General features: G+C 35.8%; 5 protein-coding genes, 2 long non-coding RNA genes and 3 pseudogenes across 14 annotated transcripts; 5 read left to right on the top strand and 5 right to left on the bottom strand.

Moving 5' to 3' along the window:
- The first annotated feature begins 2,507 nt into the window (after positions 1 to 2,507).
- LOC132179309 (uncharacterized) lies at positions 2,508 to 4,088 on the top strand. The gene is made up of 2 exons (XR_009439906.2): positions 2,508 to 2,776; positions 3,781 to 4,088. It is a non-coding gene; the product is annotated as an uncharacterized LOC132179309 (long non-coding RNA).
- Positions 4,089 to 9,260: 5,172 nt separating this feature from the next.
- On the bottom strand, positions 9,261 to 21,016 carry LOC132176966 (protein argonaute 10). Of its 4 annotated transcripts, none has more exons than XM_059589142.2 (22): positions 20,999 to 21,016; positions 18,774 to 19,413; positions 18,265 to 18,473; positions 17,790 to 17,939; positions 17,555 to 17,688; positions 17,347 to 17,456; positions 16,942 to 17,048; positions 16,588 to 16,726; positions 16,381 to 16,497; positions 15,657 to 15,764; positions 15,488 to 15,559; positions 14,975 to 15,097; positions 14,731 to 14,890; positions 14,504 to 14,625; positions 14,009 to 14,146; positions 13,769 to 13,911; positions 13,594 to 13,656; positions 11,931 to 11,994; positions 11,701 to 11,836; positions 11,510 to 11,583; positions 10,410 to 10,536; positions 9,261 to 9,793 (listed from the first exon to the last, which is right to left on the bottom strand). In XM_059589142.2, exons 2-22 carry the CDS (start codon positions 19,266 to 19,268, stop codon positions 9,600 to 9,602), a joined length of 2,985 nt encoding a protein of 994 aa, XP_059445125.2. In that variant the 5' UTR covers positions 19,269 to 19,413; positions 20,999 to 21,016; the 3' UTR covers positions 9,261 to 9,599. The 4 variants fall into 4 exon arrangements, with proteins under 4 accessions (XP_059445125.2, XP_059445122.2, XP_059445123.2 ...); XM_059589139.2 differs by lacking the exon at positions 20,999 to 21,016 and adding an exon at positions 20,452 to 20,812; XM_059589140.2 differs by lacking the exon at positions 20,999 to 21,016 and adding an exon at positions 20,452 to 20,812 and having other exon boundaries at positions 18,774 to 19,416.
- Positions 21,017 to 30,765: 9,749 nt separating this feature from the next.
- LOC132178640 (Pentatricopeptide repeat (PPR) superfamily protein) lies at positions 30,766 to 34,532 on the top strand. Of its 2 annotated transcripts, none has more exons than XM_059591120.2 (2): positions 30,766 to 32,829; positions 34,377 to 34,532. In XM_059591120.2, the coding sequence occupies exon 1, from the start codon at positions 30,836 to 30,838 to the stop codon at positions 32,624 to 32,626; it is 1,791 nt and encodes a 596-aa protein (XP_059447103.2). In that variant the 5' UTR covers positions 30,766 to 30,835; the 3' UTR covers positions 32,627 to 32,829; positions 34,377 to 34,532. The 2 variants fall into 2 exon arrangements, with proteins under 2 accessions (XP_059447103.2, XP_059447101.2); XM_059591118.2 differs by lacking the exon at positions 34,377 to 34,532 and adding an exon at positions 33,246 to 33,593.
- Positions 34,533 to 53,224: 18,692 nt separating this feature from the next.
- Positions 53,225 to 58,414, top strand: APS1 (ATP sulfurylase 1). The gene is made up of 5 exons (XM_059589583.2): positions 53,225 to 53,915; positions 55,631 to 56,036; positions 57,446 to 57,706; positions 57,797 to 57,883; positions 58,027 to 58,414. Exons 1-5 carry the CDS (start codon positions 53,410 to 53,412, stop codon positions 58,162 to 58,164), a joined length of 1,398 nt encoding a protein of 465 aa, XP_059445566.2. The 5' UTR covers positions 53,225 to 53,409; the 3' UTR covers positions 58,165 to 58,414.
- Positions 58,415 to 60,194: 1,780 nt separating this feature from the next.
- LOC132177315 (putative calcium-transporting ATPase 13, plasma membrane-type) lies at positions 60,195 to 63,518 on the bottom strand. Its single transcript, XM_059589582.2, has one exon. The coding sequence runs from the start codon at positions 63,339 to 63,341 to the stop codon at positions 60,306 to 60,308; it is 3,036 nt and encodes a 1,011-aa protein (XP_059445565.2). The 5' UTR covers positions 63,342 to 63,518; the 3' UTR covers positions 60,195 to 60,305.
- A 6,571-nt stretch (positions 63,519 to 70,089) lies between these two features.
- On the top strand, positions 70,090 to 73,237 carry LOC132180076 (putative calcium-transporting ATPase 13, plasma membrane-type pseudogene; annotated as a pseudogene).
- A 1,326-nt stretch (positions 73,238 to 74,563) lies between these two features.
- Positions 74,564 to 76,074, top strand: LOC132179154 (uncharacterized). Its single transcript, XR_015911843.1, has 2 exons — positions 74,564 to 74,948; positions 75,428 to 76,074. It is a non-coding gene; the product is annotated as an uncharacterized LOC132179154 (long non-coding RNA).
- A 2,803-nt stretch (positions 76,075 to 78,877) lies between these two features.
- LOC132180075 (putative calcium-transporting ATPase 13, plasma membrane-type) lies at positions 78,878 to 83,025 on the bottom strand. 4 transcript variants are annotated; one of them, XM_088515172.1, is made up of 2 exons: positions 79,604 to 83,025; positions 78,878 to 78,902 (listed from the first exon to the last, which is right to left on the bottom strand). In XM_088515172.1, the coding sequence occupies exons 1-2, from the start codon at positions 82,882 to 82,884 to the stop codon at positions 78,878 to 78,880; spliced, it is 3,306 nt and encodes a 1,101-aa protein (XP_088371298.1). In that variant the 5' UTR covers positions 82,885 to 83,025. The 4 variants fall into 4 exon arrangements, with proteins under 4 accessions (XP_088371298.1, XP_088371300.1, XP_088371299.1 ...); XM_088515174.1 differs by lacking the exon at positions 78,878 to 78,902 and having other exon boundaries at positions 79,585 to 82,439; positions 82,695 to 83,025; XM_088515173.1 differs by lacking the exon at positions 78,878 to 78,902 and having other exon boundaries at positions 79,585 to 82,402; positions 82,631 to 83,025.
- Positions 83,026 to 111,463: 28,438 nt separating this feature from the next.
- On the bottom strand, positions 111,464 to 115,011 carry LOC132180107 (putative calcium-transporting ATPase 13, plasma membrane-type pseudogene; annotated as a pseudogene).
- Positions 115,012 to 137,370: 22,359 nt separating this feature from the next.
- LOC132177527 (putative calcium-transporting ATPase 13, plasma membrane-type pseudogene) lies at positions 137,371 to 141,045 on the bottom strand (annotated as a pseudogene).
- Positions 141,046 to 144,179: the final 3,134 nt, after the last annotated feature.

Here is a 144,179-nt window from a genome sequence, read left to right on the forward strand (position 1 = left end):
CTCGACAATGCATGTGAGAAAAAACAAGAATCCTTCATGGAGAGGGGAGAACATGACGAAACCCCTGTGACATGTCTTGATCAATATCACATGTTGTGGTCTCTAGACATCGTGAAAAGTAAATAAGTAATATATGTATCTAAAAACAAATTAGAAAATGATGTATGTATATTAAATAAAAATAGAAAACTTTACTAATAATATATAAAGAATTAATTTCTTTTCTACAGGTTTTAATTTTTTAATAAAATTTAATAAGACTAACATGAATTTTTTTTTTTTTTTTTTTTTTTGAGAAATGCATTAGCGTAGGGTCGACACTGATAATCATGTATCAACGTCGACGCTGATGTGTTTAAAAAGAAATTAGGCATGACCCTAAAATCAACGCTAATAATAGGACATCAGTGTCGACTTTAGGATTGACCCTGACTTGTTTTAATTTTTTTTTTCTTAAGAAAGGCATCAGCTTCAACATTTGATGTGTTATTATTAATGTCAACATTTGTCGTTGCCAATGGGATAATGTGGTCACTAATATCTTCTGGCTTCAGCCCGAGCACGAAAAAAGTTCCTGCCAAATTATTAGCGACGACGACGACGACATATCAACATCGAATTTTTTTGTCAACGCTAATAGGCTATTATTAGCATTAATTATCAAAAGTTCCTACTGAAAAATACTTATCAGTGGCGACTTTGGGGTTGCTGCTAATGATATCGTTGTTAATGACCATATTTCTTGTTGTAGTGATAGTTCCCTCAAAATCACTCGGACATTGAAAGCCAAGAAAGATTAATCTATTAATGCTGTGATCGGCTGCAAAAATAATTGTAACGAAAAAACATGATAATGGGTAATTATTGGCACTACAGAAATAAAAGAAGCATATAAATCCGTCATTGGATGCCTTCGTGGTTTTGCGTGGGCAAAAAATGCAATTCATGTGATAAACAATTCATCTTCCATTGTTTTATCATTGTGTGAGTGTTTCCAAGAATATACACAAATTAAAGAATTCGAATTTGCTAACATCCATTACCATGAGAAATGTGGTTTGTGTATATATTAAATAACGATATAAACCACGACAGCAGCTAATTATAAACACAACAAAAAAAAAAAGAAAAAAAAAAAGAAAAAGAAAAAAACAACAGAGCAATTCATGAATTGAGATCAAAATGGATTATTTCATGTTATGCATGATACGTACGTTAATTATATTATGAAACTTCTCTTTCTTAATATGAGTTAATTTCTCAATATAACATTATACTTTTTTCCTTTTTTCTTTTCTTTTTGACATAATAACAATATATTTGGCATGCACATATAGGAAATTAGATAAGTGGAGAATATTAGACACTTACGCTAGACCAAGCTAGAAAGTAAATCGTAGGCCCATATTTATATTATGATATAGGTTAGGCTTTCTGAGTGTCGTATATATATATATCCTTGCTGCCCCCACTGCAGTTCACACACAATGAAGCGTCTTATGATGCTATCAGCATCAACCGCACACAGGAATATATATATATGTTCCAATGGTAAAAAATTTTCAAATAAGAGAGAGAGAGAGAATTATTCCATGTTGCTTTCGAGAATTAGTGAAATCTGAAAAAGGTTAGGCAAATCTGATGAGAGTTTTAGAATACTAAACATGTTAGTTATTAATTTCTACTCCAAAAGCTTGATTCTTGAGAGTGATTTTGCACCATATTTTGGCTCAATCATGGCGTGCATCTACTGTACACGAAACAAAAAGCAAACCTATAGAGATTTCTAAAATACAAGCAACTTTTTTGTAACATACAAGAAGTCACTTTCCTAATATATTGTCGGTATCAAATGTTTCCAATAAAACTAGCTAGCATGTGCAGCTGGCATTAACCAATGCAGGAAGGAGTGCCAACTATTCAAAAAAAAAAGAAAAAAAATTTGCATTGAAATGGCTATATCAATGAACAAGGAAAAGATGCTTATATGGAATATGGATTAAATGCATATCATCACATGATCAATACATAATTTTCTTGTGTGTTGAGGATAATGAGATGCTTTCTCCTTTCTTCTTTATGTGTGAGAGCTAGCCTTAATGCAACACCTATGAATGAAACCATGCAGAATGGTCCCCCCACCCACCCTAGCTATATATACAATACACCCTTTGCTGAGAGGGTTTGATGCCTTCGTTCTCATGAATGGGAAAGAGAGAGAAAAAGAGATGACTGTAACGGGTCCCCCACCGCCTCAAGCCCCAACCCAAAAGCTATTAATGCTGTTGTTACAATATGTATATATATGGAAACACTCACCAAACATGTCTGCAAACTGCATGGTTTTAATCTTTGGCGTGACAATATTCAATTTGCATCACTTGGGGACCACTAATTACATCGTTCATTTTGTTTTTATCTATTAGTTTTTTTCTTTTCTTTTCTTTTCAGTCCCCAAATAAAACCATAATTTCCCTTCATTTCCCCCCCAATCCCCCTCTATTTATACCAACATTTTATCCTCTTTTCTCCATCAAACCCTAGCAGAACCAGAGGCAAGATAAGATGGGTCTCTTATTACGTGCGCCACTATCAGTTGAAGCTGCCAGCATGATCTTAACCTCCCTCTTTTGATGAGGAAAGATCAGATCATGCGGTAGTTTCACCTGTTGTTGGCCGCATGACAAACCCTAATTAATCCCTCACAAACCCTATTTCCCATTTCTTTGTTTAATCACATGCCCATTAGGGTTTCCTTGATCAATCCCTATAAAAGGTATGTAATCCTCTTATCCATGATTTAAACGCATCTGGGTTTCTCCGGTTTTCCCAATTTATGTGTATTTGTACTTGTTCGTGTGTGGATTGCTGTGCTAGCTCCATTTATTTTATTTTGAGAGATTTTCAAAAAAATATATTAAGTGCTTATATATGGTTGTTAGGGTTTTCAGCGACAGAAATCCCTACTTGGGATTGTTAGGGTTTAGGTGACAGAATTGCGCGTCTCCGTGCATCTTAGATGGTTTCTAGATCCCCCACCACCCCTGCTGCTGCTTTGGTGATTGAGCCTTGATGCCGCACTAGCACTTTTGTTAAATAATTGGCTAATTAAGCATCTCTTATTTCGGGTGTATGCTTCACTTATCTCACTATGATCTGTTTCCTTAGGTTTTTTTCATATATATGCTGGACATGTCTCTCATTTCAGGTATATACTGGCATGGCCTGCAATTTTTTATCCCATTATCTGTTTGTTTAGGTTTTCTCCTCTAATGGACATGATGCTGCCTTTTTTTTTTTGCATTAAATTTTGAAACAATGGTATTTGCGCATTTAGGTTTATATATGAACCTCTTCTTTAAACTAGGTATAAGGTCCCTATATATCTTCTTCTCTGATCTTGTTGATTTGGGATCAAATCATAGCTTATTAGTCAAGCTAGGGTTTTTATGAAGTGGGTTTTCTTGTCAGAGAGAGATTTTGAAATTCTGAGATTTTCGGACTTGAACTTTCTTCTCTCAGGTTAATTCGATTAATTAAGGATATGTTACAAAGTGGGTTAAATCCTGTTCACTGAACCATCAATAATCCACGGATCAGAGGGAGAGAGAGAGAGAGAGAGAGAGAATTGGTGGGTATACTTGAATTCTGTGCAAAATAATTGAGATGGCCAGATATCATTAAATCGAGATCGCCCTCAAAATGATATATCTATTTTTTTTCTTTCTTTCTTTCTTTCTTTCTTTTTTTGCTCCTCCAACTTAAGTTATCAAAGCGCAGGTGGAAAAAATATAGCGAGGGAGAGATCGAGGGAGAGACAGCTTGGGATGAAGCGAATATATATATCTGATACAGATGACTTAGCAATGGGATATAGTACATAAATTTGTATAAGCTGAGGTTTATTCTCAGTTCAGAATCTATCTAGTTTATTCCTTATGGATGTTATTCATTTGTTTGGCTTTAGGTAATTTAGATGATGACATAACTGTACTGTGCCTCTTGTATTTCCTTCAAGCCTGATGGAGTAAAAGATTTAAGTATAAGAAGATGATGATAGTGGTTTTAATGAATAAACCTTTCACTCCTTTGAATGCTTAACACTAGTTTAAAATTTTTACTTCTGTTCTTTCTGCCGCTAAAATGATGGTTTTGAGACAAGTTCCTAAATTGAAATTGGAGGCATAAATCAACACCCATTTGAAGTGCTTTGATTTTGAGCCTAGCTAATCAGAAACAAAGTGGATCATTTTGGCTGAAGCACAGCTCTAAGTAGTTTGTTGAAGAGAAAGGTAGGTCTAAGTTAATTTTCTTTATTAAGAAAGCATAATTAATACACAATATGTTGATGAAATTTTCTTACTCTAGCATGTGAAACCTATGGACCCTCTTGCTTGACAGGATTGCATATGGCTGTCATTTTTCCCCTCGTACCAAATGATAAAAACGTCACTATTGACTCACTATTGTGCTTTCATTTGTCATCTATCATTCATTAAGGACATTAGGTAGGGATTAATTAGGGCAGGGCTTGTCACATACCCATTTTAGGAGAGTCCAGGGAAAAGCTTTATTTATGGTCACTGCCATTACGGTTACTTGTTCCTTTCACCGAGAAGGGCTTGGTTCAATCAATGGTTGAAAGAGAGAGATCAGTGAAGAAACAAGTACATATATGCATTTGTGCGTGCTTGTACTGTCTTCAAAGCATAGCCTGATCCCTATAACCTTCTGGCAAAATCTGAGACTATCTTTCTTAATTGCTCTTTTTGTAATTATTTACATGCAAGCTATACAAATCATACAAGAACTTGAAGAGGCTAGGCCAGGAGCCTCTAATATCTTTGGCAACCTTTGAGCATACAATTGCAATGGGGGGAAGGCCAAAAAACAATAGAAATTGTTGTAGGAATATTTGAAAAAATTCATGTACTATTAATAATGCTTCTCCTGTAAGTGGTTCAAAAAAGTCCAAGGGACTCAGAACATGTGTGTGTACATGGGGTCTTTAATTATCTCGAATTGTAATTTTCAAGCATTGGTTACAGTGCTTGAAGGGTTTTTTTTTTTCTGATTTTTTATTTACATTTTCAAATATTATAACCTCTGTATTTCCACCATGCATGATATGATCATCTTCCTGGTGCTCTTGTTTGTTTCTCTACTGATCTCTACACATCTAATTATAAAGAAAGACAATTAACATATATATCATGAACTTATATCAGATAGACAAGTTTATTCCAAAACATGGGAAAAAAAAAAAAAAACTGTCACTATTTTCTTTGTCAGACCAGAAATTTATTAGTGAAGTTGAAATTAAAATATTCTTCAATCATCAAGAAATAGTACTACCTGAGTATCTTTTTGGTCTCATAGATTGTAGATGAGAATTAAAATCATATTGATCAGCAGATGTTTTCATTATGTTTTTTTTTATTTTATTTTATTTTATTTTTTATTTTTATCAAAAATAGAAATATGGATTTACAAAATTACATGTTGAACTCATTCTTAATTTGTAGGTTTATAAGTCTGCTGGAAATCTATTATATGCGAAAACACAATTGGACACCACGTGACAGTCTATGTAACACTCATTTTTTATAAAATGTAGATTCCCATGTGAATTTGTAAGGGAGTTGTGCATAATAAAAGCTCTAGTACCCCAAAAACTTTCCTGCTTTATTTCATGTATAGAATGTGTGACAAATATGCCATCAACACGCAACAAAACAAGCAATATTGTAGGACTCTCGTTGAATTAGATTTTATTTAAATGCTATGACCATTAACCCAGAAAATTCAGTGACCTCCAATGTCTAGACACATATAATTAAGATAGTTCCAAACATGCATCCTCTTAATAAGAGGCAGAACTGGGAAGTGGCTGCCTCGAAAGAAAAGGTGGGATGCATCATTACAAAGATAACTATATATATATATACCCACAGCTCATCGATCTGAAGTACTTTTGCAAAGTTTCAAAAGTTTCTCTAGAATTTTTAAAATTATGAATGAGAGTTTCAAGCAGTTCCCTTTAACCCTTCCAGCCTAATAACCAAATTTCATGCCCACCATCTCACACTTCTCCTTTTCCTTCAAGAGAATTATCAGGTATGTCACCCAGTGGCGAAGCTAGAAAATCATTATTGTGATGGCCAAACTAAAAATATGAAAAACACAATTTAAAACAGAAATAAAGTAATTTATCTGATAATATGTGTATCACAAAAAATATATTTATAAAAGTTCATAAATAAATGCAAAATTGATATATTAGCAACGTAATATGTCGGCTCTAGCTAGCTAATACAAAAAGATAGAAATACAAAAAGTGTCTAAAACTGCAATTTATGTGAGCATCTCGCATTGAAATACAAAAGCAAAAACAAAATGTGTATAGGGACAATTTAACAATCAATTCAAAATGTTTCTTATACATTAAAATTTTTTAAACAATTTGTAGGGGCCGTGGCCTATATAAAGGCCTCCATGCAGCTCCGCCACTGATGTTATCAAAATACTCAATCAATAGTGGTCGAGAGTAAGAGAGAGTGCAATACAAAGAAGATCAGCACCATTTGTTAAACCCCTTCTCCTCTCCTCAACACTATTCACTTTTTCCAAAAAAATCAACATCAAAACATTAATCTCACTTTTTTTCACTTTTTATATCACATCATTTACTTTTTATTACTATTTAAATAAATAAAAAAATCACTATAAAACAAAATTTTTCACTTTTTCATATCTTTTTTCACTTTTTTACACCAAACATTCTTATTCTTTTTCTCATCAATCCACTTTAACTACAATGTCTAAGGAAAAAACGGTTTAAAAAACACACCCTTTAAAGAGAGGAAGATTGGCTTGGGCACAATCTAGTCAGATGGACCACTTTTACCGATTCAAGTGAAAGCATTTTCATTGCGACTCTTTCTTCTTGTGGTGGTTAGAGTGATGTTTTTCCCCTTAATTGTTTGGTTTCTGTTTTCCTTTCCTTTTTTTTTTTTTGGTTGTTGTTTTTGTCCTTTTGTTCTTCTTGTTGATTTGCTCAGGAAAAAGAAAGAGAAAACAACAGCAACTGTAACCATATTGCCTTCTAGATCACTTCATTAGTCCAGCCATACACTCTCTCCCTCGTCTCAAACTCAATCCACACCGTCCATTCTCACCTCCTCGTCCTCTTCACCCCATCACCATAATTCTCTTAACACTTCTCGTGACTACATCCTAGTAATGATGTCACACAATGTATCATATGGGGTCATCTTTAGAAAAGGTTGTTTGATTTTTTTAAAAAAAAAAATTTATTTTTTTTTTTTTTTTTTAAAATGTGACAGTTTCAAATACTTGCAATTAATTTGCATATTTCCACTAGATAATTAACCAATCTTCGTAATAACGAATCATGCATCGAAAAGCCTCACATGTGTAAACAAAACCCTGTGCAGAATGTGTAGGTTTTCCTTTGTGGCAGGGAATAGGTGCTGCATGAGTTAATAATACCCCAAAATCTCATAGCTACCGCATGCAACAGAATATTTGTCGAGGAAATGAGTGTGCAAGTTTAATAGTATACCCTTTGCCCCACCCACGCCTTCACATGCAGCTTCACCCCCATGAGCTACCCTCCAAAATGGGCTCCATTTTCAAAATGTAGGACCGTCCTTTACAGGGTTCACAATCCAAATTCAAACCCCCCACCTGCATGCTTCACAAACCAAACTAAAAGGACAGGATATAGTGTCGGCGTATATATCAACTATACGGTAAAATCTATCAACTTTAACTTGTTAATTCATTTTGGGTTCATGCCAGATTTATGGTTTAGATCGTGTCGAAATATAAGTATAAGACTATATAAGTTAAAACCCAACTTGCTTAATTAAACGGATAAAACTTCTCCATGAGAACAGTTGCTTTCTGGATGGTAGAGATGTTGTAAGAAAATGTAAGAACAACGATGATACTCAAATTTGAGATGAAGATGAAAAAATATATACGATTCCAAACGACACCTAAAAAAATGTTGAATAAGTGTATGCAGATGACTGGACTGTATTTTATCTCAGAAAAACTAAGAGCAAAGTAAAAGGAGAAACGAAGGTAGAGAGGTAGTTGTAATTAGGAGGATGATTAAGGATGTTTCCATAGGTCAAACATGTGAATGATTTTGGAAGAAATTGTGGTACGGTGTGGCTCATTGTTGGGGCATTTGAATACAACATTGGAAAGGGTATGATGAGGGCAACCTCACCTAGTAATTCACGTATTTTAGATCCATCTTTTGCACATACTTCAATATGCATGCCAGATCCATAGGATACGAAACTTGACAACTTTTTTGTGTGTGAAATATTCATCTCAAAATACGCGATGAGGCACAGTGTGCGTGGCCAGAATTCTAACATTTTATATCTCTTCTTTATATTTGATTCAACATTTTAGAGTAAGCTTTTAAAAAGCTCTTTACACTTCTTCATCCCTTTTTGGAAAAGAGAAAATATATATAGGGTTAATTGCATTTTCTTTTCTCATCAAATTACTATTCATGAACTACCATTTGTCACATTCAATCTCTTTGAACTACTATTTTTTTTTTTTTTTTGCAAAAAATCCGCCTTTAGTCAATCTTGTTAAATTAGATAGAATATATGGTTTTTTAAATGTCAAAATAGAAATACCCTCTAATAAAAAATAAAAACAAGATTAAGAATTAAATAAAAATTTAAAATTCTAAGAAAAGAAAAAAAACAGTGGTAATCGTCAAAACATCCCAACACCACAAGTGTTTTGAGGATGATTTAGACACTCTCAAAACATATAAGAGGTGGTTGATCCACCTCAAGCATTGTTTAAGCTACCCCGAATCAAATGGGTCACCCAGAAAGGCATTTTTGATAGCTTGGCCACCCCTAAGCGTGTTTCGAGGGCAGCTGATTCATCTCTCAATGGTGGTTTGATCACCAACCCAGGTGTTGGCAGTGATTCAACTATATATATATATATATATATATATATATATATATATATATATCCTAGATAAATTTTTTAATTTAAGGGAATTTGCATAAATTAAGTTTCTTTAGTTAAGGTATTTTTCTCATTTCACATTTTTAACGATTTTAACTAACAAAATGAGTTTTTAGCTATCATATGGTAGCTAATGCCTATTTAAATTGGGACATAATTACCATTACATCACCATCTTTCCCCACACTCTGGGAGATTCTGTTAACAAAATTTAAGCAATATATGGGAAAATTTTGCTACATGTAGATTAATACATAAATATTTTTTTACATGGCCTAGTTCAACATTCTTCCCATTATGGTGAACAATACAGAATCAAGACCTGTAATCTATGATGGGTGTGCTTCCCATGTTCTTTCCTAGTTTTTCAAGTATGAACCATAAACTAAAGCTCTACTGCTCTAGAACTATAATCACTGATCTGAATTGGGAAGAACTTGCAACTAGGCCCGGATCATGTCACACATGTACAAAGAAGAAATGCCTGAAAACAAATAGCAATTCATGACTGCTGTATCTCCAGGCTATTGCTCCGCCACCAGCAACCCTCTCCATGGTCTCTAACAGTAAAACATTACTCTTTTCACATTCTCTTTTAAAGCTGGCAATGGCCGGACTCCAGACTCTCCAGCTGCTCGTGTTCCCTTAGCACCGTGCCCGGCACCACCAACTGTTGAGCCGTTCTCCTGCAATTCAGGTTCCATGTAGAATCGGGCACGAAAAGCAGCTAAATGTGCATAATATGCTGGAGGAACTGCACAGGAGCAACGAATTCAGCCACTCCAATTACAACTTAGTGTTACAATTGGATGAAACTCCTTTTATGTTGACAATATCAATAAATTGATGGTAATTAAGGCTATAGTTTTCTCCCCTATTCTTTTCCACCTAAATTACATTGAGCTATAATTATAGGTCTAGTACTTGTATGTATGATGGCCTGCACAAGGCACTTCTTTTCTTTTGACGGGATGAATTTGTAAAGGAAGTGCTCTTAAATGCTTTAATGGGAATGATTAAGCTTAAAAGGGCTGACCTAAAACTTTTTTTTGAGGATAATCTCATCGAGGCATTTGCAGTTTTTGTCACTAAGGGTATAATAATGATTCTCAAATCTTCTATATCTTCCATTTCGAGTTCATGACTACAGCCTTTTTGCTTAATTGCCAAGTAAATCTTCAAAATTATTCGTCATCCTTCCACAGACTGAGACCTTTATCTATTTATTGGGGAAAAAAGGAAGGGGAGGCTTTGATAGGAAATCCATTACACCCTTCTATGTTCTCTAGGGGAATGACCAAGTCTTTTTAAGGGGTTGGCCTCATTAGCAAATATATGTCAAAAACAGTGCAAGGAACAACATTGCTTACCGACAGATACGGAGCGTGTACATCTTGCATATGTATAACAGAGATTGTTCGTCAATGACTGGATTCCATCTGCCGTAAAATTGTTCTCATCCCATAGAACATGGTAGTGAGCTGGTCGACTTGTCCCCTATTGCATTACAAAGAAGATAAAAATCGTTGGATTATCGTAAGCGTATATGTGCTGAAGCTACAACTGTATATTAAAACTAGCTTGAGTTGTCAGCTTCTCACTAATAAATAAATAACAAGAATCTTCCATCATACGTGTTGCTTTTGCATCTAAATTTCAATCCCAACACTACTATGGTTTCAGCATGACAGATTTTGTTTACAATAGAGATCATACTACACCAATATAATTTACAACCTTATCCAAGATATGGTCCTCCAAATGGAAAAATAACAACTCAACTCCCAAAACTTCCAAAATCAATTTGACAGCCAAACAAAGAAACAGGATGGTGTCCAATCATGCTATTTTGTTTTTCGCTTTTTTAACACTTTTTTTCTGTTGACATTACAAATGATAGTGTTTCCTCCACCACCCAAAATGGTGTCCAAACATGCAGTCTGGATAAATTTCAATCCCAACACTGCTATGGTTTCAGCATGACAGATTTTGTTTACAATAGAGGTCATACTACACCAATATAATTTACAACCTTATCCAAGATATGGTCCTCCAAATGGAAAAATAACAACTCAACTCCCAAAACTTCCAAAATCAATTTGACAGCCAAACAAAGAAACAGGATGGTGTCCAATCATGCTATTTTGTTTTTCGCTTTTTTAACACTTTTTTTCTGTTGACATTACAAATGATAGTATTTCCTCCACCACCCCAAATGGTGTCCAAACATGCAGTCTGGAGAAGGTAGACTGTTGTTTCTGGGCCAATAACCAAAAGCATTGTTATAAAAAGTAAATATATCAAGTGCCGCGGGACAAATGCATTTTGTGTAAATGAGCAATTGAACAAAAGCGTTTGATAAGATTCCTCTTCAGATGTTTGGACTACATCACTATTCATCAATTTTCAAGTTACATACTAAAAAGTCTTTGGAATATTATATCCTCTGCAACCAAGTATAAAGCTTTACCTGAATACCAGCATGGCTGCATAGATAGAAATCAAATTCTGTCGGATGACAAATTTTAGTATCAACCACAGTGCCTGAGAAAACAGATTAAATGTCATTAGATAAAAATTACCAAACCAATGATGGGTTGCAATTGTGCATACGAATGCAAAGCAAAAAATATGTAATTTTTTAAGAAACTTAAACCTCACCAGGCAAAATGTTGCCACTCCTGTCCGTGCTGCTCCTGTCCCTATGGTTGTTAGCAAACAATCGAGTGTGATGTCGTTTTTGTACCACAATGAAAGTCACAGGTGGTTGATAGTTTGGTTCTAGAGAAGCACAAGCCTGTGTAGTAATTGTGTTTAAGAACCACATAAGCATCTGTATTGGTTCTAAATAATTTATTTTAGTGAAAAAAGAAACGTATATTAATTCTCACCTTTCGGATCGCATCTAACTCATAAAGCAGAACTTGATAAAACTGCCCTTCGCTTACACCATCCCTGTTCAAATTATTTTTTTAATCATGCTAAGAGCTGTAAGTATACAATTAACATTACCATGTTAATTAAATGCAATTTTATGCATGTAAATTTTTATGTACATTGCAATGTAAGCCAATCATGTAAACTTGGCTCAAAGCATGGCAGTCATTGAGAGATGTAATTCCTTAGAGATATATAACTCACCCCTTTGGAAGGTCAATTTTCTATGTTGTCCAAGGGACTTCCTTTCCCTAGCTCCAAAAATTCAATTAAATTTTGCTTCTTTTTTTTTCATATTGGTATCTGATATGACAAAGTGCACACCATACCATATATCTGTAAGAGGATATTTTATTTCTTTCAACAAGAAAACACAGCCTACTTCTCTTGCATAGACATCCAATAGTCTTTCAACCACAAAACTACAACTGGCCTCCTTCTGACATGTGCCACAAGTGTCAAATATCTTTGGATGGTTGAACCTCACCAACAGAACCATAAACAAACTGGACACAAAATTGACGCACATAGTAATCAAGTATAAAACTGAATCAGCATGGTTGGATGCCTTTAGCAAAACAGCACAAATTTCTTCAATCATATTTGTTCCTGAGCTTTCTAATACTATATTGATATACCTTACTGGAACCTTCAAAAGAGAAGCCGTCCAAATTTTGCATTGGACTATTTTACATGCCCCATTTAGAGTCAACACCAAGGTTAACTTTCATGAATCCTTTTAAAGTAGGCCATACAAGCACCAGTTTTAAACTCTGAGGCTGCATTGATAAGTTATGAGCATTCCTTTTTCTCCTTTTAAATTCAGTAGCCAAGAGAGGAAAAGTTTTGAAAAGAAATTCAGGGAAACAAGAAGAGATATATAATTGCTTTGTAAGTTTTCCATAAAGCAGTAATTTAGATCATGTCATGCTCAGTCCTGTTTCTGTCAAGTCTGAGGCAAACTTTCTTTCTTTGAATTCTATAGAAATTGCAACTAAATAAATGGGTTGGAAAGCTTTAGATCTGTGTGGTTGAAAACTTTCATGATTGAGTTATGTCACGAAAGGTGGTAGTTGTGATGGTGATGTGGCTCTCAGTGATTTATACACTCATTGTGATAGTGGTCATGGTTGTGGCACAATCTGCAGTGGACATTGGAGGTTTTGTGATGGCCTGTTGGTAATGACGACAGTAGTATGAAGAAAAAGAAATATTTTTGGCTTCAAAAGTTCTAATTTCTTCAACTAAAGAATATCACTTCTAATCTTTAGCATAAAAGTATTTTCAAATAAGTATGCAAATAATAAAGTGCCTAAGAATTTTATCCTATTAACTGTCTCTGTAAGAAGTCCAGAGCCCAACACACTGACAAATTATGCTCTACCAGCCTCCATAAGGTTTATGAATGATCCATCCATCTAAAGTTACATTTTGATAAGCATCTACCAACCTGAATTTAACACTTAAACAGAGCTAGTTGAAGGTAAAGAGCAAGTGCTCTGTGTCAAATTGTGCCAATGTAATAAACGCTCATCCAACATTACAAAGAGAACATTTTTTTTAAAGAAAAAATATAAATAAAATCTGAAAGCCTGCACGACAGCCAAGAATATTGACCTGTAAAATATAATCCTTAGCGGCTTCTGTCCAGTTGCCTTCCTAAAAGAAACAAGGAGATCCCTGCATGAAAGAGGATAAATACAGACATGAATACACTGACCTAGAAAGGATACTAAAGAAAGTAACCAAGATGAAGAAAGCTCCAGCTTAAGCACATTTAAGAGTCCCATACCGGATCATGCCACCGCTAACCATGCCACGAACAGGATCATGCCATGTTTTGTACAAGTCCTGTATGAGTTCCTGTCTGTGAGCTTGGGCGCAAACTAATCCAGCATATTTTGTCACTTCAGGCCAGTCCTGGGAAGCTACTACCTACAGTTGGACCAAAATCTGTTAGTAACCAAAGTATCAATAATTCTTGCAGTGAAAAGAATTTTGTAGGAAAAATAAATAATTTAGGAAATCATACAGCAGCTATTGAGGGACTGGTGTCTTCTCCATTTTCTGGGTGAGTGACATCAGCTCCAAATATTATGGTTGGTATGTCACTCACTAATGGTATTCTGCAGCTGATAGCATCCAGAAGAACAGTGTTTCTACCACCCATCTGCGCAGCAAGAATAGGGCAAAAATCAAGATTCAGTTATCTGGAGCCCACTATTCAGATAAATACTGTGAGAAGAGTGGTCATTCTGACACCAACCACCACAGTGGTATATACTTCAAGAGTAACCACGGGTAAACAAATAGAGGGCATGCATGATCATTCTCAAACTAGTCACATAACAAGTTGTGTGAGCTAAAGATCAAGATTATCAATCCTTAAAGAATGAGACATATGTAGCCCAATACATCTTCAAATATTCAGATATTTTCAAAAATTTCAATGATGAATGAAACAGGATAGAATGCAAGTAAGAGGAAGTTCATCTGTGTAATTTCATAACACTAGAGTTAAACAAACCTTAACATTGATCTTCAGAGACACATTAGCCAAGTACTGCTTGCTGATCTTGAAAACATGCTTTGTGAGACAACATTGTGATATTATACCAAGATCAGTTTCACATATTCGCTTGAGATCACCTGAAAAAAAGAATCATATAAAACAATCACATCAAATTCAAGCAAATCAAGCTCAGATCCTGGTTACATGGATCAAAACCACCAAAATTTTAGCATACGCCATACCGTACAGAGACCCATTGTTGTCTGGCAAAATAGCTAACAGAAGCTCTAATTCTTTTCCTTTAGTCTTGTTCATGGCTGCATGATAAACATGCTTCAACGCTTTCTCCACTTGTTCAGGCCTGGCATTGTAGATTGGAATGACAGGCTCTGGATTAAATTCCTACAAAACAGGAAAGAATAAAAGCCTGCTTAGAGGAAATTATTTGATCTTAAAACATGCAGAAAGAAACAGAGAGAAAACTACCATGCCAGATACTTGACACATTTGGGCAAGTTCATTACAAAACCCGCGAGCAACACTCTCCTGCACGCTCCGTGAGAAATTTATACATGCCCACCGGCTTACGGTCATCCCATTGATCATTTTCTGAATTGTGTGAGAAGCAGGAAATCAAAATATCAATGGTAGCATCTATGATTGAAATAGAGATAAACTCAATGATAATGATAAAACCCTTGTATTGGAATGGTGAGCTTTTGAAAAAAATAATAATCCTGAAACAGAGAAATCTACATCAAAGAAACTATGAACTTCACAAGATAGCGATGGAGCAAGAATAAGTCTACTTCTTTCACCTTTCCATATAATTTACAGACTTGATCAGAATTTGACAATTAATAATCATCCATTTTGTATACAGAAACTTGATTAATGAATCTTTCTAAATTTTACAATACTTCAACTAGTCTCCTTGTTGCTTCCAACAAAATAATTGAAAATATTGATGAGAAATGAGTACAATGTACAATATGCTACCTTGTTCATCATGTTCCACTGACCAACTTGTGGCAAACAGTCCTTTTCTTTCCCAGCTTCATGATACTTCAGCTGCAGTTGAGAGTGCCATGATAATGATCAGTTAATACAATACCAACTGCCCTTTTTTTTCTGAAACCTAATCATAGTAATAGGAGGAACACATTACCCAAGGGGCAGGAAGAATTCGTGCCTCAACAGAAGCTAGCTTTTCACTGATTTTCATCCCAAACTCCTTTGCATAAGGGTCTTGATCATAGGCATTCTGTTGAACTGTCTGCTCTTGTCCAAGGGTAAAATGTTATTTTTTACGAACTAGTTCAAGACCCAAAAACACCAGACAGGTCATATAAGACCATAGAATTCCTATTCACATGGCTTGCATTGTCCCAATGCTCCCTTGTTAAAATGCCTGCAACAGGCACTTTCATAATTTCCATGCTATCATGTCAATATTCCAATTAATCTAATTACATCAATTCTAGTCTTATATCATATCATATGCGATCAGCCAAAACCTATGTAATTATGGACCTCCATGCAGAACAACATGGCCTTCCAGCAGAAGGTAGAAGTTGATTAACTTGAATCTATCAGAAGATTTAATACCTACTCAAAAGCCCTCATAGGTATGCTAAAATGCAGGATTTTTCATTCCCCCTATTATTTGAAGACAAAGGACATTTTAAAACTTTCAAGTTTTTACAATCAGCGGGGGATGGCATGAAGGGTCTAAAAGTTCAAAGCATCCTTCTTTTCCTGAGTATGATAACCAAGTAATGCGAAAGTGATCCATTTATCATGTCAAGACCACAAAACTTAACTTGTAAAGTTTGTAGAATCACTCTATTGAGTAATTCAAGGAATAGACAATATCAGAATGTCACCAGTACCTGCAAAATGTCATTTTCCCGATCTCTAGGTCTTTGGCAAGTAACTTTTAGCAGAGCAGTAATTTGCCTCTCATTCAGCCTTTTTGTATATCGTTGCCCCTCAACAATTTTGCAGGCCTGCAACATCAAAAGCATGCAGACTACATTCAAGAGTCATGCAAAAGAAAAACTAAAATAAACTCAAGAAGGACTAACACAACTCCCTACCTCCATTGGTAAATAGTTAGCCTTCTTTTGGTTTCCTACTTGAAGACATGGAAGGTGTGTCTGTTGAATGGTGAAGCCATACATCTCTTGAAAGTATTCAACAACTGACTTCATAGTTGAGTTGTCATCAACAGGAAACCTGAACAAATGTACCTTAATTAATCAAACACGTTAACACATTTGTCGAGAATTTAAAGAGGGGATAGAACAAGTTTTGTCTTTGCTCTTATTGGAAATACTACTAAGCTTTAATTATATCTAACCTCTGTGCTTTCATAACACAAGAACTCTCACCAACTTAAAAGTTCATCGACTTCGAACAACAAAGATAAACATGGAATAATTAAAACTTACACTAGTTCTCTCGTAGGTTGAGATGTCAATCCTGAAACACGATACTTTCTTCGCACATTTCCTCTGTGCGTTACTTCAACTTTCACTCCTCTAAGGGCCTTCTTAATCTGGTAAACGTTTCAAAGTGACATTCTAAATTAACTCAAATATATCAACAAAGGAAATGAAATCACATCACCAATATAAAGAAAAGGAAATAGGATCCTCTTCATTTCATTTGCCATTTCATGGTCCAGATTAGATTTATACAGATCCAATAATGTATATGTTGCTACGTCATTTAAAATTTTAACTGATATGATGTACACAATTAGATGCAACAAAACAAAATCTAAGACCATGAAATGGCTCCACTCCATTTCACTTTTAAATGGAGAGGATCCTAATCCAAAACAAAGAAAGTACCTTTACACGGTCAGAATCAGACAATGGCCTTGATAAAACATCTTTGCCCAGAAGCTGGGCAACAAACTCTATTACTGGGAGAGGCTCAATAAATGCAGCTGAAGCCATGTCTGAAAAATGTGATAATTGAGTGAGCAGAGAATGAGAGACTGTTTGAGGAAGACAAGTAATGTCCATTAGAAAATTCACAGAATTGTAGTTCATTTACCAATGTTCAAGGACAGACCCATCTGGGTAGGCCGTATACTCTGGTAAAATCCACACCATGACTCCAAGCCATCACCAAGCCGTTGTGGTGTTCTAATCTCAGGTGAAAAGAAGGATCTCCCTACGGGGCAATACCTTTACAAAATGCAGGCTATGTAAGATAACAAGAACCAATTGTACAAGGGTCACCTGTCATGTATAAAATTAAACTTGATAACAAGCATTGAGAAATATACCTCTTCGTTGAAAGCTCCCTTAATACAATGTCAAGAATTTGAAGAGCTTCCTGTGGAGCATCAGCTCGCTTACCAGCTAGAAACTGGCCCAAATGATGCATGTTTGCCCGTGCAACAAACTTAATCACCACTATATATTCTCTCACCCTTCTGGAAATTACACATAGATCAGTTTAAGTTACTTCCATTGGAATATACACGAACAAAGCCAAAGAAAGTCCATTTATTAGAAATCATAATTCCAATTAAGAAGAGTTTTTTTTTTTCTTTTTTCTTTTTGTTTTTTTTTTTCTTCCTTTTATCTTTTCTTATTTTTCTAGTTTTTTTTTTTTTTTTTTTCCTTTTTCTATTTTTAAATCTATAAATTGTTAGAATGAGAAATTTCAACCGAGCCAAACGAGGAAACCCAGATGACGCAAGGAAAAAAAAAACACACACACACAGTAAAATGGGAACACAGGCAATAAATCCTTACTTGGGACCATTGATTCCATCCTCTTCATCTACAAGCTTAATTTTGAACTCCTTCCAAACAAAGGGAAGCTCCCCAGCTGTGTACAGACTCTTTCTGCCATCATAAGCGGGAAGCCTCGTTCCTAGGTCAGATTCTCTGTACAACCTCACCAGTTCTGCCATTATAGCTCTGTTCACAGTTCTTGATGACACTTCGGGAGTTATGGTCACCTGCAAGAAGCAGGAAAGCAGATCGAAAAAAGGCAAACGAACAATAAGAACAAAATTGATAGCCAAATTTAAAACTCATAAATGGCATTGGAAGAAAAGGACAGTGGGGAAAACAGAAACCTATTCAATTTCATCTGCAATGTAACAGCAAATATATGGAGGAACCACACGATAAACTTATTGATTGTCAGATTAAGGGACCCAATTGCTATGACACAAAGAAAAAACCAATTCAATTTTTTTGCAGCAGTATTTTAATAGATACGTTTAATATTAAACCCATGAAAGAAAAGAGCTTACATCATACTGGTTCAAGTCCTTCTCTGGCAACTCTGCAAAGAAATGGTTGGCCTTTACAATACACTTTGTCCCAACTTGCCCATACCCAGGCCTAGGAGCAAAACTCAAAGACTTGCTTGAAGTAGGAAAACCCATCTCCATTTCACACAAGTTGCCACCATTTTCAACAGAACCATTTGGAGTACTTGCTACAAGAGCTCTGGCCGGGTTTGGCGAGACCGGCTTATGCGCCACGGTGCAGTGCCGGGAACTCGGACGCATACAAACATCAACTTGGTCGAATTTTCGGCCGCCTCTACCCCTTCTTCTTCCTTTGTTTTTTGATGGTGGTGAAGTTTGGTTGTGGGGTTTCGTGTTGTGGGGTTCCTGGAGTGGCGGACCTTTACCATTTTGGGCAGTTTTGGGAGCCTTCTGAACTGGGTTCATGGAGTTCTGCAAGTGGGTTTTGATCACAAGGTGTTGCTCTGAGCCCTCTTTCATCTGCCTTATAGGCATGCTGCTTTTACTGATTTTGCTGACTGAAATTTATACACAAAAGCACAAACACTGGCTCAGAAGGAGAGAACTTCACCAAATGCCGCGCAACACACTACCCTCGCTTCTAGTCTTCACTATTTCTCTCACAGATTTAAGACTATTTCTGCTGGGAAAAAAAAAAGTATTAAACAGAGGGGAAAATGCATGTCAGCGAAATGACTAAAGATTGCAGAAGCGTAAACAAATAGAGATACTGATGAGAAATGAATCATAGTTTTGTACGCAAAGTAAAAAGGTCGGGGTAAAAGTCCAGTCTTTTGTTGAAGATTACAAGCATTACTCTTTCTATGCTAAATTGAAAACCCAATCTATTCACATCTGCTTCAGGCAGCAGATTGACACCTACAAACAAGTAAGAGCCAAAACCCAAAACAAATAGTTACAGTTTCTGTCTGACTAGTAATTGCAAAGCCATTGGGTCAAGAAATGCAAAGATAGCTCAAAAAAATAAAATAAAATAAAATAAAATGTTTTTAAAGATATATTTCTTACTCTCTAAGAATCTCAGAGGCCCACTAATAAGGGAAGAAACATAAAACGCGAAACCCCAAATAAAACTTGGAGCCGAAAAATAAGGGTCTGCGAATAGAAAATCCTAAATGCAAGGACAAAGCCAACCATAAACCAAAACCCAACCTTCTTCAGATGCTTCTATTAGCAACCACCCATTGAACATGAAGCAGGAAGACAAAGAACATAGAGTAAATAAAAGTAAATTGATAAAACTTGCAAACAAAAAAAGTATTTTGATAAAGAAATAGAAAACCAAGAAACGGAAATACCCAGGAGACAACCATTTCCTGCCACTTAAAAAAAAAAACCACTCCCTGCCTGTTCCCCACCCAAAACTCACACAGAAGATGAATAAACCCAAGCAGATAAAAACATAACAAAAGTATAAAGAAAAAAACATATATGTATATTTTAGACAGATTTCGAAACCGTATGACTGCTATAGGAAGAGAATAAAAACACCCAGAAGAAAACAAAAATTAAGAACATATCCAAAGGGAAGGAATAAACATTGAAAAGGGTAGTCTAATCGCTATCTGCAGGACACCCAAAATTAATGCTGAAGAGTGAGGGAGCTCACAACCATTAAATATCATCTAGCCAAAGAAGCCAAAAATTGAAGACTCACCAAGAAACCAACCACCTCACTCAGTGAAGGTGTCAAACAAGTAGCTTTGAACCTGAATCAGAATCACAACAAACAATAAGGGAAGAAGGGGGTTTTTAGAAGGGTGAGTAGCACAGAACGTGAAGGGAGATTAAAAGGGGAACCAAAAGCTGACTACATATAAAAGATGGGTTTTGGTGGAGGCTTCAGATTCCACAGTACTGAGATAGATAGAGAGAGTAAGATGATGATGATGATGATAAATGAATCTTTATACACGCATGCAAGCGCTTTTGGTGTTTTCTTTATCACGTGTAAAAGGCTTGTGAAGGGAGGTCCCTGCCCCCCTCCCTTGCTTTTAAAATCACACCCCCTCTCTCTCTCTCTCTCTCTCTCTCTCTGTGTTTCGGTTCTGGACTGGTCGCGCAGCCTCGGGGACGTACATGACCATATATATTATAACCCATAAAATAAAACATACTACTAAGAGAGAGAAAAACAGAGAGAGAGAGAAAAGTGGTGAATATGAGTCCAAAAGAGCTACTGAGGATTATAAAAGCAATCATACACAGAAGAAGAATAATTCGAACTTGCAGTCTCCCTCTCTTGCAGACTTGTCCATTTGCTCTCTCTCTCTCTCTCTAGTCCCTATGTAGTTGTGCTTAATGTAATGTCCCAAGCTCCAATTTTTTTTTTTTTCTTTTTTGCCTCCTCACTGAGTTCCACTGCTTTGGGCCTTGGCAAGCCTTTAACGGTCGATTCAATGCGGGATAAGACTTTGGGTCCACTTTCCTGGTATGCTTTTAGGACCCCCTAGCACTGATCCACTACACTAGGGTCTACCATATTAAGCTGCTCTACACATGGACGGTGATGGATTCCCATCCCCCACTGACTTTGATTGCATCAAAATGGGCTTTTGTGGGATTGGAAATAGATTAATAGGTCGGTGATTGTGTGTGTTGGGCAGTACATTGTCTGGTTTGGTTTTATTATTATGAGAAAAAAGCAGAGAGGAGAGGTGGTGATTGTCTATGATGACATCCTAGACTTGGAGCCGAAATGGGTCCCGACTAGAAAACCTCTTAAATGGTGGGAAATCAACTGGATTTCCTTGAGATCCCACTCATTATAATTTGGATGCTTGTCATTAGAGTGCACTAGGAATTATTACTTCTTGACTCTTCATGAGAGTCATGAGATATATAGCTTCAGAGAGGCTTGGGTGCTTTTACTCGTGCCGGAGCTACCATGTTACAAAACTGAATCATCATTCATCACCCTTGGATTATTAGTATGATATTTGAATACCAATTGACTATTGAACAAGAGATCAACTGTGAGTTTTTTAAGATCAAATCTTTCCAAGTTGCATATCTTTAGTATTGTGCATTCCGTCTCAAAGTAATGCTATACTTCATCACATAACGTTGACATTGTAAATTACTTAAAACATAATGTATCAGTCCATATAATATGACGGTGATATAATAACTTTGATAATCATAAATCAAGTCAGTATAAGGCCAAAATGAGTACTTGAGGTAATTGAAGATGAAGGGTTATAAGGTAAAGGGAATAACTTCAATTGGGTCAAGGCAAAAAGGAGGGGTTTTTTGCCCACTACTCACAAGCTGACACCTCAGCTTAGCATACAAACTCAAAATAAGAACAAAACATCATATTATTCCTCCCACATTAACCTGCCGCCCACCTCCGCCTGACGCCGCCGCCACGAAAACGCTGCCACCCCGTGGCCTAGGGTGGCTTGAAAACCACCTCGTGGCCATGGGGTGGCCGCGTGGCCTGGGAGTGGCCGCGCGAGCCACCCAGTGGCCTGGGGTGGCAGCGTAGGCCACCCCAGCCAGATCTGCGAGCCACCTTGTGGCCATGGGGTGGCCGCGCACGCCACCCCGTGGCCTGGGAGTGGCCGCGCCAGCCACCCCGTGGCCTGGGGGTGACCGGCTCGGCCACCCCGTGGCTGGGGTTGCTCGCCGGCCACCCCAGCTCCTCCCCTTGTGGCTGCTTACGTGGCTAGCTCCTCCCCTTTGATTGTTTTCATATATAATTTGGTGTTTTGTTCTCACTTTAATTTTTTGTATTTTTTCTTGCATTGATGACGTGTCACGTGTTGATTGGTGGGCAACAAACCCATGGTTTTTGCTAAGACTGTGTAGCAGCAACTCTCTAAGGTAAATGTACGAATACAAGTAGTATAGAGAATTAGAATCCTCTTATTTCATTTGAATTGAAAAATATTTAATTAATTATATTTGAGTTGATATTTTTTTTCTCTAAAGAAATGAAAGAATACCAGTCAAATACTTTTGAAAGTTCAAATGAACGGAAGAGATTAAGTTCCAAGTAATAGGTCGGGCAAGCAATGGATGAGAATCGGCAGAAAATGTTATGATGGGGGAGTATGGTCCCTAGAAAAACATAAATGAGAATGTACCATATGTTTGACGGTATTGGTGGCATGTACACAAAATTCCATGATACAATAAATGCACCAAATCATTACTTGAAGAAAGAAAGAGAAAAATAAGAAATGGGGTTTGTGGGGGCATCATGGGCTTGTTTTGTTGTGGCATAAGTTGTTTTGGATCTTTCCTATTTTGATGGCATATGATATGAGATAGATGGGCAAGCTTTGTTTTGTTTTGAGTTTGGGATTTGTTTTTGTAACCAAATAAAAAAATGATGCCATGTTCACTCTTTATGTTTTGGCTGTGTCATGTGTGTGGACAAGGAAGAAGGATATTGGATAGTGGTGGTGATAGTGGTGGTGATGGTGGCGTTGGGGGAGTTTCCCAAGTGAGGAGAGTGCGTGTGGTGGGGTCCAATTGCTGCCCTATGCTTCTAGAGAGAGACACAAAGAATTGTTTATATATATATTAAGTTATAATATAAGGGAGGTTGTTTATTATTATTAGATTAAGCTAATTAAGTAACTTTGAATAAGAGAAGAGAATTATGAACAAACCTTTGTGCTCATTCCCTATCACGTGAGGGCCATTCATAGTGGGAGTTTACTTTTAAAATGGATAAAACTATCATTAGAACAACTAAACTCTTCTTTGTTTTTACTTAATCTGACACACTACATGGTCTAGGGTTTAGTTTAGGTGTTGTAAACAAATTATAGCATAGTTGTTCCAACGGATAGAAATTTACTCTAAATTGGTTTTGAGAAAATTTCCTTCAACCTGGTCTAACATCTCTTACATGTTTTGGTTAATATTTTAATAGTTAGTTATTGTCATTCCACTCATCTAGAAATTCAAACATTAATTTTTTAGAAACTCAAACATGTTCAAGAATACTTGTCACTTATTAGAGTTGTTTGAAGAAAATTTGTGTTCTTTTTCAATTATTTAAATTTAATTTAACTTTCTTCTTGGTAAAAAAAAAAAAAAATTGAAATTTCAAACTAAACCATTGAAAAAATTATAACACGTATGTTGCGAGAGTATTCATATCTATTATTGTCCACATATTTTAGTTGATAATATTCAGTTTGTTTGTAATGGACACATGTCATTTTTATAGAATAGTTTTGACACATGTAATGAAGACATCATTTTCTATCACTTCAGTTTGTTTGTAATGACATGTGTCACTTACAAACAAATTCCGTTTGGATGAAAACTCTATCCTGATTTTTTATCAACTTAAACTTGGTCAAAATATCTCATGTATTGGGCTTCACTTGTTGAAAGGAGTTTGAACCAACACGGGATGAAGAGTTTTAAAATATTAAGTAAATAATTAAATCCATCATTTTCTATCACTTCAAGTTTTAATTAAAATATTTTAATATGGGCCTCACTTGTTGATTTTTTTTTTTTTTTTTAACGGAAATCTGAGGATTTCATTGATTAAATATCACGAGCATAAAGCTCTTACAGATATTAGCAAAAAGCTCTTACATCACAAAGCATAAAGCTTTACAAAAATCATAGTCACATGCTATAAGGTTACAAAATCATAGATATATACAAACAAAAATTCTTACAATCAGGTGCTATCTATGACTTCAATTTTTTGCTAATTCATGTACAAATACAGTTAAAGAGCAAATATGTTCTGAGCAGACTAGATCTAAGACATGGGTAGCCAAATTTTCTAATACAATTTATTATTCCTCCTCACTCATGAGATCTAAAGAGAAGAAACCTCTTATTCAAAAAAAAAAAAAAAAAAACACAAACACAAACAACCAATAAGCAACAGCAGCGGTTGGGGAGGAGATGAACAACACAACACTGTGGAAGGTGGATAGATGCATGGCAGAGAGGCCGAAATTACCGATTTGGTCAGAGAACACCTGCAAACATAATAAAAATTAAAATAAAATTAAAATTAAAAAATAAAAAATAAAAACAGAAGGGGAGGGGGAGGGTAGCCAGGTAGGAGTAGGGAGGTGGGAGTAGAAGGGGAATGAGAGGGGAGGTGGGAGCAGATCTGCTCTGCTCCCTCCTCCTCTTAAAACTATTTTCTGAGGATAAGGGCCGAGAGACAACTTCTAGGATTTTCTATTCGGACAATATGCAGCTTCTTCTAATCACTTGTTGATCAAGGGAGTATTATAATATTAATTACATTATTCCAGTTTTTTATGAGCTTAAAACTTTGGGATAAATAGCGACTTTGTATAGTATAGCTATAGCAAAAGTCGTGAATTTGAATTATAACTCCACAATTGACCTTATTTCAATTAAATATTTTTACATATTAAGATTCACTTATTAAGGCGTTTGAGCTTACACATGAAAGATACACATGTGTTAGATATTAATTCAAAATGCCAAATCTATCATTTCCTAGTGACTTAAATTCTTAAAACATTGGTCATTTAATTCTCTCAGTACACTTCATAAGAGAACAAACCATTTTTATGGACACAATTTTTTTCCCAACTGGTTTAAATGAAATTTCTTTCAACCTACTCTAACAAGTTACAAGTGTCATTCAATATTTTTTGGTTTCTAACAAATTAATGTCTAAGTTTCTAGATTAGTAAAGTGACAATAAATAACTGTTAAAATATTAAAGTAAACATATGAGATATGACGCATGACTATTATTAGATTAGGTCAAAGGTTTTGAGGAAATTTCTGTTCCCTTTTTATTATATTAACTTTCAGTGACATATTGACATGTGTTGTATTTACATGATATCATCGTACGTAAGGATTTGGAAACAGAAAATGAAGTACAAAATGAGTCGAATTTCTCCAACATCCAAGTCGGTAGGCAAAATATATGTTATCTGATGATTTTTTTAAGATTCAATGTTCCTGTTTGTTGATAAAGAAAGTTAAATTTTCAAAAGCACTAAGAATTATTTCGTTCCAAGTACCAAAAAGGTATAAGCAAAATCGAGAGTTGCATAAAAGGAACTGTTGTTTTTAATTGATTGATTGGGGAAAGCAACAGGGAGAGAGAGAGAGAGAGAGATTATAAAGTGGTCGTCATACCAATAGGGTATGGTTAAAGCATTTTTTTTATAAAAAAAGTGCTATCTTACAAAATTTCCCCTATTAATAACAAGATAAGCTATGATAATAAAACAATTAATGACATTGACATATGCCCAGCATTATGGTTTTCGATCCTGTTAAGATTATCCTATCTCTTATTTTTATTTTTATTTTTATTTTTTACTATAAGGTCGACCAACGCACGCGTGTCACTCCACCCCATCCCCTTATTCTTTTTAATTAATCTTTTTTGTGTGTCATTCTTTTGGTCCTGTCTAATGTTCATTTTGTGTACTTGTTTTATTGCTTAATAAATGCTTATTATGGAGTAATCTACACTGCTAATTATAATTAAATAAAGGGTTTGTTGTCTCTATGAATCTATGACACATGATATATATGCCTACGATGAAGCCACTCATGGCTATATATCTAGGTTAAATATATAGATGATAATGCACCAATAGCAACTCTTTTGGTTTTTAGATGACAGAATAAAATAAGCCCAAAGATAAAATCATGGGAAAGGAAGGAATTAGAAAAACAATATATATATATATATATATATACATATAGTATTGTTCTTTTATGTGTTCTCTCACCATGAAACTATGCACCATCAGCATTTGTTGCCACATGCATTAAGAAGTATGCTTACTTTAAGAGACAAGATTTGTGTATTGTAATATTTATACTAAAGGGGTTGTAAATTGAAAGCATTGTTTAATAAATATAACTTATTAAACCTCTAATAACGGTCAACTCTTACATAGGGACCGAGATCTCCAGCAATTAAAGAGGCATTCAATAAGGTTTACGTGTTCGAATAGGTATCGAGTTGGCCAAGCGCTTATTACAACAAATAAAAATTAAACTTTCATTATTTATTTTTTTTCATTTTGATTTTTTTTTTTTTTTGAAGGTACCTTTTGATATTTGAAGAGATGAGATAAACTTGGAAAACTGCCATAGAGAGAAAATGTTTGGCGTCTAGTGGTGTCAGTTTTTCCCCCCCAACAGTTATAAAATCTGTGGTGTGGCCAGAAACCAGTGTCCCTTCTTGAGTGGGAGTGTCCTTTGACGTTGCCAAGCCCTAAGCAATAAGGTCACCATATTTGCAAATCTCAATTAGTACTGCCCTAAGTTAGGACGTGCCACTTGTATCACTCAAATTCCTCAAAAGCCACGTAGAATCCAACCAAAAACTCAATGGGAGAGGATCCTACTTCTTCATACATCAAATGGCAGAGTATATTGGAAATTTGAATTCCACAACTTTAAAAAAAGAAAGAAAAAAAATTCATTTGTTTTTTTTTCATTTATACCCTTTTTAGCGTACCATCTTTTAGAAATTTACAATATTAACATTCATGTCAAAATTTAATGTTAAATCAAACTGTTTGGTGAGTAAAATATCTAAAATACTCTTGAAATATTAATAAAATTACAAAAATACTTTGAATTAAGGCGGGATATTTTGAAAAATTCACTTCCTCCATTAGGATATAGCTCTAAATTTAAACATGATGATTAACATTGTAAACTTTTAAAAGATACTTACAATTTTTAAAGTGTAGGGATATAATTACAAAAATAATAAGCGGAAAATGAAGTTGGTTTTTTTTTTTTGGGGGGGGGGGAGAAACCAAGTGGAGAATTCATATAACAAAAAAAAAGAAAAGAAAAGAAAAGCAAAGCAAAATAAAATAAAAAAGAATAAAGAAAATCCTAGTGGAGGGTTCAACTCAGCCCCCATCTAAATCCTCTTAATTTGCTGCCATGGTCCACTCCAACAGAACCCAAAAAAGGTTACAATTATTACCCTAACCCATGTACATGTTCAAGCAGGACATTAGTATTGGTAAGTAAGATTGAGATATCCACCAACTAACTTTTTGATTAAATTACTATTAATTTAGATAATAAACGCTAGAGAGTCCATTCGAAATTTACTTGTTTAAATAAATTTTAAGTAGTTCAACTATTTTAAGTGAGTCCTATAAAAAAATTTGGATTCTCTTCTGTTCAAATGAATTAAAGAGAATCCAGTAGTTAGTTTTATTTTAAGGGTAAAATTGCCGAAAAAAATATGAAAATACAATTTTACCCTTATAAATATAACCAATTGAATCCCTTCCAATTCATTTGAATAAGAAAGAATTATTGTTCCCATATCTTACATTTATTATCCGAATTGACCGGATACGACAAATTTCCAATTTAGTTTAGAACACACCCTCCAACAAAATTAGAAGTTGTTCAGTTTTGTCAGAAATGTGTAATTGAATTGGAGAAGGTTGAATGAATGTAGGAGCGATGATCCTAGTGTGGACGGGTTTAAATTGGGTTTGTGTGTTGTCTTTTTCATTGAAATTTCATTCTAAGAACCTTGAGAATTCTTGTCATTTCCAATTTCCATGTAGATGTCATTTTAGTCATTTCAAAGTTTGCTTTCCGACATTGAGCAAACACATTATGCAGATAATTGTTGGCATCAAAAGGCACCAAAAAAAACTTTCATCAGTCACCCAAAAAGCAAAACGGTCAGAACTCAAAAAAACACAAAGTACTTTCGCATCTCCTTTAATCATCATCCCACCAACCATTACTTTTCTGTCAAAAGCACCGAGGGCATTTCCGTCCCTCACACCTATCTACCCGACACTACAGTTCCAACACAACAAGAAGCAGCAAAATAAACAAATAAATAAAAGAAAAAACAGACTTTGTCTTTTAGGTGTCTTATTGGGCCCCACTAGATATCCCCAAAGTCCATGGGCTAATGAATATGTCTGTGGGGGCCCGTCTACATTCCGTACAGTGAGCTGGGCTACATAGTGTACCTCTCTCTCTCTCTCTCACACGCTCTCTCGGAGGAATATCGCAAAAATACTTTACGAGTTTTGACCATATTTCACATTCAGAAACAACGTAGCCTTGAGGCATGCGTCGTCGTTAAATAATTTGAAAGCGAAATTTGGTATATTCTTCAAAGAATCAAAGCTAATAATAGCCTTATATGTATGTATAGAGACAGAGAGAGAGAGAGAGAGAGAGGGATGGGCTTTGTGTGGGAAAATGCTTGCTTTATTCAATCATGGAGGAGGTGAAAGATTTGCAAACATCATTTACGTCCAAAAATGCATTAGACTTGAAAGGGATTCGCTTTTTCACTTTATATTTTCATTGGAGATGACTAAAGGTTGTAGTGGTGAGTTGGGACCAACAGAGCATTTGTGGTGGGCGATGTGCACAGGACCATGACCAACCCATCACCCCTTTTCCCTTTCTTTGACTGCCGTATGCCTGCCTAGCCTATCTCTGCTCAACATATTATCCTTTGAAATTAACCCCTTTTTTTTTTTTTTTAACGCAGCTTTTGCCTCTAAATCTACCCACTACCTCCTCTTTATATTTACTCTTATTTAATTAATACATCTTCTTAGCCTCATTTGAAACATTATATCCGTTTGTTATTGTTTTTTAGCCAATGTTTTTTTTGATGTGACATGAAAAAGACCATTTTTAGTGTTTTATGAGTTATTTGTTAATATTTTTATTTTCAAAATAAAAATATATTCCACCTCCAATCACTATTCACCCTAGTTTTTATTATCAGTTTTTCACGATCAATTAATATTCAATTATAAGAATCAAATCTAAATCCATTATTTATGGCTAAGGCCCAGTTTGCTTTATCACCCCCCATTGCCTTTACTTCTTTACCCTACTCTAAAGATTTCAAAACCAATATAGAGATAAAAAGTTGGTGAAATAGAGATGAAAAGATATCCAGTACGCTAGCTACTATAAGCTATAAGCATTTACTTGTACAAATTCAATTTGAGTTTGGTTTGGTCAACCGAGCTTGAATAGAAATTTAAGCTTATTTATCAAACCAGCCGTAATTCAAGAATCAAGATGATGTCAAGTATATTAAGAGATAAAATGTAATTTTCTTATATCACCTTCATCATCACCTTGTATTCTTCAAAATTTGTATGGCAGTGTCCCACATAGACATTAAGGGATGGAGGGTGATGAATAGTATTACAGTGACGAAGTCACCCATAGCATTTGATGCAAGTAAATTATTTTTTTGGAAAAACTTCATTTTAGACCCCTAAAGTATTGCGCGTTTTGAGAAGACCCTTCAAAATTCAAAAACTCTCAATTTACACCTTTGAACTTTAAATTTCAATCAATTTACCATCATCCGTCAGATTTAGCCGTTAACTTCTAACAACAATATCTAAAAAGACCAAAATACTCCTGATTTTTTCCTTTTTTTTTTTTAAAAAAAAAAAAAAAAAAAAAAAAAAAAGAAGGTCCAAGGTGACCCAACCGTGGGTAAGGCTAGACCCAAGCAGGTCTGGCAATGACCCAGCGTGGCCGCGTGGGTCTCTGGCCGAGACCCGCCTAGGTCACCATGGTTTTTATTTTTATTTTTATAACTTTATTTTTTTTTTATTTGAAATTGAGGGTAAATTGAAAATTTTATAAAAAAAGTCTAGTATAAATGTCATTGTATCACTTTTAACGTTTAAAATCTGTGTAGTGGGTAAATTGATTAAAATTGAAAATTTTTGAATTTTGAGGAATTCTTCTTAAAATGCACGGTAATTCAAGGATTTAAAGAAAAAATTTTCTTAATTTTTTAGTTGAAAATCACGCCACATAAGCTTCGAGAAAGAGAGAGAGAGAGAGGAAGGAGATGAATAGAAATAGAATTAGTAATATAGAGAAGAGAACACAGGAATTATGTAAAATCAGGGAGTTTAGAGGCCCAAGGAACAAATCAGTGGGATTGCAAGTTTCAATAGGCCGGCTGGCGGCCCACTTTCCCAAACTAAAATTTGCTCTGTGCAGTGATGAAATGATTTGCTCTTTACATTTATCAATGGAGATGTCCATGGAGGATGGATCGATTTCATTCCATGAAATCCCAGAACCCAATCTTCAACCACCCAACCCTCCAAATCTTAGAAAAATGCCAGACCCTACGCACCCTCAAGCAACTCCATGCCCACATGATCACAACCGGTCTCACTCTCCACACTTACCCTCTCAGCAAGCTCCTCCTTTTATCCTCCACCCTCGCCATAACTTACGCGCTCTCAATCTTCAACCAAATCCCAAACCCAACAATCTTCCTCTTCAACACTCTCATTTCCTCTCTCACCAATCACAGACACCACACCCACATAGCCTTCTCACTCTACAACCGTCTTCTCACCCACAAGACCATCACACCCAACAGCTTCACCTTCCCATCTCTCTTTAAGGCGTGTGGGTCTGAGCCATGGTTCTACCACGGTCGAGCCCTCCACACCCATGTCTTGAAATTCCTTGGGCCCGCATGTGACCACTTTGTTCAAGCCTCGTTGCTCAACTTATATGCCAAGTGTGGCAAAGTTGATGTGTCTAGATATTTGTTCGATCAGATTAAGGAACCAGATTTGGCCACGTGGAACTCTATTTTAACTGCATATGCACGTAGTGCTAGTTCTGGTACTTGTGATACTAGTTTGTCCTTGGAGGTTTTGAGTTTCTTCAATGAGATGCAACGTTCTTCAATTAGGCCAAATGAAGTTAGCATGGTTGCTTTAGTTGGTGCTTGTGCTGATTTGGGTGCGCTTAGTCAAGGTGCATGGGCACACGCTTACGTTTTAAAGAACAATCTTAAGCTGAACCGCTTTGTGGGAACCGCACTGATTGATATGTACTCAAAATGTGGGTGTCTGGATTTAGCATACCAGTTGTTTGACAAATTGCGTGAAAGGGACACATCGTGTTACAATGCGATGATTGGTGGGTTCGCTGTTCACGGTTACGGGCATCGGGCAATTAGCCTTTACGAGAGAATGAAACTTGAGGGATTAGTTCCGGATGATGTAACGTTTGTAGTTACCATGTGTGCTTGCTCGCATGTAGGTTTAGTAGAGGAAGGTTGTAAGGTTTTTGAGTCTATGAAGGAGGTTTATGGGATTGAGCCAAAACTTGAGCATTATGGGTGCCTGGTGGACCTTCTAGGCCGAGCCGGGAGGCTAAAGGAGGCTGAGGAAAGGGTTCGGACCATGCCCATGAAACCAAACGCAATATTGTGGAGGTCTTTACTTGGGGCAGCAAGGGTTCATGGAAATTTGGAGATAGGGGAAGTTGCACTCAAACACTTGATACAAGTAGAACCAGAAACTAGTGGGAACTATGTGCTCTTGTCAAATATGTACGCAAGTATTGATAGATGGGATGATGTCAATAGAATTAGAAAGCTGATGAAAGATTATGGGATTAACAAAATGCCCGGAAGTAGCTTGGTTGAGATTGGTGGTGCCATGCACGAGTTTCTCATGGGAGACAAAACACACCCGTACTCAAAAGAGGTTTATTTGAAGCTTGAAGAGATAAACAGAAGATTATCAGAATATGGTCACAAGCCAAGAACAAGAGAAGTGTTATTTGACATAGAAGAGGAAGAAAAGGAAGATGCCCTCTCTTACCATAGTGAGAGACTAGCAATAGCTTTTGCTCTTATTGCATCTGATTCGACTGTCCCTATCCGAATCATTAAAAATCTTCGAGTTTGTTATGATTGCCATGTGAGTGCTAAACTTATTTCTTTGATATATGTAAGAGAAATTATAGTGAGAGATCGAATTCGGTTTCATCATTTCAAAGATGGAATGTGTTCCTGCTTGGATTATTGGTGACAAGTTGTTTACATTATACAATGTCGATAACTGCATCTGAAAAGCAAAAAGGAACGTATTGTTGCTCGGACCTACATTTTTACGACTTCAATGGATCATTACAAGTTGGCATGGGTAAGGCGGGCCAAGGTGGATTTGTTACTAGCCTAAAATTTGTTTGGACTTAGTTCAAGCCTACTGCCTCAGCCCAAGAGGGAGTTAAGGTATGCTTCATAATTTACATAGATTGCATTTACTAGTAGTTCTGATATTCTATATTATATTATTGGTTTTCTTCTTTTTTGGGATGAAGTTCCTAATGTTAATTGCTTCACATCGTTATGTTTGGTTTCTGAACACAATATGTGTAGCAATATTATTCTTTTTTTCTTGATAATGAGGCTGGTTCACCCCTTCTTCCATCGTCAAGTTTATTTGTGAAACATGCTTGGTTTTAAACATATTCGTTAGGGATTTTCACAAAGGCATTGATAAATGATAAGGATGATTTATGCAAATGTGCAGAAAGATAACAATTCCACCTTATGGAAAACTTCCTTTGAGGTAATATAGGGAGTGTGCCACTCATGTCAAGAGGTTTAGTGTTGTAATTATGGTCTCAAATGATCATTGCATGCAGGTACAGCTGAGCTGACATATATATGACCCATGACTGGCTTTCCTAGGATAGAGATAAGGTGCCAGCCTCCCGTATTGATTTCATCCGTTCCATATCCGCCTATCCTGAGTTCCCTTATTAAATTCCCATCACTCTCCCCATAAGCATGACAGCTAATCGAGGATGGTGCACCTTACACTTGCAATGAAGAGTGAAGATTTGGGACTTGCAGGGGAATGGAACATGATTCTTTCTATTTTTTCAGTCATTTATGGTCAATATTGTATTTTACTGATCTAACTAATGTATATAATGTTGTGTTAGCACATCTTTTAAAAAATTTAAATAACATACAAAGTTCACCCAAAAGAGAGACTCTACCTTCTCTAGAATTCCTCTTTTTTCTTCTAGACAACATCAAGAAGAATTTCAAGAGGAGGCCCTTTCATGGTAGCAGTGCTTGGTATCTTCTCTGTAGGCTCCACCGGTTTCTGTTTCTGGCGGGTTGCTTTAGATCTAGTTTGTAGATCTAGATCTAGTATCTTCAACCTTAGATTTGATCGTCTTCTTCGGCTAAGGCGTGCCTTCCGAAGGGATATCTCTGATGCCGTGCTCCTTCGCTGCTGCTTGTGGGGTTTTTGTTTTTTATTTTGTTTATCATGGCCTTCGGGTTGAGGATGTAGTAGATCGGTGTGTGGGCTTAACTCTCACGGCCGAATTTTTAGTTTTTAGTTGTTTTTTATTTTTGTTTTATATTTGGACTACCAATATCCTAGATCTAGTATGTACGAAGCATATTTGTTATTTAAATGTAATTGTACATGGGTTAGCGGAAGCTTGAAGTCATTTATGTGACTTTGTAATCTTCATACTTTTTTGCTATGATTTTTTAGAATTGTATACTTTGTGATGTAAGAGCTTTATGCTCATAAAATTTCATCGATAGAAGTTTTATATTTTTCAAAAAAATAATAAAATAACGTAAACAGTTTGTCTACATCTAGTATTTTCCACTTGGTCAAATCATCGATTCTCTTTCTCAAAGTAATCGAGAGAATCTTTTCTTTTTCTGAACATGGGATCATCATCATGGCCCTTTTCTTGTTTCTTTTGTTTGTGTCCCGACCGTCGTGTGTGTGTGTGTTTTTTAAGGCTTATCCGGGGTTGCTGCTATGGGGCATCAAATTTTTCTGCTTTCTTTTGCTGCTGATCTTACTTCGAATTTTCATTTCAGTAGGAGGGATTTCAATGGAAAGGGTATCTAGACTATTCAATATTCAATCATAATTGAATAATCATGAATGTAGCGTAGGAAGAAAAGCAACAGATTTGATATTTATTACATGTTGAACAAGTTGAGCTTAAAATTTTGTAGTCCAAGAGGAAATGGATGAGTAGTAACCTACGCAAATGAAAAATGAATATATCTGGGCATAGGCGGAGCCAGGGGCGGCGAAAGGGGGCAAAAGTGAAAGGAATAGACTATAGATAATGCTTTGAGATTGAAAAATTGGCTCAAACGATTACATATTTCTTTTCTTTTCTTTTTCTCCATATTTTCTTGCTTCATGGACCGTTGGATATCTTTTTATTTTCCTAAATTAATACCATCGAGTAATTATAACTAAACAACGTTTTGTAACAATACAAAATTATAAGAACCACACCAATTCTTTTTTTTTTTTTAATGCCGGGAAACCTTTCTAAGAAAGGGTCATTCGGACTAAACTCCGGTTCCGTGCACTGCACCCTCGAAAGTTTTCCTCTACGAAACTGGCTAAATTATTGACTTTTCACTAGAGGATGTGGCCCCAAGGGATTACCAATCAAATCACTAAAATGCATTAAACTTCACAAATCAATAAGATCTATGAAGGGTGCTTAAAATCCTAGCATATAGGGTTAACCCTCTTTTCTCTTTCGCTGCACAGCATTTGGAAAGAGAAATAGCTTTGGGAGGAGGAAAAAACCCTCTCTCCTCCTCTTCTTCTTTCTCATTATGTTTTCACCTGTGGGTTCCTTCTACACAGATTTTTTTAGACTTTTTTCTAGCACCATGCATCCCCTCTTACGAGGCCTTATCTATCGCCTTGTGCAATTTATTTCATCTCCTCCATATGTTGCAAGCTTAGCCCCACCCACCTCCCGTCACACGCATTTGTCTGGTTGTCTGTGATGGAGATTCAATTTCTCTTGTTCTTTTTAATCTTAGTCTGTTCAATTTTTTTAAAAAGTTGGTCTAAATCTAAGTTTTAGGAGTTCTTTTGCTCCTAATAGTTTTACCCACGGCTTTCATTGGTTGCATTTCCTAATGTCTTCCACATTTTAGGCCTTTTGGTATCCATCCATTGCTTTGGAGGTGCTAGTTGTTTGTTTAACTTGTGCTTCTTAGTTGTTAAGCTTGGGCCTTGTTTGTTAAGTGACAGTACTTTCCCCAACATCCACGGCACTATTCCTCGACTGTAGAAGTCTAACCATGCTGCAGTTACACACCTGCAGACCGTGTGTATAGGAGAAGCCAATTGATAGTAAAAGACAAATATGCCCTTATGACAAAATAGAAAACCAATGAAATCTCATTTCTTTACGGCTTTGTTCCTCGTCCTATTTTGAAGGGGCAAAATAGGAATTATTTATAATGTTAAGTTTGAAACCCATACCTGTGAGCAAGCCTCAGTCTATTTTTTTTTTTCAGACTATCTTTGGCACCCAATCCAATTTACAGTGCCGTGGGGTTGGTCTACAGTGTCGTGAGGTTTGCCAAACACCCTCTTGTATTTGTTTTTGTTTTTTTGTTTCTTGTGGATGTTATTGTTGTCTATAATTTGTTTATAATGTACTAATTAAAAAAAAAAAAAAAAAAAAAAAAAAAGATCTATGGATGGCTTCTGCAAGCCCATCAATTTAGAAGAAAAGCCTAGGTGGACCCGACAAACCGCCGGCGTGATTGTAAAGTTGTCTCGGACGGTCAATGTGAAAGTGGACCATTTTGGTAATGGAAACTTGAGTTAAACGTTTTAGCAATTTGATAATTAAAAAGTCGCACAAAAGATAGAAGAAACTGTCAAGCAAGGAAGAAAGCCATCAAGCAGATGTCAAGATCACCAGTTGTACGAGACAAGACAGGCAAAAAGCCTTCCCAATTATTATAAAAAAAAAAAAAACAAACAAATCTTCCCAAAATCATATACAATTATCCCTTATTAGGAAAAAGCATGTACAAAGTTTTCTCTTGCACGATTTCCACGTTCATACTTCAATCAAGGAAGACAACGAAAAATGAAAATTTGGGATTTGTAATTCAAATGGATGGAGTGGCAGAGCCCGATAACCGATATTGGAGAGCCACTAAAAATGTTTTGAGGGTGTTGAGTAATAACTTGAGTAAGTAAGAAAAAAAAAAAAAAATCTTTTTTTAGGGTGCCGTGTGAGACTTGGGTAGGAAAACATAAATTTTTTTTGCCATGGCACCCCGAAGCCTCAAGTTGCTCCGCCATTAAATGGATGGAGTTGATTTGAAGACTCCTGCATAATTAAACGAACATGGTACATGCAGAACAAGTTGTGCTCAAATTTTACTTTTTTTTTTTAACCCACATAACATAAATAATCACGCAGCCCACTTGCTTTAGATATTAGCTTTATTTTTATGAAAAAAAGAAAAAAGAAAAGAAAAGTAACCAACCACGTTGATTATTCTATAAGAATTTATTTACAAAAAGATCAACACAAGAAAAGCAGTGTCTTTCAACCAATAGTTTAAAGGTTCCACTCATTTCGTTCTTATCCATTTTTACACTGTCAAATTAGGTTTTGTTCCTTAATCACAATCAACCAAAAACTCAAAATTACATCGAGAAATGGTACATGTATTTTTAAGTGCTTAATTGCCTCTTGATGTGATAGTAAAAATACTATTAAATTTTGAACAGATTAATTTATATATGATATATACATGATAATTTTCACGGTCAATTACTTCTATTTTTATATCACATAAATATTTTTTCAAATAAAAAAAATACAAGACCACCCTTTAAAAAGTAGTAATAAAGCCTCCAAGAAATAGTTCAATCGACTGGGATCACGCTTAATGAAACGAAAGTCACTAGTTTGAATCATTTTTCTCCTCTTATGCGGGCATCATAAAAATAAAAAGTACAAATTAAAAAAAAAAAAAAGAATTAAAAAAAAAAAAGACAGTAGTTAAGGAAGCAAAGTTGGATAAATGAATGGGATGAGTATAATGGCATTGCCACCAGGCAGCAGCATCTTCCAAGTTGGATGGATTGGAATTGGATATGCCTGTGACTGAGGGTGAGATGAGCTTGACTTAACTATTTAATTATTTATTGCATTAACTATCTTCATCATTTTAATTACAATATTATTAAAAGACACAATTGGAAGGAAAAGCCGATAGTCGTTGGCATTTTTGTCGGTAACTAAATTGGACAAACCACGTTCACCTTCCTCCAATTGACTTCCAATTTCCAAAACGCATGGCTTTTGGCTTTTGCCCCGGCCATCCTATAGTGTATAATGTGTGGATTATGAAAAGGGTTAAATACTAAATACTCTTTGAGGTTTTGTTATTTATTTATTATTTTTTTCTTTAAGATTTGATTTTTATTACAAAAGGTCCTTGTAATTTTAATAATAGACCAAATTAATCATCTGTTAGTTGACCACGGCCACCCCAATATCCCCTAGGGGTGGTTTTGGCCATGGGGTGGCTCGGCCACCCCCATGGCTAAAGGGGGTAGCTCGGCCATCCCCAATTTTTTTTTTTTTTTTTTTTTTTTTTTTAAATGTAAGTAGGTGCCACATGTCAACATTTGATTGGCCCACGTAAATTTTCGATAAATCAACTAATGGTCAACTGACAGAATGACTAATTTGGTCTATTATCAAAACCACAGGAATCTCCTGTAATAAAAATCAAACCCTATGAAAAAAAAAAAATAAAGCAATAAAACTTCAGGGGTATTTAGTACTTAATTTTTATGAATATATATGATGAGTTGATTTTTTCAGTCTCATTATTATGGGGTATGAGTAAGGCGCCCATTTCTGCTTCTCTATCTTCATTCCCTGCCTCCCTTGGTATCCTATATTTGTATGATTATTTCCGTAGTGTGCAAATATGATTGAATAAGCTCTCAACTGCCCGCTTTTAGCCTTTTCTTGCTGAGTTGTTAAGGAGTAATAATATAAAGAGGACTATAGTCTTTTTAGAGTCATTCACACTATGATGTAATTTTAAAAATTACTATTGAATTTAAGATTTTTATTATTAAATTTTGATCTATTAATGATTTTAAATACCACATCACATTTGAGAGTACTCTAGTCGCCTTTATATCATTACTCGTCACTAAGAGCATATAGTTATTTTAGTTACTTAATAATATATTTTTTTTAAATACAAACTTCAGCAAATTATATATTTCATTCTCTACTTTTTAAAAAAATTATTTTTCAACACTTTTTTTTTAAAAAAAAAAAATTATTTTTCCTACCTCTCTCTCACGTTGGGTTCTCTGAAATCATAGTCTAACGCACAACCATGCCGCCCAACACTTTTTCATTTTTTCAATATTTTTTTACTTTTTATTACTATTTAAATAAAAAAAATCACTACAAAACAATATATATATATATTTTCACTTCAATCAATTTTTGTTACAATATCGAACCGAAACCAAAACGAAATCGTTTACCAAACAAACCCTAACTACTCACTCACACGGTCACGCCTTTCCCGATAATGGAATCACCTCCTTGGGAGAATCATCTCCTTATGAAAATACTACACTCATACAACAATTAATACGATATATACAAAGAATCCCACTCAAATACCAAGATTGTACCGATAATAACTACAGAATCTCCTTTATTGAGAGATCGATATAAATCCCAATGAGTAATGCTATAAGTCTTCCTAGAATCCTTCTAAAGTTATTCAAAATGTGATGTAACTTTTAAAATCACCAATAAATTAAAAATAATAAATCACATCTAAAATTCAACGGTAATTTTAAAAGCCACATCACATTTGTGATGAGTCTAGGAGGACTCTAGAAAAACTTATAACATTACTCAATCCCAAGAGATTACCGACTTCGATATTTGATTGATATTCAATCTCCCTTATAGCACAGAGTTCTACGAGGAATTGACTATTGAAAGCCCTATAAAAGGGAGACAATGCAAGCAAAAGGGACTTGATTCTTCTCAAAACCTTTTGGTCATTGATATATTCTCAATCCAAATATGAATGCTAATTTAAGCTCCTTTGACACTCTTGTTGTTTTGTAAATACTTGTGAGAGAAAGAGAGAAAGCTCAGACCACTCAAGAAAGGAAAGACTAATTAGTGTTGGTCACTGCACGTCACACAACATTGGTGCCGTGTAGGGGTGGTGTATGGCCTCATGCACATTATATGTGCCTAGCCAAAAAGAGCATTATGAGCAGTTTCCTTTTTCCTACATTTAAGGATTTAAACTACTTTTTGTTTTCCTATGTTTAAATACACTCTAATAGCTTCCCTTAATCATTCCTTATATCATTAAAATATTTGTTTTTTTTAATTATATTATATATATGAGATGAGAGATAAGAGAGAATTGAGAGACATGACTCATAGAGGAGAGAGGAGAAATAATCATTTTTTATTTTTTATTTTTATTTATTTTAATAAACATAAGGATTGTAATAGTGAAACCCAAAATATTGGATTCTACTGTAGCAATCCTAATGTTTAGGGTTCATTTAGGAAGACTGCTATGGGACATTTTTTGTAATTTTTTGGACATATTACCTAAACTTAGGGAACAAAATCTCTTATAGGGAGTCTGCTGGGATTGTTCTTAGTCGCATACTTGTCATATATATATATATATATATATATATATATATAATGCTTCTATTTTATTAATTTCATAAAAATATAATATATTGCTATAACAAAAACAATATCATAGATACAATTTTTTCGGTTCCTAAGGGGAGTTCAATTGGCAGTAAACCATGTCTCATGTAGTGGAGGTCACTAGTTTGAATCCTCTTTCCCCCTTCACTTGTGTGGACATGTCCAAAAAAAAAAAAACAAATACAATTTCTTCGATTCAAATATGATATATGCTTTGTTTAACTCTTTGAATGTCATCGTTCCAATCAATTTCCAGATCTACAACATATTTCGACAAATCATGTCTCTAGCCACTGGCTAGTCTATTTGAACTTTCTCAACTAGACATCGATTTTCTTGTTTTTTTAATCTCCGCTACAAGCATATTCTCAAATGCAATCTCCCTCACTGTTTCTACCATCAGTGCCAATTTTTTCATATGTTTGATAATTCTTCTGTCATCGATCAGTTATTTGCTCACATAAACAAACTAAATAGAAAACGAAAGACAGATCGAAGATTTCTACTCTGAAGGTTTCGTATAAGCACAACCGTTGAAAACAACAAAATGGAAAAAAAAAATACACACACTTTACCTATAGATCACTATTAAAAACAAATCTAGAGAGAAAACAAACATAAGCAAATCTAGAAAGAAGACAAACAAAAACCGCTGTAGAACCAGAGTATCACCTTTGGGGAAGGAGGGAAGAAACGAAAGTTTATTTCTTTCTTTTATAATGGTTGTCTGGCGGCTAGGGTTTATTCTAGTTGGAATATGTTTTTAGATCATGACATCATATAACTGAATGCATCTAGACGCCAAAGTTAAAGACATTCACATTACTTGTGAGCTTCTTATATTATTATAAATGATTTATTTTATGAATTTTCAAACCCCAAAACCAACCAACACAAAAATAAAAGATTTTCAATAGAGCGCATCATTTGATTACTCTCTAATTAGATTCAAATATTGATAATCTAATTAGAAAAAAAAAACAAATTAGATTCATATATTGATAATAAAATCAAGCGACGGAAAGCGATTGGGAATGTTGTGGTCAAATGACTCGTTATAGTTATATTCAGTTGTTATAAGTTATTTTGTTTCTCCAACAAAATAATTAAAGTAAAATTTGCATTAACATATGAATATTCATTGTAGCACATAAGAGAATATAATATTTTCTCCTCCTCTCTTACTCTTCCTCAATGCTCCCTCCTCTCTCACAAGAATTGGCCATCTGCATTAATACACCATAGAGCAATAGTTTTCTAAATGAACACCTTTCGTTGGCTTTAAACTAACATAGATAAAATAATTTTATAATACATTTTCCATGGTACACATGCATTGTTAAGAGTTGCAAAGCAGTATTTTAAACACAAATGGTCTAGACCTTTGGGTTGTGGATGTGAATGTTATCTTGTCTTTTGAGTAGAAAAAGGATGAGTTTTGGCTTGAAGTTTTTCTGCCTTCAATGCCGAGGAATAAGAGCTACCTATGCATTAGTTTGAGTCTGTTTGACGCAGATCTATTGTCTAATTTGAAAATTAGTCATAGGTTAGCGGATTTTGTTTGAGTCTGGAATATAATACATTATCTTTGACGCTTATAATCTCGTAGTTTTGGTTATGGTTGTTTCAGAGGCTCAGAGCTTTACTTTGTGTTGTTTAAACTTTATGCTCATTTATCAATGAATGAAATTAATCATTGAACTGTTAAAAAAAAAAAAAAAAAACTAGTGGGTTATAAATATTTTGTGACGACCATTTCATTGAATGGGTTATTCTATTTAATAATAAATTATGTAACAGTGACTTTATACAAATAATTTTTTATTAAAATACACCAACACTATATTTAATAACACACATTTGAAAATTTTACACTCTCCTCTAATATATATATATATATATATATATATATATATATATATTAAAAGGATGGCAAGTGAACTGTAGAATCAAATATGTAAATTAATTTTGAAAAAAACAAAAGTAGATACTCCTCTTATATATTTAAATCATTAAAAAATATATTATGATAAAAGAACAAAAAAAATAAGATTAAAAAAGTAAAAGAAAATTCGTCTTTTAACACGCCTCTAGAGGTACTCTGTATCTGGCCTCTAAAATGGGCTCTGTTCATTTTCAGATTTTCTGAGCAAATTCATGAGATCATTGCCTTCTTCATGATGTTGATTATCAAGTACATCTTTGATTTTATTATTATTATTATTATTATTATTTAATTATATGCCACTCAAATCATTAAAATGCATGAAACTTCACAAATCAATAAGATCTATGAAGAGGAAACCCCATGAAGAAAAACCTCTCTTCTCTCTCCTGTCTCAAACGCAACTGACCAAGCTTGAGGAGGAGGGACCTTCCCCCCTTCTCTTGGTTTTTGTTCCCTTTCTTCATGAGTTTCTCCTCTCGTGAGACAACTCTTTATTCTCTAGAGTTTTCTAGAGATTTATCAATCGTCTTTGACGATTTATTCTTGACCCTTAAGAAACAGCAGCAGCAATGAATTTTTCGCTTCCTCTTTACCATTGATCGCCTCCTTCATCGCTTTACCGGCCGGATCTGTGTTGACTAAGAATGACTTTTTCAAAATTAGATCTACTTCTTTGCATCAACCCCAGCCATACACGCACCTATCCACGGTCATCACCAGTGTTCTAGCTTTCTGGCGACCTCCTGTGTGGCTCCTTTCGACAGCCACGCGTCGGGGAGTGGATCACACGCGCCGTGCAATGCTCACCGAAGCCTCCCCTCCGTCGCAGCTGCTGTGTTTTGAGTTTTTTCTTGTTATCTTGTGTAACTTTATGTATTTTTTGGCTTTGTTGTTTAGTTTTTATCCCGATCTGTTTGGTCTTCAGACTTTTTGTCTATGGAGTGGATCTTTTTCCTTTTCTTTCTGGTTTCCTTTTGAAAATCTTTTTTTTTTTTTTTGCTCCCACAATTACTTCTCATCTAAATTTCCATGGCTTTTTAGGAAGCATGTTTAGATTTTTGATATGAGTATTCGTACTTCTGATAGTAATATCCTTCACCAGTATGCACCACGGTAAGGGTTTTCTTGGGCTGCATTCGGCGCTTTTTTTTTTTTTTTTTTTTTTTTCCGTTTATGATCTCATTCATTTTTTTGAGATCTGGTCGGTTGGGGTTTTAGTAAGCTTGTTTTTTTTCTTTTCTGTTCTCCCTGTAATCTTCTTTGTTTGAACGTTGGCTTGTTACAAATAATAATAATAATAATAATAAGATCTATGAAGGGTGTTTAAAATCCCAGCATATAGGGTTAACCCTTTTTTCTCTTTCGCTGCACAGCAATATTTGGAAAGAGAAATAGCTTTGGGAGGAGGAAAAAACCCTCTCTCCTCCTCTTGTTCTTCTTTCTCATTATGTTTTCACCTTTGGGTTCCTTCTACATAGATTTTTTTTATAGAGTTTTTTCTAGCACCATGCATCCCCTCTTACGAGGCCTTATCTATCGCCTTGTGCAATTTATCTCATCGCATTCATATGTCGCAACCTCAGCCCCACTCACCTCAGTCACATGCATCTGTTTGGTTGTCTGTGATGGAGATTCCATTTCTTTTGTTCTTTTTAATCTTAGTATATTCGGTTTTTTTAGAAGTTAGTCTAAATCCAAGTTTTTAGGAGTTCTTTTGCTCCTAATAGTTTTACCCGTGGCTTTGGTTGCATTTCCTAATGTCTACCACATTTTCGGCTTTTGCTTTGAGGTGCTAGTTGTTTGTTTAGCTTGTGCTTCTTAGTTGTTAAGCTTGTATTATTTTTTGTTTATTATTATTATTATTATTATTTCTTCTTGATGTTATTGTTGTCAATAATTTGTTTATAATGTACTAATTAAAAAATAAAAAAATAAAAAAAATAAAATGTTCTCTGGATTGGATGGCTTCTGCAAGCCCGTCAATTTAGAAGAAAAGCCTAGGTGGACCCGACAACCTGCCGGCGTGATTGTAAAGTTGTCTCGAACGGTCAACGTGAAAGTGGACCATTTCGGTAATGGAAACTTATGTTAAACGTTTTAGCAATTTGATAATTAAAAAGTTGCACAAAAGATAGAAGAAACTGTCAAGCAAGGAAGAAAGCCATCATGCAGATGGCAAGATCACCAGTTGTACGAGACAAGACAGGCAAAAAGCCTTTTCCCAATTATTAAAAAAAAAAAAAATCTTCCCAAAATCATATACAATTATCCCTAATTAGGAAAAAGCATGTACAAAGTTTTCTCTTGCACGATTTCCACATTCATACTTCAATCAAGGAAAACAATGAAAAATGAAGATTTGGGATTTGTAATTCAAATGGATGGAGTTGATTTGAAGACTCCGGCATAATTAAACGAACATGGTATATGTAGAACAAGTTTTTTTTTTTAAATTTTATTTTTATTCAAAGCGGGAGAGGAGAAAATGAAGTTGATTTGAAGACCCCGACATGATTAAACGAATATGGTATATGTAGAACAAGTTTTTATTTTATTATTTTTTTATTATTATTTTTTTTTATTTTATATATATATATTCAAAGTGGGAGAGGGGGAAAAGGGGAGGTACATGTAGAACAAGTTGTGCACAAATTTCACTCTTTTTTTTTTTTTTTTTTCACCCACATAACATAAATAAAAACACAGCCCACTTGCTTGAGATATTAGCTTCATATTTATGAAAAAAGAAAAAACGAAAAGAAAAGTAACCAACCACGTTGATTATTCTATAAGAATTTATTTACAAAAAGATCAACACAAGGAAAGCAGTGTCTTTCAACCTATAGTTTAAAGGTTCCACTCATTTCGTTCTTATCCATTTTTACACTGTCAAATTAGGCTTTGTTCCTTAATCACAATCAACTAGGGGTGCAAAGGCGGTTACGGTTAGCGGTTAGTGGCAATAACCGCTAACCGTAACCGCCCTAGCGGTTAGTAAATTTCACTAACCGCAACCGCTAACTGCCTAACGGTTAGCGGTTAGCGGTTAACCGCCGGTTAGCGGTTAGCGAAATAGATAACCGCCCGCTAACCGCTTTTTTAAAATTGGGCTTTTTTTTTGGCTTTTTGAGCTTTTTTTTACCCTCATTTTTTTTTCTTGTATTTTTAATATCTTATTGGGCCCAATATAATCCAAAACCCATTCCGATCATACCCCAATAATCAACAAATACACAATAAATGACCCAAAATCATTGGAAATAATTGTAAAATAGTAGGAAATCAAAAATCAAAGTAGCTCGGGAAAAACTCCAAGAAAATGAACCCAAAATCACTGACCTTGACTGTCTAATTTGAGAAAAAAACTACCCAGTATTTTCGTTGAGCCGATCATGAGCAGCGGGTGAGTTTGAGAGAGTTGAGACTTGAGAGAGGCTGCTCAGCAACTTTGAGTGATTTTGAGATTTCGTGAGATTTAGGGTTGGAAGAAAGAGATGAATATATACAGGTGCAAAACGATGTAGTTTTGCCTTCTATATAAATTTTTTTTTTAAAAAAAAAAGGTTGAAGGATAAAACTATTAACTATCAATGATTCAATTTTAAAAAAATTGTTACTAATGGTTCAAAAAATTCAAAATTGTTCAAAAAATGGTTAATTTTTTTATTTATTTTTTAAATGGTTAAATTTCTTTTTCTAAAAAATGTTCAAAAAATACATTAATACTTCAATTGTAATTATAAGTGACACATTGTTGAATCTAATGTCAATTACTTAATTTGATATTATATAATCATATAGTCTCATTAAATTATATCATATGATTCACATGATTAATTATTTAAATTCTTATCATATTTACTTATAATCTTTTTTCTTTGAATTGAACTTAATATCTAATGGTAAATGGTAATGTTCAAACTCCTAAATTCTAAATTCCTAAAGTATCTAATAATGCTTTAATTAAATTGTAGACTTGTAGTTATAAATAATATATTGTTTAATTCAATTGAATCAATTGTGATTATCATTGTACATGAATCATATGATTAACTTGTAAACTTATGACTTATGAGTTATGTCATATTATATATGTATTATTTATTATTATATAATCATATGATTTAATGATCAAGTCATCATGTGATATAATCATATCAATTACAGTGATAATATATAAATTACTAAAATTGTAATGATAATACATTAATACTTAAATTGTGTTTATAAGTAACACATTGGTCATTGTTTAATCCAATGTCAATTACTTAATTTGATATTATACGAATCATATCATCATTGTACATTAATAATATAATTCACTTGAAGTCTTGAATAAAGTATTTGAATTGTCATCGAATCATATGATTAAGTATTGATATTATACATTTATATTATTCATATGCATATGTAGACTTATATAGACTTATAACATATATAGACTTATAAGTTTATAACATACATTGAAAATAAGTCTCTAGATATTTAATTGTTGTATTAGTATGAATTGGTATACTTATGAGTTATGTCATATTATATATGTACAATTTATTATTATATAATCAAATGATTTAATGATCAATCTCATGTGATATAATCATATAAATGATAATATAATATATTAATACTCAAATTGTGATTTAATTATTTTAAAAAAAAATTGTGATTTAATGATCAAGTGATTATGTTATATGTATAAATATTTTTATAATTATAATTATAAAAATATATTATATAAAAAGGCGGTTAGCGGTTACGGTTAGTAAACCCAATAACCGCTAACCGCTAACCGCTAGGCGGTTATAGCGGTTAGGCGGTTAGCGGTTAATACGGTTAAGCGGTTAGAGCGGTTAGCGGTTAGAGCGGTTAACGGTTAGCGGGCGGTTTTTAACCGCCCGCCTTTGCACCCCTACAATCAACAAACAAACTCAAAATTACATCAAGAAATGGTATATGTATTTGCAAGTGCTTAATTGCCACTTGATGTGACAGTAAAAAATACTATTAAATTTTGAACAGATTAATCTGTATATGATATATACATGATAATTTTCACTGTTAATTACTTCTATTTTTATCACATAAATATTTTTTTAAATAAAAAAAATACAAAACCACCCTTTAAAAAACAATAATAAAGTTTTCAAGAGGTAGTTCAATCGGCTGGGACCACGTCTAATGAAGCAGAGGTCATTAGTTCGAATTCTCTTCCCCCTTTTGTACTAGCATAAAAAAAGAAAAAAAAAAAAAAAAAAACCAGTAATAAAGGAAGCAAAGTTTTGTCCCATATGGATAAATGAATGGGATGAGTATAATGACATTGGCACCAGTAGGCAGCAGCATCTTCTAAGTTGGATGGAGTGGAATTGCCTGTCACTCTGTGAGTGTGAGATGAGCTTGACTTAACTATTTGATTATTTATTGCATTAACTATCTTCATCATTTTAATTACAATATTATCAAAAGACAGAATTGGAAGGAAAAGCCGATAGTCGTTGGCATCTTTGTCGGTAACTAAATTGGACAAACCACGTTCACCTTCCTCCAATTGACTTCCAATTTCCAAAACGCATGGCTTTTGCCTTTTGCAAACAGCCGTTCTAAAGTGTTTACGCGTTGATTATGAATATATATGATGAGTTGATTTTTTTAGTCGCATTATTATGGGGCATTAGTAAGCCGCCCATTTCTGCTTCTCTATCTTCATTCCCTACCTCTCCTGGTATCCTATATTCGTATGTTTATTTCCGGAGTGTGCGAATATGATTGGATAAGCTCTCAACTGCCCGCTTTGAGCCTTTTCTTGCTCGGTCGCTAAGGAGTTTAAGAAGTAATAATATAAAGAGGACTATAGTCTTCTTAGAGTCCTTCACAATGTGACGTGACTTTTAAAATTACTATTAAATTTGAGATTTTTATTATTGAATTTTCATCTATTGATGATTTTAAATACCACATCATATTTGAAAGCACTCTAGTGGTCTTTATATCATTACTCGTTGCTGAGCTTATAGTTATTTTAGTTAATAAGTTTTATTTTATTTTAATACAAACTTTAGCAAATTATATATTTCATTATCTACTTTTTAAAAATATTATTTTTCAACACTTTTTTAAAAAAATATTATTTTTCCTACCTCTTTCTAACGTTGGGTTCTCTGAAATCACAGTCTAACGCACAAGCATGCCACCCAACACTTTTTCATTTTTCTAATATTCTCATACTTTTTATTACTATTCAAATAAAAAAATCACTACAAAATAAAAAAAAAAAATTCATTTTTTCATACCAAACATTCTTACTTTTTTCACTTAAAAAAAAAAAAAAAATTCTTACTTTTTTATATATATTTTTTAATTTTTTTATCACATCAATCAATTTTTGCTACAGTATCGAACCGAAACCAAAACGAAATCATTTACCAAACAAACCCTAACTACCCACTCACACGGTCACGCCTTTCCCGATAATGGAATCACCTCCTTGGGAGAATCATCTCCTTATGGAAATACTACACTCATACAACAATTAATACGATATATACAGAGAATCCCACTCAAATACCAAGATTGTATCGATACTAACTACATAATCCCCTTTATTGAGAGATCCATATAAATCTCAATGAGTAATGCTATAAGTCTTCCTAGAGTCCTCCTAGAATCACCCAAAATATGATGTAACTTTTAAAATCACCAATAGATTAAAAATCAATAAATTACATCTCAAATTCAACGGTAATTTTAAAAGCCACATCACATTTTGGATCACTCTAGGAGGATTCTAGGAAGACTTATAACATTACTCAATCCTAAGAGATTACGGACTTCGATATTTGATTGATATTCAATCTCCCTTATAGCACAGAGTTCTACAAGGAATTGATTACTGAAAACCCTATAAAAGGGAGACAATGCATGCAAAAGGGATTTGATTCTTCTCAAAACCTTTAGCTCATTAATATATTCTCAGTCCAAATATGAATGCTAATTTAAGCTCCTTTGACACTCTTGTTGTTTTGTAAGTACTTGTGAGAGAAAGAGAGAAAGCTCAAACCACTCAGGGAAGGAAAGACTAATTAGTGTTGGTCACCGCACGTCACACAAAATTTGGTGCCGTGTAGGGGTGGTGTATGGCCATCATGTGCATGAGGCCATATTATACGTGCCTAGCCAAAAAGAGCATTCCCAGCAGTTTCTTTGTCATTTTTTCTACATTTAAGGATCTAAACTATTTTTTGCTTCTCTATGTTAAAATACACCTCAATAGCTTCCCTTAATCATTTCCTATATCATTAAAATATTTGTTTTTTTAAAAAAAAATTATATTATATATATGAGAGGAGAGATAAGAGAGAATTGTGAGACATGATTCATGAAAGAAGAGAGGAGAGAGAATCATTTTTTTTTATTTATTTTAATAATCATAAGGATTGTAATAGTGAAACCCAAAACATTGGATTTCACTGTAGCAATCATAATGTTTAGGGTTCATTTAGGAAGACTGCTATGGGACATTTTTTGCAATTTTTTGGACATATTACCTAAACTTATGGAACAGACTCCCTATAAGGGAGTCTGCTGAGAATGCTCTTAGTCGCATACTTGTCATATATATATAATGCTTCTATTTTACAATTTTTTCGGTCCCCAAGGGACGCTCAATCGGCAGTGAACCATGCCTCATGTAGTGGAGGTCACTAGTTCGAATCTCATTTTCCCTTTCACTTGTGTGGATATGTCCAAAAAAGAAGAAGAAGAAAAATACAATTTCTTCGATTCAAATATGATATATGCTTTGTTAAATTCTTAAGAATGTCATCGTTCCAATCAGTTTCCAGATCTGAAACATATTTCGACAAATCATGTCTCTAGCCACTGCCTAGTCTATTTGAACTTTCTCAACTAGACATCGATTTTCTTGTTTTCTAATCTCCGCGACAAGCATATTCTCAAACACAATCTACCTCACTGTTTCTACCATCAGTGCCAATTTTTTCATATGTTTGATAATTTTTCTGTCATCGATCAGTTATTTGCTCACATAAACAAACTAGATAGAAAATGAAAGATAGATCGAAGATTTCTACTCTAAAGGTTTCATATAAGCACAACCGTAGAAAACAACAAAATTAAATGAAATGAAAAACACACACACACACACTTTACCTGTTGATCACTACAAAAAACAAATCTAGAGAGAAGACAAACATAAGCAAATCTAGAAAGAAGACAAATAGAAACCGCTATAGAACCCGAGTATCACCTTCAGGGAAGGAGGGAAGAAACGAAAGTTTATTTCCTTATTTTATAATGGTTCTTTGGCGGCTAGGGTTTATTCTAGTTTGAATATGTTTTTAGATCATGATATCATATACCTGAATGCATCTAGACGCCAAAGTTAAAGACATTCACATTACTTGTGAGCTTCTTATATAATTATAAATGATTTATTTTATGAATTTTCAAACCCCAAAACCAACCAACACAAAAATAAAAGATTTTCAATGGGTCGCATCATTTGATTACTCTCTAATTAGATTCAAATATTGATAATCTAATTAGAAAAAAAACAAATTAGATTCATATATTGATAATAAAATCAAGCGACCGAAAGCGATTGGGAAGGTTGTGGTCAAACGACTCGTTATAGTTATATTTAGTTATTATAAGTTATTTTGTTTCTCCAACAAAATAATTAAAGTAAAATTTGCATTACATATGAATATTCATTGTAGCACATAAGAGAATATAATATTTTCTCCTCCTCCCTTCCTCTCCCTCGATGCTCCCTTCTCTCTCACAAGAATTGGCCATCTGCATTAATACACCATAGATCAATAGTTTTCTAAATGAACACCTTTCGTTGCCTTCAAACTAACATAGATAAAATAAATTGATAATACATTTTTTCAATAATTTTATAATACATTTTCCATTGTACACATGCATTGTTAAGAGTTGCAAAGCAGTATTTTAAACACACAAAAAAATATAAAAAAAAATAAAAATTAGTGGATTATAAATATTTCGTGACGACCATTTCATTTAATGGGTTATTCTATTTAATAATAAATTATGTAACAGTGACTTTATACAAATATTTTTTTATTAAAATACACCAAACACTATATTTAATAAAAAAAATTAAACATTTCAAAATTTTACACTCTCCTGTAATTTCTACATGCATGTACAAATCAATGTATGTAAATAAGAGAATTATATAATTGTCAGAGTGGTGGGACATAGACAAGGTTAGAGGACACCAATGATGATAAAGTTGTCTTCAGTGGAGTTGATTATATATATATATATATATATATATATATATATATATATATGTGTGTAAGAGAGAAATGCTTTAGCGTAAGAAAAATACTATTTTTAGTTTATAAAAATCCTAGGTGGTAAAAGGGTCTATCCGTAGTTGCTGTGGCTCCACCTACTGATGGGCTTGTAGTCTCTTGCTACCTAAAACTTTTATGGGCTAAAAATAGTCTTTTTATTACACTATAGCTATATATATATATATATATATATATATGACAAAGTTTTCTTCCAAACTTTGTCCATATAGGATAAAATTTGTAGAAAATTTCTCCGACTTGGTTTGGAGGGAACCTGTCTGGATATATATATATATATATATATATATATTTTAAAAGGATGGAATCAAATATGTAAATTAATTTTGAAAAAAACAAAAGTAGATACTCCTCTTATATATTTAAATCATTAAAAAATATATTATGATAAAAGAACAAAACAAAATAAGATTAAAAAAGTAGAAGAAAATTCGTCTTTTAACACGCCTCTAGAGGTACTCTGTATCTGGCCTCTAGAATGGGCTATGTTCATTTTCAGATTTTCTGAGCAAATTCATGAGATCATTGCGTCCTTCATGATGTTGATTTATCTAGTACATCTCTGATTTTTTTTTTGGTTGTCTTTATTTGTTTATAGACAAACGGTATCTTTGAATTCAAAATAAAGAAGATTCATGGAAAGTCAGAAAGTGTAAGAGCATTATTACAAACATAACAAGCCACCACACCTTTTCCCCAATTATAAGAATTAGATGGTGGTGGCATTGATTTGGGCACTTCCCTTTTTTATAATTCAAGCTTTTTTGTTTTTTACCAAGAGACACAACTATCCCTACTTCAATTTTTTTGTCCAAGTCAATCTTGTAACAATATTAAAAAAGCACGTGATAAATTTTTTTTTACTCACATTTTTTTTTTAAAATTTCAAGGTTTTCATTAACTCTTGATCGAACATTACAACGTTCAGATATTATAATATCATGAAAAAAATAAAGGATATTCTTTTATTCAAATTTCCTTCCTAACATGATGAAGAGTTGCTTTTGTCGGATGATGTGCTACCATATTAGCTCCCCTTTTGGTGTGCATCATCACTTGCCAAGATTGGAGGCTATGCAATATATTCTTCGCATCATCAATCAAATGTTCATACCTACATCAAAATGGTCTTCCTTTCGTATCTCCACACACAATTTTTTAAAGCGTCTCCCTTTAAATTGACATTAACAAGGCTTAAATCTTTGCCAAGTCTCACAGTCTTCTGTGCCGCAGGCTCACAAGTGTCTCTGCAATTACCGGGTAAATGATATATTGCATATGGAAACCCAATTTTTTAAGTTGCCGGGAAAATAGTTGCCTCTTAACAACTACAAATTAGATCTAGAACTCGATCAACATAATAGAACATAATAATAAAAACACACAAAGAGTGTAATTAATAAGCATTCAAAATTATCTTTAAAAAGATGGCAATGCATGCATCAATTTCTCAAAAGATGTTTGTGCTTGGTCAAATTAGGTATACCATTGCCCTAATTCCCTCTCTCATTGAAGGATAATTCTGGCATTCAAAATTCAAAATCTGTCAATGAACAATTATATGGGTGCCCAAATAGCTTTCCTAATATATTATTGTAATTGTAAAGAAATAGAAAAGCAAAAATATTAAAAAAAATAAAAATTGGTATCAAAAGAAAAAAGGTGTCTAGGTGCATCTCCCCTCAGATGATGGAACCACATTTTCTCTCTCCACTTCCTATAAAATCCACTTCCAAAAGTTCTAAACTCCAAAAAACTCCATCTCATTACTCCAACATAGTCCAATTTTTTAAAATTTCATAAAAGCACCAAATTACCCTTCCCCACCCAATTCCACTAAAACTCCATTATTCTTAATTTTATTGTAATCTCCAAATAAACAAAAACTTGCAGTGCTTGAAACAGAGCCAGTTGTTGGTCTCCACCTCCAATGGCTTCCATGGCTGCTCTCTTCACCAAAACCCCGTATCCTCCTCTCTCCCACCACAAAATACCGAATACCCATTTCGCCCCTGCCCTGAAAGTCTCCATATCTCTTTCCTCCGGCAGAAAAGCCCACCGGAGGCTCCGAGTTTCGTCCGGTTTGATCGAACCGGACGGCGGGAAGCTCGTGGAGCTTCTCGTTGACGAGCCTCTGAGAGATGTGAAGAAGAGGGAGGCCTTGTCTCTGCCTAGAGTCGGGCTCTCTCGGATTGATCTCCAATGGGTCCACGTTTTGAGCGAAGGCTGGGCAAGCCCGCTCCGTGGATTCATGAGAGAGAATGAGTTCCTCCAAACGCTTCATTTTAACGCGCTCCGGCTCGAGGACGGGTCGGCCGTGAACATGTCGGTGCCGATCGTTTTGGCCATCGACGACTCGCAGAAGCACCGGATCGGCAGGTCCACAAAGGTTGCTCTGTTTGACTCGGACGACAACCCGGTCGCTATTCTCAAAGAGTAAAGACAATGTTTCCTCTTTTTTATTTCTTTTATTTCAGTTTCGTTTTCGTTAGTATGTTTTAAGATGAAATATGGGGGCTTGTCAATTGTGTCGAAATGGGTTGTTGATATTTTGATTGATTGTGTTGGTTTTTTCTTGATCGTATGATTCGCTGTGAATTTTGTTAGTATCCTTTGGATGTTAATTTTGAGTTAGAGAACAATGATTTTGGTTCTAGTCATTTATGGAGGTGTGCTCTTTCTTGAAGTATAGTTGTTCGTTTAATTTTTGATTTCTTTTGGGTATAAGATGTGACCCCACTCATTGTTGAAGCTTAAAATCTATTGACTTTCATTTTTTTTCCTGATAAAGCTTTGATTATTTATTTGAAGAAAATAAGGAAATAAAAGCAAGAAGTAAGAGAGAGAATAATTATAGACTTGTATCATGATTATCATCTCTATCTATGCTTTTGTGTCTGGTCCAAAATGAGTTATGCTATAGAGTACACTTTTATTCTACTACCATTCCACTCTTCTGACACTTTTGGTTTTTTTGCTTTAAAGAAGAGTTGAATGACCCTTCCACGTCAGAGATAGTGGTGAAATAAAAGTGTGATTTTTAGCATTACTCGTTCAAAATTGCTGTCATTTTTTGGTGGTGTTATGATAATGTTGATTGTTCTTCCAATCACCCTCCCCACCTTATTTTGGATGAATATATTGGTGTACTGAAAGACAGTATCTTGTGTTGATATCTCATTTCATCATTAATTAAGTTGATCAGATCATTTCATTATTAATCAATTTCAGACTGGAAAATTATATTAATAGTTATTTTCTTTAGTGTCCTGTAGTCCAAATTTTTTTTTTTTGGATGACGTAGGATTACTTTACTCAGATTAATTGCACGTCACAAACGCATACGACGTAGTCCAAAACTTATTTCCTCTGCAAACGCATACGACGTAGTCCAAAACTTATACGAGGAAATATTATGAAAATTGGATTTGATCCTATCTCTGTTGGCTTCTATTCCCTTTCGAAGGTCCCACGTGACTACATATGAAGAAAGAAAGTGAATTACAATGAGTACTATAGTCAAATTAGAAAGTTCAATAGTGAATTACTATGAGAAATATAGTCAAACTAGAAAATTTCAACGATGCATCTAGGCAGGAAAGCGTCTTTGTTCCAACACCTGTCAACTGAACGTTTATACATATCAAGCAAGAACCACTTCAAGAAATATAATCAAATTAGAAAGTTTTCTCAGTTTGGTTACTTAGTAATTGCTCCTAAGGTTTCTTCCCCAAGATGAGTGATTTGATATGTTTAGCTATTTGAGAATCTTGTTAAGCAGGTATAGGGAGCCTTAATTGTCAGGATTAGGATCATTTCCAGTTCAATAGAAAATCTAGTTAGTTATAATGGAAGAGTATTTTTGTCCTCTTAAAAAGTGAAAAGACAAAAATATCGTTTAAGTATAATTAACTGGATATTCTCCAGTTCAATTGAACTGGAGACGATCCTGTTCCCAATTGTCACTACTTATTTTGGAATATTGAGTAGATATGACTATGTGGCCCGAGATACTGACACAAGCAATTACATAAAGTTACTTCCTTATCCAACAAAACATATATAAATTGATAGATTACAGTGTCAGTTTATTCTAGTCAATGAGTTGCCATTTCTAATACTTACTTGATTTACTTGTTGGGTTTTATCAGTATTGAGATCTACAAGCACCCTAAAGAAGAACGAATTGCCAGAACTTGGGGAACTACTGCCCCTGGCCTACCTTACGTTGATGAAGCTATAACCCATGCTGGGAACTGGCTGATCGGAGGTGACTTAGAGGTTATAGAACCAATCAAGTACTATGATGGCCTTGATCGTTTCCGATTGTCTCCTGCAGAGCTCCGTGAGGAGTTCACAAAGCGGAATGCAGATGCAGTGTTTGCATTCCAGCTTCGAAATCCAGTGCACAATGGCCATGCTTTGCTGATGACTGATACTCGTCGTCGACTTCTTGAGATGGGCTACAAGAACCCTATCCTCTTGCTTCATCCATTGGGAGGCTATACAAAAGCAGATGATGTTCCACTTAGTTGGCGAATGAAGCAGCATGAGAAGGTATTGTACTCATAACTTTAACTTCCATGAGCATGCAACTACTTAGAGCACTCGCAATGGATTATGCATCCCTTCTATTTAGCTAAACTAGGTAATCAATTCCTTAAAAAGTCCCTCCAACGGATTAGCCATCCAAAAATGCAAAATAGATTTTTGGGTCCATTTGTGCGGAGTACCCGCCACATGTGGTGGATACTGTGCACATATCCATCTTTATTTACTCTTTGTTTAATACAAACCCATCTTTAATATTTTCTTGTTTATCTTTTCACGTCACACGAGGGTTTTCTTCCTTTTACGACTTTTTCCTCACCTTCATCTTCTTCCTCTCCTCTGTTTCTTCATCTCTCTTTAGAATTTTCTTCCTCACGCCACATATGGCCGGATCATAGGTTTGCAAATAGTTTGCTCATATTCTTCCCCTTCATCTTCTCTTCTCCTCTGTTTCTTTATCTCTTTCTTTAATAATTTATTTCTCACTCCACATATGGCCTAATCATGGGCTTGATGACAGTTCGCACAAAGGGGTTTTCATTGATGGCTTGATTTTGAGTTTGAGCAATTGAAAAGCATTCGAAAAATGAGAAAAGGGGTTGATTTGGTTTGAGAATGGGCTGTGACGATTGGTGTTTTGCTTTGGCAGATGGGGTTTTGTTTGGTATTTTTGGTAGAGATGAGTTTTTAATAAAAATGAATAAATAATGCTAAAAATGATTATTTTAATAAAATAGATAAGGATTTTACATAAGCGGATGGAAGGATGTTTTGTAAAATGGTTATCTAAGTTAACAAAAGTGAGTTTTAGTTAGCCATTTTACATAAAATTATACATAAATCATTGTGAATGCTCTTAGAATTGCTGTTTTTCCAGTGAATCTACGTTAGAAGTTAGAAGTGGACATGCAAGGACTAGAATTGTGTTTGTTTCCGAAAGTTTTCATACAATGGATGAAACTTATGTATTAAAGAACTTCACCCTAAACATACTTGGCACCAAAAATTATTGATAGCGAGGAAGACATCGTTGCTTTTCTTATGGGGGTAGTTTATTGAGAATTTGTGTCCGTTTGGTTCAGCGGTGGGAAAAATCGCAATCACAAAACACAGTTAATGAAAATGTGATTTTTAAAAACGCAGTCAAGTGATTGGTAAAATATGTAAGAGTGTTGTTTAAAAATGTATTCCCTTTCTGCTGCTTAAAAATGTGGATATTTTCACGTTTTCAAAATGCCATTTTTTTCAAATGCATGTGCGCTCTCAAACGGGGCACTTTCCTCAATTTTGCTTAAAAACACGCATTTGGCTTGTGAAATCGCGGGCAGCACTTTTACCATTCCCAATTGATTCATATACTATTTCCTAGCCTCTGACAGCACTGATTTAGTCTGATATTATGGAACATTTCTCAGGTGCTTGAGGCTGGTGTCCTTGATCCCGAGACGACCGTGGTTTCTATATTCCCGTCACCCATGCACTATGCTGGCCCAACTGAGGTTCAGTGGCATGCAAAGGCTAGGATTAATGCAGGGGCTAACTTTTACATTGTTGGTCGGGATCCAGCTGGCATGAGCCATCCTGTTGAGAACAGAGATCTGTATGATGCTGACCATGGAAAGCAAGTATTGAGCATGGCGCCTGGATTGGAACGGCTAAACATTCTCCCTTTCAAGGTATGTAAATCATTGGGCTGCCTGCCATAAATACCCATTTATATTGCACTTGGGAATCCTTTGGTTACAATTAGTTGAGTTCCATTGCAGGTTGCTGCATATGACAGAACTCAGGGTAAAATGGCATTTTTTGATCCCTCAAGACCTCAGGATTTCCTCTTCATATCGGGTACCAAGGTAAATTTCCTTTCTACTTTCTATAAATGCTGCCTACATACTCTGTTCAATGTTCATGGTCATTGAAGTGAAGAGTGTGTGAATGAAAGGAAGTATTTTGTATATCCATCACATCTCTTAAAAGCTGGCAATACAATTTGCAGATGCGGATGCTTGCAAAGAACAAAGAGAACCCTCCTGATGGATTCATGTGCCGTGGTGGTTGGGAAGTGCTGGTTGATTACTATGACAGTGTGGTTCCGGCGAGCAATGGCAAAGTCCCTGAAGCTGTTCCAGCTTAGATGGATTTTGTTGTATCAAAATGTATGGCTTTCTAATTGGGAGAAACAGTAAAATCCTATTTACTCTCCATGTGTGCTACTGACAACCTTCGAAACTCTGTTCAGATCTTTAATAAAACCCATGTGAGGCACTGATACAGAGACGAAATTTGCCTCCATCTGTAATTACAGCGCCCGTTCTTTGCATGTTGCACTGCTGCATTTGTGCATGGGGGCGCATTGTATTATATATTGATTGTGCTTTGAAACATTGTCGGAAGAACTTTGTCTTAAGAGGAATCAACATCATCGTCTGCCTTTACAGAAGAGGACACACAAAATCAGTCAGCTTACAGAACCGGAAATTTTCAAAAAGCTCTTTTAAGTGTTGGCGAGGAGCAATCACACAAGTAAATAGAACCGGAAATTCTTTTTTCCATCTTCTCTGCTATTTCTCAATATAAATTGGACTTCTCTAGATTGCTTTGTTTAGTTTGTGGTTGATCCAAACAAATCTGGTTAGAACAGGCAATTTCTTTGTTGGGTGGGTTGTTAACGATCGGGATTGGCTGCAATTTGTTGGCCGAAATGAAATGTTGCCTAAGAATTGTTCTGGAATTGAATGAAGTTTTATAAGTTTTCGTTCTTTAGTACTTTTTTCTCAACGACAAGTAATCTCTTTTACAAACTTGAAATACCTATTCCCGACAGTGACAAGCCCCAGTTTTAGGACAAAACAAACAAATAACCTAGGTTTTGTCCAACAACAGTTGGAGCTTTCAGAAACTCTTGCAATTGGTAATACCTTCCTCAAGTCTCAAGCATTAAAGTGATATTATCCCTGACTTTGCAAATAAAGTACACATCAAACATCTTTTTGGTGAAGGGGGATTGTTAAAGAGAATCGGATTGAGTTCTCCTTCGATTGGGGGAGAAAATAGAGATTATCTAATTATTAATCGTGGCTTTTTTATTTATAAAAAAAAAAAATTAATTGTGGCCCTTCATTTTAAATTCAATGGCCTATAAAATGTCAGCTGCTTTTATATAACCGATGCAATAAATGCTAGCTTTTGTTTTACTTATATAGATTATTGGAATTAAAATGAAGTGTTGCAAAAATAAATAAATAAATAAAGAAAGGAAAGAAAAGAAACAGACCAATACTTTACATTTCGTTGAAAATCTTTGGGTGATGGGGGAGGCCCCCACGGCCACCGTCGTTCCGTCCATGAACAGGTGGATTCAGGGGTACATTGTTGCTGGAGTTGGGAGCGTTTCATTCTCTGTGGCTCTTTGGGTAAGCACAATAATGGTTAATTAGCTGCTTTGTTTATCTAGACTCTAGAGGTTGATCCCGCATGAACATGGTCCATGAAAAACAACCTTAGTTAAGCTGCAGAATTGCACGTTATGTGTTTGACAAAATAGCGTATTAAACATTTCTGTATTATCAGCATAGGCTTTAAGTTATAATTTTCATTCGTCTTTGAATTTTTCTTTTCTCTCATTTGATTGGCAGTTATTTATTTATTTTTGAATATATTGCATAAATTGAAGCTCATGCTAATATGTTTGGACTCAAATTACACTTTCCTCTTTAAATAACAGATTAGAATGTGAGATACTAAGTTCAATTTCTAAAGTAATGTGTGTAACTGACAAATGAAAAGAAAAAGGAAGAACTGAATGCCACACTAAGACTGCATATTGTGCCATAAGGCTTTGGTGATAAGTCTTTACATGTATACTTCAAACTAATGGCTTAGATTAGTTTCTTTGCACATATATAGTTGTTAGTCTTCCCAAATATAAGTTTTGTTTGATAGTTTCCCTTGGCTTTCTGTTAGTAAAAGGTGATAAGAGTTGTTCAAGATTCTAACTTCAAGTTGCATTCAGGCAGACATTCACAAAAGATATTATTGAAACTATCCTCGATGTATGATTAAAAAAACAAGTGAAAAGAATTGTATTATTGAAAATCTGACATCAATACTTACATATCTGATAAGCTATACAATGAAAGAACTAAAAAATTATAATAATGATAAGCTACACAATGAAAGTATTAAAGAATTGTAATAACATCCTAGATACTAGAACTGAGCGAGTTAACAATAAGAAGCATTGAAGAAAAGCTCATGGCAGACCCATGATCATTTCTAATACATCTTTAAGTAGCTAAGAAATGGTCTCTGTGGAACAGGTATCCACTTGACAATCCAACTGATTGGCCAAGATAGTGCTGCCATTCCAATGCATGCACCCCATTGAACCCAATTCAACCTTTCTGTATCTGCAAACTTCTTTAAAAACTCTACCATGACCACCTGAAGAACAATGGTTATCATAATGATCCCCAAAAACAATCTATTTCTGTGTATCCCTTTGAAGACGTTCTTCTTCTCGAGCTTCCTTGCATTGAATTCGTTGAAGACTTGGCAAAGAACAAAAGTATTAAAGATTAAGGTGTCATTTACCTTCTCAGTCACACCAAATATTGATTCACCTTTGAACTGCAAGGTCAAGAGGACGATTATTTGATATGAAGCTTGAGCTAACAGGTTTCTCCACATAATGTTGGTGATAAGTGGTGCAGTCCGACCCACAGGTGGTTTATCCATGAGCTCCTTGGTGGGTTGCTCAGTCGCAAGAGCTAGAGCACCCAACGTATCCATAATCAAGTTCACCCACAATAATTGCACTGCTGTTAAAGGGACTTCACCAGCTGAAACTGCTGCCACAAAGTTGATCACAAGAGCAGCAACATTTACGGTAAGTTGAAATTGGATGAACTTCTGGATATTGTTATAGACACATCTTCCCCACTTCAGAACTGTGGCCACAGAAGCAAAATTATCATCCAAAATGACAATGTCTGAGCTTTCCTTGGCCACCTCGGTGCCTTGAATCCCCATTGAAAGTCCTATATCAGCTTCTTTTAGTGCCGGTGCATCATTTGTGCCATCGCCAGTAACTGCAACCACATGGCCTTTTTGTTTCAAGCACTCTACCATAAGAAGTTTGTCAAAGGGAGAAGACCTTGCCATCACACAAATTTTCTCAACTTTCTCCAATCTCTCTTCTGGCGTGTAGTTTCTGAATTCCACGCCTTCCACTACTGCTCCACTGACCATGTCGTCACCAGGCCTGAGTATCCCACATTCGGTGGCTATAGCTTTTGCAGTGAAAACATTGTCTCCTGTGATCATTTTAATGTTCACACCGGCATATTGGCAATCTTCCACAGCTTTCTTCACCCCTGGACGACATGGGTCCTTAAGTCCCACAAGTCCTAATAGGGTCAAACCATCTTCTTCTAGCCTTTTATTTTCTTGATCTTCTTCTGAAACCTGCTTATGTGCAAATGCAATGCATCGGAGGCTGCTAGCTGCCATACCTTGAATAATTTGCTCAAATTTGATCTTTTCAGCATCATCAAGATCTTTTACAATTCCAGAAGCATCATTGTAACTTGAGCACATCTTCAATATCATCTCTGCTGCACCTTTCCAGTGTACATGGATTGTGTTGTCTACCTTTCTCCTTATAAGGACTCCACTTCGTTTCTTCTGGGAATTGAATGCTTCAACATAAAGAATCATACTACTTTGCATCAATTGCTCCATTTCCATGTTTAGGTCCTGAACAGCCCATGAAAGAATTGCTTTTTCAGTTGGACTACCTGAGAACTCAATTTCAGATCCTGAATTAGGCTTGTAAACACTACCAGTTGTGTTTAAAGCAACTCCTTCTTGGACCAATTCGAGAACATATGGAGCAATTGATGAGTAAGAACCTGCTGCAAAAGTTTCTTTCCCTAGCCAAAACTTTGTCACCTTCATTTGATTGAGGGTGAGAGTGCCTGTTTTATCAGTACAAATGGTGGTGGCAGAGCCCATGGTCTCACAGGCAGAGAGCTTCCGCACCATTGCTTGATCAGCCATCATTTTCTTCATGGAATAAGCAAGTGTCAGCGTGACGGCCAATGGTAAACCTTCTGGAATTGCAACCACAACTATAGTAACAGCAGCAGCTACAATTCCCACCACAGCGTTCACTATGTTGTCAACCTTGGTCTTGCTGCCAATGAACTCTTTATTTCCATTATCATCTGTTGTATTTCCTGTGAAGTAGCGAACCAACAAGACTACGAGTACTAGGAAAGCGACTAGCAAACCAACTTTACCTATTGATGAGGTTAACTTGTTGAGGCGAGCTTGTAAAGGTGTTTGTTCGCTAGTGTCACGGCTGATTGAGCTCATCATCTCGCCCCAGGTTGTGTTCATGCCAACCGTTGTGACAAGCATCCGAGCATAGCCATCGACCACCTTAGTACCAGAAACCAAAAATGGATGACTGGAATTCACTTCTACATGGTCACTCTCCCCTGTCATGCTGGATTCATCCACTTGCAAGGAGTGCCCATCAAAGAATAGCCCGTCGGCTGGAACTTGATCTCCAATCTTTAAGCAAACGATGTCTCCAACCACAATTTCAAACACCGAAATCTGTTGACGCCTTCCAGCTCTCACAACATCAACTTGGATATTGTTGCTGACTTTGGATAACTTGTCAAATTGTCGGTTTTGCCTAAAGTTGCTTATGGCAGAAACAGCAATGACAAGAAATATAGCAACAAATATGCTTCCACCATCATACCAACCTTCTTTGATTCCTTGCTCTTTAATACCAAACACAAGAGAAAGTGTTGCACAGCCTAAAAGGATGAAAATGGTAAGATCCTTGAAGGCCTCCACTATGAAATGGAAAAAGCTATTTGTAGGTGGTTTTTTGTATGTGTTGGAGCCAAAAGCCTCGTGTCGGCGAGCAATATCTTCCAAATCACCTTGAATACCAAATTCAACATTGGCTTCAAGGCTGGATGCTACTCCAACAACCCCCCCAATTTTTTTTAAGCTGTCAACATTTTTCTCCTTCACAAGTTGAATGAGAGTATTTTGATCAATTTTGAACCTTGTGTCAGGTTTGAGATCGACAATGGTGAAAGATGGAAGGCGTGAAACCTTAAAAGATTTCTTTTCGGGTGGAGAGACATTGAAAAAGGAGAGTAGAGTTTTAGAACAATAGATGGTGAGAAAAGCAGAGTGCCATCTCTTCTTGGGTTGGCTAAGGGTGTTTGGTGCATGAAGTAAATACTCAATGCACTCCAAGTTTGCTAGGACAATGCTGCCCATTGGTTTGGAAAGCACAAGATGGGAAGGGGAGTAAAAGAATTGAAGCAGATCACTTTAAAGATGGTTCAGGGGAAGAAAAAAGTTGACTGTAAAGATGATTGGTAGGATATTGGAAAATAAAAGGCTGGGGCAAAGTAATGGATATATGGAGATATATTTGGAGCCAAATGGACAAAATAGTCGAGGACTTTGGATACAATGAACTTGTATTGTGTGTTGTGCATTTTATACATGGAACTTTAGTTTCATGCCGTTGCTTTGGAATTTCCTTGTGGCTTCTGCGTCGATACGTTAACCTTTTGCTTGGGACAATGCTATCCCATGGGCTCACAGTCCACTCAAATATCAGGCTTTCCGTTGGGCCACGCATACGGAATCCACTCGGTCCATCTTTCTTAATTTAATAATTTGGATGTCGATCGGACAAGCACGCGTTAAGAAAGACTAACAAAGTAACAATATTGAATACATACCCACCACCAAAAAAATAAATAAATTAATTAATTTAAATAAAGAGACAAGATCTGGAAAGGAACTTTCAATTTTTAATTTTTTTTTTTTTTTTTTTTAAAAAAGAGAAGCAACTTTCTCACCGATTGTCCGCCAAAGTGATAAGAAAATAAAAAAATTGAAGGAGAAATTTTACAAAACTCTAATGAACTTTTACTTGTTTTGACACTACGTCCTAAAGTTTAAAAACTCTCAATAAAGGGTATTAAAGTATCAATTTCTTTCAGTTTTCTGATTCCATTATGATTTTCCATTAAATATTGTCAAAATTTCTAAAATATTCATATTTTTTATTATAAAAAAATAAAAATTTATTACAAAGATGTTTTTTTTAAATAAAAATAAATAAATGCATGAATCTTTGCAATTTTTTATTTTATTTTTATAATAAAAAATAATGGTATTTTAAAAATTTTGACAAGATTTAATAGAAGAAAGTAATTGAAAGAAACTGAAAGTTTAATTAATTGAAATTTTTTGGAACTTTAGAGGTATTTTCAAAAGGCGATGAAGGAGCTTTGTGAAGAATTATTCCTGCTATGCAAGTCTCTGGGGAAAAATATTGCCAGAGTCAATACATGAGGTTCCGGCAAATCGGATGAACATTAGAAGTTCAACTTCCAAACACCAAGAGCGTTTCCGTCAACTTACAAGAAGGCAACAAATTCCAGACTTCCAGTCTCCATGAAAATCACATTGTGCAAGAAATAATAATGTAATTGCATGCCCCATATATTACTTCAAATTCTAATTTTCATTGCAAGTGTGTAAACCTTTGGATGAAAGTTGGCTTGATGACCATGCCGGTCTCCGATCTGACTTGATGACCATCATGATCGAACGCTGTGCGATGACTGTGATAGCTATTATAATCGGAGCATTATGTGAGTCTTCTAATTCAATCTCGTTTGAACTAGATGTAAATGTAATCACCCATGCAATCCAACCTTTTTGGAACTGGAATTATTGTGAAATATCCATGCTATTGTTTGGACGTCCTTCGAATATGCTTATGATCGAGACATTCTTCCTTACATGTACGATCGATGTTACAAGCGAGTTATTCTATTCTCACGTTGAACCAAGTTTTTGAACCTCTTCTTAGGATCGCCTTCAACTCTAAAAATTCAGACTTAAAGTTTTACACTGAATTTGCCAACAACATAAAAACTAATAAATTCCGTCTTTGAAAATTCTGTGACAAAACTTAACAAAATAGAATTCAATAAAAAAATTACAATGAATTACAAAATAATCCTATTAAACCCCTAAACTAATTGTCCGTTTGGGTTTGCGATTTTAAAAAGTGCGATTCAAAATAATGATTTTAAAATGTGCGATTTGAAAACGTGATTTTTAAAAGCACAGTTCAAGCATCTGGCAAAATCGCAGTTTGGCCTTTAGGTTGCGTTTGTGATTGCAATTTCGCAAGAATAATCTACGTTTTTAAAAGATATCGCAAAACGTAAATCTTTTGGCATTGCGATTTATAAAGCATTTAATTTAAAATAGGAAAAAAAAAAAGTGATTTCAATAAGCAAGATAAGGAGTGCTTATTTGAAAAAGTGCGAATTTAAACCAAAATCATGAATTCACATAACAAATATTTAATAAAAAATTACTTTTTAACATGTTTTACCAAACACATTTGTGATTTTAAAAAGTAGCGATTTCGAAAACGCTATTTTTAAAATCACACTTATTGAAACCGCAATTCCAAACGGGCCCTTAAAATTGTCTGTTTAAAAAAAGTACCTTCTTACGTGTGATTTGAAAATGCAAATTTTCTGCTTTTTTAAATCACAATTTTTAAAAAAGCGTAATGCCAAACAATTTATTTTTTGCGATTTGGTTTAAAATCACAATTTTTGTGGATAGAATAATTTCCAAACTTATGTTTGAAGAGACAAACGTTATCAGAATTGTTTTCATTTATTTTAGGGAGGACCTTGCAACGAGTAATGCTACAAGTTCCTTTTGAGTTCTTCCAAGAATGATGTGATCATTAAATTTACCATTGGATTTGTGCTTGATCATTATTGAATTTTGATCAAATTGTAACTTTAATAGCCACATCATTCTTGAAGGAATATAAGATAGACTTTTAAAATTATTCAATTGCTGCATTTCCTATGAAATCGACGCCTATTGCCAATATATGTACTTTACAAGTTAGTCAACTTGATACTTCCATTCATCAACCATTTGATGAAAACGTAACGGAATTTTTCCACGTATACAAAAAAACTATGCAAGACCAATAATAATGTTATCATGTGTAAAATATCGTCTTAGTTCCACCTAACAAAAAATAAGAACATTAATAAGAATTTCAGACTCCTTTTAACATGATTTTAAAAGGGGAAATTTCACTTGTCCCTTGATTTTTCAATGTTTTTATAATTACTTCTTTAAACTTTAAAAATTCTCAAAGTTGATTATCTAAGTTTAAAAAGTTTGCAATGTCATTCATACCATTAGAATTTTACGGAGGATGTGAAAATTTCCAAAATGCCCTTTTTTGTTATAAAAAAAGGAAATTGATATGCTCCACGGCAAAGCTTGGCTTGTAGGTCAAGTTTTTTATTATTTTTTTTAAAAAAAACTAATTTTAATTAGGGTAATTTTTGTATTTTTAAAAAACTTACAGGGAAATAAGGGGATATTTCACCCCTTTAACGTCTAATTTAACTCCAAATCCTAATGATAAGAATGACATTGCAATCTTCTTAAATTTGAATATTTGACGCCGACGCTGAAAGTTTTTAAAATTTAAGGAAACGATTATAAAAGTATTGAAAAATAAGTGAAAAAATAAAGTTTTTCCTTAAATTAAGATTAATGTTACTTTTCACATTCATTTCACACCAACTGATGGATCGTGTTTTAAGTGATTTTTTATTTTTTGTTTTGTTTTTGTAAGTAGTTGACAAATCATCGACCGGTGTGAAATAGACTAAATAAATCGGTGTGAAATATTGCTCTAAAATTATTTATAGTACTGTTTATCGGTTCCTTTCTTTTATTTATAAAAGAATATATAAAACAGCTACGCAACCGCGGGTTGACCACTGACAGCGAAGTGGTTGAGCAACAAATTAGTCGATAAAACGCGTGAAAGCCGGTAAAGTGAATAATGAGAAGAAAATGGCTACCCAATTCCCACGTTGAAGGAAATTCACCCTTCCCTTTCCTTCAGACGTGTTGCCGCGCGCTTCCAGTGGATCCACTTGTTCTCATCTTCTTTTACTTGCAATTTAGAATTGAAACTAAACGGAGGATTTGAAGGCTGGATTTCGAATGAATACCAGCTGTTTGTATTTAGTCCTCCTATATATATATATAAATAATTACAACGTGTTGGTTGAATAATGAACATTTGAAAATCTAAAAGATAAACTAAACACTGATATTGATATACAATGCATTTGAATATTTATATTACACCTGATATAAGCAGCTGCCTGCCGTTATCTTCAATGAACATCGTCTCTGACTTCAGATAATGTTTGAATAGAATGATTTGTATTTGCTTCTACGTTATTTTAAAAGAGCTTTACTTGGTCACTCAATCCTTATATTTATTTTATTTTATGCTTTGTTGGTTGTTGGTTTGAAAAGGAGAGTTTGAGAGTTTAATAGGGTTGATATGGGCTTCGTTCAAGTTGATCGGAGGAGTTTTGTACCTGCCAAATTTCTACAAACTTATAAAAAAAAGAATTTGACGTAAAATTTGGGCAATGCAATTACGTAATTCTTTCTTGCCCATTGAGATTTTCATGGAGATGACTGGAAGTCTGGAATTTGTTGCCTTCTTTAAAGTTGACGGATGAGGAAGTTAAATGCTCTTTGGTGTTGGGAAGTTGAACAACTAATGTTCATCCAATTTGCAGGACCTCACTTATTGACTCTGGCAATATTTTTCCACTCATAAATAAGTATTCTGAGCTTGGCAAAGAAATATATCATCTTGATCAGCTTCCTGAAACTTACCATTAGTCATTATAATTAAGTGGTTTCAAAGAAACTTTGAAGTGGTTGGGTATTCACTAAGGTATAGGTTCAAATCCCACAATGTGAATCTCTACATAAGCTTGATTAGTGTTAACTATGGCTCAACTAGGTTTGGGGGAGCGTCGGCAGGAAATATCCTCTAACCCATTTAAAATCGTGTCAAGTGTCTATAGGATTGAGATCCCCGCAATAGTGGAAAAATTGCCTACCAATTTTTTTTGAAATCTTGACCATCTATTTTCATCTAATAGTCACCATTCCGCCACGTGTTCCATTTAATATAAAATAATAAAATATTATTACTTTTTAAAAAATAAATAATAAAAAATAAAAATAATTATTAAAAAATTTTGGCCACCCCCAAGGTTGAACTGGGATGGTTCGGCCATCCCATATTTTTTAATAATTATTTTTATTTTTTATTATTTAATTTTATATTTATTTTTTAAAAAGTAATAATATTTTATTATTTTATATTAAGTGGGACACATGGCGGAATGGTGACTGTTGGATGAAAATGGATAGTCAGGATTTCAAAAAAAAAGTGGTGGGCAATTTTTCCACTATTGCGGGGATCTCAATCCGTGTCTATAAATATTTAAAACGTTAGTATACATTAGTAAAACTATTAATGACCTTAAGAATTTAATGTACGTTTTAAATGTTTATAAACACTTGATACTATTTTAAATGGGCTGAATGACATTTCTTACAGGAGAAGTACTAGAAAGCCAAACAAATGAACCCATAAAAATTTTCAAACTGACGTGACAGACCATGAGTTGCAGAGAAGAGAGAGAATTGCATTTTTTTTTTTAATTTAAAAACCCTTGCTACGCCAGTTTGGAATTTTTTCTGAATTCATTTATTTGGCTCTTTAGCACTTCTCTTTCACTAGACTGGTTTGAAGGAAATTTCTGTCTATTTATAATTTTGTATTAATTTAGGTTGTGGAATAAGTGATACTTTAGTCGTAATATCATAAAAAAGTGACCATATAACTAAAAAACAGTTTGAATAAAAATCTTCTAGACTTTTCATGATATTTTACCATATAGAGCTTTTTTTCTTTTTCGTTGTATATACCATATAGAGTTTTTGAAATCCTGGCTATTTTTTTCAAACCAAATTGTTAAGATTTTGTCATATCAAGATATTTATTACTTAAAAAAAAAAAAAAAAAAAATTTGCGCTCATCTATTAAAAAATTAAAAAAAAAAAATTTTATTTAAGTCATCCATTAACTTTCATCGGTTTTATAATTATTTTTTTAAAGTTCACAAATCCTCAATTTAGTGTATCAAAAACTTTTAAGAAGTTTACAATATTACCCATTCTTTTAGGGTTTGAGGTTAAATCATATAGCAAGGGAGAAATGACTCTTATACTCTTGTAACATTTATAAAATTACAAAATTACTTTAAGTAATTTTTTAAAAAGGAAGAAATTAATAGTATTTTGAAAATTTTCAAGGCATCTGTTAGGATTTAACAGAAAACCTTAGCAGGTGACATTGCAAATTTTTTAAAAGTTAAATATACAAAATTAAGAGTTTTTAAACTTTAGAAAGTGATTACAAAGACGATAAAAGTTTAAGTAGGTTAATTATTTTTTATTTTTTTATTTTTCATTTAAAAAAAAGACCTTTCCTGCGTAGACACGCAGAAAATACGTAAGCAGCCACGCAGAAAATACGTACGTAGCCACGCAGATGCCAGAACATACGGACGTGGCATCGTTACTTAAGGTACAGGTAAGTTAAACGGAACTTCACCTGTTCCTTCCTTTAAAGTTTAAAAAGATTGAGACGTAATTTCACCGAGTGAACTCATTGAAGCCGCAACTCGTCTTTGACTATTCAATGTTCATATCCAGGAGGCCGAAACCAAATCGTGCAGGTAAACTAAACGGCCTATAAAATGATCGACTCCCTACACTTCATGTATCCCAAATCTCTGACTATTTTATCCTTTTGCCCCTCCAAATATATCTCCATATATCCCTACTTCGCTCCAGCCTAGCTCCAATATCCTTCATATCTTGCTGCTAAAAATTAATATCTCCATCTACTCTTACATTGCTTATTTTTTTATATATATAAATATCTCCATTTATTCTCACTCATTTTTAATTACTGCATTGTCAGTTCCTTGCTTTCCTACATATCATCTTTACAGTGAACTATTTTTTTTTTTCCCTGAGCCATCTTTATAGTGATCTCCCTGCACATCTTGTGCTCTCCAGACCAATGGGTAGCATTTTCCTATCAAACTTGGAGCGAATTGAGTATTTACTTCATGCACCAAACACCCTTAGCGAACCCAAGCAGAGATGGCACTCTGCTTTTCTAACCATCTATTGTTCTAAAGCTCTACTCTCCTTTTTCAATGTCTCTCCACCCGAAAAGAAATCTTTTAAGGTTTCACGCCTTCCATCTTTCACCATTGTGGATCTCAAACCTGACACAAGGTTCAAAATTGATCAAAATACTCTCATTCAGCTTGTGAAGGACAAAAATGTCGACAGCCTCCGAAAAATTGGGGGGGTTGTTGGAGTTGCAACCAGTCTTGAAGCCGATCTTGAATTGGGTATTGAAGGTGATGTTGAAGATATTTCTCACAGACACGATGCTTTTGGCTCCAACACATATAAAAGGCCGCCTACAAAGAGCTTCTTCCATTTCATTGTGGAGGCCTTCAAGGATCTTACCATATTCATCCTTTTAGGCTGCGCAACACTTTCGCTTGCGTTTGGCATTAAAGAGGATGGAATCAAAGAAGGATGGTATGATGGTGGAAGCATATTTGTTGCTATATTTCTTGTCATTGCTGTTTCCGCCGTAAGCAACTTTAGGCAAAACAGACAATTTGACAAATTATCTAAAGTCAGCAACAATATCCAAGTTGAGGTTGTGAGAGCTGGAAGGCGTCAACAGATTTCCGTGTTTGAAATTGTGGTTGGAGACGTCGTTTGCTTAAAGATCGGAGATCAAGTTCCAGCCGACGGGCTATTCTTTGATGGGCACTCATTGCAAGTGGATGAATCCAGCATGACAGGGGAGAGTGACCACGTAGACGTGAATTACAGTCATCCATTTTTGGTTTCTGGTACTAAGGTGGTTGATGGCTATGCTCGGATGCTTGTCACAACGGTTGGCATGAACACAACCTGGGGTGAGATGATGAGCTCAATCAGCCGTGACACCAGTGAACAAACACCTTTACAAGCTCGCCTCAACAAGTTAACCTCATCAATAGGTAAAGTTGGTTTACTAGTTGCTTTCCTAGTTCTTGTAGTCTTGTTGGTTCGTTACTTCACAGGAAATACAACAGATGATAATGGAAATAAAGAGTTCATTGGCAGTAAGACCAAGGTTGACGACATAGTGAATGCTGTGGTGGGGATTGTAGCTGCTGCAGTTACTATAGTTGTGGTTGCAATTCCAGAAGGTTTGCCATTGGCCGTCACGCTGACACTTGCTTATTCCATGAAGAGAATGATGGTTGATCAGGCAATGGTGCGGAAGCTCTCTGCCTGTGAGACCATGGGCTCTGCCACCACCATTTGTACTGATAAAACAGGCACTCTCACGCTCAACCAAATGAAGGTGACAAAGTTTTGGCTAGGGGAAGAAACTTTTGCAACAAGTTCTTACTCATCAATTGCTCCATATGTTCTCGAATTGGTCCAAGAAGGAGTTGCTTTAAACACAACTGGGAGTGTTTACAGGCCTAATTCAGGATCTGAAATTGAGTTCTCAGGTAGTCCCACTGAAAAAGCAATTCTTTCCTGGGCTGTTCTGGACCTAAACATGGAAATTGAGCAATTGATGCAAAGTTGTACGATTCTTTATGTTGAAGCATTCAATTCCCAGAAGAAACGAAGTGGAGTCCTTATGAGGAGAAAGGTAGACAACACAATCCATGTACACTGGAAAGGTGCTGCAGAGATGATACTGAAGATGTGTTCAAGTTACTATGATGCTTCTGGAATTGTAAAAGATCTGGATGATGCTGAACAGATGAAATTTGAGCAAATTATTCAAGGTATGGCAGCTAGCAGCCTCCGATGCATTGCATTTGCATATAAGCAAGTTTCAGAAGAAGATCAAGAAAATAAAAAGCTAGATGAAGATGGTTTGACCCTATTAGGACTTGTGGGACTTAAGGACCCATGTCGTCCAGGGGTGAAGAAAGCTGTTGAAGATTGCCAGTATGCCGGTGTGAACATTAAAATGATCACAGGAGACAATGTTTTCACTGCAAAAGCTATAGCCACCGAATGTGGGATACTCAGGCTTGGTCAAGACTTGGTCAATGGAGCAGTAGTAGAAGGTGTGGAATTCAGAAACTACACGCCAAAGGAGAGATTGGAGAAAGTTGACAAAATTTGTGTGATGGCGAGGTCCTCTCCCTTTGACAAACTTCTAATGGTACAATGCTTGAAACAAAAAGGCCATGTGGTTGCTGTTACTGGCGATGGCACAAATGATGCACCAGCACTAAAAGAAGCTGATATAGGACTTTCAATGGGGATTCAAGGCACCGAGGTGGCCAAGGAAAGCTCAGACATTGTCATTTTGGATGATAATTTTGCTTCTGTGGCCACAGTTTTGAAGTGGGGAAGATGTGTCTATAACAACATCCAAAAGTTCATCCAATTTCAACTTACTGTAAATGTTGCTGCTCTTGTGATCAACTTTGTGGCAGCAGTTTCAGCTGGTGAAGTCCCTTTAACAGCAGTGCAGTTATTGTGGGTGAACTTGATTATGGATACGTTGGGTGCTCTGGCTCTTGCAACTGAGCAACCCACCAAGGAGCTCATGGATAAACCACCTGTGGGTCGGACTGCACCACTTATCACCAACATTATGTGGAGAAACCTCTTAGCCCAAGCTTCCTATCAAATAATCGTCCTCTTGACCTTGCAATTCAAAGGTGAATCAATTTTTGGTGTGACTGAGAAGGTAAATGACACCCTAATCTTTAATACTTTTGTCCTTTGCCAAGTCTTCAATGAATTCAATGCAAGGAAGCTCGAGAAGAAGAACGTCTTCAAGGGGATACACAGAAATAGATTGTTTTTGGGGATCATTGTGATAACCATTGTTCTTCAGGTGATCATGGTAGAGTTTTTAAAGAAGTTTGCAGATACAGAAAGGTTGAATTGGGTGCAATGGGGTGCATGCATTGGAATGTCAGCACTATCTTGGCCAATCGGTTGGATTGTCAAGTGGATACCTGTTCCACAGAAACCGTTTCTTAGTTACCTAAAGATGTCAAAGAAGTGACCATGGTTTGCCATGGGCTTTTCTTCGGTGCTTCTTTTTGTTAATTAACTCTCCTGGTTCTAGTATTAGGTATCTTATCATAATTCATTGTGTAGCTTATTATTATTATTATTATTATAATTCTTTTGTTTTCTCATTGTATAGCTTATTAGATATGTAATTATTGATTTCAGATTTTCAATAATGTAATTCTTTTCACTTTTTTTTTTTTTTTTTTTTGTCATACATTTGTGTGTTTGGTAAATCACCTTTCCCTTCCTCGCTGTCCTGTTATTTTTACTTCTCCAAAAAAAAAAATCAACCTCTTTTTAAAACTATTACCAATCAATCTAAAGTTTATTTTTCTCTCACAAAAAAATCAAATCTTATTTCACCTTTATATCAGATCAATCACTTCTTATTAAAATTTAAATAAATTACTCGCAATAAAAGTATTTATCAAACACACCCAAGTGCAAATGTGTCCCTCAATGTGGCTAATCTTAAAGAATTCTATGGCCTTTTATTAACAGAAAAGCCAAGGGCATGTACCAAACATAACTATATATATTTGGGAAGACTAACAATTGTATATGTGCAAAGAAATTAAACATAATCGGAGTGATTAGTTGAAGCAACATACCAGACATTGGGGCTTATCACCAAAGCCTTATAGTTCATACCATAAATCTTAATATCTTAGGCCCGTTTGGTTCACCGAATAGTTTGCAGAAATGGAATGACTATTCTCTTCTTTTACGAAGATAAATAATTATTAACATTTTTTTTTTTTCAACCCTTAGATTTTTGTTTTGTTTTGTTTTTTTTTCTTTTTTTTAATAAAAAAATTTTGAATTGCAGTGGTAGCCGGTCACCCACTGCAAGACCGGGCTGTCTCAGCACCCCCAAATCCAAATCCGCCTCGGCAATGCCACCCTTGGCCGCCCCAAAAATCCATTGGTGGGTTGTCTCCAGTCTGGAGTTTGTCAATGCTTTATATTCCATTTGCGTAGCTCGAGGGCAGATGGCTTTATTACATTGATTAAACACGTGATTCAATGATTAATTGAAAGACGCCAACCGAATAATGACAACTTAAGCAGCCTAAATTTGACTGCAATTTAAGGACGCGGGTCGACGCCTTCTTTCTGTAATAATTATTCCTGTTGCATCTCTTCTTCAAGCACCAAGAAGATACCTACCCACGTACAAGGAAACTCACCATCCCCTCTGATTCAGATTGAGCACGTGCTATCTTTTTTGGGTCAAACAATTCGGGTGTTCTTGGAAATATACCAAACCCATCCAAACTCGTCGCTCTTTCTGCTATAAGTAACTTTAGGCAAAACAGACCATTTGACAAATTATCCCAAGTGAGCAACAATATCCAAGTTGATGTTGTGAGGGGGGGGGGGGGGGGGGGGGGAGGTGGGCATCAACAAATTTCAGTATTTGAAATTGTGGTTGGAGATGTAGTTTGCTTAAAGATTGGAGATCAAGTTCCAGCAGATGGCTATTCTTAGATGGGCATTCGTTGAAAGTGGACAAATCCAGCATGACAGGGGAGAGTGACCATGTAGAAGTAAATTGCAGTCATCCATTTTTGGTTTCTGGTGCAAAGGTGCTGGCTTGATGCCCATGCTTGAATGCTTGCCACTGGCCATCACGCTTACACTTGCCTATTCCATGAAGAGAATGATGGCTGATCAGACAATGGTGCAGAAGCTCTCTCCCTGTGAAACCATGGCCTCTGCCACCACCATTTGTACTGACAAAACAGGGACTCTCAGGCTGAACCAAATGATCTCGTAGAGGTATGCCTTCGGATATCTTATTTCATTATATTGCTGGGAACTGAAGCTTTTTTAATGTTAGATGTTTTGGTGAATATGCAATTAAGAAGAAATTAGATGTTTTGGTGATCCGCTTAGGTATTAAAATTTGATTGTTTATTTGGATAGGATTGAATTAGTTTTTATTAAGAAATTCGGAGAAATTCTTGAGATTTGATTAAAATTACTTGAACTAGATGTTTTATAAAAATGATAGTTGCTGGAAAATGTTGAGTTATATATATACTGTAATGAGATTCAAACATATTATAAATATGTCCCTATGAAGTTGAATTTTCAATGATTTGAAGAAAAAAATATCTTGATGACTTGTGCTTGATTTTGAACAAATTGGTATTGAAGCATGACAGATTTGCTTCTCTATTTATGCACAATTCTTTTAATCACTCCTTTGAATTACAATTTACACATGTGGGTGCTGCTGTTTCTCTATCCTGCAGGCTGTGTATTGCTGAAGCAGTGTCATTTGCTCGTGTTTGAACTGCTCGCAGCTGTAATTGCACTTTGATTCACCTGTAAATTAAGCCATTTTTTGGGTCGTTTCCAGAGCTGACTGATACATTTATTGAGTTCAGCGTGAGAGTGCCTGTTTTATCAGTGCAAATGAAGGTGGCAGAGCCCATGGTCTCACAGCAGAGAGCTTCCGCACCATTGCCTGATCAGCCATCATTCTCTTCATGGAATAAGCAAGTGTGAGCGTGACGGCCAGTGGCAAACCTTCTAGAATTGCAACCACAACTATAGTAACTGCTTGCCATTGAACTCCCTTGTGTTCTCTTCTTTTGTATTTCCTTTGCTCCAGAAACCAAAAATGGATGACTGCAATTTACTTCTACATGGTCACTCTCCCCTGTCATGCTGGATTGGCCTACTTGAAAGGAGTGCCCATCTAAGAATAGCCCATCTGCTGGAACTTGATCTCAAATCTTTAAGCAATTTACATCTCCAACCACAATTTCAAATACTGAAATCTGTTGACGCCCCTCCCAAGCTCTCACAACATCAACTGGGATATTGTTGCTGACTTCGGATAATTTGTCAATCTGTCGGATTTCGACAACAATAAATACGTCTGTTGTTTCCTGTCTTTCCTAACAACCATTTGGATGGTGATCCGCTTCTTTTACTTCCTGTTGAGTATATACATTACACGTACGTGTGACTACAGAAATATTGAATTTCACATTAATTGGAAAAATGTAAATGGTCAATATAAAAAAAATATCACGGGTCACATAATAACATGGCATTGAAATAAATTCACCAAGAACTTTACCTTCCTATTTACATGCACTACCCTGTAATATTTATTTTGTCATTGAATTTGTATAATTTAGTTTGGCCTCCCAAAAATGAATCCATGCCTCAGCTGCCATTGGACGTGGATGCCTTGAAGGATACTACGTACAATTTCATCCTTTTAGGATGTGCTGCACATTCTCTTGCGTTTGGCATTAGAGAGCATAGAATAAACAGCTAGCTAGCAATGACAAAAAAGCTTCCGGCCACCATCATCATCATGCCATCCATCATCTTTGATTTCATGCTCTTTAATGACAAACGCAAGAGAAAATGCAGCAACAGCTCCAGGAAGACTTGGTTGATGAATTTAGAATCTGTTGTCAGGTTTGAGATGAACAAAGATGAAAGAATTGAAAAAAGAAAGCAGGGCTCAAGAACAACAGATGGTAACAAAAGAAAGGGCAGGCAGAGGCAGTGGCATCTGATCTGAGATGGTGTGGTTCGGGTGAGGGTAGTCCAACCTAGTATTTATGTATGTGCTTCAAAGATGAACTGTTTTCTCAGTTGCACGTCTCAAAAGAGGGTCACTAGCTAGCTCCCGGCAGTCAATCTTAGGCTGCTTGACTAGCTAGTCACAATCCGATGGCATTGACTCACTGGAGACGTCAATTTTAGGCTGCTTAATTGACTAGTCACGATCCGATGGCATTGACTCAATGGAGACAACGTTGAACGATGGCTTGCAATTTGCATTGATCACCCACGTCGAACACGTTCGGCGTAGGAGACCTGCTAAAAAATTCGAAAGCCCTAAAGTAACCTTAATTATATACATAAATGATACGGATCGCTACCTATCACAGCTTTTGGATTCTTGTTTTTAACTAGCTAGAGTCCAGCCAAATGGGAGTGTAATATGTATTATGTATCATTACTCTAAAATAAAAAGTAATGAGAAAGAAAATAAAATAATTATGATTTCGTCCCAAAAGAAGAAAAAAGAAGGGAAGTGTTCAAATAAAATTTTTTTTTTTTATATTGGTAGAAAATAATAACAATATACTAAGGGCATGTTTGGTATGCAGAATAGACCTCTGAAATAGATTGATTATTCTTATGAAATAACTTCTTTTTTTTTTTTTTTTTTTTTTTTTTTTTTTTTTCGGTTACATACTATTTTTATGAATAGCTATTCGATCCCTTAGAAAAATGAATACGCATTTCTTTAAAAAATTGGAGGAATAAATATTCATTAAGGACTATAATGAATTTTCCAATAGAATCATTATTTTTTTTTCTTGCAAACCTAAAATTTTTATTATTATTATTATTATTTTTTTTAAAAAAAAGGAGGCGAGACAATCACAAAACTTTATACTAGTGCCTAACCACCTTAAGGGGTAGTCGGCCACTCTAGAAGAACCACGAGGATACCCCAAAGCATGGTTAGGGTGGTCGTAAGATACTCGATGGTCCACCATGAGGGGCTTTTGGGAGTAGTGTGACCACCCGATGATCTGCCAAGGTGGTTGACTACGAAAAAAAAATTTCTTAGCTTTTTTTTTTTTTTAAAAAAAATTATTATTATTATTGTTTGTGTATATATCTTTGATATTTTAATAATTTTGGTACAATTTTAATGAATAAAAATGGCTATTCAATTTTATATTATTTAATAACTATTTATTTTCTTAACATAGTAACCATATATACACCAACGTACCAAATCTTTGTCTCGAACGGCAGTCAGGAAAAACAGAATATTTTTATTTTTTATTTCAAATTCTTTTTTTTTCAAAAATTTGGAAGGATGGAGCGGAGGTATTTGAAAATCTTTGGGGGATCGGGGAGGCTCCCCGGCCTCCGTGGTTCCGTCCATGAAGCCATTCGAATCGAACTGAGGCTCAGCAGTTGGATACAGGCTCTTCGGACAGTTCACAAAAATCCTATCTCAACATCAACTTTCAGTGTCCAATTGGTATTTTGCCTGTCTGCTCTGCTTCTCAACTAGCCAAGAAGCAGGTTGTCTGTTCTTTTGTCTATATCCGTTTCTTATTCTCCATTAAAGTTAATTTTCACGAACATTTGGGGTCCTCCCTCAGAAAGAAGCACTGAGGCTCCGCAGGTGGATACATGCGTACATTGTTGTGGGAGTTGGGAGCGTTTCCTACTCTGTGGATCTTTGGGTAAGCACAAAAATGGTTAATTAGCTGCCTTGTTTGTCTAGAGGTTGATCCGCATAAAGCCAGGTCTATGAAAAACAATCTCAGTTAAGTTGCAGAATTGCACGTTACGTGTTTGCCAAAATAACATATTAACATTTTTACGGTAGGTGGGTTATGGGAAGCCCTGTCAGGCTGTATTCATCCATGATCCATGGCTTAAGTTATCATTTTTCATTCGTCTTTGAATTTTTCTTTTCTTTCATTTGATTGGTAGTTATTTATTTATTTTTGAATATATTGCATGAGTTGAAGGCCACATATTCAATCATGTATGCTGCTTCAACTAATGGCTCAGATTATGTTTAATTTCTTTGCACATATATAGTTGTTAGTCGTCCCAAATATAAGTTATCTTCAACCGTGGAGTACCACAGATATGGATATTCAGCTACAAGACCCTCCAAAGTTGCTGCAGGTTTTGACTTATAATATGTATCTGCAGGAGATCCATTTGTAGACGGCTGTTCTGCAGCTACATTTTAAGCAGGCCGCAGCAGAAAATTCATTGTCCCAAAGATTTATCTGGATACTCAAAAATTTCATTTTCATAATTGCATGGTAGGAATCGCAAACCAGTGTTATACAATACGTGTATAGTCTTCCATAGATACTAACAAAGTAAACACCACATTTTCAATCATTTAACAAAATAAATTACATTATCATGAACCCCAAGTATAAAAAATTATACGAGAATATGTGCAAACCATCAACCATGAGCAAACCATCAACTACAGGCAAAACGACAACCAAAACCACAACCGTAAAGAATCTCTTCCCGAAATTTCCATGGACATACCGATTCTCACACCAAACCTAAATCTCTTCTCCCTTGCCTTCAAGAATCTTCTCACATGAGACTCGCCATGTAAATTCGAACACAATACTTACATATCTGTTAAGCTATACAATGAGAGAACTAGAGAATTATAATAAGCTAGACAATATTATTGTAACTACCCTCAACGTATGATAAAAAATAAGTAAAAATTTTGTATTATTGAAAATATGACATCAATACTTACATATAGGATAAGCGATACAATGATAGAACTGAATAATTATAATAAGATACCAAATACTGGAACCGATAGAGTTAACAATAAGAAGTATTGAAGAAAATCCCATGGTCATATCTTTTTCATCTTTAGGTAGCTAAGAAATGGTCTTTGTGGAACAGGTATACACTTGACGATCCAACCAATTGGCCAAGATAGTGCTGAGATTCCAATGCATGCACCCCATTGCAACCAATTCAACCTTTCTGTATCTGCAAACTTCTTTAGAAACTCTACCATGACTACCTGTAGAATAATGGTTATCACGATGATCCCCAAAAACAATCTATTCTTGTGTATCCCCTTGAAGACATTCTTCTTCTCGAGCTTCCTTGCATTGAATTCATTGAAGACTTGGCAAAGAACAAAAGTATTAAAGATTAAGGTGTCATTTACCTTCTCAGCCACACCAAAGATTGATTCACCTTTGAACTGCAAGGTCAAAAGGACAACTATTTGATATGAAGCTTGGGCTAAGAGGTTTCTCCACATAATGTTGGTGATAAGTGGCGTAGTCCGGCCCACAGGTGGTTTATCCATCAATTCCTTGGCAGGTTGCTCTGTCGCAAGAGCCAGAGCACCCAATGTATCCATAATCAAGTTCACCCACAATAATTGCACTGCTGTAAGTGGGACTTCTCCAGCTGAAACTGCTGCCACAAAGTTGATCACAAGAGCAGCAACATTTACGGTAAGTTGAAATTGGATGAACTTCTGGATGTTGTTATAGACACATCTTCCCCACTTTAAAACTGTGGCCACTGAAGCAAAATTATCGTCCAAAATGACAATGTCAGAGCTTTCCTTGGCCACCTCGGTGCCTTGAATCCCCATTGAAAGTCCTATATCAGCTTCTTTTAGTGCTGGTGCATCGTTTGTGCCATCGCCAGTGACTGCAACCACATGGCCTTTTTGTTTCAAGCACTCTACCATCAAAAGTTTGTCAAAGGGAGAAGACCTTGCCATCACACAAATTTTATCAACTTTCTCCAATCTCTCTTTTGGCGTGTAGTTTCTGAATTCCACACCTTCTACTACTGCTCCACTGACCATGTCTTGACCAGGCCTAAGTATCCCACATTCGGTGGCTATAGCTTTTGCAGTGAAAACATTGTCTCCCGTGATCATTTTAATATTCACACCGGCATATTGGCAATCTTCCACAGCTTTCTTCACCCCTGAACGACATGGGTCCTTAAGTCCCACAAGTCCTAATAGGGTCAAACCATCTTCTTCTAGCCTTTTATTTTCTTGATATTCTTCTGAAACCTGCTTATGTGCAAATGCAATGCACCGGAGGCTGCTAGCTGCCATACCTTGAATAATTTGCTCAAATTTCATCTGTTCAGCATCATCAAGATCTTTTACAATTCCAGAAGCATCATAGTAACTTGAGCACATCTTCAATATCATCTCTGCTGCACCTTTCCAGTGTACATGGATTGTGTTGTCTGCTTTTCTCCTCATAAGGACTCCACTTCGTTTCTTCTGGGAATTGAATGCTTCAACATAAAGAATCGTACAACTTTGCATCAATTGCTCCATTTCCATGTTTAGGTCCAAAACAGCCCATGAAAGAATTGCTTTTTCTGTGGGACTACCTGAAAACTCAATTTCAGATCCTGAATTAGGCATGTATACACTACCAGTTGTGTTTAAAGCAACTCCTTCCTGGACCAATTTGAGAACATATTCAGCAATTGATGAGTAAGAACCAGCTGTAAAAGTTTCTTTCCCCAACCAAAACTTTGTCACCTTCATTTGGTTGAGCGTGAGAGTGCCTGTTTTATCAGTACAAATGGTGGTGGCAGAGCCCATGGTCTCACAGGCAGAGAGCTTTCGCACCATTGCTTGATCAACCATCATTCTCTTCATGGAATAAGCAAGTGTGAGTGTAACTGCCAGTGGCAAACCTTCTGGGATTGCAACCACAACTATAGTAACAGCAGCAGCGACAATCCCCACCACAGCATTCACTATGTCATCAACCTTGGTCTTGTTACCGTTGAACTCCTTATTTCCATTGTCATCTGTTGTATTACCTGTGAAGTAGCGAACCAACAAGAGTACGAGAACTAGGAAAGCGACTAGCAAACCAACTTTACCGATTGATGAGGTTAACTTGTTGAGGCGAGCTTGTAAAGGTGTTTGTTCGTTTGTGTCACGGCTGATTGAGCTCATCATCTCGCCCCAGGTTGTGTTCATGCCAACTGAAGTGACAAGCATCTGAGCATAGCCATCGGCCACCTTAGTACCTGAAACCAGAAATGGATGACTGCAATTTACTTCTACTTGGTCACTCTCCCCTGTCATGCTGGATTCATCCACTTGCAATGAGTGCCCGTCTATGAATAGGCCGTCAGCTGGAACTTGATCTCCAATCTTTAAGCAAACAACATCTCCAACAACAATTTTAAATATTGAAATCTGTTGACGCCGCGCAGCTCTCACAACATCAACCTGTATATTGTTGCTGACTTTGGATAATTTGTCAAACTGTCTATTTTGCCTAAAGTTGCTTATGGCAGAAACAGCAATGACAAGAAATATAGCAACAAATATGCTTCCACCATCATACCAACCTTCTTTGATTCCATGTTCTTTAATGCCAAACGCAAGAGAAAGTGTTGCACAGCCTAAGAGGATGAAAATGGTAAGATCCTTGAAGGCTTCCACTATGAACTGGAAGAAGCTCTTTGTAGGCGGTCTTTTATATGTGTTGGAGCCGAAAGCCTCGTGTCGGAGTGCAATATCTTCAACATCGCCTGCAATACCCAATTCAGCATTGGTGTGAAGGCTAGATGCTACCGCATCAACCCCTCCAAATTTTTGGAGCCTGTCAACATTTTTCTCTTTCACAAGTTGAATGAGACAATTTTGATCAATTTTGAACCTTTTGTCGGGGACGAGATCCACAATGGTGAATGATGGACAGTGAGAAAGCTCAGGATTTTTGATTTCGTGTAGAGAATGGAATTTGTGAATACTTTTCTCTTTCACGAGTTCAACGAGAGGTTTGAGATTCATAATGATGAAAGATGGAGAGCGTGAAATGTCAACATTTTTCTTCTCTGCTAGAGAATGATGGCTGTCAACATCATTCTCCTTCACAAGTTCAGTAAGACTGGTACGATCAATTTGGAAGCTATTGCTTGGTCTGAGATCCTCAATGGAATAAGAAGGACTGCATGAAATCTCAGTATTTTTCTTTCCGGATAGAGATTCTGTAAAAAAAGAAAGTATGGTTCTGGAACAGTAGATGGTCACAAAAGCAGAGTGCCATCTCTTGTTGGCTTGGCCGAGTATTTCTGGTACGTGAAGTAAAGTCTCAATGCATATGCTCTCCGACTTTGGTGGGAGAATTGTAGCCATTGGCTCAGGGAGGGAAAAAAGTTCACTGTAAAGATGATATGTGTAGGAAAGCAAGGAACTGACAATGTAGTAATAGAGATAAAATAAAAAGCAGTAACTCTTTTTTCTATGTGTAAAACTTGAAGGATTCAAATGAGCAAATACCTTTTATGAATGAATGGAGCAAAGTGAGGATAAATGCAGATATTCCTCGAGGAAAAATCGAAAGAGCAGAATAGCTGGAGAATAGTAATGATATAAGGAGATATGTTGCAGGGTACATTAAATTGGGGAAGTCCTTGACATTTTATAGCTTTGTCTGTCAGTTTTGTTTGTGCTCTGTGTTGTTTCGCAATAAAAGTATCCATGAAATATGTTGGGTTTCTCACGACTTTCCGCAAAAATTTAATACCAAATTGATGGTGTCGATAAGTGTACAGATCGATCGAGTTTGCGTTGTTTCTTGGTAACTCGAAGAGTTTGCGCGGTTTGACAAAAAGTATCGGCTTTTGATTTGTTCGAGACCAAATGGACGCGGAAACTTGTCATCATCGAAAGCCTACAGCAATCTCTTGCCCCTCGGGCTAAGCAATTGGAATCCTTTCGTCCTAAGTTTATCAAGGCAATTCCCTTTTGTTTTCTCCTTGTGCGTTAGACAGTGCAAGCCAATCTTTTTATGAATTTCTTTCCATAGAATAACTATCTTTTAAATTAATGATTCGGAAAATATTGCCCCAGTCAAACATTAGTCGTTTGACTTCCTAAGAACAAAAGGAATAACTTAAGAACGCAGCATTCTCCACTTTCTATGAAAACGGATAAGAAAGAATGATGTAATTGTATGCCCAAATGCTCAAGTTCGTGGTAACCTCTCATTGTTACTGTTTTTGCAATGTTGCTCTTAAACTATCAAATATTGCAATGTGAGTATTCTATATTTCAGCTATTTTCAATACCTCATATGTTAAGATTTTTTGTTATCTAACTAATTAATTAATGAAAATGACCAAAATACCCTCACTTATAATTTTTTCTACACCGAGTCTTGTCTCATTGCAACCCATGGTTAGGGTTTAGAAAAACAGGTCGGCAGGTTGAGCTCAGGTCGACCTGCTTGACCTGCCAATCTAATAAGGGAAAATACAAACATGACCTATTTAGCTAAATGAGTTATGCATTTAAACCTGAACACGACCTACTTGACCCATTTAGACTCAAACGCAACATGTTTAACCCATTTGACCTAACCCAACACGACTCATTTGCCCTGTTTCGACCCGAATATAACCCGTTTCAATATATATTTATTATATAAAAAATATATATAATTTTATAAATGGGTTATGTGGGTCAACCTATTTATGATTCGTTTATTAAACGGATTAAAAGGGTCAACCTGTTTATGATCAAGCGGGTTCGTGGGTTGTGTTAAAAACTGTCAGTTCCCTATCCACTGTGATGATGTGGGTCATCATTGAACACCATGGCCAGCTCAGTCTCTTTATTATTATTATTATATATTTTGGATTTTGTTAAAAATTTTAATTACGGGTATATTTGTATTTTTTATAAATTATATATTACTTGTTAGCCGTTTAAGTTAACAAAAAACCTAACTATAGAGGGAATTGAAATGGGCTGAAACATCGAACACCAACATTGCAACTTTTGATAGTTAGGAGGAAACATTACAAAAGGCAAGAAAGTTCGAGGGAATAAGTTAAGATTCCAAAAGTTTTTTTTGTGACTGTGTCCGTTTGGAAGGGATTTGGCTTTTTCCCATCTAGTAAAAAGAGATACATGCTGAAGGAAACTGCCACAGATGGATTCATGCAATATGGTACGTATAATCATTTCAACAAGCTAAGAATTGTTTCTCGTAATTGCTGTGTGTATCACCAAAATCTCTTCCTTAATTTTCCTCTCAAAGAAAGGATGATCCGAGCAGCTAATTTTTGAGCATGTAAACAGGAAAAGCAGTTTTGGTTTTGTGTCGGCTAAACAGTGCAGGAGGATAGATTGGGATCGATCAAATATGGAAGCACTCCTGGATCTCAGGCTGCGTCGACACAGACTTCGATCTCCAGGTTTAAAAATGAAATTATGCGAAGGCTCTAGACTTGGAGGCCTAGGAACGTGTTTGACTAAAAGTCTGAAAGGATGCATGTGATCACATTAATTAATGCATGCGCCGCCGCGCCTGAGACGCAGCCAGCGTGTGATCATATATACATAACTAGGAAATTGCCATACGTATTTCTGTCCTAGGAAATTGACGCAGCAAGATGGCTTGTATAAAGCTCCTACAAACTAACTTCTGACATTGCCACGTGTGTCTTAAACATGTGAGACATTTCTGTCTTAGATATTGTTAGGAGATAAATATGAGAACATTTTGAGTGAAACCTTAGGATAATAAGGGCAGACTCATTATCTAGGCAAATTAGGCGGTTGCCACATCTCATGCCTATGTTAAAAGAATAATTTTTTATTTTAGCAAAAAATGCTAAAGTCTGAAAGTAAATAAATAAATAAATAAAAAAGGCGGGAGGGGTGGCAGCACTCCTCCACTCTCACAAAAGGGGAGGATCACCCAACAGCAGAATAAGTGCCCTACGCTTTGGATAAAAATGGTGGCTTGTACAATCACCCCCAACTGAAAATGTTTGTCCATAGTGGCAAAGCTAAGAATTTATGTTTGAGGGGGCTAAACCAAAATATAATGATAATATTTTTTTTGTGAATATATACTATGTTTTTACTATTTACAAAAAATATGATAAAACACAAGCCAATATATATATTACAGAAATTATATTTATCAAACTTCATAAATATGTGCCAAAATTAATGGATCAAAAATGTAACATGTAGGCCTAGCCCTAGTACAAAAAGAAACAAAAATACAAAAACAAAATGTTTAAAATTGCAACCTATACTAGTTTAGAGAAAATCAACAAGTATAGTTTGAATTGAAGTTCTCAGCAATTTCTCTTTCAATATAAACAACTATATTTAAATTTGTAATAAGCTCATCCTCCATTTTTGTGTGAAGCCTTGTTTTAAAAACTTTCATTGCTACATTGTATTCGAAGAGTCTAAACAAAATGAATCAATTTATCAGTAAAATGATATGCCTTTGATTTTTTTGTTTCAATCAATCAACGAAATAATTCTACAATAGAAGACAAATTTTATAATTTCGGATGATTAAGCACATTACATTGAAAACAAGTATGCATTTTGCTTTAGGTAACTTGAAAATGTTTTGAACAACTTGCATAGTGAAATGTTGATATATTTTTAAGAGAAGTGCTAGGAAGTCAAACAAATGAATTTAGAAAAATCTCCAAACTAATGTGGCAGACCGTGAGTGGCAAATAAGGGAGAGAGAATTGCATTTTTTTTTTTTTTAATTTAAAAACCCTTGTCATGTTAGTTTGAAAATTTTTCTGGGTTCATTTGTTAGGCTCTCTAGCACTTCTCTATTTTTAGAGATTCCAAACCTTTTTTTTTTTTTTTTTTTTTTCATTAACTTTTCTATCTACAGATAACAGTTTAGTACAGATTTTTCTTAGGGAAACTTGAAAACATTTTGATAGATTTTGGTTCTAAAACTTTCAGGTGAATTAATTAGTTTGGAGTAACTTACAATAATTGGCACGCTATGATGCAATGAGATATTGAGATGCATGGAAAATTTTGGAGCCGGTAAGAGCACCAAGGAAGATCTTTTTCTTCCTCAAGTAGGTTGAATAATTACTCATATATACATCATGACCTGCTTCTTCAGATAATGAGTCCAATCACTGAAATCCAAGACAAAAACAATCCAGGCAGCAGAGGTTTTGGTGAAGGCCGTGATGACAACATATACATCTTCCTCGTACCAACATATGCATCTAAGATTAATGTTCCTAAACTTTGGGAGGGCCATGTAGCTCACACAATTTTGAAATAACATCTACATTACTCTCACTTTCCTACCATAAACTTAGATATTTTATGGGTAGAATCATAACAGGTACAATAACTGCCTCTTTAGGCTTCACCTTACCCTCATATAACATGTAATGAAAATATCTTAAAGCGTCGGTGATCAGAGCAATTCCTTCATGGACCAATTTAACAACATATGGAGCAATTGACGAGTAAGAACCTGCTGCAAAAGTTTTTTTCCTAGCCAAAACTTTGTTACGTTCATTTGGTTCAGCGTGAGAGTGCCTGTTTTATTAGTGCAAATGATGGTGGCCGAGCCCATGATCTCACAGGCGGAGAGCTTCCACACCATTGCCTGATCAGCCATCATTATCTTCATGGAATAAGCAAGTATGAGTGTGAGACGGCCAGTGGCAAACCTTCTGGAATTGCAACCACAACTATAGTAACTACTGCCATTGAACTCCCTTGTGTGTCTCTTCTTTTGTATTTCCTGCGAAGTAGCGAAGGCTTCAAACCTATTGATGAGGTTAGCTTGTTGAGGTGAGCTTGCAAGGTGTATATGTGTTGGTGTTTCATTTTCACATATTGTTTCCCTTTATACAAATTCACTACCAAAAAAAAAAGGCATTTTTTTTTTAATGCCGTTTTGCTTAAACAACACAAAACTATGTTGTTTGTGGGAACATGATCCTCTCTAGTTCAAATGAATTCAAGAATATCCAGTTAGTTATAATAGAGAGATATTTTTGTTTTTTCACTTTTTGAGAGGACAAAAATACCTATCAACTATAACTAACTGGATATTCTCCTATTCATTTGAACTAAAAGGATCCTAATTTGTTTTTGTACTGTTTACTTACAAACTGTATAAATTCTGTAATTTGTGACATTTATACAATAAATGTCACTAAAAATTATGCTGTTTATTGTTCAACCGGCACAAATTTTGAAGTTGTGCCAGTAGTACAGTAAACAACAATAAAAAATTATGTCGGTTGTATATTGTGCCGGTTGTATAATAACATAAATTTAGTATATTGTGCCGGTTGTATAATAAATGACAATAAAATTTATGCTGTTTATTATACAAACGACATCAATTTTGTGTTTTTTTTTTTTTTAAAGAGAATCCATATCAGTCTCATTCATAGAAATCATCATGAGCATAAAGCTCTTACAAGCAACTATAGCCAAAGCTACGAGGTTACAAGTGTCACAGATGACGTATTACATTCCAAACGCAAAACCAATCTACTGACTCATGACTAAGCTACATATTAAAAAACAGATATGTGCCAAACAGACTCAAACTAATGCATAGGTAGTGCTTATTCCTCGGAACTGAGGATAGACAAACCCTCAATTGAAACTCTTCCTCCTCGACCCGAAAGCCAGGATAACATTCACATCCATAACCCAAAGGTTTGGACCATAGCAAATAACCTAGAGGGCATCACGCATGCAGATCAAGAGGGGAAAGAGCCTTATTACAAGCAAAAAACAGGAAATAAAAGCATACAGGGAAATAAAGGGACTAAAATAAAAATACAAACATAATAGAAAAAATTAGACAAACAACAAATGGAAACCAACGGAACAGGGAAAAAACTGGAGAATCACACTAAGCGGGAAACGGCAGCCAGAAGGAAGCTGATCACGTGCTGGCCAAAAACCAACGTGGAAGGTGGCGTTGGATCTCATTGCGAGGGGACACGAGGAAAGACTCGACATCGGATGATGGGTGGCAGAACAGGTGCAGAGGAGATCAGTGTCGCACACAAAACAAACTGGGGGGGAGTTTGAGTGAACCCACCAAGAGCATCACCCACAAAGTGTGACCAACAAGTAAGGCAATAAAAACAACACACCAAATACACGGCAAAAGACAGAAATAAAGGAAAGGAAATAAAACAACCAGAAACGAAAAAAAAAAAAAAAAAAAACAGCCGGAGAGACGAATCCAGTGCAAAAGGTGTGATGGGCACTGGCAGATTCGGGTAGCAAGGTGGTGGAGCACAAGTCGAAGTGGACCAGGCGATAGGCGGTCGATCAGGCAAGACACGAACCGGAGCCAAGCCCGACCCAGCAACAGGCGTGGCAGAGGGAGAAGGGCGGAAGATCGGCCTCCAAAAAACCCCTAAAATCAGAAAAGGAGTGAAGAGGGAGGGAGAGGAAGAAAACGCCCAAAGAGCAAAGGACATCAAGTAAATAGGCTAGCTCTAGGGCGAAGAGAAAAGAGGATGAGGGGGAGGAAGGGGGAGGGGGAGAATTTCTCCCCCTCCGACGGCGCTATCTGCTAGAGATGAAACCCTAGCAGAGATTGAGAGGGTGTTAAGACTTCCCTTTACATAAATTTTATGTTGTTTACTGTACAAACGGCATAAAGTGTTAAGGAGTCTGCTGCTACTCAGAAGAAGTGCGCTAGGACTCTTACTTATCTCTTGTAAGAGTTATTTATTTGTATCACTTCTCTTTTGATTGTTTGTAATCTTTTATATTATCTCTTTATCTTTTATTCTTTGTTTAAATCTTCTTATCACATCAAAGCTTATCTTGTTAGCTTGATATGATCAAATACAAGTGTAACTCTTTTCTATTTAAGTTCAATGATAAAGCTGCAGAATGCATCTTGGCCAAATATCTCATCTCTTGATAATATTTTATTTGGTATCAGAGCCATTTGTAGGTTAACACCTCTAACCTAATGGCTTCTTCCGCAAACACTATCTCCATACCCAATCTTACTAGCTTTACACCTAGCAAATTGGGTGAACGTAATTACCTGGCCTGGAACCTTCAGATCCGTCCCATCCTTCGTACTGATGGTCTTATGAACATCGTTGATGGCTCAAAACCATGCCCACCTAAATTCCTTCCCAAAACTGCTGGAGAGGATGATGTTATCAATCCTGAAGTTGCTATATGGGAAAGAAAAGACCAGTATGTTCTTAGCTGGCTTATCACTTGTCTCTCTGAGAAAGTGGTTCTAACAGTCTACGGCTTGAATACCTCCCATGAGGTGTGGATTGCATTGGCTACCCGTTTTACATGCCCTTCTAGGACACGCATCAGTCAATTACGGCACCAAGTACAAACTCTTCATCAAGGAACTAAGTCTTGCTCTGAGTATCTACAAGAAGCTAAGTCCCTTGTCGATGAACTAGCTCTTGTTGGAAAGAAAGTTGAAGAGGAAGACCTTATCTCTAACCTCGTTGGAGGCCTGAATCCTCAGTTTAATGCCTTTATCACTACCTTCTCTCTTTCTACAAATAACAATGCTATGCCTCTAGATCAGTTTTAGTCTGCCCAGCTCAACCATGAACGTCTTCTACTGCAGTAGAATAAACAGTATGAGACCACCTCATTTGCGCTTCATTCTCAAAAGCTATATACTCACAGGCCCAAATTCAGCAAGAACAATGCACGCAATCAACCACATAAGCCTTCTGGTGGTCAGCGCTATTCTTCTCAGCAAACAAATAATGCTAGTCAGTGATATTCTCCTCAGCAAACAAATCGTGCTTCAATTTCAGGTAAAACAAATTCTACCTTTTCTAATAGCACTAATCGGGTTCCTTGTCAAATTTGTGGTAAGACAAGCCATCAAGCACTTGACTGCTATCATCTCATGGACTACGCCTACCAAGGAAGACACCCTCCAAGTGCGCTTGCAGCCATGACTGCTCAATCTAATGCTCTCCATGAAGATGATGATTGGTTAGCTGGCAGTGGGGCTAATAACCATATCACTGCTGACTTGGAAAATCTCACAATCCAACAGCCATACAATGGGGAAGAACAGGTTGCTGTAGGCAATGGTAGCTCTCTTCCCATCACTCATACGGGTTCTTCTTCTTTCAAATTCTAAAACACTATTGTTTATTTAAAACATATCTTACATTGTTCTGATGTTTCAGCTAATCTCTTTTCAATAAATCGTTTCTGTCATGATAATAATTGCCACTTCAAACTCACAGATTCTTATTTTCTTGTAAAAGACAACCTCTCGGGGGAGATAATATTGCAGGGGCCAAGTGAGGACGGTCTATACCCAATTCAGCTGAAACAATTTCTCATCAATAAACACAACAAGCCTGCTGCCTTTCTTGGAGTCAATAAACACAGCAATCATGCTGCCTTTCTTGGAGTCAATAAACACAGCAATCATGCTGCCTTTCTTGGAGTCAAAGTTGGTGAAGTCACTTGGCACAATAGACTTGGACATCCCAATTCTCAAGTTCTCAAGCGTCTTCTCAAGTCTCAACATCTACCTGTCAGTCATTTAGAGTCTAGTTTTTCTTTATGTGAGCCATGTCAATTAGCCAAAAGCAAACAACTACCTTTTCAGGATTCAACTCATGTTACCAATTCTCCATTAAAATTAGTTCATAATGATGTCTGGACATCTCCAGTTGTGTCTGTTAGTGGTTATAAATTCTATGTTATATTTGTAGATGATTTTTCAAGATATACATGGATTTTTCCTTTAAAATTAAAGTCTAAAGTATTTGATTATTTTGTCAAATTTAAGAGTTTACTTAAAAATCTTCTCTCAACAAAGATCAAACAGCTCCAAACTGATGGTGGGGGTGAATATACATCTCATCAATTCAAAAACTTTCTTTCTTCTCATGGTATTTTTCATACAATAACATGTCCTCACACTTCCCAACAAAATGGGATAACAGAAAGAAAACACAGACATATCATAGAAACTGGCCTTACACTTCTTGCTCAATCTCATTTATCTTCTAAATTATGGATTGAGGCTTGCCATACTGCTGTCTATTTGATTAACCGATTGCCTACTCAAACTATAAAATGGTCTACTCCTTATTTTAAACTTCACAATAAGGAACCAGATTATAGTAAGGGTTAATTACTAAATTAGTCCATGAGGTTTCACAACTTTATTTTTTCCCCTCTCGGGTTTCATTTTTATCACAGGAGGTCCTTGTGGTTTTGATAATAGACCAAGTTAGTCTTCCGTCAGTTGACTTAACGGAATTCCACGTGGACCAAGTAAATGTTGACACGTGGCACCTACTTAATTTATTTATTTTTAAAATGTATTTTCTAAGAAAAAAACCAAAAAAAAAAAAGAAAAAAAAAAAAGAAAAAAGATTGGGGGTGGCTCGGCCACCCCCTTGGCCATTTGGGCCCTTTGGCCATGGGGGTAGCCTGACCACCCCCATCTGGCCGAATAGGCCACCCCCAGTACCCACTGGGGGTGGTTTCGACCACCCCCTTGAGCTCCAAGAGGGTGGCTCCCTTGGTGCCCAGGGGGTGGCTCGGCCACCCCCAATCTTTTTATTTTTTATTTTTTTTATTAGAAAATAATTTTTTTTTTTTAATTTAAAAAAAAAAAAAATTAAGTAGGTGCCACGTGTTAACATTTAATTGGTTCACGTAGAATTCCGTTAAGTCAACTAACGGTCAACTGATGGAGGACTAACTTGGTCTATTATCAAAATCACAGGGACCTTATGTGATAAAAATGAAACTCCATGAGAGAAAAATAAAGTTGTGAAACCCCAAGGGGGTCTGAGGTATTTAACCCTTATAGTAATTTAAAGGTATTTGGTTGTGCTTGTTATCCTCTTCTTCGTCCTTATAATAGACACAAACTTGAATTCAGAAGTAGACAATGCATCTTTCTAGGATATTATTTAAATCAAAAGGGATATAGGTGCCTAGATACCTCCACCAAACGAGTCTTTATCTCAAGGCATGTGATTTCTGATGAGAAGTTGTTTCCGGCACAAGGTACTGCCTCCCACATGGCTTTAGCAAGTGACTCTTCTTTGAATCAAGGTATTGTTCCCTTACTCTCTTAGTTCATTGAAGTTAACAATATTTCACCTAATTTGATCACAAATGAACTAATTTATGTTGAACCATTATCCCCTCAATTGTTCCCATTGCAATAATACCAACTTCAAGCTCTTTACCTACAGAATCCAATCCAATTGTGATAACAGATTCTGTTACACCTTCTCCACCTATTTCACCTACAACCACACCAACCTCACCTACAACCATTGATTCTCCTGCAGAATCAACATCTACCTGTGACATATCTCTTCCAATCTTAGAAGATCATATTCCTTCCAACTTTTCACTACCTACCTTGACTAATCCACCAAGCTCACCTCATATTGTTACTAGATCCCAAACAGGCAGCCTAAAACATAAAACATTTACTGATTTCAAGCTATACTATTCTACCAAACATCTCCTAAAAGCCATGCATACGTCTATCTTTACCTTTAGCGAGCCAAGCACCTTTACTCAAGCAACCTCAAATCCCCATTGGCTAGCTGCCATGGAAAGTGAGTTCCAAGCTTTGTAGGAAAATCACACTTGGTCTCTTTGTCCAAGACCACACAACAGAAATGCCATCAGAAACAAATCAGTGTATAAACTAAAACAAAAACCAGATGGAACCATTGAGAGGTATAAAGCACGGCTAGTGGCCAAAGGGTTTGAACAAAGAGATGGTATAGATTACACAGAAACATTTAGTCCTGTGATAAAACCTGCAACAGTGAGATTGATTCTAACATTAGCTGTTCATTATAATTGGTCTTTGAAACAAATTGATATATCAAATGCTTTTCTCCATGGACAACTTGATGAAGAAGTTTTTATGGAACAACCAAGAGGATTTGTTGATCCTCAATATCCTGATTCAGTTTGTAAGCTTCACAAAGCCTTGTATGGCTTAAAACAAGCATCAAGAGCCTGGTTCCATAGACTTACTCAAGCTCTACTTGAACTCAGTTTCACTGGATCATTGATGGATACTTCATTATTTTTGCTTCATAGAGATAATCTTACCATCTTTGTGCTTATATATGTAGATGATATCATTATAACTGGAAATAATCTATCCAGCATTAATGATCTCATCTCAAAACTGCAAATTGAATTCAAGTTGAAGGATTTGGGTATTTGTCATATTTCTTGGGCATACATGTACATCGTACTTCTGCTGGTTTGTATCTTAATCAATCCAAATATATTATTGATCTTCTACATCAAGTTCACATGATAGGAGCTAAACCTTATTCTGCTCCATGCACTTCGGGCAAAAGATTGACTAAATTTGATGGTGAACCATTGGAAGATCAGTCCCTGTATAGGCATATTGTTGGTGCACTTCAATATTGCACTCTCACAAGACCAGATATATCCTTCTCAGTGAATCATCTTTGTCAGTTTTTACACTGTCCTACTACAGCTCATTTTACTGCAGCTAAGAGAGTATTAAGGTATCTCAAGGGAACTCCAGATTATGGCTTGTCTTTCACTAAAGGACCTCTTCATCTAGAAGCATTTTGTGACTCTGATTGGGCTGGTGATCCAATTGACCGAAGATCCACAAGTGATTATGGTGTCTTTCTTGGCAATTGCTTAATCTCTTGGCAATCCAAAAAGCAACCAACTGTATCTCGTTCAAGCACAGAGGCAGAGTATAGATCTATGGCCATTGCCACTGCTGAGCTATATTGGTTACGCATGCTTCTATAGGAGTTGAGGATCTCCCTTTTCTCTCCACCAAAGCTCTAGTGTGACAATCTTGGAGCCATTGCATTGGCATCTAATCCTATCTATCATGCTCGAACAAAGCATATTGCTATAGACTATCACTTTATTAGAGAAATGGTTATGCACAAGGATATTGCGATTCAGTTTATCTCCACCATTGATCAATGTGCTGACATCTTTACTAAGGGATTAACTTCTTCTTGGTTTTTGGAATTGCGTGACAAACTCATGATTCTTCCTCCTCCCACGAGTTTGAGGGGGACTATTAAGGAGTCTGCTGCTACTCAGGAGAAGTGCGCTAGGACTATTACTTATCTCTTGTAAGAATTATTTATTTATATCACTTTAGGACTCTTACTTATCTCTTGTAAGAGTTATTTATTTGTATCACTTCTCTTTTGATTGTTTGTAATCTTTTATATTATCTCCTTATCTTTTATTCTTTGTTTAAATCTTCTTTTCACATCAAAGCTTATCTTGTTAGCTTGATGTGATCAAATACAAGTGTAACTTTTTTCTATTTAAGTTCAATGATAAAGCAGAATGCATCTTGGCCAAATATCTCCTCTCTTAATAATATTTTACTGCATCTTGCTACCTAAAATTTTTATGGGGGTAAAAATGATCATTTTATTGCAATATATATATATATATTCTTTTGCTTATTTTCCTGAATTTGAAAAGGATATGGACGAGAGATATTAGAGTAATACGTATCTTTCCATTAGAGAAATGCTATTTTTTCATGTGGGTTTTGTAGACCCAACGGTGTTGGAAATATATAATGACAATATCTTTAGAACTTATTTTGTCCCATTAATTTCTTATTGCTAAGGGATTTGACAAAATAGTTTTTAAGGATACAATAAAGCTCAAAATGTTGCTCTATAATAGCACTTTCTAGAATAACAATAAACAACAAAAGAAACTATATGCTTGTATGTATCTTTTCATATGACTAAATGATCATATTTATAGTGAATTTTGGACCACTGGTCACAAATTTATAACCTACCAAATTCAACTTGAGAATCTCTTTTGTAACTACCAAATCCCTAAAATCTAGGGGTGCTCATGCGGTTATGCGGTTTTTATTAACCGTACTAACAGTTACCCATTTTTAAAAGCGGTTAGTAAAAATGCTAAGCGGTTATTAGTTAGTGGGTTTTTAAGAACCGCTTACCGCTTATATATATATATATGTGTGTGTGTATGTGTGTGCGCGCGCGCAAAAAATAAGCCCAAAACTAAAAATCGGACAATTTTATTTTTTTTCTTTGAAAGGCATGGTATTTTGAGAATTTCACTTTCTTAATTAAGAAGGGTTGAATTTGGACAAAATAGTTTGACATTAAAAAAATAAAAAATTTAAAAAAAATTGAAAGATGGTGCCTTTAAAATAATTAATACTAGTAGGTGAGTCACGCAATTCCAAAGGAAGTTCAGTTTTATCCTTACATATCTTTCCTTTTGGTCGCATCCTAAAAGTATCTTTGATTCATATTTAGAGCATCGAAATAGAAATTAACAACATACAGTTTTTTTTTTTTTTTTTTTTTTTCATGATAAAACAACATACATGAGTTAATGCATACTTGATGCTTCCATGGGACCAACAGCTAGTCGCCTACAGGATACAACAAGTCAAGACAACCTCCAAAAAAAACCAAATTTCCAGTAACAATTATTAATGGCTAGCGGCCCCCCCGGCCCGGCGTCTGCAACGCCGGCCAACAACCTCCAAATTAAAAAAGCTTTGCTGTAACAATTAATGGCTCGCGCCGCCCTCTGTTGGCAGGTTGGCCATATATGGCAACGATGAACTTGTGGGTTGTGCCATGGAAACCTATGAAAGCAAGCTCATGCATTAATCAAGATGATTGGTTGGTCCTCTACGTACGCTGTAAAATCTGCATGTATTCGAGCACATTTATTAATTCATTTAGGGAAAGGAATTGAAGGTCCGCAGCGGACGACAAACTTAATTATACTATCCACTTATATTTAATAAGAAGAAAAGAAAATAACCAATTGAAATGCTCCCCCTTTTTTTTTCTTTTTTATTTTTTTAATTTTTCTAATTAAAAATGGTAGGTCAGAGAGATCAACTGCGACTATTTATTTGGGCATATATAGTAGCACTTATGCACCAGTAGCTGTGCAAGAAGGGCCGAGAGCTGTAGGTGCTTCCTCAAGTCCAACTGAACTATATATAGTCTAACCCAACCCCACTATGATATTAATTTCTTTTACACTAATCACTAATGAAGATTCTTATTATAAGATTCAAATCCATGCCTTAATGCAAGGGCGGAACTAGAACTTTTAATTTGGGAGGGCAAAATTAAAAAAAAAAAAAAAAATTATTTGGGGGGGCAAATTTTAATTTTTAAATGTCTAGTTTGGAAAATATATATATATATATATATATATATATATATATATATATATATATATATATATATATATATTTTGGGACTACCTAATTAATGGCTTGGATTCTTATTATGAGATTCAAATCCATGCCTTAATGCAGGGGCGGAACTAGAACTATTAGTTTGGGAGGGCAAAATTTTTTTAAAAAATTCTTGGGGGGGGGGGGGGGGAATTCTAATTTTTAAATGTCTAGTTTTGAAAAAAAAAATTATTTTTTTGGGACCACCTTATGCCTTGGGGCGCCAAGCCATAGGGTGGTTTTGCTCCTACATTAATATATTAATGAAAAATGTTATAGTGCAATAAAAAGATTATTTTTGGCCCATAAAAGTCTTAGGTGGCAAGAGACCATAGGTCCCATCCGTAGTTGATGTGTTCCCACCCACTAATGGGCCTATGACCTCTTGTCACCTAGGACTTTTATGAACAAAAAATTGTCTTTTTATTGCACTATAGCATATCTCTATATTGAGTTAATCTTTTCGGCTTCCCATAATCAACCCAACGTCCACCAAAAAGTTACAAAAGACCACGAAGGCAACGAGCTACATCTGTCAAAATCTCCAAATTTCAATGACGACGAGCCAACCATATGAACTAATACAGGGTTTCAGTCACCAAAAAGTAGGAAGCTGGACTATATAGGGCTTTGGTCACCAAAATGCAGGAAGCTAGACTATAGGGTTTTGAGGCATTAACACCAAAGGTGATTTCATCCCTAAAGGGTTCACCTTCTGCCCCTAGGTTTTAGTTTTGAATCCAGAAACGAGTTGTGAGGTATTAGCAACTACTGGTCACCAAAAAGCCTACCTGGAAAAATTGGAGATTGGTCGATGACGGTGGGAGGGGGACGAGCTCATCTTCGCTGAAGGGATTTTCTGGTTGTTGGTTCTTCTTCGCCATCGCCGGAGAGAGAGAGAGAACGAGCGACGGAGGGAGAGCGGTGGTTCTGGTTTTAGGGAGTGAGGGAGGGAGAGGGGAAAATTTTAGGGATTTTGGTTTGGGAGAAAGACAAAAATGAAAGGGGGAGGCAGCGATGATGGGGAAGAGGGAAAAAAAAAAAAAATTCTGACCTAAATTTTTTTTTTTTTTTTAAGTCGCCACGTTAGTGTTGGTGGGTTCAGCCACGTCAACGTTGGTAGATGCTAGGTTAACTCTGGGGAGCCGCATAACACGACTCATATTAATATATGTACCTAACCACTTAAATTCTCCTTTAAATACAAGCATATGTTAGAAAATTGTCTTTATTAGGCCTTTATTTAATTTTATTTAATTTTCACTATTACTTAATTTTTTTTATATATAAATATCACCAATTGGAATACAGTTTTATCCTAATTCAATAGTCAAGATGTAGCTATTCAGAATTTCATTAAACACTAAGTTAATAGTAATTAGCTGTCTCTTTTCTCTCTAGCCGCCAGAGAGAAAAGCAAAACCTTTCAACCATACAGGGGAGGAGGGTTGGCTGCTTCCCTCCTCCTCTCGTCCTCCTCGCTCCAATGCTAGTTATTTACCTGATGCCCTAGCTCCAGTGCATCCTCTCTTCCCTTTTCTTGCCACTCATTTCCTCCCCTGTTTTCTCCGTTTTGGCCCCTTCCTTGCCACTTTTCTTCCCCAGCCTTCATTTTCTGCAGTGGCATCCTTGGACTTGTTTTGGCTCTTTGTGGGTTCGGCTTGTGGGGGGCTTTCTTTCAACCCCTCCCCGATTTTGTCTGTGGTCGCCACCGACCTATGTCACCGCTTCGCTGTTTGCTATTAGGGTTTTCTTTCATGCGTCCCCACTGCGTCGAGCTCCCACACCCTTTACGCGGTGGTTTTCGGCTTGCACGGGTCCTACTTTGCCGGTCTTCCTCGCGCCCACCGTCCACTGTTGGGCCTTTCAACGCGTCCCCACCGCAATGAGCTTCCAACGCCCCTCTGGTTTTCGGTCCCTGGCGTGTGCGTGATCGGAGTGTGCTGTTTCTTTTCTTGTTTTATTTCCCTGTTCTGCTGTTTTTTTAAGATGTATTTGTGTTTTGGCATGTATTTTTTTCTTGTATTATTTAATTTCCCTGTTTTGTTCGGCTTGTAATAAGGCTCTTTCCTCTCTTACTTGATCTATGTCGCCTTCGGGTTAATTAGTTTTGGTCCAGACCTTTGGATTGTGGATGTGATAATTATCCTGGCCTTCGAATCGAGGAGGAAGAGTTTCGGCATGAGAGTCTTTCTGCTCCCAGGGTCAAGGAATTACATGCATTTGGTTGAGTCTGTCTGTCACATATCTAGTATTAAATCTGATTTTAATTAGTCATGGGTTAGCGGATTGGTCTCGAATCTTGTACTAAACATGATAATCTTATAGCTTTATGCTATGGTTGCTTCAGAGCTATGCTCTGTGATATAAGAGCTTTATGCTCGCGGTATTATTGAATGAAATGTTATGTTTTTCTCAAAAAGATGTAGCTATTCGTCAATTTTTCTCTCTACTTCCGCAAGCATCAATAGATTAATTGATAATTAAAAAAATAAAAACAAAAAAATATTTTTTTAAATATAAAATAATTTAATACCATTTACCGTTCAAACGGCATTACATACAATATTATCGTTTACTGTTCAAACGACATAAATTAATGCCGTTTGCGTCTTAAACAGCAGAAAATTAATTTCTGACTGAAAGGTTAATGTCGTTTACTCAAATGACATTATTTAAATGTCATTACCTGCTTAGTGCTGTTTCTGCAGCATTAAGCGGCATTAAATGCCTTTTTTTCTTTTTTTCTTTTTTGTAGTTAACCAAGTGACAAGCATTCAAGCATGAGCATAAACCGTGCACCTTTGCTCCAAAAACCAAAAATGGATTACTGCAATTTACTTCTACATGGTCACTCTCCCTTGTCATGCTGGATTGGTCTACTTGAAATGAGTGCCCATCTAAGAATAGCCCCTCTGCTCGAACTTGATCTCCAATATTTAAGCAAACTATATCTCTAACCACAATTTTAAATACTGAAATCTGTTGATGTCTCCTAGCTCTCACAACATCAACTGGGATATTGTTGTTGACTTTGAATAATTTGTAAATCTGTTTGATTTTCCCTAAAATTACTTATGGCAGAAACAACAATGACAAGAAATACAACAATAAATGTCTGACTGAAATTAATACCAGCTGCTTGAATAGCTCTTTTGAATTTAGAATTTAAAATTGAAACTAAGCAGAGAGGATTGAAGGCTGTCGTTATCTTGAATGATTCAAATTTCAGATAATGTTTGAATAGAATGATTTGTATTTGCTTTTATGTTATCTTCAGCCTTGACACTGACATGTACCAAGTCCTGGACTGGAGTATTTTATCTATTTCGTATTTACTTGCCCCATTTCTTTACCACAAGTCTCTGTCGTTGCTCCTTTATATCCTTGATATTTTATTCACCAATATCATTTTTTCTCTCGCTATGATTTTATTTTTTAACAAATTGCTTCATAGAACCAAAAACAAACAAACAACAAAACATCCCTCACTAAGAGGGGAGAGGGGGAGGTGGATCTTTTCCACTACAGATGGGATGGAGAGGAGGGGAGAAAAAGGAGAGAAGAAAGTGAGAATGCAACCGGAGATAACTCTGGCCCAATAAGCCACATAATGGGGGCAGAAGTTAGCACTTTTGTTAACTTTCCTAACCTCCCATTGAGAAGAGGAAGGAAGAAGAGATAAAGCATCATAAATTAAAACATCTAATTGCCAATCCAAAATAATGGAAGGTTGCTGTAAAGAGGAAATAACAATTGAAGAATCTCCTTCTAAAACAAAATTTCCTAGCTTTGAAGAGGTAGCGAGAGTAGCAGCCAGCAGGGCTGCTTGAGCTTCACCATAGGCGGGCTCACAAGGAGGATTGAATTGATACAAACTCTTGACAATGAAGCCATTGGAATCTCTACAAACTGCAGCTTGGACTAAAAATTGATCTCTAATAGCTGTATCGAAGTTGACCTTGAAACTGCCTGGATGAGGGGGAGACCAACTTTCTCTCACAGGTTGAGAAGTAGTTTTCCGAGCTGCATAGTGTTCTAAGGATAACCTCAAAATATTGTTTGCAAACTTAGAAGCTTTAGGGAGGACTCCATTGTGAATAGCTTGATTCCTAGAAAACCAAAGAGTATCACACAGCACAGTAGCAAAAATTTGGAAAAGATGAGTGTCAGCTAAAGGGATACTAAAAGATTGGTTAGGTGATAAAATTCCGATGATCCACTTAGGCAAAGTTAGAGCTGACCAATTACTATGATTACTACACGCGTACCGCCAATTCCTATCTTTCCTAACAACCATCTGGATAGTGATCCACTTCTCTTACTTCCTGTTGAGTATACACTACACGTGTGAGTGTTAGAAAAATGTCTTAAGTATAAGTGATTAATATAGAAAAATATCAGGGGTCACATAATAACATGGCATTGAAATAAATTCACCAAGAACTTTACCCTCCCAAAAATGAATCCATACCTCAGCCATTGGGTGGATGCCTTGAAGGATACTACAATTTTCATCCTTTTAGGATGTGCTACCCTTTCTCTCGCGTTTGGCATTAAAGAGCATAGAATAATAATATTAAAAGCATGATGGTGAATTAAGCATATTTCTTGTCATTGTTGTTTCTGCCATAAGTAATTTTAGGCAAAAACAGACAAATTGATGACAAATTATCCGAAGTCAACAATAATATCCCAGTTAATGTTGTGAAAGTTGGGGGCATCAACAGAGATTTCAGTAATTCAAATTCAACTGATATCTGTTGATACCCTCCACCTCTCACATCATCAACTGGGATGTTGTTGCTAACTTTAATTTGAATGATTTCTCAATTTGTCTGTTTTGACTTATATCCGAAAAAACTAGCAATGACAAGAAATATTTGCTCTAACAAATACGCTTCCACCATCATATGCCATATCCATCTTTGAATATTCCATGCTCTGTAACGACAAACGCAAGAGAAACGGCAGCATATCTTTTCTGTTTCACAGCTTCAGGAAGACTTGTTTGATGAAATTTGAATCTGTTTTCAGGTTTGAGATGAACAAAGATGAAAGAAGGAAAAGAAAGCAACAAAAGAAAGCAACAGATGGTAACAAAAGAAAGGGCAGGCAGAGGGCAGTGGCATCTCAATCTGAGATGGTGTGGTTTGGGTGAAGCTAGTTCAACCTAGTATTTATGCATTTCCTTGTACGTGGTGGGTAGGTAACTTCTTTCTTGCTGTTTATGATCGAGAAGCAACTGTTTTCAGTTGAACGCCTCAAAAGGTCGGGTCACTCCCGGCTTGTACTCAAGATACGGTCAATTTTAGGCTGCTTGACTTTGTCAGTATTCGGTTGGCGTGCGTGTTTGAGTCATATGCCTGGGCCCTGGGCCCCGGGCCCTGGGCCATCCCTCCGGCTAAGCCTAATAGAATTATAGAAACTCTTGCCTGGAGACAACGTTGAACGATGGGTATTGCATTGACCACCCACATCCACGTCCAACACGTTCGGCGTAGGAGACCGGCGAAAAAGGTCGAAAGCTCTAATTAAAGTTCTCGTCTTCCTTTTTCAAAGGAAGGAATATTATGAGTCAGGGCCGGCAAAATGGGTATGTGGGTTGACCCGTTTATGACTCGTGGTGACCCGTAACCCATTTAAGGTGTACCCAAACACGACCTGTTTAGTTAACGGGTAGGTCTCACCAGACACGACACGACACGGCAATTTTTACGGGTCACCCAACACGACCCGTGAAACCCATTTAAAATAATGGGTCGTGTCGGGTCGACATGACCCATGAAACCCATTTAAAATAATGGGTCTTGTCGGGTCGACATGACCCGTTTAACTTAAAAAGTTTTTATTTTTTATTTTTTATGGTTTTAAATGAAATAATAATAGTTTTAGCAATTATCTCTTAAAATTAAACTCCTAGCAGGCTATCAACAAATCACTTAATAGTTAATAGACTTAATTGTCTAATCAAATAACCAAAAAAAAATTACATCATCATTACAATTTACAAATTTACAAATACAAATTGGGTTCCCATTTTGCCCAATTTACAAACTACATCATTTGAATATGTACAAGGAAGTTCATCAAAATGGGTCCCAACTGTTGAGGTCTTCACGCTTCTTCTGGACCTTTTTTTTCGTCATCGGATTCATATGAATAGAAGGATCTTCTATTGTATATATTTCAACCACATCGTCATCAAATACAACCGAATATTCGTTAATCACCTATACATAATCATTAGTAAGTCAGTTACAAATAAGTTCAAGATTTCAAATAAGTTCAAGACTTCAAGTAAGAATCAGATTAGATACTTACTGTCTCTCACATGTAATCATACTTACTGTCTCTCACATTTGGTTTCTACCCAAAAGAACCAAAAAAACAAAAAAAATGTTACAGTTTTAGGAGTTGTTGTGAAAGTCCTAAATGTCTCTCCCTTGTTTGTTTGTTTGCAAGAAAATGGCTCTTGCTGGGTTTTTCTCTCTTCTTTCTTTATGAGGTTCTCATTTCTCAATCAAACACATATAATGCAAGAAAATAGAAAACAACTCAATATTTGTGTGATCCAAATCATATTTCACTTAGGCCACCATGCAGAAAAGATTTCACTAAATGAAATTTGCATTATTTCGTTTGCTCAACATTTTTTCCAGAGAATAATTATATTAAATTACTAACCCAAACATTTTTCTACAAGTAAAATGATTTTATTACGAAAAAGGAAGACACTCATATACACAGGGAGCATATTGAAGCTACTCCTAAAAATTACAATCTGAAATTCAAAAGATTAAAAAATTCAAAAGACATGGAATGGAATTACTAACCCAAACATGAAACCATAAAATGCAACAAATTGTCAACATCTTCATAGTTGATAAATATTGGAAAGAACTTGAAGGACAAAACCCAAATGCACATAGGATAAATGTAAAAGGTGCATTTAGGTTTATGTTTCATTGTTTTTTTCAGGTTAAAAAATAAATAATTAAAAAATAAATAAACGGGTCTGGCAGGTTACTCGTGGGTGACCTGTGACACGACCCGTTAAGAGCAACATAAACAGGTCGTAAATGGGTCGAACCGTTTACGACTTAAACCCATTAATTTCGTGTCATGTTCGTATCGGGTTGTCAGATCGTGTCAAAATTGCCAGCCCTAATTATGACCTCATCTACATAAATGCTACGTATCGTTCTCAAGGTATATTCGTAATTTACATAACATTTTTTTTTTTTTTTAACAAGAACAAGTTAAAAATATATATTTTTTAATTTATGTTATATTTATAATTTTGGGAAACTTCACTTACCCTCCTATACTTTCGCGGTTTTTGCAAACACCCCCCTATTGTTCAAAAACTCTTAATTTGATGTATCCAACTTTCGTTTCCTTCCACTTTGCCCCTTTCGTTAGGATTTTGTAGTTAAATCAAACGGTCAAATGAGTAAAAGTCCTTTATACCCCCAAATTTTTTTAAAATTCCAAATTTACCCTTATTTATAAATAAAAAATTATTATTATAATTATTATATTTATAAATAAATAAATAAAAAAGTGACCCACCGGCGGGTCACAAGTGACCCCCGTTGGGTCAAACACCGTCAACTTTTTTTTTTTTTTAATATATAATAATAATAATATGACCCGTGAGTCACAATACGGGTGGGTTAGATCCACCGGTAAACCCACAGGTCAGAATTTAAAATATATATATATATATAACTTTTCTCCACTGGCTGAATGCAACCGTTCTGTGGATTTTTCAAAATATTTGCTTGGAATTAATCCTTCTTGGATACAATTCAAATCAACACCAGAATCAATTAAAGCAACAACATCAAGGGAAAAATCAGGAGAAACAATGATATGCACGTTAGAATGCCATTTGGGAGGAACAACTTTGTTGATCAAATTGACAAAATGGGTTTTGTCAGGAACAGAGATGGGGAGTTGCTTATTCTTTTTTAAATCAACCATTTCATTTCTGATATTACGAATCTCGTATTTCAAATCTGAGACTATAACTGCTTTGGATTTTTGCTTTGAAAATTTTTCCAAAGTATTTTCAGGAGAAGTTTTAGCATTGCTTTGTTCTCCTGGTTTGGTTAGAACAGAACAAGTACTAATACATTTAAGGTTAACTTCCTTAGGAAAAGTAGATTCAAAATCTTTCGTAGGATTGACAGATCCGTTAAAGATCTTTTGGAGGTTAAGTTCAATTTCAATCTTACCAAAGTTTTGTTCAAGAATTCTGACGTTAGAATCAGTGGGTTCTTGAGAGGAGTTTTCAAAATCGAGAAAAGAAACCTTTTTGGTGCCAAACTCTTGTTCAGAAGAACTAGCACTACCATTAGAAAACTCAGAAAGGAATTTGTCAATTTTCTCAAGATTTTCTTGAGAAGTCTTTTGATAAGAAAGTTTTGATAAATCTGGGAGAGAAATCAGAGGGTTTTTAAATTGCTCGATGATTCTCCTATCGTTAGTGATAGGGTCCTTATCATGAGTTTTGAAAGGGGAACACTTAACAACCATGTTGTTGACATCAAGAAGAGTGTTTTCAGTAGGAGGATGGGAAGATCTGATGACAGATTTATCCTCTTTGACAAACTTCTTTTTGACAACGTTCAAATCAATTTCGTCCGGAAAATGCTTTTGAAGAAAATCAAAAAACAAAATGTGAGTTTGGGACTCGATCATAGCCTCGGCCCATTTGACCTTGATACGATCTCGTTCCTTTTGGGAATATTTGGCACGGTAAGCATGTCGCAACTCACGATTTTCTTTTGAAGAAAAATCCTTGTTTAAAGCAGACCAATCAATGACAGAGAAGAAATCTCTGATATGAGCAGTGATAACATTACACTGATGGGGAAAACTCGAGGGAATAGGAGCAACAAAATCAGAAGCAGAAGGGGAGAGAGATCCACGATCGTCATCCGTTAGGGGCTGATTTTTCGTAGAATAAAAAGCAGATGAAATTTGGGAATCGGTAGAAATTCCTTTGAGTTTCAAACCAGGATTAACTGTGGGATGAAGATGAGGAGAATCGTTAAGGGATTCGTCGACATCTTTATCTCTACGTCGGAGTCCTTCTGAGGTTGTTGAACCAGCAAAAGAATTCCTTCGTTCGTTAATCAACAGGGGACGTTCAATTCTATTTGAATATCCCAAATCAGCAAAATTGATTTTAACAGATCCATCCATATACTGTTGGATGTAATCAAGATTAGAGGCATCGTTAACTACTCGAGAAGGTTTTGCAACACCTTCCAAAAGCCATTCGTTGGGTAATTCAATCTCAGCCCATCGAATCATTTTTGGGGTTTTAATATGAGCATTCTGAGTAGAACTTTGAATCAACAGAGTCGATTCGCCTGTATTCTTAATCACAGCTCTTGGATCAAGATTTGTTTTCATCAACTTATAATAAATACGGTAGATGTATATATATATATATACATATATATCTATATATGTTTTAATAAAAAATAAGGGCAAGATTGGAATTTCACACCCCTCCGTTAGGATTTTCTGTAACAGAAAATCCTAACGGAATGGGCAAAGTGAAAGGAAACAAAAGTTGGATACATCAAAGTGAGAGTTTTTGAATAATATGGGGTGTTTGCAAAAACCACGAAAGTATAGAGGGGGTAAGTGAAGTTTCCCCTTATAATTTAAAGTAATTGTGTTACATGAGGGTCTAAAGGGATGTTACATTACAGGTCTAATAGAGTACAAAAGGGATACAAACTCTTAAAACTTTTTTTTTTTTTTTTGACACGTTCACACAAGAGGGAGAAGGGGGGATTCGAACTAGTGACCTCCGCTTCATAAGGCATGGTCCCCAACCGATTAAACTACCTTTTAGAGACGACTCTAAGAACTATTGGATTATGTCTATTGCTTGTGAGAATTATATTAGTAAATTCACTTTCGTGCTTGGGAGGCCTAATGTACCTCGAATCACCCAAAAATCTATCAATTAATTTGAAAATGCTGCAAGTTGCACTATGAATTAATTACTTTTAGGGGTAACTTCACTTTAGACCCTGAATTACCACGTGATTTGACAAGTCCTCTCAAACTTCAAAACCTCTCAATTTGAACTCATGAACTTTCATTTGTAATTAATTTGAACCCCTTAAACGTTAAAAGTGAAACAATGACATTTATACCCCTGACTTTTTTATAAAATTCCAAATAAAATTTTTAAAAAAAAGTAAAAAAAAAAATTAAGGATATTTTGGTCTTTGTAGGTATTGCAGTAGAAGTTAACAGTTAAATCTGACGGAGGAGTTCAAATTGAGAGGTTTTGAAGTTTGGGAGGACTTGTCAAATCACATGGTAATTCATGGGTATAAAATAAAATTACCCCTTACTTTTTTTAATGAATTGCAAGGGCATTACTATAGCTCATAGACCAAACCATGATGTTTATTTAGGGAACTCGATATAATTCTAAAGTACAATGAAAAATATATATTTTCTAGCAAATGATTTATGACTAAATCTTTTAAGTAATTGCACAAAAGCATACTTTATGTGGATTATAAAATGCATTTCAATACATGAGATAATTATAGAGACAGATTATAAAAAATCACTAATTCTAGCATACTTTCTTTTCTACACAATGCATATGAGAAAGTAGAGAGGATGATTCCAAATTAAAATATTTATAACTTTCCAAACAATTCTTCAAAAATTTAATGGCATTGAGATTAAAACAAAAAATGTTGCTTTTACAAATTAGTTTTAATGGAAAAATAAAAATATATAAAATATCTACTAAACATTAAGCTGTTATATATGAGAACAAGCTTGAAGAAGGTAGTGAATAAAAGAAAAAAACATGCTACATGCTACACTTTCATCCTACCTTTATTCTATAGGCTTTGGAATCTTGTTTTTAACAAGATTTGATAGACACTACCACATGAATCCAACCATATGGGAGTGAAATTTGAGTGTAATATGTAACATTATTCTAAAAGAAAAGTATTGAGAAGGAGAATAAAATAACTATGATTTCGTCCCAAAAGAAAATTAAAAAGAAGGAAAGTGTCCAAATAATTTTTTATTTGTTGCATATTGGTAGAAATAATAACAATATACTAAGAGCATGTTTGGTATGCAGAATAGACACCTGAAGTAAAATAACTATTCCTATAAAATAACTTTCTTTCTTTTTTTTTCTTTTGGTTATATACTATTTTTATGAACAACTATTCCCCTAGGAAAATGAATAACTATTTCTTTAAAAAATGACATGAATATAATGAATTTTCCAATAGAACCATTCAATTTTTTTTTTTTTTTTTTGTTCTTGCAAACCTAAATTAAAAAACAAGAAGGGAGAGACAATCACAAAACATTCCATGGGTGCCTAAACACCCAATGGGGTGGCCGACCACTCTAGAAGAACCACGAGGGTGGTGCGACCACCCCTTGTTACTCCAAAGCGTTGTTGGGGGTGGCTATGACTACCCATAGAGATCCTCGATGGCTCACCACGAGTGGCTTTGGTGATCTGCCATGGTGGTCAGCTACCAAAAAGATATTTTCTCCGTTTTTCTTTTTATATGAAAATTATTATTATTATTATTATTATCTTCGATATTTTAGAAATTTTAGAGACGGATTTAGGGGGGACCGGCAGTGGCCCTAGTCCCCCCCCCCCCCCCCACATTACAAGAAAAAAAATTTAAGGCAAAAAAAAAAAAAAAAAAAAAATTAAGGTAAAAAAGTAATAATTTAAGATATTTTTTGCCAATTGGTCCCTCCTTAAATTTTTTTGGCCCCGAGTCCTCGCAAATTCAAAGCTGGTTCCGTCCTTGAGTAATTTTGGTACAATTTTAGCGAAAGCATATTTCCTGTTACCAAACTATGTTATAAGAATGGCTATTTAATTTTATATTATTGAGGAGTGTTACACATCCCAAATTTTCCTCACAAAAGTTAATTCCTAAATGATGTGTCACCATCTCATGAAATTTATTATTTTGGAAAGTGTGTTACTAACTTATGGAATGGTGACATATCATTTGGGAACAACCTTTTGGGAAGAAAATTTGGGATGTGTAGCATTTCTCAATATTATTTAGAGAAACTTCATTTACTCTCTGAATTGTCACCCCTTTTGTAATGTCTTCCTAAAGTTCAAAACCTCTCAATTTAATTTATCAAACTTTTAATTTTTTTCATTGTCCACTGTGGGCGCAACCAGTAAGATTTTCGGTTAAATCTCAACAAAATTTCTAAAATACCCCTATTTTTTTTTTATAGAAAAAAACATTTAATTTTTTTTTTTTGCAAAATTTGAGACATGGGTGTTTTTGCAAATACCATTAAATTTGGATCAACGTATTACTCTTTGCATTTTTTTTTTCCTAAAACAAATGCGAGTATTTTGAGAAACGTTAAGGGATAGATGAGATTATAAACACTTAAAAGATAGATACACTAAATTGAAAAAAAAAAAAAAAAAAAAAAAATGCTAAAGTTTCCAGCGTACCAAATTTTTATTTTTTATAGGGAAAAATATAAAAAAACCTTCCAAACTACCAACGGTTTTCGATTTAGCCCCCTAATGTTTCAAAAGCGATAAAATAGCCCCCCAAACTACTAAACTATTGCATTTTGATCACTCCGTTAGTCAAAACCGTTAGTTTGGACGGAAACTGAAAACGACGTCGTTTTGTTGGGGGGCTATTTTATCACTTTTTGAACATTAAGGGGCTAAAATGAAAATGGCTGGTAGTTTGGGGGGCTTTTTTATATATTTCCCCAAAATTTTTTTTTTTCATAAAAGGGCATTGTAGTAACTTACCCATAACAAAACGACGTCGTTTTACAATCTCCGCCCAAACTGACGGTTTTGACTAACAGAGTGGCCAAAATGCAATAGTTTGGTAATTTGGGGGGCTACTTTATCACTTTTGGAATATTAGGGGGTTAAATCGAAAACCGATGGTAGTTTGGGAGGCTTTTTTATATTTTTCTTTTTTTTTATATTTAGGAAAACAGTCGGGAAAAACAGAATATATTTATTTTTTATTTCAAATTCTTTGGCAGGCGCTTTTCAAAAATTTGGAGGGGTGGAGCGGAGGTATTTGAAAATATTTGGGGGATCCGGGAGGCCCCCCGGCCTCCGTGGTTCCGTCCATGACGCCATTCGAATCGCACTGAGGATCAGCAGTTGGATACAGGCTTTTCAGACAGTTCACAAAAAATCCTATCTCAACATCAACTTTCAGTGTCCAATAGATCTTTGCCTGTCTGCTCTGCTTCTCAACAGGCCAAGAAGCAGGTTGTTTGTTCTTTTGTCTATATCAGTTTCTTATTCTCCATTAAAGCTAATTTTAACAAACGTTTGGGGTCCTCCCTCAGAAAGAAGCACTGAGGCTCCGCAGGTGGATACATGAGTACATTGTTGTGGGAGTTGGGAGCGTTTCCTACTCTGGCTCTTTGGGTAAGCACGAAAATGGTTAATTAGCTGCCTTGTTTGTCTAGAGGCTGATCCCGCAAGAAACTAGGTCCATGAAAAACAACCTTAGTTAAGCCGAAGAATTGCACGTTACGTGTTTGCCAAAATAACATATTGACATTTATGGTCATACGTTACTCCCTACGATGGGTGGGTTATGAAAAGCCCTGTCACACCGTATTCATCCATGATCCATGGCTTAAGTTATCATTTTCATTCGTCATTGAATTTTTCTTTTCTTTCATTTGATTGGTAGCTATTTATTTATTTGTGAATATATTGCATGAGTTGAAGGCCACATATTCAATCATGTATGCTGCTTCAACTAATGGCTCAGATTAAGTTTAATTTCTTTGCTCATATATAGCTGTTAGTCTTCCCAAATATAAGTTATCTTCAACTGTGGAGTATCACGGATATGGATATTCAGCTATAAGACCCTCCAAAGTTGTTGCAGGTTTTGACTTATAATATGTATCTGCAGGAGATCCATTTGTAGAAGGCTGTTCTGCAGCTACATTTTGAGCAGGCCGCAGCAGAAAATTCATTGTCCCAAAGAATTATCTGCATAATCAAAAATTTCATCTTCATAATTGCAAGGTAGGAATCGCAAACCAGTGTTATACAATAAGTGTATAGTCTTCCATAGATACTAACAAAGTAAACACCACATTTTCAATCATTTAACAAAATAAATTACATTATCATGAACCCCAATTATAAAAAAATTATACAAGAATATGTGCAAACCATCAACTATAGGCAAAACGACAACCAAAACCACAACCGTAAAGAACCCCTCACGAAATTTCCATGGACATACCGACTCTCTCACCAAACCTAAATCTCTTCTCCCTCGCCTTCAAGAATCTTCTCACATGAGACTCCCCATGTAAATTCGAACATAATACTTACATATCTGTTAAGCTATACAATGAGAGAAGTAAAGAATTATAATAAGCTAGACAATATTTTTTTCAAAATTCTAACTACAAGTAGCATTCAAGTAGACAGTCGCAAAAAAATATTATTGTAACTACCCTCAATGCATGATAAAAAATAAGTGACAATTTTGTATTATTGAAAATATGACATCAATCCTTACATATATGATAAGCTATACAATGATAGAACTGAGTAATTATAATAAAATACCAAATACTGGAACCGATAGAGTTAACAATAAGAAGCATTGAAGAAAAGCCTATGATCATATCTTTTTCATCTTTAGGTAGCTAAGAAATGGTCTTTGTGGAACAGGTATCCCCTTGACGATCCAACCAATTGGCCAAGATAGTGCTGAGATTCCAATGCATGCACCCCATTGCAACCAATTCAACCTTTCTGTATCTGCAAACTTCTTTAGAAACTCTACCATGACTACCTGAAGAACAATGGTTATCACGATGATCCCTAAAAACAATCTATTCTTGTGTATCCCCTTGAAGACGTTCTTCTTCTCAAGCTTCCGTGCATTGAATTCATTAAAGACTTGGCAAAGAACAAAAGTATTAAAGATTAAGGTGTCATTTACCTTCTCCGTCACACCAAAGATTGATTCACCTTTGAATTGCAGGGTCAAGAGGACCATTATTTGATACAAAGCTTGGGCTAAGAGGTTTCTCCACATAATGTTGGTGATAAGTGGTGCAGTCCGGCCCACAGGTGGTTTATCCATGAGCTCCTTGGTGGGTTGCTCAGTCGCAAGAGCTAGAGCACCCAACGTATCCATAATTAAGTTCACCCACAATAATTGCACTGCTGTTAAAGGGACTTCACCAGCTGAAACTGCTGCCACAAAGTTGATCACGAGAGCAGCAACATTTACGGTAAGTTGAAATTGGATGAACTTCTGGATGTTGTTATAGACACATCTTCCCCACTTCAGAACTGTGGCCACTGAAGCAAAATTATCATCCAAAATGACAATGTCAGAGCTTTCCTTGGCCACCTCGGTGCCTTGAATCCCCATCGAAAGCCCTATATCAGCTTCTTTTAGTGCTGGTGCATCGTTTGTGCCATCGCCAGTAACTGCAACCACATGGCCTTTTTGTTTCAAGCACTCTACCATCAAAAGTTTGTCAAAGGGAGAAGACCTTGCCATCACACAAATTTTATCAACTTTCTCCAATCTCTCTTCTGGCGTGTAGTTTCTGAATTCCACACCTTCTACTACTGCTCCACTGACCAAGTCTTGACCAGGCCTGAGTATCCCACATTCGGTGGCTATAGCTTTTGCAGTGAAAACATTGTCTCCCGTGATCATTTTAATGTTCACACCGGCATATTGGCAATCTTCCACAGCTTTCTTCACCCCTAGACGACATGGGTCCTTAAGTCCCACAAGTCCTAATAGGGTCAAACCATCTTCTTCTAGCCTTTTATTTTCTTGATATTCTTCTGAAACCTGCTTATGTGCAAATGCAATGCATCGGAGGCTGCTAGCTGCCATACCTTGAATAATTTGCTCAAATTTCATCCGTTCAGCATCATCAAGATCTTTTACAATTCCAGAAGCATCATAGTAACTTGAGCACATCTTCAATATCATCTCTGCTGCACCTTTCCAGTGTACCTGGATTGTGTTGTCTGCTTTTCTCCTCACAAGGACTCCACTTCGTTTCTTCTGGGAATTGAATGCTTCAACATAAAGAATCGTACAACTTTGCATCAATTGCTCCATTTCCATGTTTAAGTCCAAAACAGCCCAGGAAAGAATTGCTTTTTCAGTGGGACTACCTGAAAACTCGATTTTAGATCCTGAATTAGGCATGTATACACTACCAGTTGTGTTTAAAGCAACTCCTTCCTGGACCAATTTGAGAACATATGGAGCAATTGATGAGTAAGAACCAGCTGCAAAAGTTTCTTTCCCCAGCCAAAACTTTGTCACCTTCATTTGGTTGAGCGTGAGAGTGCCTGTTTTATCAGTACAAATGGTGGTGGCAGAGCCCATGGTCTCACAGGCAGAGAGCTTCCGCACCATTGCTTGATCAACCATCATTCTCTTCATGGAATAAGCAAGTGTGAGTGTAACTGCCAATGGCAAACCTTCTGGAATTGCAACCACAACTATAGTAACAGCAGCAGCGACAATCCCCACCACAGCATTCACTATGTCATCAACCTTGGTCTTGTTACCATTGAACTCCTTATTTCCATTGTCATCTGTTGTATTTCCTGTGAAGTAGCGAACCAACAGGACTACGAGAACTAGGAAAGCGACTAGCAAACCAACTTTACCTATTGATGAGGTTAACTTGTTGAGGCGTGCTTGTAAAGGTGTTTGTTCGTTTGTGTCACGGCTGATTGAGCTCATCATCTCTCCCCATGTTGTGTTCATGCCAACTGAAGTGACAAGCATCCGTGCATAGCCATCAGCCACCTTAGTACCTGAAACCAAAAATGGATGACTGCAATTTACTTCTACTTGGTCACTCTCCCCTGTCATGCTGGATTCATCCACGTGCAATGAGTGCCCGTCTAAGAATAGGCCGTCAGCTGGAACTTGATCTCCAATCTTTAAGCAAACAACATCTCCAACCACAATTTGAAATACTGAAATCTGTTGACGCCGCGCGGCTCGCACAACATCAACCTGGATATTGTTGCTGACTTTGGATAATTTGTCAAACTGTCTGTTTTGCCTAAAGTTGCTTATGGCAGAAACAGCAATGACAAGAAATATAGCAACAAATATGCTTCCACCATCATACCAACCTTCTTTGATTCCATGTTCTTTAATGCCAAACGCAAGAGAAAGTGTTGCACAGCCTAAGAGGATGAAAATTGTAAGATCCTTGAATGCCTCCACCATGAAATGGAAGAAGCTCTTTGTAGGCGGTCTTTTATATGTGTTGGAGCCGAAAGCCTCGTGTCGGAGTGCAATATCTTCAACATCGCCTTCAATACCCAATTCAGCATTGGTATGAAGACTTGATGCTACTGCATCAACCCCTCCAAATTTTTGGAGCCTGTCAACATTTTTCTCTTTCACAAGTTGAATGAGACAATTTTGATCAATTTTGAACCTTTTGTCTGGTATGAGATCCACAATGGTGAAAGATGGACAGTGAGAAAGCTCAGGATTTTTGTTTCCGTGTAGAGAATGGAATTTGTGAATACTTTTCTCTTTCACAAGTTCAGCGAGAGGTTTGAGATTCATAATGATGAAAGATGGGGAGTGTGAAACGTCAACATTTTTCTTCTCTGGTAGAGAATGAAGGTTGTCAACATTGTTCTCCTTCACAAGTTCAGTAAGACTTGTACGATCAATTTGGAAGCTATTGCTTGGTCTGAGATCCTCTAAGGTGGAAGGACAGCATGAAATATTAGTATTTTTCTTTCTGGATAGAGATTCTGTAAAAAAAGAAAGTATGGTTCTAGAACAATAAATGGTCACAAAAGCAGAGTGCCATCTCTTGTTGGATTGGCTGAGTATTTCTGGTACGTGAAGTAAAGTCTCAATGCATATGCTCTCAAACTTTGGTGGGAGAACTGTAGCCATTGGCTCAGGGAGGGAAAAAAGTTCACTGTAAAGATGATATGTGTAGGAAAGCAAGGAATTGACAATGTAGTAATAGAGATAAAATAAAACAAGTAAAAAATTTTTTTTCTATGGGTAAAATATGAAGGATTCAAATGAGCAATACCTTTTATGAATGAATGGAGCAAAGTGAGGATAAAGCGCAGAAAGGCTGGAGAATAGTAATGATATATGGAGATATGTTGCAGGATACGTTAAATTGTGGAAGTCCTCGACATTTTATATATAGCTAAATAGCTTGGTGGTTTGTTTGTGTTCATGCCGTGTGGACAAGGTATCCAACTTTATTCATTAAGTTTTCAGTGGGGAAAAGAAGTAATTGATTGATATTGATATAAAGTAGAAATGAACTTTTAATTTTTTTGTGAGAGAAAAGTAAAGAAAATTGTATTGTGAGAGAAATGTGGACGGTTTTCATTGTTGGGTGATTCTAGTAGGCCAAAGAAAATAGAGAGTAGATCTGAAAAGTTAGAACATCTCTAGCAGATTAGGTAAAAGTTTCATATTGACTAATACCACCGCTTTTTCTCCTTCAACAGATTTGCTAGAAACTTGGTAAAATGCAACCTCTATCACTACTAAATAAATATTTTATTGATTTTCATTATTTTTGTAGTTGTTTATTGTTCCTCTTTATCAAGCAAATAGAATATATTAAAAACGGGAGAGAATTAATATTTAGTAAAAACAAGTAGAGAAGTGAATAAAAAATGTATTGGAGAGAGAAAAGTTTTAGGAAAAAGTAGAAAAATACTTTGGCAAACAAACGCGGCCTGGCTTGACAAAGTGGACCCACCGGAGGGGAAGGTGAAGAATTTCCTTGGTGTTTCGGAGATGACTTGCGCCGGGCTTTCCTCTCGGGCTAAGCAAAGAGAATGGAATGGGTCAAAATGGTCACATTCGACGCGCAAAGCGGATCTTCTTATGAATTTCTTTGCGTAGAGAATAATTATTTATTGGTCAAAATGGTTGTTTGTGGTTGGATTTAGATTTAATAGCCTTTATAGCATACTTCTAGGCAACTCTCTTACCAATTGCATGGAAAATTAAATAAATAAATGAGTGGGGGTGGGTTTCAAAATTAGAATAATTTATTTTGAAATCTTGACAATCTCTCACATATTTTCAAGTTTAAATTAACTACTTTGTTGGAAAAAAATTGCCCCAGTCAATAAGGTTTATTGCTGATAGGATGAACATTAATTAGTCGTTCAACTTCCTAAGACCAAGAGGAATAACTTAAGAATGCAGCAATTTCCACTTTCCATGAAAACGGATAGGAAAGAATGATGTAATTGTGTGCCAAAATACTAAGTTCTATTTGAAGATCTTGGGTTGAGTGTATTAAGTGAATGAAAAAAAAAAAAAAAGTGTATTTTGGTAATTTTAATTTTGACACCTTCCGTTAGGATTTAACGGGAAAAACCTAATGGATGGGTGAGAAGCTCGATATACTAAGTTGGGAGTTTTTAAATTTTTTTTTATAGAAAGTAATTACAAAAGTAATAGAAGCTTATGGGGGTTGGGTTAAGCAAAATTTTTCCTATAATCTCATTGGAAGATTTCTTACAATGGTATCAAAGTTGATAATTTAGTAAGACTCTTCTAGGTTTTTAATAATGAAATCACTTGAAGGGGGATATCAAGAGCTTGAATCAACTCAAACAAAAGCAACTGTGCTAAAAGTGAGTTTCATATTTGTTTTTTCAACTGTACTAACAAAATGGGCGTTAAAAAAATGATTAAATGATTAAGAGCATGTTTGGGTATACGTTTGAGGGGCTTAAAAGTGCGTTTTAACACTCAAAAAGTCCGTTTGAAGAAAAAAAAAATATATCCGTTTGGTAAAAAAAGAAAAACGTTTTTAAGGGTCATAAAAGTTTAAAAATAGTCAAAACGCACTTTTGGCAAAAGCTTAAAAATGAAACTTTTACCAAAAAACGATTTTTGATTTAAAAGCTCTATTTTTCAAACACAATCTCAAACATGCTCTAAATTTATCTCTTCCTATCAGCTTAAACTTTTAAAATAAGTGACGATTTAACAATGGGAACATCATGTGAATAAATCCTAGAAGAATCAAATGTGACGAATTGCGACGAAGGGTTTCCCATGAAAATTTCTAATGTCCTCATTCTATGATTGTCAATGCATGTGTTGCATCTGCAATGTAAAACAGACATATATGCTGAAAGTGAAGGAAACCGGCACAGATATTGATGCAATTATATGGTGAGTTCATGCACTAGATTCCACCAAGTTCTCTTCCTTTTCCTCTCGATGAAAGGATGATCATGTAAAAACAGGGTAGAGTTTCAAAGAAAAAGGAGTGCAGGATAGACATGGAAGCACTCCTGGATCTCAGGCTGCTTGAGGTTTCCCACCCAAGCCTGTAGACTTAAAGGCCTCATTTCTATGTGATCACATGTGGAGAAGTCTCAAAGGGATGCATGTGATCACATGATTCACATTGCTTCATTTAAGACATATATAACGCCAGCGCCGCCAAGCCTGAGATTGCAGCCACCTTGTGATCATACATACATAACTTGGAAATTCACGTATGCATATTATAATTAGGAGATAAATATGAGAGTATTTTGAGTGAAACCTTAGACGTAAAATGCTTTCGGTCGGAAAATATTTTCAACAGAAAATATTTTCTTGAAAAATTATTTCCTTTAAAACATTTTATGGTGTTTGGCACGTATGAAAAATCACACACACACACACACACACACACACACATATATATATATATATATATATATATATATATATATATATATATGTCCCAACCAAGTCTTAGAGGTGTCTTAACCGAGTCCAGCAAGGACTCCACTGCGACTTACTCGGGACCCGCCCAAACCCTGCCTAGACCCTATAGGGACCTGCTTAGGACCCAACATGGACATTTTTGTAATTTAGAGTTTAATATGATTTTCCGTATACACTAAATACTGTAAAATATTTTACAAGAAAATGTAGGGGACCCGCTTGATTTTCCATACATGTCAAATACCGAAAAATGTTTTCTAAGAAATCATTTTTTAGGAAATGTTTTCCATCGAAAATATTTTCCGACGTAGGGTCCAAAGGGGTCCCAATCAAGTCTTGGCAGGGTCCCAGGCGGGTCCTGGACGAGTCTCAGCGGGATTCAGGGCAGGTCTGGTCAGATCTCAACCGGGTCCCGATCAAGTCCCAGCTGGGTCGCAATCTTACGCGAGTCCCTTTGAGATCCCGAGCAAGTCTGGTCAGGTCTCAAGAGGATTTCGGTCAAGTCCTAGCAGGGTCCTAAACAAGTCCTGGGCGGGTCCCAGCAGGGTTCTTCGCAGGCTTGGGGGAGCCCTGGCAAGGTCCCGGGTAGGTCCGAGTGGGTCCCAGTCAAGTCCTGACTGGGTCCTAGTCAAGTCCTAAGCAGATCACGGGCAGGTCCGGTCGAGTCTCGGGCGGGTCCCAGTCAAATCCTGGCAGGGTCCTAGGCGAGTCTTGGTATGGTCTTTCGATTTAAGAATGAAATGCCAAACTTGAAAAATGGTTTACGGTTTTCAAAAATATAAACCTTTTTCCGAAAAAAATTTTTAAAAAAATTTGATCAAAAGAAAAATATTTTCCGTTGACTATTATTTTACGTTACACCAAACACCCAAAAATATGGAAAACATTTTTCTAAAATCATTTTACTGCGAAACCAACGGAACATTAGTATAATAAAGTGAGCTCATTCTTTAGGAAAATGAGGAGGTTGCCTAAGGCCCCTTTGTGGAATAAGGCTTCAAATAGTAATAGTACAATTAAGTTTATTTTTATTAAAAAAATAATAATTATGATAAAAGAGGTTAGTGCATGCTTTTTAATTAATTAAAGCCCTAATTATGGTAAAAATAATTACAAAGAGTTGAATCCCAAAATATTGTGACTTTAGAGGGAAAGAACAAGAAAAATAGAAAGTCACATTTTTTTTATTTCTAATCAAATGCGGGAAAAGGTTACAAGGGATTAATAATGGAAAGTCACATTAATAACACTTCTAATAGAACAATACTCACATGATTGTTCTAATCAACCATAGAAAGAGAGCAACACACATAGAGCATAGGAGAATGGGGGGAGGGAATTACAATCCCCCCGTCCCTACCTCCTTTCTTTTTCTCCCTTCCCCTTCCCTTTTCCCGTCTCCACCATAGATCGATCAGGGCACGTGTGTCAATGGTCCTTGGGGTGCTTTTTAGCGTCGCGTGGTTGGCCGGCAGTGGCGCGTGGAACGCATGAGGGTGTTTTTGGGTTTTGATATTCTATTTTCATTGTTTTTAAATAAGAATGTATTATATCTAGATCTGCTTTTAGTAGCGATCTATGGAATGGAGTTTTATTCATTTTCTTAGGTTTTATTTTTACGAATCCTTAAGAATAACATAATTGATTTCCGGTCAGTCTTTTGTTTTCTTATGGTTCTTTTTCTAGGAGTAAACCATAAACCGATGACGGAGGAGTTGTCAAGCATAAAGAAGAATTGTCATTATAGTAAAGGCAGCGAAGGAGATTGCAAATGATAAAGCACTAGTAGCGGAGATAGATTAAAAAAAAAAAAAAAAAAGCCAGGGAATCAAGGATCTAGTAGCGGATAGAGACGTGATTTGCCGGAATTTGCTATACATCTGAAATTGATTGAGACAATGACTTTCATAAATATTGTTTTATAATAGCTCGAGAGGCTATTGTGTATGTTATAGATAATGTTTCAGTTGTGAAGATTCTAAATTATATCTTTGGCATTGTACGGAGCATTTTGCCCCATTTGATTGTTATATCAATGAAGAGATAATTCGTTACAAAAAAAAAAAAAACTTCTAATATAGTAACTAAACTCATAATTTTGCTTAAACTAAAATCAACATGTAACCTAAGTTCGTTCATTAAAATAATGTTTAGAATAAGGTAATTTCGTTTTGTTTAAATTAAATTCTATATAAAAAGAAATTATATGTAGATTAACACAAAATTTGTCATCCATTGAAACTAAAATGTCTCACAACATATATGAATTGTACATGTCATTTGGATAAAATTAAGAGTTAAAAGTGAGAAGAACAATTTTCAAATTAAAATATATACTAGAAATTAAAATAAAATTATTTAATTAATATCTAAAGATAATTAAAAAAACAGAAGCCTTACTTATTGTCCTTTTAAACCTCAAAATCTATCAAGTCCGCCCTAAGTATAATATATCAAGAGACCCACTTAATAAAAAGAAAATTTTGGTTAAAATTTCATGAGTTTCACACAATTTCAATTCACTCCCTCGGTTTTTAAATTCAACCTTTACTCCTTAGGTTTTTCAAGTTTTCACTTCACTCATTTCATCCAAAACTAATTACGTGGCTCTAACTTGTAGTGACACATGCACAATTTTGCCACGTCATGTGTCTATGTTAAAAGAATAATTTTATAAGAAATGTTTTAGTGCAATAAAAAGATCATTTTTTGCCCATAAAGGCCTAGGTGGCAAGAGGATATAGGCTCAATCTGTAGTTGCTGTGGCCCCACCCACTGATGAGCCTATGATCTCTTGCTACTTAGGACTTTTATGGGCAAAAAATGATCTTTTTATTGCACTAAAGCATTTCTCTAATTTTATACTTTATTAAAAAGTTCCAAAACTAATTACATGGCACTAACTCATTGAAACTATTGGGAGCTTGCTTCTCACAATTTTAAAATAACATATACCTTAACTCTCACTTCCCTCCCATAAACTTAGATTTTTTTTCATTGGCTGAATCATAAGATTCATAACATATACAATAACAACCTCTTTAGGCTTTACCTTGCCCTCATATAACATCTAAGCTCCATGCATTACTACATATATCCCATTTAATGTTAGCTTTGAATAGGCTCTAATGAAGGAGTGCTCGGGTGGCTACTTTTAGCAAGGATGGCTCTACGTTTACTGTTAGAGAGTGACTGCACGAGCCACCCATGAGTTAGGAATAGGGCTGTAAATAAATCAGTCCGTTCGACAACTTGCTTGATATCCGCTCGGTTTAACTCGATCTGAACTCGAGCTCGATATTATACAAACCCACTAGTTACTGTAGAAACTTGTTCAATTAGTAAATGATACATACCCGACTTGCTCGAGAAAACTCGATAGTAGCTCACGAACTCAACTCATTTTAAGCTTCGACCGACTTGTTTGCCCGACTCATTAGCTCGTTCATATATATAGATTACTAGCTCCTTCTTTTTTTCTTCAAGTCTAATTATATATTATACGTGTTCTATGGTTAATTAGTGATACATAGTGTACTATATTTATAACTCGCTCATATTATATATATACTAAAGTTTATATATATATAGTAGCTTCTTCTTTTTTTACTTCAAGTATAATTATATATTATACTTGTTCTATGGTTAATGAGTGATACATAGTGTACTATATTTATAACTTACTCACATTATACATATAATAGTTTCTATTATCTAGTTATATATAATAATATATTGCTAATTTGCTACGTATATATTATAGTTATATGCAATATTGTATAATATGTCTTATATAGTGACGTATTATATATTTATACTTGTTGTTTTAAAATTTGAGCTTACTCTGCTCGGATTATACATTAAAGAATTTAATAGTGTTGCTCGAGCTTGAGTTGAGCCTGACTCAGCTCGAATAGCATTCTCAACGAGCACGAGCTCACCCGGGCTTTTAACGAGCCAGTCTTGAACACACATTTCATTGCTCGGCTCGAATAAGCATCTTCGTAAACGAACTAGTCTTAAAATCCTAAAGCTCGACTCGGCTCGACTCAATTATAACCCTAGTTAGGAGTGGCTGCACAACCTACCCCTTTCAATCTACTTGCAATGCAAGCGATTCTCACCATCGGGAGTGGTCACTCCCCTTGTGAGGTGGAGGGGTTCCCACCTTTCCGTCATTCAAAGGTTCATTCCATCAGTCAAATGCGTTAACTCAGACAATTTACTTGTCACTTTGCTCTCATGACCTACAATTCATTGTCACTTTGCCCTCATGAACTACAATGCATTGTCACTTTGACCGTCTGAGTTAACACCTTTGACCGACAGAATGGACCTTTGACTAACGGAAGGGGGAGTTTTGAGGGCACAAAATGGTATTTCATGGGAGTCGGGTGTCACAGTTATTAGTTAATGGGGGCAAAGTGAAAATGTGTTTTAGTTCATTGGGGCAAAAGGTAGTTTCCCTTTTTTTTTTTCTTTTTTTTTCTAATTTTCTTTACATAGAATAACTATTTTAAATTAATGACTTGGAAAATATTGCCCCAGTCAAACATTAGTCATTTGACTTCCTAACACTACAAAAAAAACAATTTTTTTCTCATTGGAGTTTTGTGACGTGTCAGGGTGTCTGACACGTCAAAAAAAAATTTTGACGTGTGTTGAATGTCAGGTACATAGGTGTCAGCAAATTTTTTTTTTTCTAACGTGTTACTGTTTAGCACGTCAGGATTTTCTGACGTGTCAAAATTGACACGTCAGGAAATTTAAAAATTAATTAAAAATAATCATTTTTTCTTTAAATTTTTTCTGGAATTTATTTTTTCAATTTAAAATTTTATTAATTTAATTTCTTTTTTTTTGTAATTTCTCTGCATGGTAGAGAAAGTGGTGCAGAGAAACGAAAAAATTTCTCTGCACCATTAATGGAGCAGAGAAATTTCTCTGCTCTTTTTGCGTTTCTCGATCTACACGGCACCTCTCTTCTTTTCTCAATTTTCTCTCTCTCTCTTCTTTTCTTCGGCCAGCTCTCCCTTTTCTCCATTTTCTCACTCTCTCTTCTTTTTGATCTCCATTTTCAGAAACCCAAAGTTAAACCGAAAAAATCTTCTTATCTTCTCTTTTTTCTTTTTTCTTTTTTTTCTTCTGCTTCTCTTCTCCCTTTCTTTTTCTTCTTCTCTTCTCCATTTCTTTTTCTGCTTTCTTCGATCTGCTGCTTCTCAATTTTTTCTCTTCATCTGTTCTTTTTCTTCTTTCTCTAGAGGGAGTTGCTGTGCAGATCTGCAAGGGAGATTGAGAGAGGAGAGAAAAAGTGTGGGGAAAATAAATGAAGAGGGAAAGAATAACAAGAGTGAAAAAGTTGAGGGAAACAAGAAGAGGGAAAAATTTCAAAATTTCCCCATTTTTTTGTGACATGTCAAAATCCCGCCCATTTTGTCAGGGGATTCCTGACGTGCACTACCACGTCAGGAATCTAATCAGAAAAAAAAAATTATATATATAAAATAAATAATGTTTCTGGCGTGGTGCACTACCACGTCATAAAATATATAATTTTTTAAGTTTTAAAATCTGTAACAATTTTCTGACGTTGGAGTATTTAACATGTCAGAATTTTTTGACATGTTAAAACTAACACGTAAAAAAATTCTGACGTGGTACTATTCACACGTCAGAAAAAAAAAAAAAAAAATTCTGATGTGGTAAAATTCTCACGACAGAAAATTAATGACATGGCAACAATACATGTACTGTAGCCATGTCAGAAAATTCTATTTTTTTTGTAGTGTAAGAACAAGAGGAATAACTTAAGAACGCAACATTCTCCACTTTCTGTGAAAACGGATAAGAAAGAATGATGTAATTTTATGCCCAAATACTCAAGTTCTTGGTAACCTCTCTTTGTTACTGTTTTTGCAATGTGAGTATTCGATTTTTCAGCCATTTTCAATACCTCATATGTTAAGATTTTTTTGTTATCTAACTAATGAATGAAAATGACCAAAATGCCCCCACTTATAATTTTTCTACACTGAGTCTTGTCTCATTGCGACCCACGGTTAGGGCTGGAAAAATAGGTCGGCGGGTCGAGCTCAAGTCGACGTGCCAATCTAATAAGGGAAAACACAAACATGAACTATTTAGCTAAACAGGTATGCATTTAAACCCGAACACGACCTGCTTGACCTATTTAGACTCAATTAATGCAACATGTTTAGTTTAACCCATTTGACCTAACCCAACACAACTCATTTGCCTCGTTTCGACCTGAACATAACCCGTTTCAACATGTATTTATTATATAAAAAATATATATAATTTTATTAATGGGTTAAGCTGGTCAAACTATTTATGACTCGTTTATTAAATGGATCAAAAAGGTCAACCTGTTTATGATCATGTAGGTTCGCGGGTTGTATTAAAAACTATCAATCCTATCCACTGTGATGATGTGGGTCGTCATTGAACACCATGGCCAACTCAGTCCTTTTATTATTATTATTATTATTATTATTATTATATATTTTGTTTAAATTTTTAATTATGGGTATATTTGTATTTTTTTATAAATTATATTTTACTTGTTACCCGTTTAAGTTAACAAAAAATCTAACTACAAAGGGAATTGAAATGGGCTGAAACATCGAACACCAACATTGCAACTTTTAATTGTTTGGAGACGACATTACAAAAGGCAAGAAAGTTGGAGGGAATAAGTTAAGATTTCCCAAGATTTTTTGTGACTGTGTCCGTTTGGAAGGGATTTGGCTTTTTCCCATCTAGTAAAAAGAGATATATGCTGAAGGAAACAGCCACAGATGGATTCATGCAATATGGTGCGTATAATCATTTCAACAAGCTAAGAATTGTTTCTCGTATGTATCACCAAATTCTCTTCCTTAATTTTCCTCTCAAAGAAAGGATGATCCGAGCAGCTAATTTTTGAGCATGTAAACAGGAAAAGCAGTTTTGGTTTTGTGTCGGCTAAACAGTGCAGGAAGATAGATTGGGATCGATCAAATATGGAAGCACTCCTGAGTCCTGGATCTCAGGCTGCGTCGACACAGACCTCGATCTCCAGGATTAAAAATGAAATTATGCGAAGGCTTTAGACTTGGAGGCCTCATGCACAGAACATGTTTGACTAAAAGTCTGAAAGGATGCATGTGATCACATTAATTAATGCATGCGCCGCCGCGCCTGATCAGACGCAGCCAGCTTGTGATCATATATACTGTATACATAACTAGGAAATTGCCATAGGTATTTCTGTCCTAGGAAATTGACGCAGCAAGTTGGCTTGCATAAAGCTCCTACAAACTAACTTCTCACATTGCCACGTGTCTTAAACATGTGAGAAATTTGTGTCTTAAATATTATTAGGAGATAAATATGAGAACATTTTGAGTGAAACCTTAGGATAATAGGGGCAGACTCATTTTCTAGGCAAATTAGGCGGTTGCCATGTCTCATGCCTATGTTAAAAGAATAATTTTTTATTTTATTAAAAATGATAAAGTCTGAAAAAATATATAAAAAAAAAAAAAAAAAAAAAAAAAAAAAAAAAGTGGGAGGGGGGCAGCACTCCTCCACTCTCACAAAAGGGGAGGACCACCTAACAGCAAAAAAAATGTGTCATACGCTCCGGATAAAAATGGTGGCTTGCACAATCACCCCCAACTGAAAATGTTTGTCAATAGTGGCAAAGCTAAGAATTTATGCTTGAGGGGGCTAAACCAAAATATAATGATAATATTTTTTTTGTGAATATATACTATGTTTTTACTATTTACAAAAAATATGATAAAACACAAGCCATATATATATATATATATATATATTAAAGAAAGTATATTTATCAAACTTTATAAATATGTGCCAAAATTAATGGATCAATAATGTAACATGTAGGCCCTAGCCCTAGTACAATAAGAAACAAAAATACAGAAACAAAATGTTTAAAATTGCAACCTACGCTAGTTTAGAGAACTAAAATCAGAAAGTATAGTCTGAATTGAAGTTCTTAGCAATTTCTTATTCAATATATACAACTAGATTTAAATTTGTAATAAACTCATCCTCCATTTTTGTGTGAAGCCTTGTTTTAAAAACTTTCATTGCTGAATATGCATATTCGGTAATCATTGTACTCGAGGAGTCTAAACAAAATAAATCAATCTATCAATAAAATGATATGCTTTTGAATTTTCCGTTTCTATCGATCAACGAAATAATTCTACATTAATGGAAGACAAATTTTATAATTTCGGATGATTAAGCATATTACATTGAAAACAAGTACGCATTTTGCTTTAGGTAACTTGAAAATATTTTGAACAACTTGCATAGTGAAATGTTGATATATTTTTAGGAGAAGTGCTAGAGAGTCAAACACATGAACCCAGAAAAATTTTCAAACTGACGTGGCCGTGAGTGGCAGACAAGGGAGAGAAAATTGCATTTTTTTAAATTTAAAAACCCTTGCCACATCAGTTTAAAAATTTTTCTGAGTTCATTTATTTAACTCTCTAACACTTCTCTATTTTTAGGGATTCAAAACCTTTTTCTTTTTCATTAACTTTTCTATCTACAGGTAACAGTTTAGTACAGATTTTTCTTAGGGTAACCTGAAAACATTTTGATAGACTTTGGTTTTAAAACTTTCAGGTGAATTAATTGAGTTTGGAGTAACTTACAAATGAAAAATAACAGATGCTTAGCAATAATTGGCTGGCTATGCTGCAATGAGATGCATAGAAAATTTTGGAGCCGGTAAGAGCACCGAGGAAGATCTTTTTCTTCCGCAAGTAGGTTGAATAATTACTCATACATCAAGACCTGCTTCTTCAGATAATGAGTCCAATCACTGAAATCCAAGACAAAAACAATCTAGACAGCAGAGGTTTTGGTGAAGGCCGTGATGACAACATATACATCTTCCTCGTACCAACATATACATCTAAGAATGTTCCTAAACTTTGGGAGGGCCATGTAGCTCACACAATTTTGAAATAACATCTACATTATTCTCACCTTCCTACCATAAACTTAGATATTTTATTGGTCGAATCATAACATGTACAATAACTGCCTCTTTAGGCTTCACCTTACCCTCATATAACATGTAATGAAAGTATCTAAAAGCATCGGTGATCAGAGCAATTCCTTCATGGACAAATTTAACAACATATGGAGCAATTGACGAGTAAGAACTTGCTGCAAAAGTTTTTTTCCTAGCCAAAACTTTGTTACGTTCATTTGGTTCAGCGTGAGAGTCCCTGTTTTATCAGTGCAAATGATGGTGGCAGAGCCCATGATCTCACAGGCGGAGAGCTCCCACACCATTGCCTGATCAGCCATCATTCTCTTCATGGAATAAGCAAGTGTGAGTGTGAGACGGCCAGTGGCAAAGCTTTTGGAATTGCAACCACAACTATAGTAACTACTGCCATTGAACTCCCTTGTGTTCTTTTGTATTTCCTGCGAAGTAGCGAAGGCGTCTAACCTATTGATGAGGTTCGCTTGTTGAGGTGAGCATATATATGTGTTGGTGTTTCATTTTCATATATTGTTTCCCTCTATACAAATTCACTAAAAAAAAAAATGCCCCTTTTTTTTAAAAAAAATGTCATTTCGCTCAAACAACACAAAACTATGTTTTTGTGGGAATAATTCAAATGAACTCAAGAATATCCAGTTAGTTAGACTGGAGATATATTTTTGTTTTTTCACTTTTTGAGGAGACAAAAATATCTCTCAACTATAACTAACATGATATTCTCCTGTTCATTTGAACTATGAGGATCCTAATTCGTTTTTGTGCCATTTACTTACAAACGGCATAAATTCTATAATTTGTGACGTTTGTACAATAAACATCCTTAAAATTATGTTGTTTATTGTTCAACTGGCACAAATTTTTAAGTTGTGCCAGTTGTACAATAAACAGCAATAAAAAATTATGCCGGTTGTATATTGTGCCAGTTGTATAATAAATGACAATAAAATTTATGTTGTTTATTGTACGAACGACATTAATTTTATTTGTTTATTATGCAAATGGCATAAATTTAATTTTCTTTCCCTCTCCCCACCTACCCTCATTTAATTTTCTCCCCCCCCCCCCCAAAAAAAATCTTTTTAGGATTTCTTATTAAAAATCCTAAAGGTACAAATGTGACATTTTTCCACTAACAAATAATAATAATAAAATATTATTTTATATTAAAAAAATAATAATAATAAAATAATAAAAAAAATAAGGGTAGTTGGGGGTGGCCAGACCACTATAGCGGTTTGGGGTGGCTGAAGCCACCCCATGGCCCTTGGAAGTGGTCCGGCCACCCCCAAGGGCCTGGGGTGGCTTTGGCCACCGCAGACAAGCCGTTTGGAGTGGCCGAAGCCACCCCAACCCCTACGGGCCAAAATTTTTTTTTTTTTTTTTTTTTTTTTTGATTAGACCCTTGGGGGTGGCCGGGCCACCCCCAGCCCCCAACTAGGTGGTCTGGCCTCCCCACCACTCCTTTTTTTTTTTTTTTTAATATGAAATAATATTTTATTATTATTTTTTGTTAGTGAGACAGGTGTCTTATTTGTGGCTCTAAAATTTCTAAGAAAAAATTTTAGTTATAAACTGAATATTCACCAATCCAAAATAGGCTGGAGAGGATCTGTTCCATCTTTTTCACCCTCCTGATCTCTCTCTCCCCTTGCAGATTTTTTCCCGCATGCCTTTTCTCTGGCCTCTCTCCTCTTCTTCTTCTTTCCTCTTTACCATTCTTTATTTATTTGATTTTTTTCACAAACTTTAATTTCATTTCATTTTTTTTTTTTTTCAAAGCACTCTCATCCTCTTCTTTCCTCTTTAACCTTCTTCTTCTTGGATCAGGATCTACTAAAATTCCTAAGGGAATTCTAGTTTCTGAAATTTTAGATCTGGGTTGTCCATTTCCATCCAAGGGCCAAGGTCATGCCACGTGTGCCACTAATAATAAAATAATATTTAAATTTTAAAAAGAAAATAAATAAAATAATATTGGATGGCCGGCCACCTCATTTTACCATTTTGGGTTCCCGGCCACCCCAAAAAATTTGGGGTAACCCAAAATTAAAAAAAAAAAAAAAATTAGGGTTTGGCCCTTGGGGGTGGCCGATCCACCCCCAATGGCCAGTTGGGGATGGCCGAAGCCACCCCCATGGGCCATGGGGGTGACTTCGGCCACCCCCAAGATTCAAACCCAAAATAAAAAAATTTGGGGTTTGGCCCTTTGGGGTGGATCATGAGGGTGGCTTCGGCCACCCCCAACTAGCCCTTGGGGGTGGTTCGGCCAAACCCCATATTATTTTATTATTTTCTTTTTAAAATTTAAATATTATTTTATTATTAGTAGTACACATGGCATGACCTTGGCCATTGGATGAAAATGGATGGCCCAGATCTAGAATTCCAAAAAATGAAATTCCACTAGGAATTTCAGTGAATCCTGACCCCTTCTTCTTCCTTTTTTTTTTTTTTTTTTTTTTTTTTTTTTTTTTTTTCAGATCCATGGGCTCCTGAACATGTAGGATGCATCGGCTGGGTCATTTGATCTTAAACACGCCGGCCTGAACGATCGCCTGAGTACGCATCCCGAGCTAGTTTGATTGCATGACAGGGGTCGACGCACAGTGCCGGTGTCGCCCTTGGCTAGCATCAAATAGAGGACGCTAGCGAAGCTTGCTAGCGCCGTCTCAAAAAACAAAGGACGACGGCGAAACTTGCTGGCACAGGCATCAATAGATTAATTGATAATTAAAAAAATAAAAATAAAAAAAATATTTTTTTAAATACAAAATAATTTAATACCATTTATGTACAGTTTAAATGGCATTACATACAATATGTCGTTTACTGTTCAAACGACATAAATTAATGCCGTTTGTGTCTCAAACGGCAAAAAATTAATTTCTGACTGAAAGGTTAATGTCGTTTTAGCATTATTTAAACGTCATTACCTGCTTAGTGCCATTTCTGCAGCATTACGCGGCATTAAATGCCCTTTGTTTTTTTTTTTTTTTTTTTTTTTTGTAGTTAACCAAGTGACAAGCATTCAAGCATGAGCATAAAACGTGCACCTTTGCTCCAAAAACCAAAAATGGAACAGTGCACTTCTACATGGTCACTCTCCCCTGTCATGCTGGATTGGTCTACTTGAAATGAGTGACCATCTAAGAATAGCCCCTATTATCGAACTTGATGTCTAATCTTTAAGCAAACTACATCTCCAACCACAATTTTAAATACTGAAATCTGTTGATGCCCCCAACTCTCACAACATTAACTGAGATATTATTGCTGACTTTGAATAATTTGTAAATCTGTTTGATTTTCCCTAAAATTACTTATGGCAGAAACAACAATGACAAGAAATACAACAATAAGTATGTCTGATTGAAATGAATACCAGCTGCTTGAATAGCTCTTTTGAATTTAGAATCTAAAATTGAAACTAAGCAGAAAGGATTGAAGCCTGTCGTTATCTTGAATGATTCAAATTTCAGATAATGTTTGAATAGAATGATTTGTATTTGCTTTTATGTTATCTTCAGCCTTGACACTGACATGTACCAAGTCCTGGACTTGGAGTATTTTATCTGTATTTACTTGCCCCATTTCTTTCCCAAAAGTCTCTGTCGTTGCTCCTTTATATCCTTGATATTTTATTCACCAATATCATTTTTTTTCTCTCGCTATGATTACTACACGCGTACCGCCAATTCCTATCTTTCCTAACAACCACATCTGGTTGTTGATCCACTTCTCTTACTTCCTGTTGAGTATACATTACACGTGTGAGTATTAGAAAAATGTCTTAGGTATGAGTGATTAGTATAGAAAAATATCAGGGGTCACATAAAAACATGGAATTGAAATAAATTCACCGAGAACTTTACCCTCCCAAAAATGAATCCATGCCTCAGCGATTGGGTGGATGCCTTGAAGGATACTACAATTTTCATCCTTTTAGGATGTGCTACCCTTTCTCTCGCGTTTGGCATTAAAGAGCATAGAATAATAATATTAAAAGCATGATTGTGAATTAAGCATATTTCTTGTCATTGTTGTTTCGGCCATAAGTAATTTTAGGCAAAAACAGACAAATTGATGACAAATTATGCAAAGTCAGCAATAATATCCCAGTTAATGTTGTGAAAGTTGGGGGCATCAACAGAGATTTCAGTAATTCAAATTCAACTGATATCTGTTGATGCCCTACAGTACCTCTCACAACATCAACTGGGATATTGTTGCTAACTTTGAATGATTTCTCAATTTGTCTGTTTTGACTTATATCCGAAAAAACTAGCAATGACAAGAAATATTTGCTCTAACAAATAAGCTTCCACCATCATATGCCATATCCATCTTTGATTCCATGCTCTGTAATGACAAACGCAAGAGAAACGGCAGCATATCTTTTCTGTTTCATAGCTTCAGGAAGACTTGTTTGATGAAATTTGAATCTGTTTTCAGGTTTGAGACGAACAAAGATGAAAGAAGGAAAAGAAAGCAACAGATGGTAACAAAAGAAAGGGCAGGCAGAGGGCAGTGGCATCTTAATCTGGGATGGTGTGGTTTGGGTGAAGCTAGTCCAACCTAGTATTTATGCATTTCCTTGTACGTGGTGGGTAGCTAACTTCTTTCTTGCTTAAGAGAAGCAACTGTTTTCAGTTGAACGCCTCAAAAGATCGGGTCACTCCCGGCTTGTACTCAAGATACGGTTAATTTTAATTAGAAAAAAAAAAAAAAAAAAAGATACGGTCAATTTTATGCTGCTTGACTTTGTCAGTATTCCGTTGGCGTGAGTGTTTGAGTCATATGCCTGGGCCCTGGGCCATCCCTCCGGCTAAGCCTAATAAGCTATGTTTGCCCAGAGAAGGGCCCGGCACGGTAGCTGGAACGGCACTGTTTCAGCTACAGTGCCAACTGACACGTGGCAGAAAAACTTGACCTTTTCATTTTATTTTTTTTTTTTTAAAAGCAAAATATTAAAAAAAAAAAAAAAAAAAAAAAAAAGGAAAAAGTTGGGGTGGTTCCAGCCACCCCTTGGCCAAAATGGGGTGGCCGGACCACCCCATTTTTGAGCCACCCCCCTGGCCGATCTGGGGGTGGTCAAACCACCCCGTGGCCAAGGGGGTGGTCTGGCCACCCCCTTGGCCAAAAAAAAGGGAACGGGTGCATTTGGGGGTGGTCCGGGCTGGGGGTGGTTTCGGCTACCCCATACCAGCCACCCCATTTTGGCCAAGGGGTGGCTGGAACCACCCCATCTTTTCCCTTTTTTTTTTTTTTTTTTTTAATATTTTGCTTTAAAAAAAAAAAAAAAAAAAGTTTTAAGATGAAAAAGTTCAGTTTTTCTGTCACGTATCAATTAGCACTGTAGCTGAAACAATGTCGTTCCAGCTACAATACCGGACCCTTCACTGGGCCAACATAGCTATAGAAACTCTTGCCTGGAGACAACGTTGAACGATGGGTGTTGCATTGACCACCCACGTCCACGTCCAACACGTTCGGCGTAGAAGACCTGCAAAAAAGTTCGAAAGCTCTAATTAAAGTTCTCGTCTTCCTTTTTCAAAGGAAGGAATATTATGACCTCGATCATCTACATAAATGCTACGTATCGTTCTCAAGGTATATTCATAATTTACATAACTTTTTTTTTTTAACAAAAACAAGTTAATTTTTTTTTTTTTTTTTTTTAATTTATGTTGTATTTATAAATTAGAGTAATTGTGTCACATGAGGGCCTGAAGGGATGTTATATTACAGGTCTAATAGAGTACAAAAGGGATAAAGACTCTTAGAACTTTTTTTTTTTTTTTTAAGTTTTTTAGACACCTTAACAAAAGAAGGGAAAGAGGAGATTTGAACTAGTGACTTCTGCTTCATAAGGTGTGGTCCCCAGCCGATTGAGCTACCTTTTAGGGACGACTCTAAGAACTATTGGATTATGTCTATTGCTTGTGAGAATTATATTAGTAAATTCGCCTTTGTGCTTGGGAGGCCTAATGTACCTCGAATCACCCAAAAATCTATCAATTAATTTGAAAATGCTGCAAGTTACACTATGAATTAATTACTTTTAGGAGTAACTTTACTTTAGACTTTGAATTACCACGTGATTTGATAAGTCTTCTCAAACTTCAAAACCTCTCAATTTGAACTCCTGAACTTTCATTTGTAGTCAATTTGAACAACTCCGTCAAATTTTAAACGTTAAAAGTGAGACAATGATATGACGTTTATACCCCTGACTTTTTTATAAAATTTCAAATGAAAAATATATATTTTCTAGCAAATGATTTATAACTAAATCTTTAAGTAATTACACAAAAGCATGCTTTATGTGGATTATAAAATGCATATTTCAATACATGAGATAATTAAAGAGACAGATTATAAAAATGGTTAAATACTTCAGACCCCCCTAGGGTTTCACAACTTTATTTTTTTTTTCCTGGGGTTTCATTTTTATCACAGAAAGTCCCTGTGGTTTTGATAATAGACCAAGTTAGTTGACTTAACGAAATTCCACGTTGACCAATCAAATGTTGACACGTGGCACCTACTTAAATTTTTTTTTTTAAAAAAAAAAAATTTTAAAAATGTATTTTCTAAAACAAAATAGATTGGGGTGGCTAGCCTAGAGGGTGGCCGAAACCACCCCCAACCACCATTGGGGGTGGTTTCGGCCACCCCCAAGGCTCCATGGGGGTGGCCGAGCCACCCCCTTGGTGCCTAGGGGGTAGCCAGGCCACCCCCATGGCCAAAGGGGGTGGCCGAGCCACCCCCAATCTTTTTTTTTTTTTTTTTTTTTAGAAAATACATTTTTTAAAAAAAATTAAGTATGTGCCACGTGTCAGCATGTGATTGGTCCACGTAGAATTCAGTTAAGTCAACTAACAGTCAACTAACGGAGGATTAACTTGGTCTATTATCAAAACCACATGGATCTCCTGTGATAAAAATGAAACCCTAGGGAGGAAAAAATAAAGTTGTGAAACCCCAGAGACTAATTTAGTATTTAACCCTTATAAAAAATCACTAATTCTAGCATACTTTCTTTTCTACACAATGCATATGAGAAAGTAGAGAGGATGATTCCAAATTAAAATATCTCTAACTTTCCAAACAATTCTTCAAAAATTTAATGGCATTGAGATGAAAAAAAAAATGTTGCTTTTACAAATTAGTTTTAATGGAAAAATAAAAATATATAAAATATCTACTAAACATTAAGCTGTTATACATGAGAACAAGCTTGAAGAAGGTAGTGAATAAAAGAAAAAAACATGCTACATGCTACACTTTCACCCTACCTTTATTCTATTGTACTGATGTTCCATTGCCTATTGCTACACTTTCACCCTACCTTTATTCTATTGTACTGATGTTCCATTGCCTATTATAGGCTTTGGAATCTTGTTTTTAACAAGAGTTGATAGACACTACCACATGAATCCAACCATATGAGAGTGAAATTATAGGCTTTGGAATCTTATTTTTAACAAGAGTTGATAGACACTACCACATGAATCCAACTATATGAGAGTGAAATTAGAGTGTAATATATAACATTACTCTAAAAGAAAAGTACTGAAAATGAGAATAAAATAACTATGATTTCATCCCAAAAGAAAATTAAAAAGAAGGAAAGTGTCCAAATAATTTTTTATTTGTTGCATATTGGTAGAAAATAATAACAATGTACTAAGAGCATGTTTGGTATGTATAATAGACCCCTGAAATGAAATAACTATTCCTATAAAAATAACTTTCTTTTTTTCTTTTGGTTATATACTATTTTTATGAACAACTATTCCCCTAGGAAAATGAATACCTATTTTTTTAAAAAATGAGATGAATATAATGAATTTTCCAATAGAACCATTCATTTAATTTTTTTCTTGCAAACCTAAATTAAAAAACAAGAAGGGAGAGACAATCACAAAACATTCCATGGGTGCCTAAACATCCAATGGGGTGGCTGACCACTCCAGAAGAACCACGAGGGTGGTTGCACCACCCCTGGTTACTCCAAAGTGTTGTTGGGGGTGGTCATAGAGATCCTCGATGGCCCACCACGAGTGGCTTTGGTGATCTGCCATGGTGGTCAGCTACCAAAAAAATATTTTCTCAGTTTTTCTTTTTATATGAAAATTATTATTATTATTATCTTCGATATTTTAGTAATTTCATAGACGGATTTAGGGGGGGACCGACTGTGGCCCTAGTCCCCCTCAAATTACAAGAAAAAAAAAATTAAGGCAAAAAAAAATAATAATAAGGTAAAAAAGTAATAATTTAAGATATTTTTTGCCAGTTGGTCCATCCTCAAAATTTTTTGGCCTCGAGTCCCCGCAAATTCAAACCTGGTTCATCCTTGAGTAATTTTGGTACAATTTTAGTGAAAGTATATTTCCTGTTACCAAACTATGTTATAAGAATGGCTATTTAATTTTATATTATTGAGAAGTGTTAAACATCTCAAATTTTTCTCTAAAAAGTTAGTTCTCAAATGATGTGTCACATCTCATAAGATTTATTATTTTGGAATTTGTGTTACCAACTCATGAAATGGTGACACATCATTTGAGAACAACCTTTTGGGAAGAAAATTTGGGATGCATAGCATTTCCCAATATTATTTAGAGAAACTTCATTTACTCTCTGAATTGTCACCCTTTTTGTAATGTCTTACTAAAGTTCAAAACTTCTCAATTTAATTTATCAAACTTTTAATTTTTTTCATTGTCCCCTGTGGACCCAACCGTTAAGATTTTCTGTTAAATCTCAACAAAATTTCTAAAATACCCCTATTTTTTTTTATAGAAAAAAACTTTTTTTTTTTTTTTTTTTTTTTGCAAAGTTTGAGACATGGTTGTTTTTGCAAATACCGTTAAATTCGGTTCAACGAATTAATCTTTGCAATTTTTTTTTTCCTAAAACAATTGCAAGTATTTTGGAATACGTTAAGGGGTGGATGAGATTACAAACAATTGAAAGATAGATACACTAATTTGAAAAAAAATAAAATAAAATAAAATGCAAAAGTTTCCAGCGTACCAAATCTTTATTTTTTATATTTAGGAAAACGGTCAGTAAAAACAGAATATATTTATTTTTATTTCAAATTCTTTGGCAGGCGCTTTTCAAAAATTTGGAGGGGTGGAGCGGAAGTATTTGAAAATATTTGGGGGATCGGGGAGGCCCGCCGGCCTCCGTGGTTCCGTCCATGACGCCATTCGAATCGCACTGAGGATCAGCAGTTGGATACAGGCTTTTCAGACAGTTCACAAAAAATCCTATCTCAACATCAACTTTCAGTGTCCAATAGATCTTTCCCTGTCTGCTCTGCTTCTCAACAGGCCAAGAAGCAGGTTGTTTGTTCTTTTGTCTATATCAGTTTCTTATTCTCCATTAAAGTTAATTTTAACAAACGTTTGGGGTCCTCCCTCAGAAAGAAGCACTGAGGCTCCGCAGGTGGATACATGCGTACCTTGTTGTGGAAGTTGGGAGCGTTTCCTACTCTGTGGCTCTTTGGGTAAGCACGAAAATGGTTAATTAGCTGCCTTGTTTGTCTAGAGGTTGATCCCGCATGAAACTAGGTCCATAAATAAAACCTTAGTTAAGCCGAAGAATTGCACGGTACGTGTTTGCCAAAATAACATATTAACATTTAGGGTCATACATTACTCCCTACGATGGGTGGGTTATGAAAAGCCCTGTCACACCGTATTCATCATGATCCATGGCTTAAGTTATCATTTTCATTCGTCTTTGAATTTTTCTTTTCTTTCATTTGATTGGAAGTTATTTATTTATTTGTGAATATATTGCATGAGTTGAAGGCCACATATTCAATCATGTATGCTGCTTCAACTAATGGAGCAGATTAAGTTTAATTTCTATGCACATATATAGCTGTTAGTCTTCCCAAATATAAGTTATCTTCAACTGTGGAGTACCACGGATATGGATATTCAGCTATAAGCCCTCCAAAGTTGCTGCAGGTTTTGACTTATAATATGTATCTGCAGGAGACCCATTTGTAGACGGCTGTTCTGCAGCTACATTTTGAGCAGGCCGCAGCAGAAAATTCATTGTCCCAAAGAATTATCTGCATAATCAAAAATTTCATCTTCATAATTGTAAGGTAGGAATCGCAAACCAGTGTTATACAATATGTGTATAGTCTTCCATAGATACTAACAAAGTAAACACCACATTTTCAATCATTTAACAAAATAAATTACATTATCATGAACCCCAATTATAAAAAATTATACGAGAATATGTGCAAACCATGAACTATAGGCAAAACGACAACCAAAACCACAACCGTAAGAATCCCCTCACGAAAATTCCATGGACATACCGATTCTCTCACCAAACCTAAATCTCTTCTCCCTTGCCTTCAAGAATCTTCTCACATGAGACTCCCCATGTAAATTCAAACATAATACTTACATATCTGTTAAGCTATACAATGAGAGAAGTAATGAATTATAATAAACTAGACAATATCTTTTTCAAGATTCTAACTACAAGTTACATTCAAGTAGACAGTCGCAAAAAATATTATTGTAATTTGTAACTACCCTCAATGCATGATAAAAGATAAGTGAAAATTTTGTATTATTGAAAATATGACATCAATCCTTACATATACGATAAGCTATACAATGATAGAACTGAATAATTATAATAAAATACCAAATACTGGAACCGATAGAGTTAACAATAAGAAGTATTGAAGAAAAGCCCATGATCATATCTTTTTCATCTTTAGGTAGCTAAGAAATGGTCTTTGTGGAACAGGTATCCCCTTGACGATCCAACCAATTGGCCAAGATAGTGCTGAGATTCCAATGCATGCACCCCATTGCAACCAATTCAACCTTTCTGTATCTGCAAACTTCTTTAGAAACTCTACCATGACTACCTGAAGAACAATGGTTATCACGATGATCCCTAAAAACAATCTATTCTTGTGTATCCCCTTGAAGACGTTCTTCTTCTCAAGCTTCCGTGCATTAAATTCATTGAAGACTTGGCAAAGAACAAAAGTATTAAAGATTAAGGTGTCATTTACCTTCTCCGTCACACCAAAGATTGATTCACCTTTGAACTGAAGGGTCAAGAGGACGATTATTTGATACGAAGCTTGGGCTAAGAGGTTTCTCCACATAATGTTGGTGATAAGTGGTGCAGTCCGGCCCACAGGTGGTTTATCCATGAGCTCCTTGGTGGGTTGCTCAGTCGCAAGAGCGAGAGCACCCAACGTATCCATAATCAAGTTCACCCACAATAATTGCACTGCTGTTAAAGGGACTTCACCAGCTGAAACTGCTGCCACAAAGTTGATCACGAGAGCAGCAACATTTACGGTAAGTTGAAATTGGATGAACTTCTGGATGTTGTTATAGACACATCTTCCCCACTTTAGAACTGTGGCCACTGAAGCAAAATTATCATCCAAAATGACAATGTCTGAGCTTTCCTTGGCCACCTCGGTGCCTTGAATCCCCATCGAAAGTCCTATATCAGCTTCTTTTAGTGCTGGTGCATCGTTTGTGCCATCACCAGTAACTGCAACCACATGGCCTTTTTGTTTCAAGCACTCTACCATCAAAAGTTTGTCAAAGGGAGAAGACCTTGCCATCACACAAATTTTATCAACTTTCTCCAATCTTTCTTCTGGCGTGTAGTTTCTGAATTCCATACCTTCGACTACTGCTCCACTGACCATGTCTTGACCAAGCCTGAGTATCCCACATTCGGTGGCTATAGCTTTTGCTGTGAAAACATTGTCTCCCGTGATCATTTTAATGTTCACACCGGCATATTGGCAATCTTCCACAGCTTTCTTCACCCCTGGACGACATGGGTCCTTAAGTCCCACAAGTCCTAATAGGGTCAAACCATCTTCTTCTAGCCTTTTATTTCCTTGATATTCTTCTGAAACCTGCTTATGTGCAAATGCAATGCATCGGAGGCTGCTAGCTGCCATACCTTGAATAATTTGCTCAAATTTGATCTTTTCAGCATCATCAAGATCTTTTACAATTCCAGAAGCATCATAGTAACTTGAGCACATCTTCAATATCATCTCTGCTGCACCTTTCCAGTGTACCTGGATTTTGTTGTCTGCTTTTCTCCTCATAAGGACTCCACTTCGTTTCTTCTGGGAATTGAATGCTTCAACATAAAGAATCGTACAACTTTGCAGCAATTGCTCCATTTCCATGTTTAGGTCCAAAACAGCCCATGAAAGAATTGCTTTTTCAGTGGGACTACCTGAAAACTCGATTTCAGATCCTGAATTAGGCATGTATACACTACCAGTTGTGTTTAAAGCAACTCCTTCCTGGACCAATTTGAGAACATATGGAGCAATTGATGAGTAAGAACCAGCTATAGCTGCAAAAGTTTCTTTCCCCAGCCAAAACTTTGTCACCTTCATTTGGTTGAGTGTGAGAGTGCCTGTTTTATCAGTACAAATGGTGGTGGCAGAGCCCATGGTCTCACAAGCAGAGAGCTTCCGCACCATTGCTTGATCAACCATCATTCTCTTCATGGAATAAGCAAGTGTGAGTGTAACTGCCAGTGGCAAACCTTCGGGAATTGCAACCACAACTATAGTAACAGCAGCAGCGACAATCCCCACCACAGCATTCACTATGTCATCAACCTTGGTCTTGTTACCATTGAACTCCTTATTTCCATTGTCATCTGTTGTATTTCCTGTGAAGTAGCGAACCAACAAGACTACGAGAACTAGGAAAGCGACTAGCAAACCAACTTTACCGATTGATGAGGTTAACTTGTTGAGGCGAGCTTGTAAAGGTGTTTGTTCGCTTGTGTCACGGCTGATTGAGCTCATCATCTCTCCCCAAGTTGTGTTCATGCCAACTGAAGTGACAAGCATCCGTGCATAGCCATCAGCCACCTTAGTACCTGAAACCAAAAATGGATGACTGCAATTTACTTCTACTTGGTCACTCTCCCCTGTCATGCTAGATTCATCCACTTGCAATGAGTGCCCGTCTAAGAATAGGCCGTCAGCTGGAACTTGATCTCCAATCTTTAAGCAAACAACATCTCCAACCACAATTTTAAATACTGAAATCTGTTGACGCCGTGCGGCTCTCACAACATCAACTTGGATATTGTTGCTGACTTTGGATAATTTGTCAAACTGTCTGTTTTGCTTAAAGTTGCTTATGGCAGAAACAGCAATGACAAGAAATATAGCAACAAATATGCTTCCACCATCATACCAACCTTCTTTGATTCCGTGTTCTTTAATGCCAAACGCAAGAGAAAGTGTTGCACAGCCTAAGAGGATGAAAATTGTAAGATCCTTGAAGGCTTCCACCATGAAATGGAAGAAGCTCTTTGTAGGCGGTCTTTTATATGTGTTGGAGCCGAATGCCTCGTGTCGGAGTGCAATATCTTCAACATCGCCTTCAATACCCAATTCAGCATTGGTATGAAGACTTGATGCCACTGCATCAACCCCTCCAAATTTTTGGAGCCAGTCAACATTTTTCTCTTTCACAAGTTGAATGAGACAATTTTGATCAATTTTGAACCTTTTGTCAGGTATGAGATCCACAATGGTGAAAGATGGACAGTGAGAAAGCTCAGGATTTTTGTTTCCGTGTAGAGAATGGAATTTGTGAATACTTTTCTCTTTCACAAGTTCAGCGAGAGGTTTGAGATTCATAATGTTGAAAGATGGAGAGCGTGAAACGTCAACATTTTGCTTCTCTGCTAGAGAATGAAGGTTGTCAACATTGTTCTCCATCACAAGTTCAATAAGACTTGTACGATCAATTTGGAAGCTATTGCTTGGTCTGAGATCCTTTGTGGTGGAAGGACAGCATGAAATCTTAGTATTTTTCTTTCTGGATAGAGATTCTGTAAAAAAAGAAAGTATGGTTCTAGAACAATAAATGGTCACAAAAGCAGAGTGCCATCTCTTGTTGGCTTGGCTGAGTATTTCTGGTACGTGAAGTAAAGTCTCAATGCATATGCTCTCCAACTTTGGTGGGAGAATTGTAGCCATTGGCTCAGGGAGGGAAAAAAGTTCACTGTAAAGATGATATGTGTAGGAAAGCAAGGAATTGACAATGTAGTAATAGAGATCAAATAAAAGCAGTAAAATACGAAGGATTCAAATGAGCAATACCTTTTATGAATGAATGGAGCAAAGTGAGGATAAAGCGCACAAAGGCTGGAGAATAGTAATGATATATGGAGATATGTTGCAGGATACATTAAATTGTGGAAGTCCTCTACATTTTATAGCTAAATAGCTTGGTGGTTTGGTTGTGTTCATGTCGTGTGGACAACTTTATTGATTAAGTTTTCAATGGGGGAAAGGAAGAAGTAATTGACTGATACTGATATATAGTAAAAATGAACTTTGAAATTTTTTGTGAGAGAAGTAAAAAAAATTGTTTTATGAGAGAAATGTGGACAGTTTTCATTGTTGGGTGATTGTAGTAGGTTGAAGAAAATAGAGAGTAAATCTGAAAGGTTAGAACATCTCTAGCAGATTAGGTAAAAGTTTCATATTAACTAAAATCTCCACTTTTTCTCCTTCAACAGATTTGCTAGAAGCTTCGTAAAATGCAACCTCCATCACTACTAAATAAATATTTTATTGATTTTCATTGTTTTTTTTTAGTTGTTTATTGTTTCTCTTTATCAAGAAAATAGAAAATATTTAAAAGGGGCGAGAATTAATATTAAAAAGGGGGAGATGACTTGCGCCGGGCTTTCCTCTCGGGCTAAGCAAAGAGAATGGAATGTACATTCGACGCGCAAAGCGGATCTTCTTATGAATTTCTTTGCATAGAGAATAATTATTTATTGGTCAAAATGGTTGTTTGTGGTTGGATTAAGATTTAATAGCCTTTATAGCATACTTCTAGGCAACTCTCTTGCCAATTGCATGGAAAATTAAATAAATAAATGAGTGGGGGTGGGTTTCAAAATTAGAATAATTTATTTTGAAATCTTGACAATCTCTCACATATTTCAAGTTTAAATTAACGACTTTGTTGGAAAAAAAAATTGCCCCAGTCAATAAGGTTTATTGCTGATAGGATGAACATTAATTAGTCGTTCAACTTCCTAAGACCAAGAGGAATAACTTAAGAATGCAGCAATTTCCACTTTCCATGAAAACGGATAGGAAAGAATGATGTAATTGTGTGCCAAAATACTAAGTTCTATTTGAAGATCTTGGGTTGAGTGTATCAAGTGAATGAAAAAAAAAAAAAAAAAAAAGGTATTTTGGTAATTTTGACACCTTTCATTAGGATTTAACGGAAAAACCTAATGGTTTGGTGACATTGCAAAAAATTAGAAGTTTAATATACTAAGTTGGGAGTTTTTAAATTTTTTTTGAGAGAAAGTAAGTACAAAAGTAATAAAAGTTTATGGGGTCGGGTTAAGCGAAGTTTTTCCTATAATCTCATTGGAAGATTCCTTACAATGGTATCAAAGTTGATAATTTAGTAAGACTCTTCTAGGATTTTTAATAATGAACTCACTTGAAGGGGGATATCAAGAGCTTGAATCAACTCAAACCAAAGCAACTATGCTAAAAGTGAGTTTCATATTTGTTTTTTCAACTGTACTAACAAAATGGGCGTTAAATAAATGATTAAATGATTAATAGCATGTTTGGGTGTGCATTTGAGGGGCTTAAAAGTGCGTTTTAACATTCAAAAAGTTTGTTTGAAGAAAAAAAAAAAAAATCTATTTGGTAAAAAAATGAAAACGCTTTTAAGTGTAAAAAAAGTACAAAAAAGGGTCAAAACGCATTTTTGGCAAAAACTTAAAAATGAAACTTTTACTAAAAAGCGATTTTTGACTTAAAAGCTTTATTTCTCAAATACAATCCTAAACATGCTCTAAATTTACCTCTTCCTATCGGCTTAAACTTTTAAAATAAGTGGCGATTTAACAATGGGAACATCATGTGAATAAATCCTAGAAGAATCAAATGTGACGAATTGCCACAAAGTATTTCCCATGAAAATTTCTAATGTCCTCATTCTATGATTGTCAATGCTTGTGTTGCATCTGCAATGTAAAACAAACATATATGCTGAAAGTGAAGGAAACTGGCACAGATATTGATGCAATTATATGGTAAGTTCATGCACTAGATTCCACAAAGTTCTCTTCCTTTTCCTCTCGATGAAAGGATGACAATGTAAAAACAGGGTAGAGTTTCAAAGAAAGGGTAGAGTTTCAAAGAAAAAGGAGTGCAGGATAGACATGGAAGCACTCCTGGATCTCAGGCTGCTTGAGGTTTCCCACCCAAGCCTGTAGACTTGACTTGAAGGCCTCATTTCTAAGGAGAAGTCTCAAAGGGATGCATGTGATCACATGATTCACATTGCTTCATTTAAGACATACATAATGCCAGCGCCGCCAAGCCTGAGCTTGCAGCCACCTTGTGATCATACGTACATAACTTGGAAATTCACATGCATGTTATAATTAGGAGATAAATATGAGAGTATTTTGAAAGAAACCTTAGGCTCCGTTTGTTTTGACGTAAAATGTTTTTCGTCAGAAAATATTTTCAACAAAAAATATTTTCTTGAAAAATGATTTCCTGTAAAACATTTTATGGTGTTTGGCACGTATGAAAAATCACAATATATAATATATGTCCCAACCAATTCTTAGAGGTGTCCTAACCAAGTCCCGCAAGGACTCCACTATGACTTGCCCGGGACCCGCCCAAACCCCGCCTAGACCCTATAGGGACCCGCCCAAGACCCAAAGGGAACATTTTTGTAATTTAGAGTTTAATATGATTTTCCATATAAACCAAATACCGTAAAATATTTTACAGGAAAATGTAGGGGACCCGCCTAATTTTTCATATATGCCAAATACCGAAAAATGTTTTCTAAGAAATCATTTTCTCGAAAATGTTTTCCATCGAAAATATTTTCCGACATAGGGTCCAAAGGGTTCCCAATTAAGTCTTGGCAGGGTCCCAGGCAGGTCTTAGACGAGTCTCGGTGGGGTCCAGGGTAGGTCCAGTCAGATCCCAAGCGGCTCCCGATCAAGTCCCAGTAGGGTCGTAATTAAGTTTCGGACAGGTCTTAGGCGAGTCCCGATGAGGTCCCTCGCAAGTCTGGTCAGGTCTCGGGCCGGTTTCGGTCAAGTCCCGGCGGGGTCCTGAACATGTCCTGGGCGGGTTCGGCGGGGTCCTCCGTAGGCTTGGGGGAGCCCTGGTGAGGTCCTAGGCAGGTCCGAGTGGGTCCCGATCAAGTCCCGACTGGGTCCTGGTCAAGTCCTAGGCAGATCCCGGGCAGGTCCAGTCGAGTCTCGGGCGGGCTCCAGTCAAATCCTGGTAGGGTCTTGGACGAGTCTTGGTATGGTCCTTCGATTTGAGAATGAGATGCTCAAACTCGGAAATTGATTTACGTTTTTAAAAAATGTAAACCTTTTTTGAAAATTAAAA

Source organism: Corylus avellana, chromosome 4 (genome assembly GCF_965113065.1).
Source record: "Corylus avellana chromosome 4, dhCorAvel1.hap1.2, whole genome shotgun sequence".
In the NCBI taxonomy this organism is placed as follows: Eukaryota; Viridiplantae; Streptophyta; class Magnoliopsida; order Fagales; family Betulaceae; genus Corylus; species Corylus avellana.

What these genes read in the sequence shown, in the direction of transcription:
- LOC132176966 (XM_059589142.2), bottom strand. Translation starts at nt 19,268, where the DNA reads ATGCCTATAAGGCAGATGAAAGAGGGCTCAGAGCAACACCTTGTGATC. An exon ending in TGTGTCAAGTATCTGGCATG is followed by an intron (nt 14,891 to 14,974) that starts GTAGTTTTCTCT and finishes CCTGTTTTGTAG; the next exon opens with GAATTTAATCCAGAGCCTGT. An exon ending in AGTTAGATGCGATCCGAAAG is followed by an intron (nt 11,837 to 11,930) that starts GTGAGAATTAAT and finishes ATTACTACACAG; the next exon opens with GCTTGTGCTTCTCTAGAACC.
- LOC132178640 (XM_059591120.2), top strand. Translation starts at nt 30,836, where the DNA reads ATGGATCGATTTCATTCCATGAAATCCCAGAACCCAATCTTCAACCAC.
- APS1 (XM_059589583.2), top strand. Translation starts at nt 53,410, where the DNA reads ATGGCTTCCATGGCTGCTCTCTTCACCAAAACCCCGTATCCTCCTCTC. An exon ending in GAATGAAGCAGCATGAGAAG is followed by an intron (nt 56,037 to 57,445) that starts GTATTGTACTCA and finishes AACATTTCTCAG; the next exon opens with GTGCTTGAGGCTGGTGTCCT. An exon ending in TAAACATTCTCCCTTTCAAG is followed by an intron (nt 57,707 to 57,796) that starts GTATGTAAATCA and finishes GTTCCATTGCAG; the next exon opens with GTTGCTGCATATGACAGAAC.
- LOC132177315 (XM_059589582.2), bottom strand. Translation starts at nt 63,341, where the DNA reads ATGGGCAGCATTGTCCTAGCAAACTTGGAGTGCATTGAGTATTTACTT.
- LOC132180075 (XM_088515172.1), bottom strand. Translation starts at nt 82,884, where the DNA reads ATGGCTACAATTCTCCCACCAAAGTCGGAGAGCATATGCATTGAGACT. An exon ending in AGACCATTTCTTAGCTACCT is followed by an intron (nt 78,903 to 79,603) that starts AAAGATGAAAAA and finishes CGTCTACAAATG; the next exon opens with GATCTCCTGCAGATACATAT.